This window comes from Emydura macquarii, unplaced genomic scaffold, assembly GCF_026122565.2.
Source record: "Emydura macquarii macquarii isolate MOO-44397 ecotype Brisbane River unplaced genomic scaffold, CSIRO-AGI_Emac_v2 contig_3477, whole genome shotgun sequence".
NCBI classification, from domain to species: domain Eukaryota; kingdom Metazoa; phylum Chordata; order Testudines; family Chelidae; genus Emydura; species Emydura macquarii.
This window is the reverse complement of record NW_027133614.1, coordinates 8539022-8683200: the sequence shown is the minus strand read 5'-3', so window position 1 is coordinate 8683200 and position 144179 is coordinate 8539022. Positions and strand designations below refer to the sequence as shown.

At 39.2% G+C, this 144179-nt stretch overlaps 1 long non-coding RNA gene across 1 annotated transcript; it reads right to left on the bottom strand.

Annotated features, from left to right (window-relative positions):
* Window positions 1-88876: 88876 nt before the first annotated feature.
* LOC137144691 (uncharacterized) lies at window positions 88877-114439 on the bottom strand. Its single transcript, XR_010917460.1, has 3 exons — window positions 114310-114439; window positions 89777-89911; window positions 88877-89229 (listed from the first exon to the last, which is right to left on the bottom strand). It is a non-coding gene; the product is annotated as an uncharacterized lncRNA (long non-coding RNA).
* Between the last annotated feature and the right edge of the window lie 29740 nt (window positions 114440-144179).

The following is a 144179-nucleotide window of genomic DNA, read 5'->3' as shown; positions in this document are numbered from 1 at the left end:
ATTGAGTGGAGGAGCTATTTCCTGCTTATATGATCATGATACAGCAGAGTGCGAGTGTCCAGAGCAGTCACAAGACAGCATTATGGGATACTTCCTGGAGGCCAATGGCGTTGATTTACGTTGCGCTCTGCCTACGTGGATGCAAATTCGATTTCAGCACTATGTGACTTGTGGAGGTGGTTTTATTAGGTCAGCTTAAACTGCGCTTTACATCAGCGGAACTCACGTGCCAGTGGAGACACATACTTTAGGGGGTCAACGTAAGCAGCATTATGTCGACCTCCATTGCCAGTATAGACCAGGCGTAGGTGGTTTTGTTTTGTCAACAAAACGGTCATTGTAGTGTGTACACCAGGACTGTTTTGTCGACAAAATTTCCTAGTGTAGACAAAGCCTAAATGTTTAATTTTCTTTGAGCTTTTTAAAAATTTCAATAATATTTAAATAAAGTTCAAAATGAGAACGTTATTGGATTCAAAAGCTTAACTGTTTAATTTCAAAATCTCAAAATGAAACTTTTTAACTTTTTCTGATTTTTTGTTTTCCAGCTGAAATAATTTGGTGAATATGACAAATTTGTGAAATGGTTTTGGATGACCCACATCTGCATTTTTGAGTGAAAAAATTGTCTAGAGAATGTTGCCCAGATCTAAAATGGAACTGATGCTTCTAGCCTCCTTTGCCCATTGCCACATTGTACCTCCTTGAATTCTTGCCACTGTTCTTGGAAAATTTATGCACTCTAATCTAAATAGAGAATCTAAGAGGCCTGCAGAACAAATAATATTTAAAGAAACAAAATCTAAGCTTTTTTAACAGAAAAAGTGACTTCATAAATGTTATTGTGACTTAATCATATATTTCCTCAGAACCATATAGTATAATTATATTTTTAAATGAAAAATTACTGAAGCAAGATGAAAATCCAGCAGTTTCTCCTGAACACATAAAACATTTGAGTTTTGTGATAGTTTATGACTTCACCAGAAATTGCAGGTAGAGTGCATTCTTTACCTTGTAGTGTGGCCTGGGTTATCCATTATTCTTGATTTTTTTCCAGTTATCTTTTAGATGTCCATATAAGGTTTCCCAGCTGCATTATATGTAGCTATTATATAAAGTATACTTGTCTAGTACAAAGCACAATTATTCATTTAAATAGGTCTATCAATCATCATAGTTTGTCATTTGGCACATAATATAGGCTTGTATTCATTTTTCCTTTTTTTCCCTTTTGTCAAGTATGCATTTTAAAGTGTTTCACTGTCAAACAGGCCTGTTACATAGCCAGTGCAATGTGTTATCTTGTTTATTTATCAGGCTTAATGTAATGGGATCCCTTGACAAGTACACTGATGAAGAAGTGAAAGCCATTTTCAGAATGCTAAAATAAATTTAAAGTAAGCCTATCAGTAGCTAATACTTCTCAGGCTTCCTATAATGCATAGAAATATGAACTACTTCAGTATGTAATAACTTAGAGAAAGCCACAGATTTTGTAAGAGTCAGTGAAAAACCTTGCTATAAAGCACTTTAATCCCAGAAAAGTGATATTATAAGCTAGAGCGCTTGTACAGTGATTCACAGGTGTAGTTACTACTACTGACATGCGATCCCTTGTTGCTTGATAAGAAGTAACAGCAGCTACCAGATTTGAGCAAAATGATGGAGAATATCACAACTAAGAGAACTATTAATGAAAAACAATCCCTTCCTGCAGTGATATATAATTGTTCATGCAATTTCCAGGGGAAACAAGGTCTTTTTCTTACCGAATTCAGAAACAGACAAAATTCTGAGCTTTCTGCTATAAAAGGGGAATAGCTAAACATGTTGGGCATCTCTATATGTACTTGTGGGAAGGGATCCTCAGAAGTTTTGTTTGTGTTACATTTTCATATTTCACATTCACATATGTTTTTTATATTTGCCAAATAAAGTTCTCATACCTTCCAGATATGGTCAATGTTCAACCCATGCCCATACAAGGGTCTTTAATTATGTGCTTTTTATCTACCATCTGCTTCCATCATGCTTGCCCACATCACTACGGCCTCATATCCTTTTCTTTTTTAGACACAACATATGCCATCAGAGTTACTGAGATTAATATGTGAGAGATGCAAAATCATTGATTAAAACTGCAAGCCAGAGTTTAGCCAAGTAATATAAGTAGTAATTATAATTTACTTTGAGAGTATATATACAGACATGCACACCACCATTCCCATATCCAAATTGCAATACTTATCAGTACAGTAACCTTGCAGATAGTGACGCAGTGTTTCATAGCAAGCCTATCAATGAAGATAGCACTATATCATGACAAACCTTTTCAGCTGTGACTTAACATCTAGGTTATGGAATTTCTCAGTGGACAAACAGTGGACAAACACAATTTGAGAACTCATAAATAAAAAGTCTTTTGTTTATTTCATTTTTAATTAAAGCCACATTTTATGTGACTATTGGACCATTCCATAAGCAACATGATTTTTTTTGGAGGGGAAACCACTTCTTAGGGTTTTGTACTTGTTACAATAAAGGACAAAAAATATGTATTGCAGTATTATAAACTTGTCTTCCCCCCGCCCCCCGCATGGGCTTTCCCTCCCTATTGTTGCTTTTCTAAGTGTAGCTAATATTAATGAAAGAAGCTTAACAGCATTAGATCCTCTGTTTACCTCTATTCATCCAGGGGTGGAAGTAGTGTAAAATTACCCACAACAGCTAGTCAATGTTTCTCAACTTTGACTTGGGTAGATCATTTCTCTGGGAGGGTGGTCCTTGTCTTTTCTACTATTTAGAGAGTGATGTTGACCACACATCCCATCACACTGTACAATGAGACCAAAGATGAAGTGAAAAAGTCACTGTTCTGATGCTACAGTAGCAGTTTCCAATTTAGGGAATGGAATGTGAAATCTGGTCTCCAAACAGATATAGTAACTAAACTCTAAATTGCTTTATTGCTGTAACTACAAGTGTGATTGAATAAGGGTTGATGTACAACTTAAATATGTAGTTAGAAGTAAATAGGGTATATCATTTGTGGAATGCTTCATTTCCATGAATTGTACTCTCAGAATTCTTAATACTTGAAGCTAAACTGTTGCAATCTCTGTCCTGTTCGCTGTATGTTCAGCATCTTTGTAAAATCTGTCAGGGAACTATATGTATGTTGAGGTTTGTGAAATATGCACCAAGTACGATATTATCTGTGCTGGAGCCTACAAGGTACTTCTGTGTCTAACAAATCATATAGACTGCTAGATAAGAGAAATATGTAAAGTCTGTGCTAATGTGTGAGCTAATATCAATATTATATACAATAGCAAGTATATTTTTGTATAACAATTGTATTCATGATAAGATCTTCCCAGGATGATTTTCACTTATGACACTGGTTAACTGAGTGGAGATATGAAGTATTGTAATTTCAGTGCTAGGTACAGAGATGTAGCAGAAAGACAGAATAAAGATGAATAGTCTTATTGATGCAGATTGCATCCAGGTGTAGATGTGTCTGTAATTTTCCTGATGTCTGGAAAAATAAGTACAAAACAACTTAAGAAACTAGATGGTAATTCTTGCATAATGTACAAAAAGTTCCATCAATTATAAACAAGTTTCCCATGAATATCAATATTCTTGAATGTTTGTCTTTGAAGCAGACTCTATGATGTGAGGTATTACGCTGCAAACCACTTTCCAAAGAGAGTAATATATAACTTATATTCATGTCATGCTTTGACTAATAAAGCTGATTGATTAACTGGGTTATCTGATGTCTCCATAATCTACATAAAACCTATCAGCTGTTTTAATGATGTTATTTAGGGCTTGTCTACACTGAGACATTCAGGAAAATTAATCCAAATTAACTAAGTGTGTGAATTCTGACCCGACAGGTTAATGATCCCCGAGAGACAATAATGAGTCGGTTGGAAATTAAGGGTTTGTTAAAACAACAGGAATATAAAAACTAGATTACCTTTTACTTATATGGATTGGGAGGGGGAGGGGTACGGCTGTTACTTTTAGAGCAAGTTTTTAATGAAAGCTAAAAGGGAGAGAGGAGAGAAAGGGTTAATGTCTTACCAGCATCAGAAAGAGCTGCAACATGACACCCAGAAGCTTGCTGAACAGCAGAAACACAGAAAGACGGCTTGTACGATTCGATACGCGCTCGGAGTCAGTCGGGAGCGGGAGAGATAGGGACGGGCCAGATAATCAGTCTGATGGATGGTGAGCTCTCTCAACCGGAGCCTGGGGCGTGCCCCGGTTTTATACTAGGGGCTTCAGGTAGCCAAGGTTGCTCCGGATTGGAGGGGAGATATTTGAACCAGGACAAACCTTTGGCTGGGTGATGAGGCAGCTGCTCTCGGTCACCTGGTCAGTTTCAGGAGGGACGAGGAAATGACCTAATAAGGTCAGTTTCAGGAGGGGCGATGAAATGGCCTAATAAGGTCAGGTCGAGGTTTTGCTGATGCACCAGGTGGTTAGGTGGGGGCGAGAGGTGGACATATCAGGTACTGTGTTGCAACAAATTCAAAGTGGATTAGTTAAACTGCATTAAACCTTTGTGTGAACATTCATTCAGAATTTAAAGTAGCCTTATATCAGGTTAACTTAATTAAATTTAGCTTCTGTAGCAAATTAAACTAAACTGAATTAAGACCACTTTAATTTTGAATGAGAAAGTGTCCACGCAAGGGTTTAATTCAGTTTAAACTAATCCACACATTTAGTTATTTTGGATTATTTTCCTGAGCATCCCCATGTAGACAGGCCCTTAAAATACTTAAAAAAAAATAATGAGTAATATTTTCAAAAGCACCCACTCACTTTCAATGAAATACAGCCTCAAAAGGTATTTAAGTTCCTAATTCCCATTGATTTCAATGGAAGATAGATGCCTAAATACTTCTGAAGATCTATACCCAAATCACTTTATAAAATAGAATTTAGGTGCCTAACTCAAATAGGTGCTTTTTAAAATTTTACACTATCGAGCAGATTTTAATTTCCAATTTTTTCATATAGTCCATGGGAAAAAAAAAAAAAAATATATATATATATATGGGAGAGTTAAGGTAGTTGGGACAACGACTTGTGTATGATATGGATCTAATTTTTTTAAAATCGTGCTATGTACAGGTGGCTGCATGTATGTACTCCTAATCAACAGTGCAAGTGGACACTTGATCTCCAGAACAGGTAATTTGGAAAAAGACCGCTACTTTTTAAAAAGTATCTAGTATTTAATGAGAGACCAGCGAGGAGAACCCAATGGATCTGTTTCTCCACTGTAATGCATTTGTGTAATCATTTAACCTAGTTCTAATTTGGTAGCATGTTATGCCCACTTTGCACCGGGACAAGACTGTGGATTAGTCCGGTGTTGTCGCAGGAAATGATGCCAGCAATTCTGTGATCACATGGAGGGTGATGTTAAAGGGTAATTTGCTTGCTCCACCATGTATTGTTAATGGCAATATTATGTGCAAGTTCACAGTCTGGAAAACAAGGGAGGTCCATGCAGGTGTCAAAAGTAACAACTTATAAAACATTGTCAAAAATAGACCGCGTTAATTTAAAAGGTTTGTTTTACGTAGAACTGCAAAGATTATTAACAAATTTCAGTAGAAGTTTTGATCGCCTAAGGAAAATGGGATATAACTTTGCACAGGAAAAATGAAAAGGAGATTTGGACAGTGTGAGGGGGTCGGAGAAGAAAGAACAAACAAAATGAAACTCAGCAATCTCACAATTGGAATAAGGCAAAATGTAGAGCAAAAGGAGAATGAACCATAACCTGCTATTTCACCTACAAAATCCCTATATAGCCTATATAATCAATTTTGCGGGTTTAATTGAGTGGCAGTGAAGACTCGCTCAATCGAACCTGGAAGTTGACTCTGTAAATACATCCTGGCTAGAAGCATAGCACTGTGTTGATGGGAGGACATTTCCCATCAGTGTAATGCAGTGAAGACGCCGTGGTAAGTAGACGTTAGGAAATCAACGGGAGATGGTTAAGTTACTGTATGTAGCTTGCATATCTCCTGTCAACTTCCACCAAAATCTGCAGCCAGTGTAGACCAGGCCTTGGGTACGACAATGGCAATGGCAGAAAGGAAGAGCAGATTAAGTAACAATGGTAGTGTGACAACCTCACTTCACTACATTCACCAAAAAAAGAGCATTAGGAAGCAAAATCTTAGGTCAATCATTTCTTACAACTTTTAATTCAGTCCTTGTGCTGAGCAAAGAGAATCAGAAGTTGTTTTGCAAGTGTTGAAGAAAAGTGTAGTGATGTTATTGATGACACTGCTAATTTATTTAGCAGACAATTTATAATGATAATGAGGATCAGAATTTACCTGTCATGTTTAAATCACCCATCAGATGTATGGTACCCTGGGAAATGGGCATGCTGTTAGCCTGTAGCTAATTTTAGTGTCTATCTTAGCCTGATTTCTTTACTTAGTTATTTCATGTAATAAAACCCAAAAGTTTTGTATGGTCTTGTCAATAGCTGTTGGCATATATTTGATGTACAATTTATTTGATTTAGATAAAGAGTGGGGAAAAGCATGATTTGTAGGTTGCTTATAATTTGTTTTATAACTTTGTTAATAAAAGTTATTCAGATAAATGTGCACAATACTATCAAAATCTGAATCAGACCGTGTAAACTGAATATTTCCCTTTGACTCACACATCTATTTTAATCAATAAAGGATACTATTGAAGAGGGCATTTTTCTCATATAGAGGTCTATAATATATAGAACTAATATATAAAATATGTTTTCAATACAAATTATACTGGGCCTGGAATATTTTGCATCAGACATTTTATTGACCTGTATTCAGCAATACAGTATACTGCAGAGAAGAATAAGAAAATAGTAAGTTAAATCTCTTCACAATTTACAGCATTCAAGTCAGCACTTAAGTACATAGTGTCAAGTGAAGCATAATCTGTGCTCAATAAATCTCTAACCAAAAATAAAATTAAAAGTAATAGTCACTAGGGCATGAATGTTTATAGCTATTCTAGCTAGTATCAATGAATATAGATTTCTTGATATACATTCAAGGCTGTCTCTATGTGAACGTTTGAGCAATGCTTCACTAGGACCAAATGTAAGAATACCAATTTAGTCAAAAACTTAATTTACATATATGAAAGTAAAGATTTTGTGTACATTTCAGTATTGCCAAAGGATTCTCCCTAAGAACTTGTTTCTTTAATTTGTAAGAAGAGACTTGTTTGTCCCCTACATTTCCAGGAATAGTGTTCAGACAAAACTATCTTTATAGTTTCATCTGCCATGGGGGGTGGGAGGGAGGAGGGGAGAGGACATTTGCATACTCTCCTTTGACACAAAGAGCAAAAAGCACTTGTGTCAAAATTACATGGATTCTCATGTGAATACAGCCTTCCAGAGATGGTACATAACCAGAGAGCCCTAATTTAGTATCAGGAATACAGCAGCTCCAGCAACTGTGACACCTGCCAGGTGGCTGCTTGCCAGAACCTCTTGATAGATGTATAGAATGTATCCAATTTGGATTCTTATTTAAGCCCGTGGGATTATCTAGTTTAACAAACAGTAGCACACCTACAAAAATTCCCTGCTACTTTTTTCATCGTTACTAATGACAAAAATAAATAAAGCAGAATGAGGTAAATTTAGAGAAAGATTGTCATTGCCAAGCTGTTCCTCAGCACAGGGTTAGGACTGCATTTGCAACATTTTTTGTTCTTACTAATATCAACTACATCTGTTAGTAAACTTAGCTTTACTGATTCCTACGGATTACTAACTCCAATGCAAAAGCAGACCTCCCAGGTCTTCAGTCTGCTAGTAACCAGTTACTTTGACCCCACCTGTCTGCCCAGCCCCACCATGTTCTCAATCCTCATCCTCCTACCTGCCCAGCTTCACCATGTCTCCACCTGAAACTTAAATTCTCCTTTCACCCAGTCTCTTCCGTAACCCATTCCTGTCCATCTCCCCGCTTTCCACTAATCTCCTCCATTAAAAAAAAAAAAAAAATCAAATCACTTTTAACTTCAATTTAATTAGACTAAAGACAATTCAGGTTTATTTGGTAATTTTACAAAACCGTATACCAAATAATCACATTACTTTACATTTATAACCTTTGTGCTCTACTCTTTCTGCATATCTACCTTTTCTCCTCTCTCTTTTGCTCTCATTTTATATTTAGACTGCAGACTGTGTACTGTAGATCCATTTGCCTCCCTCTGCTATCTGTCCTCTTAAAGCTTCTGTTATGTTTCCTTCCCAACTCATTTCCTCTTTCTTCCCATGGTCTTATGTGTGTTCTGATCCCAATATATTCCATTCCCAGATCTTCCCTTTCAAATGCTGCCTCCCCTTTTTGAATTTCTGGCATGTTTTGGTGCCCAAACCTCCCACTTCCATTGCTGGCTGCCCTCCCAGATCTGGCTTTCAGTAATTACTTTGAGAAACAAATTAATGCAGCACCTGCTGTTAATTAAAAGAGCCTTGGTCTGGAGATGTGTTAACTTGTCATCTGCTGTCAAAAGGTTAAATCTAAACTGCTGTCCTTACTTGACCCCATTGTGTCATTTCAGCAGTACACTGCATATGGAGATCCCTGAAAAACTTAAGTGCAACGTTCTGTGCTAAAAACACGTCTCATGCAAAGGATTAGTAGATCATCCCATTTTTAATTAGAAACCAAACGAGTATTTAGCATAAAACAAATGCATTTGTCACTTGGACATAATCTAAATGAACCTGGAACACTGCAATACTTTAAAAGACAAAAACAGTCTTACTGCCAACAATTTGTTAATTATTTCCATGGCAAAAGTAGTCACTGATTTGAACAGATAACCAGAGATTCCTTGAGTATGATTTTGAGAGGTTCTGAACACACAACTCCAAATGAAGTGAATGGGAACTACGGATCCTGACAACTTAGAGTAACTTATCACTTATTAAGGTGACCAGATAGCAAGTGTGAAAAAATCGGGACCAGGGAGGGTGGCACCTATATAAAGACAAAGCCCCAAATATCAGGACTGTCCATATAAAATCGGGACACCTGGTCACCCCCCTAGATCCAGGTCTCAGTTTGGGATCCAAAAAAATGGATCCACCCAAAGTCAGTGACACTACAGAAGACTGACTTAATATTTGAAATTTGCGGTAACACCAAACAACAAATAGTGAATAACTGAAATGAACAGTTCACAAAAAACCTACAGACTGAAAATTATGTGTCCAACCTGTTCAGTGAATGCATATGAATAATGAACACATTAGAAGAAAATCAGGATTCATTTGCAAACATTTTTTACACAAATCAATTATTTTAAAAATGGGTGCCCAACATTATGCTCCTAAATTCATATTTTGGCACCCAAATAAGTGTCCAGATTTTCAAGAGTGATGGACTCTCATCAATTTCCATTGAACTCATTAGGGAAACTTATATATAGTTGGTACTAGACATTTCTGAAAACAAGGTAATACCAATGTATTTGTAGCCATTGTGTGTCTATTCTTAATTTCCCCACTGAAAACTCCGGTAAATTTTGAATTTCTGTATTGTATTAATGGAGGAGTTCATCTTTAAAATTATGTAGTCAGAATGAAAGGGACCTTTTCTTGGATCAGGTATGTCTTAGTATTTATTTGAACAAAAAAGCGTTTTAAGAACCAGCCCTTATTAAAAAAAAAAAAAAAAAGTTTCTGCCTGCTGTGTGATATCTTTCTTAAGGGATATTAATCATGATGTGGCTGCTGGATACAACTCCAGGAACAAGGTTCCAGTCACGGTATTAACCCTAACTGAGTTACTGTGGGCTTTTCAGGGACACATTTGTTTGGAAATCCTTTTTCAACACAATACATCTTGTGAAACTCATTGCCATGGGATGTTGTGATGGACAAAAGTACAACTGTGTTTAAAAAAATGACTGGATAAGGTCATGTAGGAAGGTCCATCAATGGCAATTAAACAAGATGGTCAGGAACACATTCTGATCCTCAGGGAGACGCTAAACCTCCGACTATCAGAAGCCACAAATGGAAGACAGGGTGGATCACTCCATAATTGCCCTGGTCTGTACATTCTCCCAAAGCTATGGTCTGGGATATGGTTATAGACAGAATACTGGGCAAGATGGACCAAGGTCTGATCCAATACGGTGGTTCCTATGTTCTTATGAAGGATCATAAGGCCAACATCTTTGTGCATTGATGAAAGAAACAAGGAAGGAATCTATTCATGTTTTAGAAGCGGGGGGACATTTTCAACATGTCTAATGGATGTTAGGGCCCACCCAACAGAGCAGGATGTTGTAGCCAATTAGAGATCAATGGAATGGACAGACTAACTTCAAGTGATATACACAGCAGTTTGTACATTGTTGATATAGATTGATGAGAACAATAAGGATACAAGGTTTTTTTAAATATCTAAAGTGACTAGAAAACAAATCTTATACATTTCCCCCCCTTTCTTATTGGTTTTGTATGTACTAGCATCCTTTTACGTTCCACTGAACGGTTTGGTCTAGCAAAGCAAGGGGAAACAATAGGAGATAATAGTAGTAAGTCAGTGTTAATGTAGCTAGAATTAGACCACCACAAAAATATTGAACCAGTCCAATGAACACCTTTTATTGCTGGCAATTTTCAGTCTTCACCTACTTTTTCCATTCACCTATACATTTAATTATTGCTCTAAAACAGGCAAACATCCATACAGCTAAAACACAAAGCCATGCAAACCTCACCTCATTTGGGGTTTCATTATCAACTTGAAGTTTGGTCCAACTTAATCAAATGTTTAATAGGTTCCATGAACTTTGAGTAAAAACGTCTAGTTTGCAGCAAACCTGGACTGAAAATGAACGTGTGTCAAATCATGTTTAATTTCTGTTTTTTCAAGACTCCCTCTATTTAAAGCAGGTGAAATAGAATGGCTGGAAGGAATTTCCCTGAGAGTTTTTGAGTGTATTTAAATAGGAAACCGAGAATGAGACTTGGAGGGTACCTTGAAACTAAAGAAAAAGTTCACACGAAACCCTGTGAACTGAAGTCACTCAGCTTCACAAAGCTTTAAAAACAACTTTAAAATTCTTTTGCAGCTCTCCTAATAGCATTCCAGGACTAGAAACCTTTTTTTTTTAATCAATTCAAGAGAAAACCCATTGTTTACCCATCTTGGCCAATGCATAATTGCCAGTTGGGTAATTTTATGAACTACATATTTTATGCATCCAAACTTGAATTTAAAATGCATACACATGGAACAAAAGAATTCACCTTTAATGTATAAAGATCACTTTGTGAATGACTATATTAAAATCTTAGTGCCTCTTTGGTGAGACAGTCAGAAAACAAAAAGGTTCAATTAAACAAGATTTAAAAAGAAGATATTCATGATTTATGGTGTTTAGTCACAAATGAATGACCATTATAAAGATAGCACCCTGTGTTTGACAGCCTGGTCCACATATTAAATATATGACTAAGTTTCTTTTTATTATGGTTTCTTTGAGATTAATTTATTTAATCTTAATTTGTAAAATAAACTAATTTGGTGTAAAAGGGAGGAAATCTGCCAGAAAAACATGGCCAAAACTATCTAGGGGCTTTGTAGATGTGTAGCTTTCAATACCTTGCAATGTACCTAAAAACAAACAGTAAGGCAGGCAGATCATATATTTTCATTGCCTAATATTTTCAAACAAGCTGATAGATGTATTCTGCAGCACCTGTAATTTTTTAATTGCCTTTAAATATAGTCCTTGTTTAGTAGAGTCTAGTAGAATATATTGCAGTAATTCAATGTACAAGTTACAAAAACATTGTCACTGTGGACCAGATTTAAGGAAAGAAAGGTGACAGATCACTAACTAGAAGTAAAAAAAAGTGCCACACGAGACTCCAGGAGCAGACAGAGTTCAAGAAGCACACCCAAAACTCCAAAGCTCCTGAACAAAGGGTACAAACTCCCCTTGCATCACACATCAAATCCTCCACTAAACCATCAAGATCCTTCTCTCAAACCATTAGTCTTATTTGATTAGTCTTCAGATAGTTTGTTCTCATCTATTTACCTATTCCAGACAGAGTTGTATGCCATCAGCATACCAGGAATAATACCTCATCCCAAATTCTCCAAGGTGAGATAATGCAAATACTTTTATATTCAATACTTGCCATAATGTTCATGGACCAAAGTCATGAACTTATTACAATATTTCTGAGAATGGCAAAAAAACATTGCCTTCCCTGTCAGATTAAGGTGTGCTCAGTAAGCAGAGTACTCATGAGAGAGGTTTCTAGTAGGTGCCAACTCATATTACTTCTAAGAAGCTAATCTGGTTTTCAGAGAACAGAGACATCATGATACTACTGCATGAGACAATCTATTTCATATGATTTCATCTTAAATATATATGTAATTATTTCAGCACATTTTTAGTTACATTGTTGTTTTAAATAATCATGAATTAAAAGAGAATAAAGGCAATGTTTTATGTAATTAAAAATGGGATATTTGAATAAATATCTGCATTGTCTGCAGTATAATTACAGTATGTAGTGACAAAGGCTTTTCTAATTTTCAGATAATTAGGCAGAATGTTGTCTTTTTCTACTTGCATTAATCGTAAACAGCCCATTCATATTATCCAGATTATTTTATTCAGTAGTTCAGAAATAGGTCTCACTCTAGTAAACATTATATACAAGAGAATTAAAAACAGATTCTTAATCACAACATAGATGGAATATTTACCCTAATCATAAAGTATGAAATTTAAATCTGTGATATTTTAGTTTCATGCTTTCTGTCACCTGGAACATTTTTAACATTAATGAAATCAAAAAGTTATACACTATTGAATGTTTTGACTGGGTCTCAAGAATACATAATTATGTTTAAAGCTCTAAAATACTTACTGTCCAACTCTAGAACACAATTATAACAAAAAAAAACTTTTCTTATAAACTTTTTACAGAATGCTGGAAAAAACCCCAGTACTTAAGTAATTCACGTTGAAGCTTGATTATGTCTGTGTCAAAGTAGTTTAATTTAATCAAATGATAAACTCCATGAGAAATATTCTTTCTCTGATCAATAAACACACAGATATAATACAGCACAAGGTTATTTTAACATGTTTATGCTAGTCATTCTCTAGTATATTTTATATATACACACACCACTGCTGTCACCTGCCTTACTGGAAAAGAGAATATTGCCACAAGTTTATTTTTGTTCTGTTAATGAGGTTCAGTGCATAATCAAAGGATCAGAAGGTATATTATATGAAAATAGATTAACATAAGAACAATATATGAGCTGGAAAAACTTGTATTTATGTATACATTATTTGTCCATGTAAACACAAAGACATACCACAGTCGGGAATAACTGTGCAGGGAAACCAAGGATTTAGTAGAATGGTGACTAAGGCCTCAAATCAGAGAAGTATTTCAGCAGGTGTTTGTGTTCCACTGAAGCCAATGGCTGGAATTTTCAAAGGAAAGATTAAGGTGCCCAACCACCAAAGACTTTCAATGGGACTTGAGTGCCTAAGTCCATTAGGATCCTTTGCAAATCTTAGCCACCATCAGCATCCAGAATATTCTTAAAACTCAGAGGCCCCATTGTATTCTCATCAATGGGACTACAAAGATATATAAACACACAAAAATATCTTCTTTGTAATTTGTACCAGATGCTTCACTCACTGAGACTAAATTTTGGCCTAATGTATAACCCAGCAGTCAGTGAAGCAAGTTCGGTCACCCTATCTTGTATGATTTATGACACTTGCATGTACTGAATAGGGATGTTTACTTGTAACTGTTTTAAGTTTACCCTGTTTTAAGCAGGCAAATCAGTTCTGTATCAGATATAATTTATTCCAAAAAAGGTACTAGATTTACTTAATTTAGAATTTAATTTAGAAAACTTAATTTAGAAAAGTTCACGGAGTCAACAATATTGAGGTCTGCTGTTAGCTATCAACATTGGGGAATGTTTATGACAATGAAAGTGACGTGTACAAAAATAAATTCCATACAGCATAGCTGTGGTGTAGCAAGGACAAAGGGAAATATACTATCTATTGGTGTAGCATTTAATGCTTCCCCCACAATTTTTCTTGGATGCCTATTTGTTGTTTTCATTTACTCAAATCTCTGAAAATAGAAGAATTTATCTTTCTGACATTACATTGTTAAAAATCAAGTAAGGTAAATTGGCCTCTGGTAAACATTTCAAGCCTTCTTCAAAGTGTCTTTTGCGGTTCTATAAAAATATCAGCATGCGGGTAACTTAAAATGTTAATGAAACTTTGTCGGTAACTGTGTCACAATATATTTAAAAAACCACTCAGGGACTAATTTTGACAGATTAATAAAATTCACAAATTAAAACACAATCTGAGAGGAATTTGGGGGTGGGGGGAGGGAAAATAAAACATGACATTTTTTAAATTAGTGATACGTAACATGGGAGTTGCTTTTGGTGTTCCATTGACTCACCTTCATGTTTAAGAGAAGAAGTTTATAAAAATGTCTGCATCATATTTTTTTTTAATCTCAAATGTATAGATTACAAATAAATAAGTTTATGTACTACAGGCTAGCACCACAAGGATTTCTTTTGATTAGAAACTCCATGTGAGATTTTAGAAACCAGCTTTATCAATTCCTAATGAAAGCATAACAAAAATAACTTGTTCTACATATTTTATTATTTGTTTATTTAGAGACAAGGACATGTAGTACTGAACACAATTCTAGTTGTATGGAATCCATTAGTTTTAGTGGGAGGAGTTTGTATAAATCCTTGCAAAAACTCTAGATAGTGTAGTGATGGATATAATTTGTACTACTTCAAGCCAAACGATAGATCTCACAGGTTAAAGCATTTATCTTAACAATCCCCCATACAAGCTTTACGCCAATGTTATTTTTTTCATGGAATAATTGTAGCAGATTACCAGTTTTATAACAGGAAACGAGTTCAAATATTCATTGGTGAATTTTGATCTTTTTCCTACATGGATATACACTACTTTGGTTTCAATAGGGCTGAATATATAAGAACATAGGGATCCGACTTCATCTAATTTAACTTTCAGAGGAACAGCAAGGCCTTCATTAAAAATAATTTTTGGTAAGCACTGGACAGCTAGAAAGTGGGCAAAAATAATTACAGACATATTTATAGACTATAGTCTATCTTCTGATGAGCATAGATGGTTCCCACTGGCTTCAGTTACATGCATTAATTTGACTTTAAATATAAAATCTATGGCATTTTGTACAATTTAATAACATGAAAAATAACTTCTTCCATAGATTGTCCATGCATGTGTGTCATTCTTAAGCAACTTGAGATTCCAAGTTATAAAGTGGCATGAAGGAGCTCAAGTTTGCACTGGGCAAAATTCTCTAGCTTCCTTTTCAATAGGCCAAAACTAAAGGATGTATGTATTTCTACTTCACTATAGAAAGAGTGGGTAAGTGGAAAGGTCACATAAGTAGACATGGCAATACAGCACCCTGCAAGCTCTACAGACATTCTTTCTGTGGGACCACAAAAGGGAGGGGCAGTGGCTAGGCCAGGGGAGCACCAGAATTAGGCCCAAGAACTGTGAGAATGTATTGCCCATACGTCCAGCAGAGGATGATGCCACATAACAGCCTATGTGCCACAGTGGCAGCCATGATCCACCTGTCCAGGTATTCTGTGGAGAATTTTACCTCCCCAATTCCTACGTTAGTCCCCCCCATGTGAACCCTACTTACTCTGCCTTTGCCTAACAGATTTGAGTTCAACCCTGAATGTGATAATGTTTATCTTTTTACTGAAGAGAAAAGTGTTCAGACATTTGGAGTCAGAAGAATATTGAGACTCAAGGGAGATGAGAAACACCCAGACAGTCAAGCTCAGGAGGAATAACATCATGGGTTTGGGATATTTTAGTGACAGCCAAGTTGTGATTTTTGTGAGGAAACACCAGGTATTAAGCACAAAGAGGATTATCACAGCATTCTCCACATTGAGACCTTCACTTCCACCTGGGTGATTGATCCATGATTCACCACACAGCAGGACAATGATCCAAGACATTTATTCTAGGCTCTGGAGATGCTGTGCAGAAGAGGAACAGAGGTTGTTTGTTTATATGCATCATATGAACTAGCACACTCCATCCTCTGCCATACAACCCAGTAAAACTGTCTAGCCTGAAGTGGAAAAATATATCGGCTAAAACATGGATGGAAGCACCATTCTGAAAAGCAAAAAGGATTCCTGGGGAAAGCCTGGCAACATATGATCAGGAAATTATTGCGCATATTCAGTGACAGAAAATTTCTTATGTGCTGACCATTGGATAAAGCCAAGGTAACCTTTTCCATACACAAATACTTAAACATACGTTGCATTTTGTTGAATTATTCAAAGTATTAAAAATTTGATCAGAGATTTTTTTTTCCTTTTACAAGTGGTGTGTGAATGGGGGTAAGTACATTTGTGTATAATAATATTGGAAGCAAACCATATCCAGACTTCCTGTTTATTGATTAATAAAGTGAGATCGACTTACACAAACCATATTGAAATATGGAGTTCTGAAGATTAGTTATTTAGTGAGCTCTGTAGATTTGATTGTGGACAGATAGACAGATTTTTTAAAGTGGCCTCTAATTTAGGTGCCCTGGTTTTTGGCTTAAACACTTATGCTAATACTTTCAAACATTGGTGACTGAAGTTTTGAATCTCAGTCCATATATTTAAATATCCATAAAGACATAAGTAAGTGGCCTGGATTTTCAAAGGTACTGTGCACCTTCAGTTCCTCTAGAAGTTAAAAGCATGGTTGGTGTTCAGCACCTCGGGAATTCAGACAGCTTCTTTAGGATACCTAAATACGAATTCAGGTGACTAACTTTGAAAATTTCGGAATATTTTAACCAAAGAGTCAGATCTCAGACTTCACTGGGAGCTGCAGTGTTCAGCACCTCTGGAAATCAAGCTTTGGGTCTCTAAATCTGGATACTCAGTAACTGCATCACCCAAAATTAGAGACCACATTTAAAAATATTGGGCTTCTTATATTCTTATTACTGTTCAGCACTGTCATCTAAAGAATACAAGACATTGAATATGCTTTAAAATGACCACATTAAAGAGAAGTAATAATATAAATATCTCATACTTGCATCTCTTGACTGCCCACTACTGATATCTGGGTTATATCTGCTCATTTTAGTTACTAAAGACAAAATTTTGCAGTTGGTAGCACTGGAGAGTTAAGCAGGTGTGGTGGAGTGCTACATTCTACTCTACCTCATGCTTCATCAAGAATATACTCAGCACTTTGAACCTGTAGGGCAGGGATAGCAATGCAGGCTCTGAGCATGAAGGAATGACACATTACTTATAATTTTCCCCCTTCTCACACAGAAAGGAGTCAGACTGCTTCATGGTGCCAATCTCTGCTTTCCTCAGACTTGTGCTGGCTTCTCCAGGGCATTGCACATGGATAGGAGAAGAGTTAGAGGGCATGTCCAATTGTGACCCCATTTGATTCCTCGTGGGAAATTTGCATGGGACCAGGCTTAGAGCCCTTGTAGTCTGTGGAACACTCCCTTTCCCCCATGGCAGCTTCAGGAGCAGGCAAGAGAGATTCCTATAGTTCTACCACTGTGCACCACCCTAAACTATTAGGTTTACGTGCCATATGAAGACTCTTGCTATCGCTCAAATACAGTGCTCACGTAGTGCATATAAGCAGTTGCCGCCATATGAGCAGTCTTGGATCACAATATGTTTGATGGGGAAGGATGGTGGAGAGATCAGAAATGATCATGGACCAAGGGTAGAGTTACACAAGCACGGTCTCCTGTTCCCACAGCAATGGTCAGAGTAGATCAGAAAAGGAGGGGAGCCAACCAATTCTAGCAGTTGCATGTCATCATGGATGCTGCTGCCATCATGTGGTGAATGGACATTGAATCATCTTGCAAGGGAAGAGAAAGAAGGTGAGGGAATAAATGTATCTATGACCCCAAGGAAATCAATAGCCAACCAAGCAAAACTCTGTGTGCGTGCATGCACACATCCACATGAGTGCAACTTGGGGGAAGACGCCATTTGCTTTCAGATATGTTTCCCATCTACATGCACCACCATGGAGAGCCTGGAGAGGAGTGGGTGCTCAGAACCAGTCTGCATTACCTGCATTCTAGCTAAAGGTGGGGGAAGCCTATGACAAAATCTCTTTTCCACTGGAGAGGTGCAAGATAGCAGTATCTCCTTCTCCACTCCAAATATTTGCGGATCCTGTAGAAGTTCTGATCTTGCACAAGCCTGGTAGTACTAAGGAAGAGAACTCTATTGTTAACAGAAGAGTAGAAGCTGCACCAACCCATTCTCCTCCTTAATCTAGCCCCTAATTTCCAAAGAAACCAAAAGGGAAGCATGATCTTATATATTGTGGCACTCTTTTCAACAGGAACCAGGGAACCAAATTGCTCATCTTGACCATTAGCCCCTACAGAGTGAGGTTGTGCCACTGTTTAATGATATATAAATGAATGACAAATGATGCTGGCAGTTCATATTAAAAAGGTGACTAAATGAATCTTGCGAACGTTATTAATTGATAAATATATAAAGGGAATCATTTCCTCTTTCTATATAGAAAATACTGTAGCAGTCTTATTCAAAATGTAGCTAATTATAATAATTAAAATGTAGCTTGTTTTTGTAGCTAATTAGTGAAGTGGTTCATGTACATGGATCAGTTACTCCTTTTTAACCTTTCAACTAGCTGAGGACTAGACAGCAGGAGATGAAGAAAGATGAAATATCCTAGCTATTGAGAGAGAGACAGAGATCCGACCTGATTGTGCCCACACTGTACATTTCTGAACACCATAAGTAATTACAATTGACATCTCTGCTTATGCATTGTCTCCAGATGACGGAGAAAAAAACAAAACCAGATTTGAAAAGGGAACATTTACAAAGAACTTGAAAAACAAAAATGAGCAAAGAAATTCACTTTGCTGGTAAGTTTCTGAATTCCTTTTGCTGCCATCAGTAATTATTAAAGCCATTTATGAAGAGCTAGGGGGAGGGAGAAAGTAGGAAAAGGAGGCAGCAAGAGCCTCCACATTCATAACCTTTAGCCCACTGGTTGGGACACTCACATGAGATGCAAGAGACACAGGTTTTCTTTCTTCCCTCTGACTGATGTGAAGAAGAGATTTGAACTTGCGTTTTCTACATTGCAGAACAATGCTCTAACCACTGGTCAATGAGACATTCTGGTGGGGAACTATTTAAGTATCTCCTGTTGAAGTTATTCCATTTTTTTAAAAAACAGGATATTAAATAGTCTGCAACAGGAATATAAACTTGGTTCTCCCACATCCTAGATGAGGGCCTTAACCCTCAGGCTTTGAGTCACTTTTTTTTTTTCCTGACCCCAATGATTATTTCTTGGTCACTTATAGTAGCAAGTCATCGTCATTCATAACAACCTTGACCTTTTCAAAAGCAGTGTCCCCCCACAGGTTGCAAGGATACAGGAGACCATCACTAGCATAGCCAGACTATACAAAGGAACTAATAGAAATAAGAAACCAGCCTCCCAACATATGATGATCTGGCAGTAGACCTGCTCTATCCTCCATTGTATTCTAGGGGGTTCTTCCCACCTCCAGGGTCTGAGCAGGATTTCTCTCTCAAATCACCTTCTCATTGTCCAATGAGAGAGGATAGCGGGGAGTGTAAAATGGACACCCTTAGGCTGGTAGCCTAAAACTGCATTAAAGCAGACTCACTTCAGGCAAAAGTCAAACTTATTGGGGTTTAGAAAGAGGAAAAACAGTGGACATCATCATCCAAGAAGGGATGGCTTGAAGGGCACGTTAATAATAGAGGAGGATACACTGCTCAGAGCCATACGGAATCAGAGGCCTGAGAAACGTTGGTCAAGGAGGGTATTTGTTAAGGCTGTGTGTGTTGTAATGTATAAATACCCACCCCCGCACACACACACACACACACACACACACACACACACACACACACACACACACACACACACACACAGAGTTACAAATTCAGGCCCCAATTCAGGAAAGCACAATGATGTTCTTTACTTTAAGCACATGCATATGTCTCGACTTCAAAATTAAGCACATGCTTAAATACTTTCCTGAATAGGAATACTTGTGTGAATTTGAACCATGGAAAGGACCAATATGGCAATCTCTCTCTAGAAGGAAGTATGGTTTATTAGAAAAACATCAACTTTTGCATTTCCTGATTTTTAAGCATTTAAAATTCAACCATAATATTGCAATAATGAAAGTTTCTGTAATATTTTATAAAGTTGCAAAATAAGTCTTACAATTATAGAAAACACGCATCTCAACTGCTGCAGAGCAATAGTTTCAATTTGTACATGAGTAAACAAAAAGGGGTTTTCCCAAAAAACATCATTTTTATGTGAATTTAAATGAAGGAAAAAGGAAGCCATTCATCGCAGTGAAAAAAAAGACAAGAATTTTCCTTTTTCTTTTACCAGATATGCCAATTTTATCCACAGTTACTTCTAATTTCCCTTCAGTCTTACAGAAGATGGTATTTATTATACGTAGAGCCCTATAAAAGATAAACCACATCACAATGGCAATTGACACAACATGAGAGCTCAATCATCCAACATGAAAACATGATTTAACATCACAGTTTATTTTCCATCAAACACAGTTAGTCCCTAATTTTCAAATATTATTAGACCTGGTTGGAAAATTCCAATATTTTCACCCACAGGAAATTTTTTTAAAAATGTGTTTTTGTAATATCACATGAAGATGTCTCTATCTCTTTTTTTTTTTTTTTTTTTAAATAAAGACCAACCTCCCAAAAATGTCCAGTTTAAAAAAGTGTAGTATCCAGTTTTTCATTGGAAGTTTACTGATTTTTTTGTTTGTTAAAAGATGCTTTGGCAAAAAACATGAATTCTAAATGTTGTGTTGAATGAGAATACAAAGATACTATAGAACTCTCTCTCACTTATGCTGTTCCTTGCACTGTATTTTATTGTGAGTGTATGCTTAAGATACACACCACATTGTTATTTCTCAACAAACACACATCATATGAACTCCTGTCCTCTAATTGAGTGACAGCTATTATTAGTCAGAGTGAAGACATTTGCATTCTCAGCAGCAGTATTAGTATGCAAAATTTATATACTCCAATTTGCTACTATAATCGCTTTGGTCTGATTGGCTCCATTAGTCAATTTTCAAGATGTGTCCAGCAACAAAGACACTGTCTCAGCATCTCACTTCTTGTTAACTCAGTAATAAACTCCAAGGTCAGGCCTAGGGTGCAATAATTATCTCATTAACAGGAAACCCTCTCAAGTTTTCATTTTAATAGTATTAAGGAGAACAAAAGATATGACCCACAGCAATGCAAAGTTCTAGTACCTCTGAACTCTCCAATATCCACCAGGAGTTCCCAACTCTCCATTGATTTTCATGGGAAATTTTGCACAGGATTTGGCCATTTAACTTTTGTTGAATTCAATGAGGAGTTGGGTGGTTACAGCATGCAACTATTTGAACGTTTCTAATATTTAACAAAGCAGCCTTTACTATTCTACAGCTAGACTCCTTTTTTCAGCATGGATCATCCACATCACTAGATATCTTTGTCTTCTCTATATTCTGAGCTCTTCTTCCTAGAGTTTTTTATGACCTGGGTAAATATGTTGTGGCCTGATTCTAATTCCACTAGCGTCAATGACAAAACTGTTAACTTAAATGGGGCAGGATTATTTCCTTGATGTGTAGTCACCACACAGGCTTAGAATTTCCCAGTATGGTGATTAATACCAATTTAGAAACTGCACTTCTTACCACTGCTGAGACTGAAATATATAGATTTTAAATCTCTTTCAAAGATTCCAAGACTAGAAGAGACCATTGTAATCACCTAGTCTGACCGCCTATATATGTAATAGGACATACAACTTCCCCAAAATAATTTCTAGAGCATAGCTTTTAGAAATACATGAAATCTTCATTTAAAAATGGTCATTTATGGGAAATCCAGCATAAGCCTTGGAAAAATTGTTCCAATGGTTAATTACCCTCACTGTAGAACTTATGCCTTATTTCCAGCCTGAATTATTCCAGAATTCAATTCATTGGATTGTGTTACACTTCTCTCTGCTAGACTGAAGAGCCCATTATTAAATATTTGTTTATCATGAAGAAACAGAGTCTGAAATCAAGCAATGCCTTAATCTTCTCTTTGTTAAGATAAATAGATTGAGCTCTTTGAATCGAAGGGATGTTTTCTAATCCTTTAATCATTCTCATGGATCTTCTCTGAACCCACTCCAATTTATGAACATCTTTCTTGAGCTGTGGGAACCAGAACTGGACACCATATTCCAGGAGCAGTCACACTAGTGCCAAGTACAGAGGCAAAGTAATCTCATTATTCCTACTTGGGATTCCCCTCTTTATGCAGTCCAGGATCACATTAAGTACTCTTAAACACTGTCTATTGATCACCAATCTTCTACCCCCACCCCCATATACACTAACACATTAGAAACATTTTCTGCAGCTCCTGGCAGCTATATTAGAGTACTATAATGTCACATTTTGAAAAATGAGCAAGCATAATCTGTATTTTTAAAACAATAGTATTCACTGAATTAATGTTTCATCAAATCCATTTTATTTGCAGTTATAGAACAATGGTTTCATCATATACAAGGCTCACATCCTCTTATGCAAACAGATTGTGATGGAGTTAACTCACCAAAGCAGTGCCTCCTGCTGGCCATCTTGGGGATTAGCTCCCTCAGATGGCATGCTCTTCCTGTTGCCTCTCCAACTTCTCTGCCAATTCTGCGTAAAATTCCCTTGGCCACTTGCCCATGGTCCCAGCACCTTCTTTGTCCTCACACATGCAACTCAGAGATTCACAAAGGGCCACATTTGCAACCTCCACTTTAGACTGTGCTGTATGGTCTTTACCAAAATATCTCAGCCAATGGAGTTGGAGGCCTGAATTTTCAGGTATGCAAAGGCTCTTTCACAGAGCTCTGGCAGAATTAGTGCAACTGAGAATCAACTACTAAAAAAAAATCAGTTCATACAATGAACATTTTGATATATGTTCTTAAATTGTTGAGACATAATTACATGCCCATTTAATTAAACACGTGTACTTCATTTAAGCAACATTTAGTATACCACAAATATACATGTATAGATGAGTGACAAAATATATTAAATTCCCCTGTTTAAAGTGCATTTTCCTGTGCATTTTATAAATCACAGTATATAATTTTTTTCTGTTCTTTTCAATTATTAAGCAGTCTGTTGCATGTAATAGGTTGGGGAAGAGAAAAGTAGAATGACAGAAAAGAAGGTCTTTGGCTGCTTTCCAGCTATTCTATATGTAATGAAACATGAGAAATGTATTGCCATGAGTATCTGATTTGAGATGTTTGCAAGAAGCCAAAAATAGTGTGGTAACACTTTGAGAACATTTTAGCTCGGTACTTAAATTTGATTTTTGTGTTTACAAATCTTTAAGAGTTAATATGAAAGACATCCAAACTCAATAAAATCTAATCTAGATGAGAAACTATTGAGTTAATGAAACCCATTATGAACCTTAATGGAGATACATTGTTGAGTAACAACAAATTTAGTAATCTAACATTTGGGTGTGTGTTTGTTTTTTTTTAAAACAAATCATATTAGTGATGTCATTATGTATGTGCTCTGCTAAGAACCTTAAGTAATGAATTAATTCAAGGCTATGATACCAATCAGCTCCTGTAAACACTATGTACTGTAATTTAGCTACACAAATTATTGAAACTTTATTCTGTATTGTCATGTTTTTCATTATGAAATCTAAGATGCTTATATGTCTTCCTCATTATGATCATTGTTTCAGTTTCTTCTCCTATAATAGGGAGACCTTCCAAATAGACCTGCAGAGACTGAACCAGCCAGCATGCATTCACAGATGAGATTTGTAAATATTTGGGTATCACCAAATATTTAAACCCTAATCTCACAAATACTTGTTCACATACTTAATATTATGCATGAGTATTCCCATTGACTTCAACAGGACAAGTCACAAGCACAGTTTTAAGCACATGCTTAAGTGTGTGCAAGATCTGGTCCATATTCATGAAAAATTGGTTAATATTATAAGGGGTGTCCCCTGCCCCACTAGCTTTTTCACTGGTGGGTGGGGTTTGAGAGAGAGGCTGCAGGAATGGAAAGTGTAAAGGTGCTCATTTGGTGGGTGGGGTTGCCCATTGCCAGCTCTAGGAGAGACAGGTGCTGCTGAGAGAGGAATCTGGCTTCATTAGCGAGTGTTGGATTTTTAGACAATGTGGTCTTGGCTCATTCCTTCAGATGTCCTAGCTACCTTTACACTGTTTACCAACTACAGAGTTTGTGGGGAGAAAGGGACTCTATGAATAACAAAACTGAGTATCTCAGTACCTTACACACATATCAAGCAAATAGCCATGCCTATATGTGAAACAGTTTTTCCCCCCCTCAGAATCCTTCAGTGAGATGACAGGGGCAAGATGTATAGTTAAATAATAGACAGGCAAACAGACAGACCCACCTATCTTTCTCATGGCACTAATGTTCAACCTAATACTCTCAGGACTAAATTAGACAGTCAGCGCTCTCTCCTCCTCTCCAAAAAGGTTTAATAGCAGAAATTATAGTGACCTGCAACATTACTTAAAGCTTCATTATTTTTACAACACATACCGCAGAACATTTTCTAGGATGTTTGAGGTATCAATTAATATTGAATTATAAACAGTCAAAGTAAATTATCAAAGTGCAACTTGGTGTATATTATCCCTTAGGTTTTTACTGCAATTTATTCATTTATGGAGAAAAACCAAAAATAGTTCCTGGGCAGAAGCAGACAGAACACGTGGAGGAATCCCTGACCTCACAAGTGATGGAGCAGCTGAAGAGAGGCTTTACACAGGCTATTGAAGCCAAATGGTTAGAGTTCTTTTGGTGGGAAAGAACCAATAGGTCTATGTAACAATAGATACTCTGTCCTTCACCATCCAACTGATTCTGTGACTTTCATTCCTCAAATATACACATATTCTGCCTCCCCTTGTGCAGTAGAACTAAGTCAGTCCTCCTTCTCGGGAACCCTCAGAAATCTTAAAAGGTACATGCATGATTTGCTCCTTACTCACTTGTGATGTCCTGTGTTATTTTACAAAATTCAGAGATATGCAATGGAACTGTCTTTCCGTGTAAATTTATGACATTCTCTTTTACATTACCACTATATAGCACCTTTCTGCAAAAGATATCAAAGCACTTACAAATAATAATCAAGCCTGAGAGCTTTCCTCTGAGGAGGAAAAGTATTGCTTTAGTCTCTGTACAGATGAGGAAACAGACACAAACAGGTCAAGGCCAAATTTTCACTAACATCCACTAATTTGGGATGTCTCAATTTTTAGTTGCCCAACTCAATACCTGTAAAGCCTGATTATGAGGGGTGCTCAGAACCTACATTTTTAATTCAAGCCAACTGGAGTTGACTCATCTGTCTCTCTCTCAGAAAAAATCAGGCCTTAAGTATGTCAAGTCCAGCACCCAAAACTTTGTGAATATTCTTAAGAATTTAGTCACCAATGACTGTTCAAAGTCACACAGCAAATTAGAAGGAGACCTTAGAAGAGAACCCAGAAGTGCCAACTCTCAGTTCCATCCTGGAACCTCTAGCCCATATTCATTTTTTTTTAGAAAGTGCTGAATGTTCTTTCACAAAACATTGTTCCACAGTCTGAGGATCTCACTTTCTAACAATGACTTCTGGATAAACACTGAATGAGAAATGACTAAATTATAAAATAGTCGTGTCAGAGCCATCCTGCCTATCATTTCAGAAGAGCTTGCTAAAGCAGATATAGTGGTCATGATTCAAAAGTCAGCATTTGCCAACTGTTGCCTTAAAGTGGCACTGGAAATTAGAGCTGGTTGGAAACTTTCCCCCTGTCCCCAAATCAGAAAATACCAATTTGCTGAAAATTAAACAGATTGCAAAAAAAAAAAAAAAAAAAGAAAGAAAAAAAAAGAAGAAGGAGTCAGTTTCAACAAACCTTCCAATATGATTTTTTTGGCAGGAGGAAAAGAGAGGGGACATGCTAAAGTTTCAGAATTATCCATACTAACATCTACGTAACCCTTCTGAAGTCAATTGGGATATACAGGTGCAAATGAGGGCAGAATTCAGCCCCTTCTTTTCCCTGGAAGTAAACTGACTGGATCATGGGCAGGAACCCATGGATCTCATGATGTAAAAAGGCAATGGCTGCACTATTTTTGTGGGGATACAGTTTTGAACAGAGGAAACAAAGTTCCAGTTCTCCCTTTAAGTTGTGGATCAAGCAACATGGCCAGTGCACATGATTCTCTTTCAAATATTTTGTGGCTTCTGGACTCCGTCAACAGCTTAAGAGCAAAATCCTCTACTAGTATTAGCACAGCAGTGTCACCTTTGCTTTCAAAAGGTATTTGTATCCTGCCCCCCAAAACACAATATGCTGATATGATTACCAAAAAAATCTGTTTGACCGGTGTTTGTAAAACCTTAATTTTTGCTTGTACACAGAGTATATAAATTTCATATACACAATTTACATACAAAATATACATGCAAGCACACCCTAAAATATCCTGCTCAGAAAGAATTATTTCTCCCCTCCCTACAAGGAAATGTCTCACACACATTGTACAGAAAAAGCACAATTGCTCTTTTCAACCAGGTGTTGAGTATTCATCTTGTTGAAAATTCTCAAAGCTTTTATATTTTATTACTGTTAGTTTGTATGTATTACTGTTAGCTCACCATTACTCAGTCACTGGCTCATACCTGCAACATTGTTGCTTACTTTCAAAATCATTTAAAAAGGCAAGGGCTTTTTATAAAATTGTATAAGACTTATATAAAACTTTATAAGACTGCAGTCGATGAAGGTGAGTCACGTCATTTCCTGCACGTGAGTCATGGAAAAAACAATTAAAGATCAAGGTTAAACATAGTATAAAGTTGTTTTTGTGTGAATGATCACTATCTTTTTAGTAAATTTACTCTCCTCAATAAATCCCAGCCTTGGAGACGTGAACATCCCGGAAATTGTTCCTGTTTCCCTTGCAGGTGATATAACGTTACTGTGGCTTTTTAAAAAAAAAAAAAAAAAGTTCTCAGGAACAGCTGCAAGTTTCTTGATGGTACTCATTCACTCTGACACGGTAGAGATGTCAGCCTAGAAGACTGGTCATTTCTAGGAGAAACATGTAATTAATTTTTGTCTCTACGTGAATGATGTAGCATGACACCCCATAGAGACCAAATATTATTCTACAGCCTTATGCACAAACATAATATTTCTGAAGAAGAGTCTCTGATAAAGTAACAATAATATGGTACAGCTGCATCTGTGGATGACAATTACAATGGAATACAAAGAGACAAAGTAGGTGAGGTAATATCTTTATTGGACCAACTTTGAGGCAAGCTTTTAAATTTATGAAACGCTTTTCTTCAGGTCTGGGAAACTTAGTCAAAGGGTCACAGTTGACATAGTTCCACTGCTACAACAAACAACACACCTTTCAAGATCCATGAATCCTACACATCCCTATCACACGGTGTACTTCATCCAATGCACTATATACCTCAACAACTGTGTGCGTGAAACCAGACAACCTCTATGCTTTCAGATAAACTAACACAGGAAAATGATAAAAGACAAGCACCATATCACCTGTGGATGAACACTTTTCCACAAATTGATCATTCTATATCTGACCTATCAGTCCTCATTCTCAAAGGAAACCTGCACAACAATTTCAAAAGATGAGCCTGGGAGCTTAAATTCATAACTTTGCTAGACACAAAATAATCACATAGGAACACTGGATTTATAACCCTTCCCTCCTTGATGGCTTCCTGTCACCATCCCCTTTCCCCTCCTCCCCCATTTTTCTCCCTTCCTCATAATTGTAGGGGTGTTAATGGAGCACTTCACCTTGAATGGTTCCTTGAAATGTGTTAGCTATTTATGATAAGCCCCACCTGTGACCTGAGAGTATGTTTCTCAGACCCAAAGAAAAGCTCTGTGTAAGCTCAAAAGCTTGTCTTTCTCACCAACAAAAGTTGGTCCAATAAAAAGATATTACCTCACCCCCACCTTGTCTTTCTAGTATCCTGGGACTGAAACAGCTACAACACCACTACATATAATGGAATAAAAATACAATGGCAAATCTCAGAGTTTGTGCAGGCAAAGTCTCCTGGATTTTAATGGATGTTACGTTTACACCACGAATGAGATCTTAAGCAGATATTGGTGCTGTTGAATAAAACATGTTATGTTATGTTTCCACTTAAAAAGAATCTATATGACCAAATTACTTAAATCTGGTATAAATATGGATCATGAGACTGGATTGAAGAGCAGCTTAAAAAGCAAGCATGAAGGTAAACACTGGTCATCACACTGGAACAAATCTGGTTCCTTATAGTACCTCACAGCACATTACAAGTACTCTCAGACTTCTGTAATCAGTTACCTGGCTCAGTCACCTTAGACTTTCCTTAACTCCCTTTAAATAGAGCTCAGAACCTATTAAACCCATAATCGAAGCACTAAATTCTTACCCGATTTAACCTGAAGATTAAACTGGTCAAAGTTCAGGCATATCCAATACTAGGAACTTAGTTCAGGTCATTCATTATTATACATACTTTTTCAAAAGGGAACAGGAAGCAACTGAAAGTATTTGTTTATATCTAACTCTCAGCACTCCTACCTCCCTGAAGTCTTTAATTGCACATAAAGGGTAGCTAGAGAAAAATCACCTTATGGAACTAGAATACAGGTTTTAAAAAAAAAAGGCAGAACACCAAACTGAGAGGCTGCTAGCATTCCCAAGGCTACTGCTGTAATTTTTATAAACCCAAAAGTACATTCAAGATATTTGGGAGCAAGACATACCTTTGTGTCATATTGCTCGCTTATTCACCTCAGTATCTATCTCAACTGGAGTAATCACGTGTCATGTTTACAAATTAAGTGTACCAAATTCATCAAAAAGAATCCTAGGCTCCATCCCTCCATTCTTGATTGCTTCTTCAGTATGGTAGTCTCACCTTGTCCTCAGGACATCTGCTGCTTATCCTGCAGCTCTCATTTTTAGGATAGAGCTTGCCCAAAAAGTAGAATCTCAGAGTTTTCTGAAGGTAGTTCAATGTGGGGTTTATCCTGATTTCCAGAGACAGGGAATTTCATAGTTGGATGTTCATCTCTGATTATACCTTAACACCAAGAATTCTATCATGTGTTCCTTCAACAGTTAGTGTCCCCATTGAGCAAAGATGACATGGCAGTTCAGACAGGAAGGCAGTTTCTATTATCCCTTAGACACAGCCCTTGTTAAATGCCTAGCACAATGGAATCCTGGCCCATGATTGGGGTTCCTAGCAGTATTGCAATACAAATAAATAATAAAGATACAAAGAAAAATATTGAAGTGCTCAATTTAATAGTTGGGCCCTAATTGCCAACAATTAACATTAAGATTTTACCCATCACCTTGACCATAGAAGGGCAGACACTCTCTCCAGACAGCAAGATCCCAAGATCATAAGATTCTTTTGGTCCCTTGAAGCACTTCTTACTAGCATTCTCCAGATTGATCTTAAGCCAGATGCTTTTTAATTCCTACACACTTGCCTCAGTCAAACACCGGGACATCTGTGTAATGGAACTGTCTGTGCTTGATGAAAATGAAATGAACAGCAAGATGTTAATCAGCCTATACCAGGCATTACAGCCCACAGCATGTCACAAAGTGAATGCTGTCAATATATCTAATGATACAAGCGTAGACATTTGTCCTGTGTTAATGGCTGTTAGCAGATGGTCTACTAGTACCCTCAATTATATTATAAACATTTCAAGGCGGGGACAGCATCTTCCTGTGTGTTCACACAGAACCAAGAAGGGTCCCAATCCTGACCTGAGGCCTTGGCACACTACTGTAGTACAAATAAAGAAATGTAGAGCTATTGCTTTACCATACCCAAATGTAATTGGGTGGATCCAGGCTACTGTTAAAAGTCAGGTGTTTTTGAAGTTTGTTCTCGAAAAGGAAGGGAAGGTTAGATGCAGGGCAAGATCATTTGGGTTGATTTATGATTTCATCTTTTTTGACTCATCCATGGAAGTTTCTGGATCACAACATATCCCACAATAAAATGGCAACAATTTTCAGATGAAGTTCTACACACCAAACGTTTCATAATTTCAAAACTTCCTATCACAAGCCTTGCCTAGTGCCAAGTTTTGATGTTCAGTAGCACTACTTTTTAATCACAGGTTGTTCAATAAGCATATGCGCCTCAGTACCCTCAAGGAGTACTGATGTTTAGTTGTACAACATTGTCAAAATAAAATAGGTGTTTTTGCCACAGCAGCAGCAAACTGACTTTCGGAAGCTTGGATTAAAGTTAGACAATCTGGAGAGATTTTGACAACTGTGGTGTCAATATTAACATGGTCATCTGTATTTTCCTTTATCAAATTGGTAAGGCTAGTCTTTACTCTGCACTACAATCCTATAGCACTGGGCTGAGCAATGCAACTTCACTGTGGTATTGTATCCTAGAGCTAAGCAAATAACTGATTTTTTTTTGTTTACTGGCGGTTCCAAAAACTAAAATTTAAAAAAAAAAAAAAATCAGTAAATTGAAAAGAAAAATTCAGGTTGCTCAGATTGGCCCGGAAGTGATTTTTTTCTGGATGATGACAATGGCCCTCCTTTTTATCTTTCAATCATTCAAAGTGGCAATTCATAGTCATTCATAATGACAATGAATAGCCATTAAGCCAGAGAGAATGCAAGCATGACTCTGTATCCTGGTGATTAGGGCACTTACACAGTTTCATTTCCTCTGCTTTAATGACTTTAAACACAGTGGGACTGCTTCAGAAAGATAAATTAAGAGTATCCCATATTCCAGTTGCTACAGCATGGTCCTACAAGGTAGAAGACCAAAGTTCAAATTCCTTTTCCACATCAGGCGGAAGGGGGAATTGAACCTGGGTTTGCCACAAACCAGCTGAGTGCTCTAATCATTGGGCTAAAAATTATAAGAGAGATTTGTCCTCGTCCTCCATCATGGCCCAGCATCTGAGTCATGGAAAGCAATATGGGGGCAAAACTATTTAGCAAATTCATGTTAAATTCACAATTAATTAGTTTGGGGTTGAATGAAACTATTTTCTGACAAACTATTCATCTGAAAAATTTTGCACAACTGTTCTTGTATACCACAAGCATTCACACCAAAATGTGAGATGAACTGCAATCCCAAAAAAAGTGTTAGTAGCATGTGATTAGGTGGAATTTCTTATCAGAGAACAGAAACAGTGCTTGTTAAAACTAAGAAACATGTAGCCAGAAAGGGCCATAGCTGCCATTATTTCAACTAATACATCCAAGTTCATGAAGAAAGGTTTCCAGAGATACACTAATATGAAATATGAACAATGTTCATGTGAGTGCACAATACCTGTACAGTGAATTAGAATCAATGCAGCTTGTAGTGTGACATATCTGCCTAGTTATATGCACCCATCTCTCACCTGAAGTCACTGGGCAGGACTTGGCCCATAGCTATATCTATTTTCTTTATCTCAAAACCGTAAGTCTTATTTTAATTTGTAGTACGGTTTTTTCCTTCCCCTCTTGAGCAAAAGGATCACCTTGTTTGAGTCATCTCTACCATAAACGTAGGAAAAAAAAACGTTATATATAAAATTATCCCAAACTCAGAAAGTGAGATGAAAAGAAAAACATACCATTAGCTGCAGAGCATAGCATCAGCAAACCAAATGGGCAGTTTTCAGTATCTGTTTATATGTAAACAAATATCTAGAACAACCGCAGTCATGGAGCATGGTACTATTTTTCCTATAGAAAAACAGTATGTGTTAAACACTTAAGACAGAAAGACACTGACTGGAAAATTTAATTGTGTTCCTCCCCCTTCTCGCCCCCCAAAAAGATTATCTTTTGCAAGGAGTCAATAACTATATGATATGACTTGGGATACATCTTAACACCACTGGTTTTGCAGAAGTGCTCTACTCATCTTTATCCAAGACATTCTAAATCCTAAAGAAAGGGGTTAAACAATCAATGCCAGTGTCATTTGAAAGCAAGCACCTGTAATCAGGCCAAATACTGATAATTATGGCTTCTAACATGTGTTTTATTACTCCAGTTGAACTGAAGGGGAGTTGTAAAAGGAATGAAAAATATGACCGCTAAAATGCCATTCCTCTGGAAATGCCAGGAAAATAAGCTACAATTTAAAAGGCAGCAACCCTCAGGGACCTAGGACATTATGGAAAAAGACAGATAATTGGCAAGCAAGATTATACATTTTTACTGGTGATTACAAATAAGAGGAAACTTAAGTACAGTTGCAAAAGGACAAATCCTTTAAAACAATTACAAGTGTGCATTAGAAAACAGTCACATAAAGATGAGGTTAAAGTGGAAGAGAGCTTCTTGTTTAAAACTCTGCTCCTCTGACCTTCTTCCCTGAAGAACCAGGAGCCAAACCTGCACCATTTCCTAACTACAGTAGTATCTAGATTTGATCAATTATTCTTTTTAGGGTATATTTGATTTATTACCCTAAGTCTAAAGAGTAGATAGAGGTGCACTCAGAATATATATACATGCGTAATACTCTTTGATAGGATCATAAAAATAAATCTGCATAAAACCTTAATACTAACGTCTGGTTTCAATCTTCCCTTGAGAAACAGCTGGGAATCATCAAGGTGAGAAATGTCAGATAATGACCTGATCCTAAAAGTGCTGAGCACTCTAAACTTCCAATGAAAGTTGAGGGCACTTGGCACCCCTGCATAATTGGGCCAACAGGGTGAAATTCTGACCAGTACAAGGCCCATGCATCACTTAAACCCTCAAAATAGGGCTGATGTGAGATTTGAAAGGGCCTTATGCTGGACCTCTGCCCAAGGGTGGATTTCAACCCCACAGATATAATCATAGCTGCATTACTGATACCAGTTAAGTACCATTTAATAAATGGAGTATTGATGGTTTACTGCTACTTATTAATAGGCCACATTATGGAAGAGTAATCCACAAGCTAGTTACATCCAAACTACTAGAAACCTAATAGAAAAGGTATAGATGTAATGATAATTCATTTTATTCAATCTCATCATTACGGACAGGTGCACACTGAGAACCTGAGCTGTGTAACTGACATGCAGGGTGGTGGGGAGAGCTCATCCATGGGGGAGAGGGCTATACTTCAGTTTACACCTTCCCCTTAACTAAATCTCAGATATCGGCTAATTATAAAAGCAAGTTGTTAGTTTATTTCATCATAGCTTTTTTACGTACATCAAAGTCAGCGAATACCCTCTCTATGATACAACCCCACTCTGCAGCAGAGAGAGTGAACTGCTGAGGTATGAGAGCCTCATTGCCTGTACTGCTACCTCTGTATGCTGCCAACCCCCACTCCAGTGGCTCTTCACTCTAGCTCCACTCCCCACTTGTCTCCTTACTCTCCCCCCATGGATGAGCTAAGCTTCATCAGACTGCGGCTGTCCTCTGACTGACTATGCCAAATCCACCAACAGAGGCAGTGTGTCCATACACTCTGAATTTGTGAACATTTAGAAATGGAGTGTCATGTTTCAGTGATGGATTCACTGATATTCACTGAGATGAGAGCTGGACATCATTTTTCGGGCAACCACTTTATATGCAAAAAATGCAGTTTTTTGGGTCTGTCAACCCAAAATCTGTTTCAATAGAGGACATGAGTTCACTGAATAATTCTGGTCATAAAAGTTTGGGTTTTGTTTTTCAGAAGGTGGCACCCTGCCTTACAACTTTTAGCCCAGTGGTTAGCACGCTCACCTGAAACATGGGAGACTCCGGTTCAATACCCCTCTTTCTGCCTGATGTGGAGAAGGGATTTGAACTTGAGCCTACCACACTGCACAAAAATCACTGGATTGTGGAATATGCTGGGGCAGATCTCCGTCTCTCCTGCTGAAGTTGTTCCATTTTGTATAACTAATCATTGGAGGAGGGACTTGAATTTATGTCTCCTATATTCTAAGTTATGTCCTAGCTACCATGCTACAGAGAGGTGAGGTGGGGGAGTATTTTTTTTGTATTGGACCAACTTCTGTTGGTGAGATAGAAGCTGAAGAGCTCTGTGTAAACCTTGTCTCTCTCTCATAAGTTCTACATACTCAGGCAGTAGCAGCAGCATGTACCCAGGTGGCTAGTACAATCTGCTGCCCATGCTACCCCAGTCAGCACACTAAGAATAGCACTGTACCTCGAGCAGAGATCATGTGGGTGCACCTAAATGAGCTGGGAAATCACACCTCTGAGATCCAAAGGAGATTTATGCTTAAGTTCTAGGCAAGCATGCATTCAAGGAGGCAATCACCAGAAAAAAATAAATTAAGATTGGATGTTTTTCTAAAAGACATGCTCCAGGTAAAAGAGGACTTAATCAAGAATCCTAGAGCTTGTGTTATAGAAGAGTCAAGAAAATATGATCACAATAGCTTTATAATCTATGAATTGCTCTGGTTCTTAGAGCATGCAGCGCTATAGTCTGTTCTCAAGTCTTATATGGTGTGGAAATGTGGAGTTGGAAAGATCTTAGGGTGGTAGAGATCGTGCTAAACAAAGTGTTTTTAGGAGAATATGCGGCCTCTCAAACTACACCTCAGTTGTTTTACGTAGCGCAGATGATGGGGAATGCATTGTTTTAACTAAAGCTCAATGCCTATATGCCAGTTACATTGCCTTCCAAGGCTATGTCTGGAGGGACAGCTTAAGAAATCACAAACTTTAACATTCCCTGGCTTCGTATGTCTGTCATTCGCTCAGTTCCTTGGGCTTCTCAGAACTTGACCTGGCTAAGGCTGCTAGCAAGTGTGTAAAATTTTTAACTAAATTTAGAGGGGAAGATCTTTACAAACCGGATATGAAAGCTGTTTGTGCAACAAATATGTCCCCTTGGCTTCCTCATCTAAAGAATATCCCCAGTTATGAGAAATAGCTGGGAAATATGAACAATAGTGTATTGAGAAAGGCCCTTACATCTCTCCATTTTCAAACTAGGCAGCTGGCCTATTTGGAAAAGAGGAATGCTTGTATTGAGAGACAGAATAGCTTTTGCCCATCCACATCTGGCAAGGTTGAAGATTGCCACACTGTCACCTGAGGAAAAAAACTGCTAATTTTGTTTTTCTTAGATGCCTTTTACTGCATTGACTCCAAAACTAAAACATTTGCCACATAGCAAATATTTCAGTTTTACAGGCTGTTGCCCTATTTGCTTGGTCAGATACATAAACAAGAAAAATGTATGTGAAAGAAAGGTACTTTATGACAAAGGAAACAAATGTATTTCTAACTCTTAATATTTTATGGATTTTAAATGTGTACTGATCATGGTAGAATGGTCAAGTTGTGTTTATTTTTTGTATCTTAAAACTCTGTATTTGTTCTACCAAGCTGTGTTGATTTTAAAATGTGTATTTATCTGATTTATTCTATTGCAGGCTATGGCCTAAGGCTAGGATGATATATAAATAACAACGTGCTTAAACTGCTGATTTAAACAATGGATTTACATTTCAAAGTAATTTTGATTGAGATGTTCTTTTGTGAAATGGTAGTACAGTGACAGTTGATCCAAGGATATGCCTTTTGATTTCTCAGTAAAGCATAGCTTGGATTTTTCCCCCCTATATATTTAGTTCATCAGAAATAACCCTTGTCATAAAGCGCATACTTCTTCTGTACTATTATTGAATTAATGAGAGCTGATAAGTTGAACTTTTTACAGAGGTTTATGAATGAGCTATTTGAGAACCTAAGTCATTTACTTTTTAAAAAACTTATGACATAATACATCTAAACAGTACCGTCTGACATGCCATTGGGTATAGTGGAAATTTATAGGGCCAAATCCCCAAATGCTGTAAAACCACATAGCTCCATTAAAGTCAACAGAGCTGAGGATCTAGCTCATGAAGTAAAGTATTCTCACCTTGAATTACCTGTTTTTTCATACATGGTTCTTGCCTGCCTTACATGCATGTATTTTTAGTCCAGGTTGTGGCCATTTGAGAGAAATAGCAATCAGCCTTAGATCACAGGATTTCAACTATTCCTAATGCTACATCTTTCATCTCAGAATTTGAGCATCTGTTGTGTGTGTGTTTATTAAAAAAAAAAAAAAAAAAAGCTTTCGAGAGCACAATCTGAAATCTCGGCTGTCAGCTACAAACACTATGCCCTATGCCATTATAACTTATACAGGTCTTTCTACAGCATTTTAATGAGCAATCCTTAACTGTCAAAATAATATCTGTCACAACAAACATCTAATGGGAAGTGTGTAATTTGCCTTCACAACTAATGGGTAGAACCCAAACTTTGTCTAACCATCATCATTAACTAGCTAAAAATATTCAATGTTCGGCAGGAGCCCACCATCTAATAGACACTAATGACTACAAAGCTAGCAGTTTACTCTTGTTTTGAACCCTTCTTATAATAGTCTTATAGCCAGTGGTGCAGAAGAAGATTATTTGTGAGTTCAGAGAACCATACAAGGAGTAAGAGACCTTAAGTTCTCAATCAAGGAAGACAAAAATTCAGCCTTGCCATTGTTTGAGGAAATAAAATAAGGTCTGATTTGTCTCACTGTAGTTTGTCAACTAGACCTTGTGCTGTAAGCAGCTCCAGGGTTTGTGACTGTAAAAGCTGAACACATCAGTATGGGTCTTCCAAGACCTCATCCAATTCACTTAAGTAAATTGTCCTAGGAGGATGGGACATAGCAGAATTGATCACCTTGTATTAATGGGATCAATTTGGTAGATGCAAGGACACCTGAGCAGCATTTTCTAATGGCACTTGAGCAGCATTGCCTGACTAACAGCCACTACAGAACGCTCTCTGCTTTCCACAGAGAAAGGAGGAGGAGAGATTTCTCTTTTCTTTCTATGTTCATCTCTCAGACTTTGTGATCTAGCCAATATTAGACTAGAAATTGGCTAGTCTTTGTAATCACAGAAACAATTACTGTTTTCTTGACAGTGTCTGCACCTCTGCTTCTTACAAAGGCCTACAAAGACAATTTGTCCATGCATAATGCTGAGCATTTTCTAATTATACTGTACATTTACAAGCTCTGTTTTTGTCAGTCTATTGAGTCCAGTGGTCCGTCTCAACAAACTGACCTACAAATAACAGCTAACACTGGTGCACAGAGGTATGTTTCTAAAGTGCCACATATGGAAGGAGCCAGATGACTGTGTCGTGTAGAAGTCATTAATTTATGAGCTTGTATTTTAAACAGCTTCAAACTAAGTACAGCCGAAGACTACAATTTCCCATAGAGTATATTCCTTAATAGTAAGACACAACAAGCAACAAAGCATAGGATTAGAGATTTAATCAGAGCTCATCTGTTGAAGTGAATGGAAAAAACCTCCTTGATTTGACAGCCCTAGTTATGACTGAATAACAAGAGACATGTGGCATTATTTGGCTGGAGGTGATTCTAGCAGAGATATGAAAGACATCTGAGATTGTGAACAAGCTGTTCTGAAATAGTTACCGATTGATGGTCACTAAGGACATGAAAGTATCATTTTGATTCATATTCCTTTTCTGGAATATACCAAGTGATCGCCAACTTGAACTTGGTCAATTAATATTTTATCTAAGGCTTTAGCACCAAAAGACTATCTGTAATTCTCTCTGTAATGCTTTTTTTTTTTTTTTTTTGGTAAGGAAATTTAAGTTTTGTATAAGCTAAATTGGGTCTTTGGACACATGCACAAAACTCATTGAACTTAATGGGAAAACTGCAGGTATGTACGTAGAAAAAAGTCTATAAATATACTTCAGCCTTCTTACAAAAGGGAGTTTACTGATTACAACAAAACATACTAACACTTAAAATATCAGGGGACTTTTCAACAATGGTAACATGAAGAATACGATCAGCTATACTAAGTGAGTCTGTGACTCTAATGTGAAGGGAAGACACAACGTTAAATGACCAATATATCATCACCTTGTGTTTTTTATAAGGAGATAGAGAGTTAGCAGCAAGGAGAAAATAAGAAAAAGTTTCCCCATCTCTGATAAACAAAAATAAGGCTACCTTGAATGCAGCCTCTCTGGATGGGACCCACAAAGAGTTCTAATCACCTAATTGTTTAGGTGCCAGGAGGTGTGGGGGTGGAGGATAGAAATCACAGGAAAAGCATTCTATCCACACAGCTGAATTAGGTGCCTAGGCTTCCTATACAATGAATGGGGAGAGATAGGTGTCTTAAAATCCAATCCACAGAAGCCAGTACACTATTCTGGGAACTAAGGTAGTTAGTTATAGAGACTGATGACAGGGATGTGTGCTAAGCCCTACCCATCTCGCAGAGATCCATGCCTAAGGTTTCCCTGCATCCTGGAATCTCTGTTTAGCAATCCAAGAACAGGAACCCACTGTCTGGAGTCAGTTAGCTTAGGTGCTTAAACTGCTTTTTGAGGGAATCAGTTGTGTTGAGCAAGGCAGCCGCCTAACTACTCTGCTAAGGGCTATTCTGAGTGGAATTCCCTCAGTCTGTCCTGTTGAAGCTGTTTCACTGTGGGTAAATATTTAGGCACGGTCTACACTACATGTTTAGGTTGACATAAGAAGCCTTGCATCGACCTAGCTGTGGAAGAGTCTTCACTTAAATTTGGCTCCCGCTGACATAAGTGCCCCTCTATGCTGATTTAGTAACACGACCTCTCCAAGCGGCATAGAGTCACAGTTGATATAATTGTTGCTTATGTTGACTGTTACTGGCTTTCAGGAGCCAACTCCCAATACCCCACACTGACAAAACGGTCAATACAAGGATGCGCACGACCAACACAAGGAGCCAAGTGTGCATCCACAAGCAATTTTATAATTGTGGTGGCTGTGTGCCAAAAGTTAGGTCAGCATAATTTTTCAGTGCAGACATGGCCTCAGTCATTGGGTTAGAGAGAGAGAGAGAATTAAAGCAGAGAAGCAGTGAGTAGCGAAGGAAAAATGAGGAAAAAAACATATGAACATACTTGGAAAATAGTGGTAAGACTTGATCAATGGGTAGGAGGAAGATTGGGAGCCAAGGAAGTGGTGGGCAGGCTGAGAAGTTATCTTGACACATGGTCAATAAATCAGACATAGAAAGAAGAGCAAAGTAGCTGTGCAGATTACATACAAAGAAATGAGGGAAAATGTACAAGTTAATGAGGGAATCAATAAGTGGATGAAACAAATTCACCTTGGTCAGTGAGTCACAACCACAAGCTACATTTAGATCCTGCCCTCTCTTAAATAGTTAATGATGAGGCATCTCTCTCTCTGAGACTGTGCGGAAGGGTTAACATAATACAAATCAATATTCTGCCTAGGCTCCTGTATATTCTGAACAGCTTACCTGTGCAAGTCTCTCTGTCTTATTTTAGACAATTTAATAGCATTATTAGAGCCTTCCTGTGGGGCTGCGACCGGTGCCCACAATTATAATTTAAAGGACTCCTCCTCCCTCTAGGCAAGGAGGAGGGTTGGGCTGGCATACCTACAAGATTACTGTTATGCTTTTATGTCATAGATGTCCAATTGATTCCAGCATGCTAACACCCTTATGGCTACATAGGTGGAAACTGAATGTGTATTAATGCATCCAATACCTCTAGTGGGTCTCCTCGGTTCCTCTTTCTGGAAAAAAGAGAAAAATAAGGTGCCTGAAGTAGTGGCTGCATGAAGGGTGTAGGCTATGCTAGCTAAGAGGTACCAATTTCATCACTAGTGTCATGCAAAAGCACCTATCTAGTGCAACCCAGACTTTCAAACTGGGAACAAACTTATAATTTCAAAACACTAGTTGAGCAGGAGCATCGTGCAGCTTTTACAATTCGTCAGCGATGATAGCTCTGTCCTTTTCCTAATGCTAAAGCAATGTTATAACTGCCATACTCAGCAGAGTGACAGTACTTACAACTAGGAGACTTGAAAGCATATACATTTAGCATGCACATCCCAGGACTGACAGAAGCCCCAGAACTACTGGGAACCTTAGAAACGTCTCATCGACTCCCAAGCCCATGCCCACTATGCGTACTTCATTAAAGATGAGAAATTACTTTAGACTGCAGTACTTTGTGAAGAGGCTATGGGAGGGGGATTTAATCACAGTTCTTAAAAGAATCCCAGTTGCAGAGTATATATGTAATGTTAGAAATGTTTCTGTGAATCTCAGGCTATGTCTAATACAACAAAAGATTTTATTCAAAGTCTACTGGATATCATAGAGCTTGCACAAGGCAAAGGCCTCATTCTTATTGGCACTGTAACAAAGAAAAAGGAACCCTGATATTTGTGTTATGCCACTGCCCAAAAGCCAGATAAGCTGTGAAAAGAGATGGACACGAACTAAAATAGACCTTGGCACTGCACCCAAAAATGATACCTTAAGGTATTTATCCATTAAGCTGGGTTTAATTCTGTGACAAAGACTTCGACTCTTGAGGGCTGTAATGATCACTAAGCTCATGATTTTATAAAAATAGATGAGTCTGCTTATGCCCAGAATTAGTAGTGGTATTCGGACCTGCCTGAGTTAGGCAGCCAAAGAAAGAATAGTTTATCATAGAAGAGAACAATTCATAGAAATTTGGGACCCATCCCTAGATACATTAGATTTAAAAAGTTGGGTTGCCTCGAAGAATACAAGGCACTCATTCCTATCCTTCATCTCCCCACACCGCAGTTTCCTCTTCTCCCTAGTCGTGTACATCTTCTATTTTATTACTGTTACCCCTATCTTAACACATCAGTGTAGTATTACCTAGTTTGTATCGCTTACTCTTACAGCTTTGAATCACAGGATGATTTTTTAAACCTACATTAAAACATTTCCTTTTCTTTAGGAACAGAGCAGCATATTGGATTCCAATCCTCCCCATCTTGAGATTCAGTTTTGCAGAAGGCCAGCATGAGACACACATACCACTTATGTTCCATGTCTGCTATTTAAAAGGTAAAAAAAAAATCTTCTGCTTCCAGAGGTAAAAGAAAAAATCAACTTGCAGTCAATTAAAAGGGGGTCCAGCAGATTTCTGTCATTATAATAAAAAAAAAAAAAAACAGCCCAGTTTCTTGTAACCTTTCTAAGGGCTTATCTGCATGAACAATTAGTTTCTAGGTGAGCTAAGGTTTGAGTCTATCCTGCCCTACCCTGCTGTGGAGTAACTGTCCCAATGGACCCTGCAGACACACATTAACAGTTCATTAATTTTTTTTGGTTAATCCCATTTCAAAGATGACTAGATCAAAGCACATGAACACACCATTAGTGTACATCAGCAGGGTCCACAGGGACGTGTAGCCCAGAGCACACTAAGGCGGGGCAGTTTCACACCCCAGCTAGCTGCAAACAAAATGTTTGTATAGGCAAGCACTAAAACCCCTAAAACAATACAGCAGCACAGACATAGCATTTTAAGAGTAAACAGAATTATTTCTCATTTTGGCATAGGTAATCCACCTCCCTGAGATGCAGTAGCTAGGTCAAAAGAAGAATCTTCTGTCTACCTAGCTCTGTCTATATGGGGACTTCGGTCGGCTTAACTATGCTATTCAGGGGTATGGATTTTTCATCTCTCTGAATGACGTAGTTATGACCCCCAATTTCCTACTGTAGGCTAAGCCTAAGACACCAACAGTTCTTAAAGTTCAAATTCTCTATATTTTTAAGCTCATTATCTTAAATACATTTCTTTTACTGTCAATGCAGCATCATAAGCAGAAGAAAAGCTATGATGCTACAGTAATATCTGCTATATGTACCTCTATTTGCTGTACTTTCCCTGACATCCCTCTTGTGTTAATTCAAAAGGGGTTTGGAGCCCAGAATGTAACGTGTTATGAAGACTCCTGTTTCTCTTACGATATTAAGTTAGTAATGATTCAGAGTTTGCTTGTACAATAGAACTCCACCTTTCTGGCCACTTTAGTTACTTAGCCAAGTAGTTTCTTATCTAAGTACCACCTAATTGAGAGCATAAGCAGTTTTTCGGTGTGATAATTTTGTACCATTCAAGATAGAGGCTGAGGTTTCAGCCAGAAGTTTGTAACTAAATTTAACCAGTGTCTGAAGCTTAAAACACATCTGTATGCTCTAGAGGCTGCTTCTTGTTTGACCCTGAATTTACAGGGAGTCTAAGTATCTGAAAGATAAATAAAAAGCAATAAAAATAAGGGAGCATAAGTAGATTTAGACGCATGACTCACTAACATTCATGGAAGTCACACAGCTAAATCCACCCACAGCAGCTGGAAAATATTAACATCAAATAAAGCTGAATGTCATTCAGAAGACTGTAAAAATTAATCATTTCATTTTTCCTGTCTTCAGACAGTGCAATGCTGCACAGCCTCAGAATTGCAATTCACATGTGCGTACCAGTAACTAATGCATACAGCACTGTTTCAGTATTCTCAAACAATTATGCAAATACTTTTCTTAAATGTACTTTATTTTATGCAGCTATGACAGATTTGCCCTATTTGACTTTACCAAATGATACAATGAGTCTCAAGGCACTTAACAGAGTTAGATAGTTAATGCAATAAGTGGCATACACGAATAACAGTGTGAACTCAAGTTAATGCTGTAGCAGGAAAGAATAAAACAATTCAAGGTAAAATACATGGAAGGAAAATACTGTAGTTAAGTCTGGCATGGCACACAAATTAAAAGGGTTAAGTCTGAACCTTCCTGTAGTTACACAGGCTTCTATGCACCAGTTGTTTTCTCATTTTATTTTGCTAAAAATATTCCCCGTCAACATACTCCGCTAACATGGAATTCTGAGAAAAGTCCATCATGTTGAATGGCTCCATGTTTCATTTCCTTTCTTGCTTATAAATTCTATCAGGCACACTGATTATTTCCATGGCAGTCAGCACAGCACAAAAGGACACCAGTTTTTCATCTCTTTAATAATCTCCTTTTTGTCTCACTGTGCCTATGACACCTGAATGTATTTTGAGTCTCCTTTCAACAGATTTCTAAAGATAATACAGCGAGTTAAAATTAAACTGCATTTCTCAAGAGACAGAGTGAGAAAATGAAAGTCAGGACTTCAAACAGACCCATAAAGTAACCAGAATGGGGGTAGGATAGGTCTAATCCCCTAATTTCTAACACTTTTGGTGCAGTCCAGGTTCTTAATTAGAGATCTGCTTTCCGAGAAATAAAACATCTCCTCCGGTAGATTATACTGCTTGAATGGAGGCAGAGGTAGCAACAATTAATTACCTGCGGCCCTTTTAAGCACCTGATGTTGCCATCTTTCTTCCCCATTTTTCCCAACCAGCATCATGAAGAAACAAGAACTTTACATGAGATTACTAATGGCTTTTCTGCAAGGCTCATCCTGAACATCCAAACATGGGCCTGTAGTGTGGCTTTTTAAGTCACTATTGACTTCCCAACATTTGTCCACAGCTTTGAACAGTCTACTGCAGATTAAGATGTTCTGATCCAGAACTAGAGTCCATTTTTTATTTTTTGTCCTAATCAGGGTGGATTTATAAAATCAAATTTTAATCAGGATTTAAATTATGAAGCAGTAAACCAAGATTTAAATCAATTTAAAACAAGTTGCGCATTTGTACTTTGGTTATTTTCCTAAGGTTCCCTCATAGGTCATGTTTTCTAGACCTTTAATCATTTTTGTTGCTCTTCTCTGGACTTTCTCCAATTTGTCCACATCTTTCTTGAAATGTGATGCCCAGAACTGGGTACAATACTCCAGTTGAGGCCTAACCAGTGCATAGTAGAGCAGAAGAATTGCTTCTTGTGTCTTGCTTACAACATTTCTGCTAATACATCCCAGAATGATGTTTGCTTTTTTTGCAACAGTGTTACACTGTTGACTCATATTTAACTAGTGATCCACTATGAACCCCAGATCCCTTTTTGTAGTACTCTTTCCTAGGCAGTCATTTCTCATTTTGTTTGTGAGCAACTGATTGTTCTTTCCTAAATGGAGTACTTTGCATTTGTCCTTATTTAATTTCATCCTATTTACTTCAGATTATTTCTCCAGTTTATCCAGATCATTTTGAATTTTAATCCAGTCTTCCAAAACAGCTTTCCTACATTTTCAACTCCCAACTGGTTTAACTTCGAATGAGCTAGTGACTGAACTGAACTAGGTGAATAAATAAAAATGAAGAGAACATTCTCTCTGCATCTGCAGAAGAGGCTCCTTCTGTCAAAAGTTCGTTTAGCAATCAACATATTCTGGTTCGAGGTACTTAGTCCATGATTTCCACCAATTCAGTGGGTTCACCATCTTTAATACTTGGCAAAAATGCTGCTTTGTGTTTTTTAAAATTGATTTTATTTAAATTATTTTAATAGATTATTAATTTAGGCCTTAACATAGATTGTTAATTTCAAAGTTAATTTTAAAAAAAGGTTTATTGTTAAAAATGTAATTATTTTAGATCCAAACAAATCTAATTGAAAGCAAGAACAGACCATTTTAAAATCCGACCGGGTCTTAAAGTATTTGACTTTGATTTTATCTATGTTTCAAATAGCAGAGAAGCCTGAAGTGGTTAGGCTGTCCATTTTGGAAAATTTTGTACACTGCAGCACAAACTTGTCAGTCAAATTCTGAGCACCCATAGCTCTTATCTATGTAGGGTATAGCTGCAGAAATCAAAGGTGTCACCCTCCATGAATTTCTACTCCTCCTTGTTGAGAAAAGCTTGAAAACACAACCCCCTAAAGGTTCAAAAACAGAAGGTAAATGAGAACCCAACGTGTTGGGGTTTTTTTTTTTTTTTTTTTTAAATCTCATGATTTTGGGTGACCTGATTCATGATTTTTGGTCAACAATACTGGTTATGTAATCTTTACATAAAAATATTTCAGCTAAATATAAACTCTTTTTGCTCTAATACAAAGGATAACACAGCATTGACTTCGGGGGGGGGGGGGGGAGAGAAGAAATCAATCCAGCTGGGTTGGGTGTAACTGCCTCATTTGATGATCTAATCTACTGTGTCCTCTTGAGATAGTAGAGAGGATAGGGGCCTGAACTTCTGATGTTAGGTGTCACTCTATAGACAACAGCAGTCTCTGCCAGTGGGATATAGTTGGTGTAGCAGCAATGCCTTCCTTTACTGTTCTCTTTCCTTCAGTGCTAATGTATTTTAAGTAGGACAAGCAAACCTGAAAGAAACCCCATTTCATGCAAACCTTAAACCATATCTATCACTGAACTTAATTTAAGATCCTGAAATGTTTATATCTATTCCTCCCCCCGCCACCCAACTGCTCACTCACCGTTCAAAAAGCTGTTCTACTACAATTTTCTACTATCACCAGGAGAAAAAGTTTGTTTGCTCAAGATTTCTAGGCCAATGTTGCAGATTCAGGAGACAGTTTGAATAAGAGTCAAGCAAGCATCCTCACTTTTGGAAGACTCAGTTTTTAACCTGAATCTTTTCAAGGTCATGAGTGCTAAACCAGAGCGCTAGTTCACAATGTAGTTCACATACTTTCAAGTTCTACCTCCTCTACATTCATGGCACTGTATTATGGATGAAAGGTAAATTTCCTGAACCTATTAGTGTTGTCAGTCACAATGGCTTCAGGCCTCCTTTGGACTACTCCTATTCTGGGACAGCCTGGGAACCTGCAAAACCTTACAGCTGTGAGCTCAGGAAGCAGAGTGTAACGCCATGTGCTCAGGCCAAGCACCCATTTCCAACATGCACTCTACACTTGGGGCTGAGAGAAGGCCCATGCAGAGTCCTTACAATAGCACTACCTAGGGAGGACGACATCTCTACAGGGGAATATTATCAGGTGCAAGTTCTGCCCTTTTAAAGGCCCCTTTATGCTATTAGGGTGACACAAAGGGGACTTTAATGGAGCTGAGAAACAGATTCTCAGTGCCCATCTTGAGATCTGAGTATGGAAATCAGATTTCCAGGGATCATAATTAGGCACTAGGTCAATGGGCACCAGTGATTAATAATTAATTGGGCATCATTTCTCAGGTAAGTACAATATGTAGACTAGAATCACATCTTTATTTATGAGTGGAAGATTTGGAACCTACAAGCCTGATTTTCCTGAAATAGATCTAAAAACGTATTAAAGTGTGGCAACCATAATGGAGTTTTCTGGGACACATTTATCGCTCTTCTGAGCAAACTCCTTATTATCATGATGGGCTTTGCTGCTGGATGATACAAATAGCTAGCTCAGTACGCCCCCAGCCAGCTGGTTGTCATCATAACTGCATTACAGAACAAAATCTGCTGGAAAGTTGGAGATTTATTCTTACTTAAGGTGAATGTAAAATTAAACAACCGTTATATCAAAGTGAAAAGTTTCACTTGAATGAGCAAAAGCAAGATATGCCTCTGAGGGAGCCAGGCAACTATTTGCAGTGAATAATTTTCTTCATTCCCTTTCTGTAGGTAACTGTGTAGAGATTCCATTTGTATGAATGGATTCATAAGTAGGTAATTATTCAAGGCAAGGTTGTACAGCACAGGGGAGAAGGCAGCATAAAGCACCTCCTTACTCCCTTGCACTGACTACCCTTAGTGTGGGTAGCAACATAGTGCAGGAAGAACCCTGCACAGGCCCACTACTGCCTCCACCATACCGGTGGCTGGAGAGTGAGCAGAAAGGGGTGGGGATTGGGCCCACACTTCAGTAGTAGTACATGTTTATCAGGAGGACACAGGAGGTGACTGAATGCCTATGAAACCAGGCACCTCTCTCATCCTCAGTGATGCTCAGTGTTCTTTTAAACAATGAACTACCTTAGTCTGCGCTGATGCCAGAATGTTTCAGCCAACAACAGAAATGTAATCTTTATAATCCACAGGTCTCCTACAGCTCAGAACAGAGATGTCTAAAATGATAGCAGTTCTTTTCACAGCTGAGCATTCCCTGACCTTACACAGTAACTATGTTGACAGTTTTTCAGGTTTTATCATGAGTCCTGAAATATTTAGTACTTTTTCTTAAAGCCCTAGCTCCTGGAGGCAACTGATTACAGGAGAAGCTCAGCTTTCATTACCGTGGGGGGAGCGGTGGGAGATCTAGTCATTGTGGCCACAGAGGAAAACCCAAAAGCATGAACTTAGTTCACTCTAAAGACTCAGAATCCAGTAGGCAAACAAAAAGAACCCAACACTTTGGTTTTTAAGCCAATCGCAATTTTGGGGCGTCATAATTTTTTTAACACTTGAGGTCAGTAATGTTGCAGTAAACGAACAGATGCTATGATGGAACAGCAACACTATTATACATGTTACACTTCTATGGATTTGGGAGCTGATACAGCTCCCAAGAAAGTAAATGGAAGACACTCACTGATGTCAGTGGTTGCTGGTTCAGGACCTCTATGCAGTCCTCATTCCTTCACCACAGTGTACAAACCAGCATATATTGCTGGTGACAGCACATTTCTTCACATAATTTAGAATCCAATGTGTACCGATACTAAACAAATTCTAAGTGCTCAGGGCTAATGCTTCAGATTCACTGCTCTTTCAGCAGCACTCAGCAACCTGCAGAATCAAGTTCTTGGTCTGGGAATCTTGGGACAAAGTTTTTTTGTGAAAGGTGGCTTTCAACTTCAGTTCCCAGGCAGCAATGCATTAAAACACAGATGATACATACTATTTAGCTGGCTCTGCACAGTAAGTGTTTGGGAGCAGGAAGCAAAGGGAAGACAGGCAATGCAAATGAAATCACAAATAGTCACCCAAAATTTGATATGCTGCTATTCTTGTAGTCATACAATTCACTATTTTCAAAACTTCTGAGCCTTACCGATACTTTTAATGAAAATGGGCAGGTCTTTGAAGTTTTACAAATTCACACCAGAAGTTATTTATGGTTCATCTTCCCCACCTTCAGTCATCCAACTAGAGAGTTGAAACAATGCCACGTTAATAATCCCGTCCCCTAATAATGACAAGTTGTAGCAAGACATTTATCAGCCACCCATTGCCTGAAAAAGTCTCATTCAAACTATTTGACACCTTGCAGTTAGTAAATACTTTAACAGAAATAATGATGCACTAAGACAGACAATAGGTTTTAAGTCCTTAGTCTGAAGGGTACCCCATTGCAAGCTATAGAGTTTTGATAGTTCTGGTTTCTAAATGCTAACAGAAGTGAAAGAACACTTATTAAGAAGAGTTTCAGTTTCACTCTAGACCTGAAAATGGGTGACAGTTCGGGGGTGGGGCAAAGGGTCCTTACTGTGTCCAAACTAGTTCTCCTATTCCTGCTTTGCACCTGAGATTAGAGCTTCCCAAATCACTACACATCCCCCTTCAAAAAATAAATCAATCACAGAAACCTTTGCAAGGAGACTCACTCTTATGGAATAATTTATATTATTGCATAAATAATTTCAGAACCTTTTAGTTGTATTCCATATTATAATTAGAATCGGGTATAGAAAGCAGAAAGAGCAGCCTCTTTAAAGCAATTACTGATTTTAACTTTAATGAAATCAGTTTGATTGCACATTATTTTGTATCAGTGAAATTAAGGATTTGATAGGATAAAATGCCGTTAAAGGAACGTGCTACACATCCATGGTAATTACTGTATATTTTAAATGCTTATATTTTGCCATAGCAAAAAACAAAAAAAAAAGAAAAAAAACAAGTCCCCATTTCCCCTCCAGAATATCAAAACCCTATCAGGGAAATAAGGACCTGGAATGGCTTATTTTATAGGAAAAAACAAAAACAAAACCCTTCTTTGGCTGAAGTGTATGGGAGGGACCTGGTGGAAGGATATTTTCAGTGGAAATCCTTGTCCTTGAGGTATTCTTCCTTCATAGCACATTACAGCCTAAATTTGGACATCTTCAGTACTCCCTGTAAGGCTCACATTTTCCCATCTTCTCCTGTAAAGGGTCTGACCGAGGAAATGGGGTGGTTGAGATTGGGGTAGTATTGCAGAGGTTTCTTTGGTACAACCTGTGGGTTGGGTTTGGGGTTTAGAGTTATTTTATTTCAGTTTACAATTCTCCTAGAGCTGTGGTGCCCAAACTTTTCTGTCGTACCCAACTTATCAGAAATGGAATCTATCTGCTCCCCTTCCATTACTGCTCAGCTGGAGCAGCTGAGGCTGACAGTGAAGCAGGGGCAGAACTTGGGATGGGGGTGGAGCTGGGGCTAGAGGTGGAGCTGGCCTGGTGGAGGAGAGGAAATGAGGGCAGAGCGGAGAAGAAGGCAGAGTCATGACTGGGGCTGTAATGGAGCTGGTTGGCACTCCCTCCCTGGCCCGGGTCCCACCCCACAGTGTGGGGACTGCTATCCGAGTGTCTGGGACAGATGCAGTAAACATCGCTTAATAGCCTTAAGGATCTGAACAAGTCAAAGGCCTCTATAAAGTTGAGAGCTTGCACTTGCTTAACATTTCTTCAATGTTTAGAATGCCTTTAAAATAGAAACTTGTGTCTCTCTAAGGATCGCAACATTCTGGCAGCAGATGATGAGTTCACTTGTGGGCGTCATCAGATTCCAGTCAAAGACCGACTAAATCAGAACAGCTGTTACTACCCAGCTTCAAAAAGCAGTTGCACCAAAACTAACAGTAAGTATTTCCCCATGCTCCAAGGGTTTGAACCATGAAAGTTCCCGAGCACTTTGGCACTGCCCCAGTGAAGATCTTAAGCATACGTTGGAGCCAGTGTGCTCAGTATCATGTAGAATTGAGTGCTAAGTACTTATACATCTCATTGACTGAACTTTGTTTAGGACCATCTTGTGACTATCAGTTATGTTGCAGACATGTCCGATTCATCTAGGTAGATTTGGATATCTTTATTAAGGTCACAGCTACTATAATTGAATGTTAATAAAAGGTAATTATATTTATAGTACACAGCTTCCTCAGAAGGGCTGTCACCCCACTGCCCTCCTCACTATTTCCCAGCTGCGATCTGGACATTAAAATAAGTTTTACAAAACTGCCAACTTCTGAAGACCTCTATATATCTTGAAGGACCTGCTGCCAAATACTGGGGCAGATGCAAAAATATGTATGGGATTGGTCCTCTATTGGTGTAAATCAGAATAGCTCCATTGACTTCAGTAGGAGCAGGGCATTTTACAGCAGCTGAGAATCTGCCCTTGATAAGAGCAAAGTTTTTCAGACAAATAGTATATTCATTAAAAAAGCAGCAGTTTGAGGCAAAGCTAAACTATTTGCGAATTCAGGTCAAATTTGATGACTAGTTTGGAGAAACTTTTCAGAAGTTTGAAATATTTTGTTTCAATGTTTTTTAAATGGAAGGTTTTGACCTTGTTGCAAGACATGTTTTGTTTGGAAATGTAATTAGATTTGTTTAGAAACAAAAAAGGGGAGAAAGACACCTTAAACCAAAATAAAAATGGGGAAAAAATCATTTCAGATTTCTTGGCTTTTGTTGCTGAAGGATACTTCGAAATTAAAAATTAAAGTCACAGAGACTATTGGCCTGGCAGTTACATAATATGGACTAAATGCATAGTTACAAGATCTCTAAGACCGGGAATGGAGGAGGGGGGGAAGAGATAGTCAGAGCTTTCAGTACTTTACATCATGATACAGGCTGAACAAAACATTTCGCCCAAAGTGATTTTTTTGTCTCAGTGAGAAGAATTCCAGAGCTTTCCCCTCACCTCATTTTGGCCAGCAACCCCAAAAAACTTTAAATTTTCAGCTGAATTCTCTGACCATAAGTTAGCCTGTATTAAAAAATGAAGATTAGTAAAGTATAATTTATGGATTGCTATCTGTTAACTCCAATTCATAAAAATAGTATTTTAGTTTTGTATTAATTATGCTGTGTCTATTCTATTTTGTTGCTTCTGTTAGGGGAAGATCCTTTATATAGTTTTAACAAACTTGAATGACTGTTGGTTCCATTAGTCAGGTTGCTCAACACGAATGTACTGGGGTGGACTCAGGCTTGTGCTACTCATTGATGCTAAATCCTGCATTTTTAGCAGAAAACTTTCAATATTCACTCAAAGATTGGCTGAAAGTGGAGACAAGAGTTTGTCAGATCAAAAATTCAATTAACTGGTAACGATTAGTTCTGAGGATAAGGAATTCAAAAAGCTTAGTTTAATACTCTGCTATACATGGGAAATAATTAAAGCAATATTTTATTATACTGTTCACTCTACGAAATATTGCATTGTCTCTAATATTATTGTTCTATTCATTTTAATTAAAAAGTGCAACTGCTGACATATGAGAAACAGTATATTCATTACTGGAAACAGACTGTACCAACATTGTCTAATATGATTCTAATCTAGTCTGTAGCACCAAGTGGTACTGTTATGGAACTATGAAAGATTATGAAATAGGTCAAAGACTATCAGATACGAAATAATTTTAAATATCGTTTAACTCAGAGATGAATTTTGCCTGCTGATACACGCAACTGCCAATGGAGCACATACACAATGAGGGCAAAATTCAGCCCTACATTTTTCATTTCCAATTCAGTCTCTAATTCAGTCACATGAGGGGACTGTTATTTAAACACAAAGGTGGAGTTAAGCCACTCTGATTGGTAACAGAGATCAAGATTAGAAGAGAGCAAAGTAGCTGTTTTGTGAGGAGGTGAGGTGTAACCATAGCTCCTCCTTGCCCCCTTTTTGGAGTCTTGCTCCTGTCAGGAAGGGAACTGGAGTGAGAAGCCTCTGTGTTCCAGGGACTCTAACTGTTATGGTCAATGGTACCACTGCACAGGTGCCATTTGAAATCTGATCCTAAACAGGTTAATGGGCCACATTTTGGGGTCTGCCTGTTTGGTGGCCAACAGAGCTCTGCGAAAGGGGTACATGGGTGACTGTAAAATGACTCCCTGATGTTCTGATCAGTAGGCTTAAGTATTGAGACCACTGTCCATGCTTGTTTGACATCACTAGGGCTGCCCTGTTTGGCAGCTCTACTTACAAATATGCAGAATGAGAATAGAGTTGGGGGCATATCTAACCTTTACACACACACTCACATGCACGCACGCACCCCCCGTCAGAATGGTCTCTCTCTAATGGTAGAATTTGGCCTATGCACATAGAGCAGTGCAGCAGGATAGGCAGAGCAGCAAGAATTAAAAAATGCAGATCCATGAGTTCAAGAACCTCAAAAAAAAGAGTCTAAATGTTGCAAGAAGAAACATGGCTTACAATAGTACACCAAACCCATTTTAAGGTTCAAGTTAAGTTTTTAATGAAACATCAAATAACCAAGGCTCCATCAGTTTTTACTAGTCAAAGACAAAACAGTATAATACAGGAAGGAAAGGGTTACTACTTTACCAATCTGATCTAGAAAAGAGTCTGGCAGCATTTAATCTGCTCCAAACGGAGAGCTTAATTCAATTTATTTTATATAGTGTAGTTGTTTACAACAAGCAGAAGATTAATCTAATTGCATATCTATTTTTCAAATTAGAAAATATAGAACATGCAAGTGTTATTCAGCTGAAGAGTACAGTATTGTACCATTGCGACATGAACTGTTTTGTCCTAATGGTACGTAGCAACAATTTATATATAGCATTCCTTAACAGAACATACATCCTATTTCTGACAATTCCCACGTGCACAAGGAACAAAATATTGGAAACTAACTGGTCATCATTATTATTAGATTTCCACAATAAAGGTTAGCATGAGTTACAAATCATCCTGGGAACACGTTTTATAGCTCTTCTGATTCCCATGTTATGTTGGCCAACACCAGTAACTAATGGCAGCCTCAAAGAGTGAAATTGTAAAGAAATTCAACTTAAACATAAAATTATCTTTCCATTCTGAATACAACAGATCAAAGCACAGTGGGAATGTGTGAAATACAATGGAAGTGAAATGTCATTAACCTGGCTGTAGTTTTTAAAAGCCTTTTTCTAGCTTCAACAGAATTGAAAACTCCTCATCTAATAAGACTAACTTCTCTTTCTCCCAAGTCTCCCAAGGGATTGTTATGTCTAACACAATAATGCTGGGACATGTGGTGATATAAAAGTGACAAAATGACAGTCAAACGGAGAAAATAGACCAAATGTGAAAGTTTATTTATTTATAAGTAACCTTAAGAGTTTGGGATTTAATTTCTCTGAGGTCAGCAAAATGTAAACTAAATTTGACATGAGCAATAGAGAGGTTAGTTGATGGGCACTTTGCCTTTTACCTATTGAAACAGATCCATGTATCACAAGCACTGTTTTCAATCTTCCTTGTACAGCGCTATTGTAGCCACCTTCACAATGTAAGTAGGCTCATATGTATTCCACTATTCAGTGGGTAGAAATATGCCATGGAACCCATTCCTTACGGAAGGCTGGCATTCCATAATCTAAACTTACATTTCTAGATCTCCTGGGTGTGAAGATTAACCTCGAGTGTGAAACAAATATAAACTGATGCATTCTAGACTTCCTAAGCCTGAACAACCTGAAACAATAGCTCTCAGAGGCACGAGCAGCCCCATACACAATGAACAGCTAATTGTGAAGTGAAAAGCTGATCAATATTGTTAAAAAAAATATCCAGCTAATGTGCTTATCCCACTATCTCAGATTGCCTCTCTAATGTTCCACAAGCATTGTCTCTTACCCATCTTTCAAGATGTCCAGCCTCTCTCCTGAGAACTAAAATCTGCAGCTTACTGAAAAATGAAAAGGTGGGCACAACAGAAAATAAATTGAGTATCATATCAAAATAAACATAGGGTGACTATGGATTTGTTATTTCTTTTCATATTTAATTAATGGAAAGCCCCTCAATCTTCTAATGAGTGAATTTCAAGCCTGCTATATAGGCATGCCACAGAATTTAGACCCATCCCCTCACAGAGTATTGGTCTTCTGCAGGAGGGTGGGAAAAGGACCCAATAGAGTATTATTTGCACATCCCAAACTATCAGTGTTTTCAACAGACGGAGGGCGTTAGGATGTGCAGAAAGTGTAGAATAGGGCCCACAGGAATTTAATTCCACAAGCAGAGTATAGTAAGATTTGACAGTGGCATTTTTAATGATTTGATTGAAACCAGACTGATTCTGAACAGCATAACATGGATGTTTTAATTTGTAGATCTTGCATTTTATGTAAGTCAGTCTCAAAGGGCAATGCTTTTAAAGTGGCACCTTGGACCTCCGCAGCATGACAACTATTAATTTCAGTAGGAGCCACATTACTAAACCCCATTCATTGCTTTGAAAGGAAGTGTTACAGTTAGTTCTGATCAAGAAAGTGATAGGAATTATATACAGTAGAGTGTCTATTAAAGGGCAGAATTCACACCCACCAGTCAAATCATAAATCACCTGCAGTTTTTCAGAAGGAACAAAAATAGCCTCCAGACTGATGCAGTGAGCTGAAAACTAAGTGTGAAATCCTAACCCTATTGAAGCCAATTAGCCTTCCCATTGACTTCATAAGGCCAGAATTGTACCTTAATACTTCATTTAAATTTCAAATAAGTCTAAATTCTAAATACCCTGGTTCTGCCAGCTTTTATCCTTTTCCCAGCGTGAATGATGAATGAGAATGATGGTCATCAAAAGTTCATTGTTTGGGAAAGGCTGCATATTAAGTCACCTTGCATACCCAGCATCCTGGGGGCAACAAGGAACCCATATCTCAGTTTTGGCTCTAGTTATTCCATTATACAGATACAGCGGGTCTAGATACAAAGTGGGTGATCTCTCTAGCTATACCAAAGTCAATATGGTGGCATCTGGAACTATTTATTGGATGGGTATTGCTAACCAGAAATTGGCAGAGCCAGCAAAAATCCCGTTGTGCTTTTACCAATATTATTTTGGTTGATGTAGAACTGAAATTAAAGACCACAGGAGGAGCCAAAGGAGAATATTCTGTCATGTTCCACCATGGAGAAGAGGATAGTGGGATTGTCTATCCCTGTAGAATGAGCTGCTGGCCTGGCCCCCAAATCTCACCAATCCCTCAGGAGGCTTGTGCTTAAGTGTCAGCATGAGAGTCTGGTGTCCCCACACCCCAGCTTCATTGGAAATGCATTGTCAGGATTCTCCCTGGTTATGACTGCACCAGGACAGACTGGCCCTGAATATCTAAGCACTGTAGAAGAGTTAATATAACCTGGGATGTATTTTCTGTTCTAATTCCTATGGAACAAAAGTAGTGGTGTGAAGAGAAGGAGAAGGTGAAGGAAAATGTGCTTATCCCTCTGACGCCACTCCAGCCTGTCCTTGTCCCTGCATCACTGGCAAAATTCAAACCCATAGAGATTCCTGCAGGTGAGCTGCTGTGTCAGAGAATCTGTTTATTCCTCTTCTCTGAGGGATAATTAAGATCCACATAGATTAGTGTGAAATATGATCTGGTCCCATGTTCTCACCCACCCTTCTGCCCTTTGTCTTAGAGTAAGGCAAAGTATTCTGTTTGGCTGAATACTGGCTGTCAGGGGTAGATGTTAGAACTCTCTGCTCTAGGCTGCAAACTGTTATAATACCATTACAACTGGGCTTAAGTCATTTTCTAGCAGTTAAAAAGGAACATCATAAGAGTGGTCGTGCAGCATGCACAATTCTATGTAAAAGACCATTCCAAATAGTATTTAAATACGAGAAGATTTCCCCTGCTAAACTCCTTCCATTTTGAGTAGTCTGGACTCAAAGGCCTGTTGCAGTGGGAGGCTCTCCACAGTAGTTTATCCTATTTAGACACTCAGCTGACATATTTCTCATCATTAAAAAGCAGTGAGTATGCTTAACTGAACCTTAAAATTTAGCCATAATTCAATACATCCTTTGCATTAAGCAAGTCTGAACATACATCTTTCTGGGGACACACCTGCACTTTCTGTATACACAGTCTGTGTCTATTTATTTTTTATAACATCACAGCATCATAAAAAAGCAATTTAACTTTACAAAGTGTCAAAAGGAAAGATGGCTTGGAGGTGAGTCACTGGATTGGGACTCAGGAGATCTGTTTAATGCTCAATTCTACCACATAGACTTCATGACACCTTGATCAAGTCATTTGGATGAAATCCTTGCCCAACTGAAGTCAATTAGCATTTTACCTTTGATTTAATGGGTTCAGGATTTCACCCCGAGCCTCTCTGTACCTCAGTTCACTTTATGTAAAACAGGAATAATACTTCCTTTCTTCCACCTTTTGTTAATCCCATCTATTCAGATCATGAACTTTGGAGAAGGGACTATGGACTGTGTTAGCACAATGCCAGGCACAAGGGAGCACAAGGGAGTAACTTTTAGGTACTGCTGCAATACAAATAGATAATAGCAATTTGTAGATTCCTAATCTTCACAATGCTCTAACATTCCAATTTCAATCACACTCCTCATTGCAGGCTCTTCTACGGTTAATTTACCTGAACACCCACTATGGAACTTCATCTCAAGATGCTCAACCTCTTACGCAATTATCTCATTGTAAAGCCTGGAACAGAAAGGAAACTATCTAGCACTGGTTGATAAAGACTTTGTACATGGCAATATAAAATAGGAATAAGGCATGGGCCATGCTCATCAGGAGATGCTGTTGACATTTCATATTAAATTTACTGCTGTATGACATAATGTTAGTAACAAAAGAAAAAAAGAAATAAGCATCTTCCCTTTTTTCTCATCTGCTTGAGATAAGGCTTCTGCCTTATCAGAGGCAAGATATCAAGGAAAAGATACTGTTGCCATAACAACAACATTAAATACTGCAAAGGAATACACTAATGTTTTCAAGTGATAAGCTCATTTAAGTGTTCACATGAAGAGCACTTGAAAAATAAAATGAGATCTACTGAAAAACGAGCATAAAAGCTACACAACACTGTTACTATAGTAACCTCTGTTGTAACATATTGTTTACACAGTACATTCTTGAACAGATAAATCACCCTCATTAAAGGCAAGGTACATCTTTCGAATCTGTTGGAAGAGTAAATAAGGTTACACTCTTTCCAAATATTTGTGTCATTATGCTGGTATCTGGACAAGTATATTGGTAATAAACAAAACAAACCATGGAAAATCTCAAGAATCACAGCTGTGTCTAACACAAAAAAGTATATTAGCTGTGATTTTAAAATCATGAGACCAAGGAAATTAAGAAGGCTTTCACTGCATTCTTAACTTGCATCACTTGATCTAGATGAGATACGTAGTTTACACAATATTATACTGTATTTGCAGATTTCTGCTATACCCAGATATGCGTGAAACTGACCTGCTCAACAGATTTGATTGGTCAATTTAGGCTTCAACCCAGAAGCTTTATCCTGCCTCTGACTTCTGGCCAAAGCACAGAGGAACTTCAATAGCTCATTGGGGAACGATAGCAAGAGAGGGCCATTAGTTGTATGTTAACTCAGCAGGGGTGGGTCTTATGTCAGTGTTGCCATCACTTGTGATTTTCTGCATGAATCTGGCAGAGTCTAGAGTCAGTCTAATGATGACCTAAGAAGCCCCCGCCCTTTTGTGATTTTGAACCCTGTCTGGGGTAAAACCACCACTGATTTGCTGCTGTCTCCACTATGACCCTAATAGCATCCCCATGCTAGAGGCTCATTGGTATCTGGTGGTAACTTTCAGCTAGCCTGACCTGTTGAGTGTACCCTGACTCACTAACGTCATTACCTGTATCTAAAAGGTATCAGGTAAGATATCAATAGGAAGCTAATGATATATCATTAATAGTGTGTGGCCTATGTAGGTAGCACATATTCAAAGTTACCAAAACACCTTGAGCATGTAATTATGAATGTGTTCTGCCAGAGAGGGCTAACATTATCCAACTCTAAACAAAGGAATATAGTTCTGTCACCCAAAGGTATTTCCAAGATAGTAAATTGCATTCCCATTGCTGCTTAATGTAACTGGGTAAATAGGACCACCAAGCCAACAATGGGACAAGATCACCCTGAGCTGTGATTCTGAGTGGTTGAGCTTGAAGGAAACAGATCATTTGCATTTTAGCAGACACCACTGGGGGCAGAAACTAGCATGAAACTTCCTTCACCAGGAGACTCCATGTCACCTTCCTCACAGCTTGAATGAGTTTTACTTTAGGTGGTAACCTTCAGAAGAATCCATTTCAAAGGTTCACTGGATTAGAAAAGAGATGGTAAACAGAACCTTTTCTTTTGCCTAAAATGAGCTAGGAACTGAGTATTTTGGACTTTGTGGGAGATCCTGGTCAGATGGGTTAGTCAGCCATCTTTCTGGAAGGTATAGTGAACAAAGGGTGTAGCTTGTTAAATCTTAGCCAGTAGAAAGGGTTTTTTCACTTTTGTTTTCCTGGAACCATTTCTACCTATCCTTTATACTCCAACTCACTTAATCTTTTCTTTTGTTAATAAACTCGTTTTACTTTTGATCAAAACCAAACTAGTGCTATGTTTGATTTTAATTGGAGTCATCATTTTAAGTGCTACACTGTGCATTTTGGCTCTTTAGAGGAATAAACACATTATTTCTCAGAGGTCCAAGGCAGGGCTGGACACTTCAGGGTAGAGAGTTTGGAGAAGTTTGTGAGCATATTGTGTATTCCTGCAGAAGGTAACTGGGTGACAGAGACAGAAGTAGGGTTGTTGTGGAGTAACAAGGAGGCTGCTGGAATCAGAATGACTGATTTAAAGCTATTTAATACACAGACATTCAGTACTTGTCTGTCTACAGGCAATTGGGGTCAAGGCACCTAGGGTTAGGGAGCAGGCAGTGGTAACCCCTCTCTGGTATGAATTCCACCCCAGAATGTGGCACCACCTCTTGGGAAGAGCAACCCATTGGAGCTGTTACAGGCACTCTCCCCTGACAGCTCCAGAAGCATATTTCCCCCCACCCCACTTCCCCATCATCACTTGATGGAAGGAGAATGAGACCACCCAGGACAGCTCTGCTCCTTCCTCCTTCACCCCTCATATGAGCAACAAATGTCTCCTCCCCTCCTCAGGCATCAGTCCTTGGGAAGGGAAAGGATCCTAGCGTAGCCCCGCCCATGGCATTAAAAGGGTGAGGAAACAGAGGATCTGGGGAAGACAAAAATGGATGGGGGATAGGCAAATGTGAGAGCATAACTGATGTGAGATTAAGGCAAAATTCACAGCTGGATGAGTTGGTGAGGCAGGAGAGAGGCAAATACAAGACAGAGCTCCTATAGTGGGGACCCAAATTGTAATAAGTGTGGGAGCACTGGCAACACTGGTTGTCAGGCACTGGTGGGCGTAGACAGGGGGAAATTCAAAAATCAGACAGACCTTCTGCCAAAAAAAAAAAAATTTGATTTTTGAACCTTTAAGGTAGGCAACATTGTGCCATTTGTTCATTATCAAACTGAATGCCTCACTAGAAGCACTGGAGATTTCTCCTTAAAAAAGGCCAGAACAACCTAGGCTTTTGTTTAGTTTCTTTGTAAACTAAAAAGAGAAAAGTATATGTTAACATAACTGTATATAGTTTGTCTCAAATAGGGGCCTAAAGTTAGTCTCCTAATTCTAACTTTAGACAGCCAAATAAGTGACCAGATTTTCCTAAGTGGTGAACGCTCAGCAGTTCCCAATAGAATCAGAAGCAGTTTCTGGGCACTCAGTAACTAACTTTAGTTCCCCATTTTAAAAATAATCTCAGCCCCAGGACCTTTTCTCTGTTCAAAGTTGCACCATTTTAATTAAGCCAGTAGGAATCACAAACAACATTACATTTAAATCTGGTGTAATGGAGGACACTCACCACAGACATCTCCTTGTGCCAAGTGTGGCATAGCAACTTTCTCTCTGTATGGCACTGCCTGTTGAACATCATTCTATCACCACAGTGTCTCTCTACCTGAAAGTTAGCTCTGCAGCCAGATCACACATTACTCCAGCTCCTCCATTATTACAGAGTCCAATCCAGCTATAGTCCAATGACCTTACAGCAGGTTTTCTCTCTCTCTCTAGGCTGCATGATCATTACACCCCACCTTCCTGAATAGGTAGTAGGCCCTCCTCCTACTTGGGGTTCCACTCTAGAAATCCTATCACTAGCAACTAACATCTGTTCCCTCAGACTCCTTACAGCTTCCCACTTCTTCTATCCTCCAAGAGGAAATTGATTGATTGACTGACTCACCCTCATTACAGCCCCCTCTTTGCTACCAATTTGTGACTTTATATCACCACCCACTCCTCCCCAGCTGGGCATTATTATAAATTAAGTCTGGCTTTCTCACTTGAAAGCACTACCAGGTATGTTAAATGGTCTCTTGCCTATATTAACCCTGCTGGGGTACAAACCCAGCTGATATTGATTCAGCTTAATTTGATAACTCATCAATTTAAGATAATCAATATATCCTGGTTTAAAATCAAATTAAGAGTCTCCTCAATGTTTTGTGCTGATTTAACTCAGTTGGTTTTAAAGTGGAGCAATTTTGTACACAGACAATACCTAATAGGTACCGTTACTGGAATCATTTTGTTTCTTCACTGACACCACATTCACATGTTGCAAAATAAAAATGGGCCTTAACACCCCATGGCATAAGGATATTCCCATTATCTGCAAATCATCACTCTAATGACCATGAGGGCTTCAATAGACCTTATTATGCATATGAATGCTATCCCACCCCAAAGTCAAGGGGAACATTGTGAGAGGAAGGACTGCAGGATCTCTATATTCACAGTTCATTCAAAGGATAGCAACTCTGAAAAACGCCAATACAATCTAGGATCCAAAATGTTTACATAGATTAAATATGCATAAGTCACCTGTAATATTATATTTATATAGAACAGTAACATTGGGAAAATCATTGTCACATTAAAGTCTGTTTTGTTCTTGAATTCTCAGTTAGGCATTGTTTCATTAATACACTAATTTTGCATTATAGAAAAAATTCCTGCACAACATTGTTAGCAGGAATAGTTCACGAAAGGGAGTGTTTTACAAGAAGATAATTATGTTTTCCTGGCAGTACACACTATGGGGAGAAGCTTGCATGTTTTAAATTCTATTTTAAGTAAAAGTTGGTATACTTTTTCTTAGGTGCCACATAATGTTTGATTATGTAATAACAGTGAAAGAAAAAAACTTAAAATTACACTAGCATGGTGAAAAATTGTGTGTCATCCACATATTCTACGTTACATGAGAACAGAAAAGCTTTTTAAAAACATTGAAATATAATGTACAAGAGCAACAATCTTTTTGGGTCTGACTATAAATGCTATAAAATGAAAGTTTAAAATTCAGTGGTAAGTAAATTGTAATTGCCTTACTACAAAATAGTAAGATACTTCATGCACTAATTTACCAGAAACTTATTTTTGTCCCCTCAATAGGTGGAAAAAGCATTAGCATTTCAATAACTGAAGTTATTTCCAAATGCACCATGTCTGGGGGTAAAACTGAGAATGATTATTGCTGAAAATTATCATCAGGATCACATTTTGCTGATAGGTGTTTCTCAAAGGTATCTGAATCACTATGGATGCACTCTGATTGGATAAGTTATGCTTTTGGGGCTAGATTCACAAGGGGGAGTAGCACGTACCGTAGCAGTTAGGTACTTAAATCCAACATTTAAGGACCACTAACAGTCACAAAAACTGCTACTCAGCTGCTGTCTAATCCTATAGACACCTAGAGCCCCTAGGTGCTTAAGTTTCCATGTGTGAAGTCCCCCAGGTGCTAAATTTCAGCAGCTGGTCAAACACTCAACAGTCCTGACAGTGCCCAGCATTAATAATACCTAGCTCTTACATTGATTCTTCCCTAGATCGCAAAGCACTTAAATAAGAAAGGTATCATTATACCCATCTCACAGATGAGGAAACTGAGGCACAGGGAGGTGAAGTGACTTGAACAAGATAACTCAGCATGCTCCTGCATAGCTTCCCCCCCGTACTATTTGAGCTCAAGGGTGTGGGCAGGCACAAACTTGCCCACAGCTAAAAGCTCCTCCCCCATCCTGAGGAGAGGAGCCACTGAACCTGGACTCAATTAATTACAAGGGACAACAAATGAAAAAACAGGAATGGGGTGAAGGTCAAATAGCAAAATGGCGAGAACTTGATAGGGACACCTCAAGCAGAGGACCCCAGACAGCACCCAGTGCCCCTCAAAAGGCTCCTACCCAGCTACTATTTGTAAGCCAGGGAGGAGCCACTAAGCCCAGGATACAACTAATTATAGGGGACAACTAATGAAAAAACAGGAGGAGGCAAGGGGATCACAGGGTCAAACAAAGAAAACCAGAACGGGACATCGAGCAGAGAACCCCACATAATACTCCCTGCTCTTCAAAAGGCTCCTGCCCAGCTGCTTGGCAGGTAACTAATGCTGCAGCCTTGGGGAGATTCATAAACTAGGTATTGCCCTGCTTACTTTACTTTTCCAGGGCCTCATCCAGTAGGTGTGTTTAGGGAATGCCTACACCTCAGTATGACTGCAGAAATGGTGCCCTATTATAATCAATAGCTCATTGGTTAGCACACTCAACCAGGATGTGGAAGACAGACCTTCAGTTCCCCTCTCTGCCTGATATAGAGAAGGAATTTGAACTTGGGTATTCCATATTGCAGGTCGTTGCCCTAACCAATAAGTTATGAGGCATACTTCTCTTTTTATCTCCAGTTGGAGCTCTTTGAATGCATACACTAATAGTCTTTGAGTCAGAGATAATAACTACAGCCTACTGGTTAGGTTTGTCACTTGAGAGATGAGAGACCTGGCTCCAAAAGCATGTTCTAGGTCAGGCAGGCAAGGTATTTGAACTTGGGTCTCCTGTAGTTTTGTTGAGTGCGCTGACCACTGGATTATTGGGGCAGATTAGCCATCAAAAACAAATAACTTGATTTTAGGCACCTAGCTCCAGATTCACTATTGTGAATCTCAGGTAGAAATAGGCACCCAACTCCCTTTAAGAAGCAGGGCATATGACCTCAGAACTTCCTGCTGACTCATTTAAGTGGCTCCCAGTTTTCATTAACCCCTTTTTTGGTGCCCAATTTCCCATGTGTTGGATGGAGTGCCTGAGTGCTTTACTCAGGGTAATAAATTCCATTTGGCAGCAAAATACCTAAAAGTTGGGTTCTGCAACCCTGAACATTGCTGCACCTAAGTTACCATTGTGAATCTAGCCCTCAGCCCAATCCAACACACACAGAAGTCAATAGGAATCATTACATTGATTTTATTGGGCATTGAATCATATCCTTTGGATATTAACAGCTATTCCCCTTTTTTGCCCCAGACTTCCTCCTGCCACCATTCTACACACACATCCACACATTTTACTAAATTATTGCCATCTTTTTTAAAAAATCCATGCCATTTAAAAAGCATTTTTTAATGTTATAGGGCTCTAGAAAGGAGTTATATACACTGCAATACTCAGGTAGATAGGGGATGGTATTATGATTTAGACAGGAATTTGCAAATGCAAAAAAAATCCATATGAAAGTTAATGACAATCACATTTTCAGTATGCTTTGGTATCTTAACAGAAACATGACTAAAAGAACAAAATGCAATTGAACAATAAATAGTAAAAGATGGAGGAGGCTGACCCCATTAAGGCCACCTGTCTCAAAAACTTTATACAGCAAAGTTGTAAGCTACAAAATTCCCATACAGCTCTCCAGTAACAAATTAAAGCAATTTGTGACCATAAATTAAAGAAAATATACTTTCAGAATTTTGTAAATTCCAATTTAGCCTGTCATATTGAAGAGATGCAATACCTCATAAAATTGGCCTCTTATAATACTAATAAATAAAATTTTGTACTGTAGCTTATTCCACTATATCTTTGAGCCAGTTTTTTTGCTAAAGGTTTTGGGCTCACCACAAGAAAATGATCGTACTATCAGCTGCTTCTTCTAATGTAGTGATAATAAAATGCCATCTCATGTACTGTCCTCATAAAGAATAGTTCTAGAGGGGTAGCTGTGTTAGTCTGTATACAGCAAAAACAACGAGAGTTCTGTGGCACTTTAAAGACTAGCAAATTTAACATTTGCAGGCATAAGCTTTCGAGATACTTCAGTTCTCTTCTTCAGATGCTGTTTCCCAGAATGCTGTTTCTTCAGATGCTGTTCTGTTTCCCAGAAAGCTTGATCCCCATTTTCACTTGACCCCGCCAGCCTGTCTTTGTCACCCTTCTAGCGCCTCAACCCTGTGCTTTCAACTCCACATCTAGCTAGTTGCAGGTGTCCATTGTCTGGACTCCTTATCCAAGTCCCAGTCTCCTTGACCAGCCTATCTAGTCCCAGTTTCCTTCCTTAGCCTCCTTGTCCCGGTCCACTCCATTTTCTATTTCCACCCCATTTCAGTCAGACTGCCTGGGTCCAGCAGCAAGGATGCTGAAAGAGTGTCTCTTCAAGCTCAGTTCCTAAGGCAGATGCCACAGCAGCCCAGAATAGCAATTTCAGAGTAAATCCTGCTGAATCCCTGCAACCCTGGCCTGGAGCCTGTTCGATACAGATGAAATCTTCAGAGAATTTAGCTGCCAAATTCTAATAAGTCTCTAAGTATGTGGGAAATCAGATTTTTCAAAGGTTTACAACTTGGCCAAATTTAGATGATTTTTATAGGGATAGCAAAAGGCACAACACTGGCATCAGGGTGACACCATCTACCCCCAATTCCCTGTTCTGAAGCACAGTTGTGAGAATATTTAGGATGGATAAAACACTGTATTTTTCCCAAATCTCATTCTCAGAAGTGGCTGAACTTTTCTTACTGAAATAACTCCCACACCCTGCAAAATTATATACATCACTATCATAAGGCAAAGGAAATATCAGCCTGAATAATTAAAAGTTGGTGACATTATATGCAACTGAAAATTAAGACTTAAAATAGGAAGTGTCAGGCAGCCTTAACTACAGGTGATGCTACCTGGGTCATCTACTTTATATACATATACATATGGACACAGACATACACATGAAGTGTGTCATCCAGAGAAACACACATGATAGTGCCACTATGCTGGTCTTTTCATGTATCTTTAACTTGCACCTTGAAGAGAGATTCATAGCTGTCATTGTCATATTAATAAGTCTTAGTTTCATATGGAAAACCGCAGTACAAAAGCAGCCCTGAAGTCCTGTCACAGAGTGTTCTGCCCAGCACAGGTGGCGTCTCCTCCTAGCTGTTGTGGGAATAATTCCCCTTCCAGGTCTGACACTTCCCCTTTGCAGTCTTTCCCCTCCCCCTTGTCCACTTTCATCCCATCTTTCTCTTCATGACTCAGCCAGGTCACTGTGGGATTTCCCCTTCCAATGAACCCACTGTCCAGACACTGCCACTCAGCCAGCAGCTAGGAAGGGAACCCAAGCCTACCCACTTCTTCAGGTTCTAGCCCAGGAACTTTACACAGCCAATGTCTACTCAGTCTCCTACCTTGCTGCTCTCCCCATGGGCTGCTTTCTATTTGCCTCCCACAGGCTTTCTGCCCTACCCTTCTCTCTTCTGAGCGTCCCCTTACCCTCAGGGCCAGTGTCTTAACTCTGTATGTGGGATGCTTTCGCCCTTCTGAAATACATAAAAGATAGCTACAAACTTCATCACTGGCATCCTGGTTTTACACTAGCCCAGCTCTCAGCTACTCACCTGAGCCCCATCTTACAATCAGGAGTTGCTTCTACAGCCTTCTCCATTCATGTGCAGCCTGTCACACTAATTGGGCCTTTTTCAGCTTCCTCAACCCTTTCAGGGCTGGTGTGGGATGAATACCTCATCACAGGTTCTATTGTTCCTATAATAAAATAAATCCATAAAATAATATGGTTCTCATAGGCTCCAATACATAGTATGATATGACATTGGAATTCCTTTATGGTTCTCAGTGCTTTGTTTTACATATTATATTTTTATATTAAGTACCAAGTTGATGTTTTCAAAATTAATATATAGGTTCTCTGAAAAATTGCCCAAATCTAAAAAGAATAAAATGAATACTCACAGAAATGAAAATCCCCATCTACCAATACCTTAGTTAATTACTATTTAGTCCACATAAAGACGATACAAAGCCAACATCGCAGATCAGAACAACCCTTGAACTTTTTTTGGTGAAGCAAAACCAGGCCCTTTGGGGGGATAGGAAACCAGATCAGAATACTGCTGTTGCTGTTGACTCCTATACCTATAATGAGATGAACCAAAGCTTCATACCCAAACACCCTTGACAGCTGGACAATCTGTAATCCTAATCCAGGCATAGTTGTTTAGATTGTATAGGGCCAAGCAAAATGAGGCCCTGGTCTATGATTAAACTGAAATATTAGTAAATTTGCTTTCCTCTAACAAGTGAGAAAATAGTATTGACATGCTTGTAAAATGTATTGCCTAAATTAACAATTCTTTGAAGAAATACCTTTGGATTTATCTGTGTGTCATCAGTTTGATAAACCAACAGTACTGCTACTTAAAAACACTCTCCTCATGGATAGCATCTTTGATGTTTATGATCCAAGGCGTATGGTTTGTATTTAATGGGATTTTGGGGGGGGATTGAAATTATGCACAAGTGTAGGGCACAAAGCCCTTATTTATTTTAATTTAGTATTGCACCTGGATACCCTTTAATTTAATTTAATACCCCTCCAATTTGCAGGTAAATCCTCATCCCTAAACAAGGGAAGAAAAAGCTGCAATTTGAAGATCATTAGTGATACAAACCTAGTTTCTTTTGAGGACAAAGCTCTCTGATGATTTTGTCTTAAGGGGCAGCCTATAAATGATTCCTTTTTAATTAAAATGTCTATGTTTAGAAAAGGCCAGTAGAAAAACAGGTATGTGCTCTTGCTCTCCCTCTGCTGGCTTGGCCAAGCGAAATATCCAAGCACTAATCCCAGAGCTACTCTTGACGTAGCTGATGGTGCTGATACACAAAAGGGGGGCTGAGACCCATGTTGGTATTTATGAGCATTGCACTCCAAGAAGACAATTTTGTCAAGATGGAAAAAAAAGACAAAACCTGTTTAGAAAGTAAAATGCATTTTCAAGGTTTAAAAGAGGGTATTAGATAATGGAGAATAAAGAGAGACACTGGGGTACTTCCACAGTGACAAAATTTAAATCCATCACATTTCCTTAAATCCAAACTGTGATATACTATATAAATCCAATTATCTGAATAGAATGGGGAGATATGGAATTTAGTCAGACAGGGGACTTTTCAATGCAAATGCCTCATGCTGCAGGACATAAATTAATTTCAGATTATGGGGCAGAAGGATAAGAAGAGTCTGGATGAAAGAGGTTCTACTTCTATATCTGGGCTTTACCTGGCTATTTACCTTTTCACCTATTTATTCTTGGTATCTATTTACCTTTATATTATGGCTTTACCTGGGCTAAAGCCATACAAAAATGACCCACCTGCTTGTAGAACATTTTTTGTTCTTCCCTTTATAATAATGACTCACTGCCTTTGAGAACTGATACACTTTACAATTTCATTTTGAGTTTATAATTTCCCTGTATTATTTCTATTTAGAACATGAAAATATATATGAAACCATAAAGAGTTTATGAATGTGCAAAATCCACTCACCCTTCCTGATTTTTATCCTGTAGCAAGAAGCTTTTCTCTGTGTATTTGTATACTGCAGCCATTTTAGGATGACTTTATTAATTCTCACAATAGTAAAACTGTCACTGTTCTTCTCATCACAGGGGTGTATTTCAAATGATAGGCTTTTAAAATACCCTGTTTAGGCTTAATATGCAACATAAGAGTTCATTTTAGAGAAGGACATAACTTCCAGCTCATTTTAAATAAAATAGCCAAAATGTTTGGGTATGATCCCCTCATATGGACAAAGAGCACATGGGGGAGGTGAGTATGGGGTGAAAGTTAGGGTAAAGGTCACATTTACGCTTCCCAGGTCCAGAAGCAGCTGTATGCTGGGTCGGTACCACAGTGTAAGGTCTTGTCTACACTAGAAAGCTTTGTTGCTGAAAGTTACAGTGGTGATCAGAAGGTGCTGTAATTACAATGCTAATGCATGTCCACACAGCACTCACTGTGTCACTGACGTGTGTCCACAATTAGATATCTAGCATCAACAGTAAGATCAATGCACTGTGGGCAGCTATCCCACTGTGCAACTCGCAACCTTGTGCTGCTAGGAGTTGTGGGAAGGCGGAGAGGATTGCAGTGCATCCTGGCTCCGGGCTCAATGTCCCATGATACAGTGATAGAAAGGGGTACTTCTCTATGGTACTGCAGGTGCTTGTAGATCACTGTGGTTATTTCACTGACATCAACGCGAGTTGGTCAGGGAAGGTGCATGACACACACATCTTCAGAAACACTGGCCTGTATAGAAAGCTGAAAGCAGGGACTTTCTTTCCAGATTAAAAGATTCCAGTGGGGGATGTTGAAATGCCCCAAGTGATCCTGGGAGACCCAGCCTACCACTTACTGCCATGGCTCATGAAGCCTTACTTATGGACAACTTGGATAGCAGCAAGGAGTGCTTCAATAACAGATTGAGCAGGTGCCAAATGACTGTGCATTTGGCAGATTAAAAGCTCGCTGGTGATGCCTTTATGGCTAGTTAAACCTATATGAGGAAAATATTCCCATGGATCTAACCACCTGCTGTGTGCTTTATAATATTTGTGAAGCTAAGGGTGAAAAGTTCCCCCCTGGGTGGAGTGCAGAGGCAGATTGCCTTGTGGCTGAATATGAACAACCAGATGTCAGGGCTATTAGAGGGGCACAACGGGGAATCATTCAATTCAGGGAGGCCTTGAGGAATTATTTTGACAATGAACACCAATAAGGTGTTTTTGTAAACAGCACTGTGCCATGCTATGACTGCTATCCTGCTTGCACTGTGTATCAATGTAAGGTGCAACCACACTGTGCAAAAGACACATACAGATTGCTTATTCTTCACAGAGTATGTCTTTATTAAATAACAATTATTCACAACACACATAAAAAGCTGGGCCAGAGGGGAGAAAGCAGTGAGGGACAATATGAGCTATGACAGCTGGGTGTAAGTCCAGCTATCATTTTGGAAACTGTGTGACAGAGTGGTGTGAATGAGGTACCAAGATGGGCCAGAGGTTTGGTAGGAATGTGTGGGTGGGATTTGGGGAGGGCATGGAAAGCAGTTCTATATTGGCTGCAAGGGGAAGCAAGCACACATGAATGCAGTTTGCAGTGTTATGAGTGACTTTAGCAGCTCTGTTACTCCTCCATGGCTTTTCTCATGTGCTAATGACCTGCTATGATTTGCTCCTGTTTTTCCCTCCTCTCCTACCTATAAATTTTCTGATTTTCGAACACAGTATATCTCCATGCCATTTTTTATTATTTTTTTTTTCTGCCTCAGAGGACTGAAGTTGTTCTTGGAACATCTTCTCTTTGCTTCTCTGTGGTCATTTTCTTATCAGCCACAGGCGCTTGGCAGGTGGTGGGGGATTTCCTCTCAAGAGCACATCTGTAGAAGCACAATAAACAATGAACAGAAGCATTATTGTGAGTGCAATAACTGCATTGATGAATTACTGTAAAACATCTTTCTCACTGTCCCCTGGCAAGCACTCAACTCAATGATCAACAGGGGCATGGTGAGCTGTGCCGGGGGGGAGGGAGCATTCAAGCTGGGGAGAAGATTCTGGGTGGTTGTTTGGGGGTATTGATCCAGGTAGATAGGGCCAAAATTTCAAATTGTGTCACCATTATCCACAGGCGAGGGCCATAGAAGCTGATATCTCACTTCTGAGAGCAAACAGGAATGCTAGTGCACATCTCTCCCTATGGGTCCCTATGCTCCTCGTCTTGTGTGCCGCTTTGTTTGCAGTATAAGTGATTGCCAATTGGCGCAGGAAAGTTTCCTAAAATAGGGGAAGAAACAAAGCAGGTCTGCCGAGGAATCTCTGGCAGAGGATTGGTGACTACCTCCAGGAGCGTTTCCTAGAGACCTCTCTGGAGGATTCACATGAAATCTCAGTGTGCATTAACACACTTGTCTGTTGCACTGCCTAGCTGAACAGAGTAATGGGAAGCACATGCAACTTAGCTACTTTTGTGTATTTCTATCCCTTCAACCAGCTATATAATGTAAAAAAGCAAAGAACAGCTGTACCTCATGTAACCTAGTTGTTTCAGCTCAAAAAAAATCACTTACCTGAGCTCCCCTCTCCTGCATCCTGTACACCAGAGCTGTAGAGTTGGGACTGGCTTAAACATTCCAGGGTTGAGAAGAGGTCCTGGCCCCCCAAGTCAGCAAATGATTCAGTCCCCTGCTCTGCATCACCTTTCAACTCAACCTCCTCATCCACAACTTCTTTGTCAGGACTTTAAAAGGAGGAGGGGCAGATGGCTGCAGAGCAGCAGAGTTCAAATTGATAACCAGAGTGGTCACATTGTGGGACACTTCCTGGAGGCCATTTACTGCAACAGAACCAAGCTCAGTGTCTACACTGGCACTTTGTCACTAAAAGTTTGGCACGAAAAGCTCTACACATCTCATCGAAGTGTTTTTTATTTTGTCGCAAAATCAGTGGAGTTGGATCAGCAGAAGGAGGATAGCAGTGTGTACACCACCCCTGTTTTGGTACAAAAAGCTGACTTTTGTCCACAAAAGTCTGTAGTGTAGACCAAACCTAGGTTGGAGAAGCCTTTGCCAGCAAGTATCCAGAACACTCAAAAACAGCAGGAGAAGAGATCAGAGTTTAGGGACATTCCAGTCACATCTTACCTCGGAGTGATCTTCCCATGACCATTTATGGTGATTGCATGCCAGATTCTGGTTGGCAATGTGGTGCTGTTTTTAATTTAGATTGTTACAATATTTGTCACTTAATTACCAGAGAATATTTAGTACTTCCTTCTGCTCTGGAGGACAGACATCCAGGAGAGCAGCTGAGACAGATGCTATCCCTCAACCTAAGCAAATCAGAGAAAATAGGAACACCCCCTTCAACAGGACCTGGGTGGCGAAAGAGTCATGATTGGATAGATTTGTTCATATTAGTATAGCCAGATAGCCAAAGGGCCAGATTCTTGGCTGGTATATATTAGCATTGGCTGCAGTAGAGCTATTCTGATTTAAACTGCCTGATGATTGGGTCCCACCAACTAGTTTTCATTTGACTCTTATTTCCCCCTCAATGACCTTTAATTTAAACTTCATAGAAGTGTGTTTGTATTCATCCATATTTTAATATTTGATGCTATAAGCCTTTCAATGAGATTTTACTGTACAGCATTGAGGGAAATCCTCTGCTGGTAGAAACCATAATCAGTGGAGCCATGATGATTTATAGCAGCTGAAGTTCTGCCCCTAAGTGAATTGTTTGGGACAATGTTTTCTTATGGTATTTACAAGTCTCAATGGATGTACCTTTTAAAGGGTTATTAATAATATTTGCTGATAGACCAATAAGTCAAAAACTTATTTTTTCTATTTTGTTTTGGTAACTTTTGACTTATAGAAACTTACCTATTTTATTTACCTTTATAGAATTCAAAGGAAGAGAGAAGTATTTTACAGTCAACAAATGGAGGATTCTGGGGTAGGTGTTGTACCTAAAACTATTTTAGGGTAGTTGTTGAGGTGATGTTTCTTTTAAATGTAACTAGATTTCAAAATGATGTCCCTTTAAGAAATGTGGATTTAATTCCTAAACTGTTTCTGCTAGCTGGGAAACAGTTATGGCTGCCTTCAGATCCACCTCACTATGCATGTACTTGACATGTCAGATTTTCTATTATTATTATGATTTGTATTACAGTAGCCTTTAGAGGTCCCAAGCTGTTGTGCTAAAAACCATATCGACAAATAGTAAGAGGAAGTCCCTGCCTCAAAGAGCTTGCCCTCTAAATAGACAAGACAGACAAAAGGTAGGAGAGGAAATAAAGTCACAGAAGAGAGAAGTGACTGGCCCAAGGTCAAAATACAGATATTATGGAATCTGACACAAGACACTATTCTTTCAATCTGAAAGCTGTGGTTTGATTTTCAGGAAGCTGTAATGAAAATAAAGATATAAAACTAACAATCAATGGACAAAGCTATTTTGAGAGGACTAGCAATCAGGAAAAGCACTAAGACATCAAATTGATTGCATAGAAAAATAAGCTTGATTAAGAAACATCAGGTTGATGAGAGTTCTTGAAGGCATGGAAATAGCATTTCTTTTCATCAGACATTAGATCTGTATTGTAGCACGGTCTATTTAGAAGAACAAAGAGACAATATCCTTCATGATATATGTGAAATACAAAATAAAACATTTCAAGTATGTTGATGTTATTTTTGAACTATAATTAATATTTTAGAACCAGATATTTGGAAGTTATTTAGGCACCTAACGATACAGATAGGCGTCTTGTGGGATTTTCAAACATACCTATGTGCCTAACTCTCACAATCACTTTTAAGAATCCCATTAGGCATCTATCTGCTTCTTTAGGTGCCTAAATGCATTTAAAAATCTGGACACTAGAGCCTCATTTTATCTTAAACTTTATTTTCTTGTGGCATCAGAACAGACTGATGATCCGAAAAGCCCAAAGACAGAATCTGTTAAAAAACCTTTTGGTTCTGTACGTTCACACACATAATCCTATTCATAGTTAACATCTTTATTATCAATCTGAACAGTGGAAGAAAATGGACTCCTGCCTAGGGACCTTTTATCTTTCCCTGTGCTAATTTCAATTAGATGTTTTTGTCTGCTTGTTTTCTTTTGAAAGGCAACCTAAAAAATAGCTACATAGGATTTAATGGCATCTTTGATGTCCTTAAGTATTATTGCTTAGCATTGTAATATTATCTCTACTTAATCCTGCTCACAGTGGAAACTTCTAAGCATTTTACTAGCATCTATGTCTGTGTATAGACAATCCTGATAAGAAGAGATCTATCTATGGGGAAAGATAATGAGAAATGTAGTCAAAGGCATGGAGATGTTTGGTTGCAAGATTAATTGTACACTATAAGTGAGAACTAAAGTGCAATGGGACCTGATTCAAAATTTATTGAAAGTGGGAATCTTTCCATTGATTTCAGTGGTCTTTGGATCAGGCCTGTTATGAGCTCATAGAAAACCATAGAATACATAGAATACTGTGGTAGATGTATTTTGTATATGGGTCTGTTATGCAGAAGTGACATGGTTCTACAGTCTTATGACTCTCTCCCTTTGCTTTCAGATACATTTGGGAAGATGCAAATTTATGCAGACAGAAGAACTATCAAAACTTTCTTTTTGGAAACATGCTAAGGAGAAATCTGTATAAATTGGGTGTTTTACCTAGTGGTAAGTTATTTCATCGGAAGATGGATCATTCTGCTCCCACAATGGATATCACTCTAAATTACGATTACTATTTCATTTTTAGCGCTCTCTATGTGTATCATTCAGCTCTAGTGTCTGAGTTATGTATTTAAGTATGTTTTTAACTTTCGGTTTTAGAAATATTTGGCATCCTCCAAGATTAGACAGTGGACTGACAAGGAGAGCTCTCTATTTGTCATCCTTCACATAAAGGAGAGATGTTTTATAGAGGCTTTCAATGTATTCATTAATGAAGACCTTCTCTTTACATCGGTCATAATTTAATCAAACTACATCCTCATTTCCCCACTCTAGTGCCATGTACAAACAGATTTTTGTAATAAAGAATCTTTGTAAAATGAAGTGTTATGCACTGTAGGATAACACCAAACACTGTTCTACTTCATAAAATCCCACCCTTTGTTTTAGCAGTATCTCCTCCAAAAGTAATTATTTTCTTTCTTGCAACTTCAGATGAACATTCCCTTAAGTTATCAGTTATGTAACAATGTAATTGCAATGAATTCTGACAGCTGGATAGTGTAACCAGAAATAGCAAAAACTGCACATCACTGAAGTCAAGTACACAGATATTGGGCCAGATCCTCAGCCAGTGTAAATTGTTATAGTGCCATTAAGTTCAATTAAGCTAGTATGGCTAAACTATTTTGACAGAAAACTGGGTTTCCAACAGAATTTTTTTTCACAAAAAGTATCTGCTTTCCGAGAAAAGACAGCTTTTGGGGGAAGTGGAAGGGTGTAGAAAAAGCACAGAGATTAAAAACTTTGATTTAAAAATTACCACATTGCCTCATTCCTCTATTGTCATCTCTGGGAAGATTCCCCAGAGAGATTACATATCCCATGATGCTCTAGGGCCCGGGATTTACATTATGTTCCATGTGGCTCAGCAAGAAGTGAGAAAGTGGTATACATCATGGGCTATTTAGTCCAGCCAGAAAGCGCAATCCATAGAAAACATGGGACTCCCGAACTACAACTCCCATGAGACATGGAATTTCCTAATCCTTCCTCATGGTTTTGCAGGCATACACACACAAAAACTTTTTTTTTTTTTTTTTTTTTTGGCCAGAGTCAAAAGTTTCTGTGGAAAATAAAACATTCAAATAAACTCTAGGAGCCAGCCTAGCTCCTATCAGCTGAGGATTTGGGTAGGCAGTTAGAAACCCAGAAATCAGACCAGCCTAACTAGTTAAGTGAAAGTGCACAATATTTTAAGCTCTTCATTTAGTGGCTTATACAGCACCCAGCACATTGCCAGTCCAGTAATAATAATTACTGATATAATTACTGCCAGTCAAGTAATAATAATTACTGATATCTCCATTACAAGTGTAAAATTATATTTAAAAATGGATAGATAAACTTCAGCTAAAGTGAGAAAGTTGAAGGTTATAAACTACAAGCTAAATTCTACCCTCATGTATTAATGGCAATTGGATGTACGCGTCTGAGGACTATTTAACCACATGTGTGCAGGGGTTGTTGCTTTTGGTAGAAACAACTCAGATCTTTAAACAGCTAATCTGACATCCTAAAAAGCGGCAATTATGGACTTTCTCTATTCCTTAGATGATTCAAGATTATAAATTTATAAAACTTCAGTATCTAGATAAAATAATTTTATTTGAGTGCTATATTAAGATTAAATGTCAGTTTTCACTCTGCAAATACCTGTTAATTCACATATGATTGGCAACTGAAATATACTGAACATAAGAAACATTTTATCATCATAAAAAGAGTATTTAGAGGCTTTGAAGCAGATTTTTAATTCCATTTTCTGACTTTCTCTGTAGTATACAGTCACTCAGTTTCTCTCTTCTCTAACTAACCTTTCCCCTCTCCCCTCACACCCACCCATACATTCTTCAGCACTTTTATCTAACTCCATCTTCATTTAACAACCTGCTCCTCATTGGCCTCCATCTTCCTCAGAAAAAGAAATGTACGAAATTAGAGGTACTAGCCATTCTCAATACTGCATTAATAAAAGTATCCTACTCTATCCTAAATACCAAATACCACCCACTTTTCAATGTAGTTGTCCAGGACAAATGCCACTTTGTACTTCTTAAAAGGCAAAATTCTACTCAGATCTTTATTTAGAAAAATGGAACCTTGTTCAAATTCAGGATTTGGAACACATTTATTTCTTAGAGAACTGTAAATTCCAGGGCCATGAAAATTACTTCTAACATATGTAGTCGCTTTTCCCTGAAATCCCTATACTTAAAATGCTTCCACTGAAGTCTAAGGAGATTTTGCCTTCATCAGGAGTTCAGGATCAAACTAGTCAAAATTTTATTATGCTTACTTCACAGTTTGTATTCCTCTTAATCATAGAATTGTAGGACTGGAAGAGACCTTGAAAGGTAATCTAGTCCAGTCTCTTGCACTAATGCTCCACTACGTTTTTTAAATGGTTATCAGTTTTCCACTCAAGAATTATAATTCTAAAATTTAGATATTTAATAAGTAAATAAGTTTAACTGTGGCTATATAAAACATTAGTCATATTACAAATTAGACAAACCAAACACTTATTTTAATTTTAAAAAAAAAGTCACAAATCTACATTTTTCCCAAAGGGCTTATTTCCACCTTATATCACACCTATTATCTCTTGTCACATAGTATTGTATTGTTCCATTTCAGTATACATAATATTAATTGAATTATAAGAAGAGAATGTATTTAAATTATTATTCCATTCAGTCATTGAATGGAATAATATCAAATCAAATACAATGGAACTATGCATATACAACTTCAGTCCTGTGTGTGTTTGTTTGACTTCACTTTCAATTTCTGTAAACAGTTTCCTGCTATTGTGTGTGTCACTTATAAAGTATGCCAAATTATACTACCATTGCACAGCAGTTAATTTTCGCATCTTTCTTCAAATTTTAATTTTCTGGAATGGTCTCGAATGGTTAATACAAAGCTTCTTATTTAGCCTTTAGCTCCATATACTGAATATTTTTTAAAAACATGATTGTTGGGGAATTGAGATATAGGCTTTTTATCTGAATTGTATTGTGAAAATATTGTACACTATTCACTATCCTAACCATTACACTTATATTACATATTGTTTTACCTACTGATCCTTGCCTTTTGGGAGGATCTTTGTATAGATTGAATAGCAGCAAACAATTATGTAACATTTTAGCACTTCTAATTGTTTCAGTTCCTTTTCCTAGAAAACCTTTAGGGGTTTCTCAAGTAACCTTTCTAACTATTTTTCCTGAAGCTGTGAATTTAGTATTTGGCAATTCACAGAACAGAAAAATTGACCTCTCTTCTCTGTGCTCAAATTCAGTGAGCTCTACTGTAAGGGAGACTAAAGCCAGAACATCCCATGCTTATTTAAAAAAAAAAAGTGTTAAAGAGGTACTAAATAAAACAGCTATACAGGCCACTACAAAATATAGCTTCATTACTCATCAAATCTAAGATTTTATAACGGGCCTAATTCTGCAACCTACTCGACTGAGTAACTGCTATTTATTGTGAGTAAGGATAGCTGAAATGGAACCACTGGACAGAAAAACAGTAGCTAATTGATTCAGTAACTGGGAAAGGTCTAAGGAAGGAAAAGGCAATGCTATCAAAAAAATTGATTAAAGTATCTGCATTTGCAGCTTCTTGAAACCTAACTCACAACAGATTACAAATAACCATAGCAATCAACTCTGCTTTGCGAGAGCCCTGTTATGCTGAGCAAAGACAGTGCACAGTGCAGATAACATCAGTTCAGGAATGTATAAAGATTGCAGCTGCATAAAAAGATGATGGCACATCAAAATGCTGGGCGTAACTTCTTAGCATGAGGAAAGTTTCCAAGACAATGTATATCTTCCCCATGTGTCTGTGATTACTATTCTGACAGATATCCCCAACACTACTTAGTTTAAGAACATACTATAGAATAGAAAATGTTAACAAGGACATTCAATAAATGTAGTTGTATTATTGGACTCCCATTGTTGGATCATGTATTCATTTTTTGTTATTAACATATTAAAAAAAGAAATAAACAAAGACAAGTCCCCTGGAAGGCTAATACGAGGGAGAAAGGAGTCCAGAAGAGCTGGCTGTATTTTAAAAGAAACCTTATTGAGGGCACAGGAGCAAACAATCCAGATGTGCAGAAAGAATAGCAAATATGCCAGGTGACCAGCTTGACTTAACAGAGAAATCTATGGTGAGCATAAGCTCAAAAAGGAAGTTTACAAGAAGTGGAAACTTGGACAGATGACTAGGGAGGAGCATAAAAATATTGCTAAAGCATGCAGGAGTGAAATCAGGAAGGCCAAAGCACAACTGGAGTTTCAGCTAGCAAGGGACGTGAAGGATAACAAGAAGGGTTTCTATAAGTATGTTAGCAAGAAGAAGGTGATCAGGGAAAGTGTGGGCCCCTTACTGACTAGAGGAGGCAACTTGGTGACAGATGATGTGGAAAAAGCTAAAGCACTCAATGGTTGGTTTTTTTGCCTCTGTCTTCCCAGACAAGGACAGCTCCCAGATTACTGCACTGGGCATCACGGTATGGGGAGAACGTAAGCAGCCCTCAGTGATGAAAGAGCAGATTCAGAACTAATTAGAAAAGCTGGACATGCACAAGTCCATGGGGCTGGATACAATACATCTGAGGGTGCTGAGGGAGTTGGCTGAAGTGATTACAGAGCCATTAGCCATTATCTTTGAAAACTTGTGGTGACTGGGGGAGGTCCTGGACAATTGGAAAAAGGCAAATATAGTGCCCATCTTTCAAAATGGGAAGCAGGATGATCCAGGGAACAACTGACCAGTCAGCCTCACCTCAGTCCCTGGAAAAGTCATAGAACAGGTCCTCACGGAATCCATTTTGAAGCACTTGGAGGAGAGGAAGGTGATCAGGAACAGTCAGCATGGATTAACCAAGGGCAGGTCATGGCTGACCAACCTGATTGACTTCTATGATGAGATAACTGGCTCTGTGGATGTGGGGAAAGTGGAAAGTTTTTGATGTGTCTCCCACGCTATTCTTGCCAGCAAGTTAAAGAATAATGGGTTGGATGAATGGACTATAAGAAAGCTGGCTTGATCATTGATCAACAAGTAGTGATCAATAGCTCAATGTTTAGTTGGCAGCCGGTATCAAATGGAATGCCCCCGGAGTCAGTCCTGGGGCTGGTTTTGTTCAATATTTTCATTAATGATCTGGATGATGCAGTGGATTTCACCTTCAGCAATTTTGCAGATGACATTAAGATGGGGGGACACTAAGATGTGGAAGGTAGGGATAGACTAAAGAGTGATGTAGACAAATTGGAGGATTGGGCCAAAAGAAATCTGATGAGGTTCAACAAGGACAAGTGCAGAGTCCTGCACTTAGCACGGAAGAATCCCATGCACTGCTATAGCCTGGGAGCCAACTGGCTAAGCAGCAGTACTGCAGAAAAGGACCTAGGAGTTACGGTGAACAAGAAGCTGGATATGTGTGCCCTTGTTGCCAAGAAGGCTAAGAGCATATTGGGCTGCATTAATAGGAGCATTGCCAGCAGATCGAGGGAAGTGGTAATTCCTGTCTATTCAGAACTGTTGAAGCCACATTTAGAGTACTGTGTCCAGTTTTGGGCCCCCACTACAAAAAGGATGTGGACAAATTGGAGAGAGTCCAGCAGAGGGCAAAGAAAATGATTAGGGGGCGAGGGCACAAGACTTATGAGGAGAGGCTGAGGGAACTAGGCTTGTTTAGTCTGCAAAAGAGAGAATGAGGGGAGATTTGCTAGCAGCCTTTAACTACCTGAAAGGGGGTACCAGGGAGGATGGTGCTAGGCTGTTCACAATGGTAGTAGATGACAGAACAAGGAGCAATGGTCTCAGGTTGCAGTGGGGGAGGTCTAAGTTGGATATTAGGACAAAACTTTTTCACTATGAGTGCAGTGAAGCACTGGAATGGGTTGCCTAATGGGGTGGTGGAATCTTCATCCTTAGAGGTTTTTAAGGCCCACTTGTCAAAGCCCTGGCTGGGATGATTTAGTTGAGATTGGTCTTGCTTTTATCAGGGGCTTGGACTAGATAATCTCCTGAGGTCCCTTCCAACCCTAATTTTCTATGATTCTAAGTCTAGGTGAAGATTATGTATCCGTCGTACAAGCATATATTTTGACATCATCTAATGTGTATAAGAAGGCTCCACCTGTATAAATAAATTACTCCAACAGTTCAACAAATGTATTTAACTTCTGCGCAGTCTAAATCCTTGTCTCTTGAGGGCAGAGCATATCAGTGGATTGAAGCATCCTGAAACTAGATTGTAAAAAAAAGAAACTGGCACTGTGTGTCATGCAGCTAATTGTTGAAAATAGATCATCACAGACATGATAAAAGGAGAGATTTCATCTACATAAGAGAAATATTACCATTAGAACTAAAATCAAGATGTTTACTGTGTCAAAAACAAACACCAAAATCATGCATCAAAACTTCCGTCAGCAGGATTGGTGAATCGCAGTTGTACCATGAATGGTTGCCTTCTCGTATGACAAATGGGAAAGTAGCTGTGTTGTTACCATGACCACCCTTCAGTTGTTGACTTTTTAAAACACCTCCCATGGAGTGAAGCATAGACCTTGACCAGGCACTTAGGTTCCCCTCAACCAGTGAGCAAGACATTCCTCCAGCAAACTGAACTTTTGTTCAGTGGAAACATAAAAAAAAAAAGTTCACAAAATTCATCACGTGGGTTTTCTTAAGCCCTCTATTATTTTATGCCCCCTTTCTTCCTGAAGCTCCTCTTCTCCCACAATAGATACCACGCAACTGAGGAGATAATGTGGCTCTTCTTGGCTAAATTCAGGAGAATGGATGAAGCCATATACCGGTGAGAACAAACAAAAGATATAGAAAGCTCCAGACGGTGTTGCTTAATCTATGCTTTATTTCCCACTTGTTTGTCTCTTCTAATAATAGAAGGTCTATTTACATCATTTTATGGAAATTACAATTTGATCTTCCATGCGGAAACAGTGAAGCTGTAGTCTTGGAGCCAAATTCTCTGCTGGTGCAGATTGGTGCAGCTTCCTTAACGACAAAGGAGCTGAGTCAATTTTCCACAGGCAAAGAATTTGTCCCTTGGGTTTTAAAAGGATAGAAAATGTTAGAATTTGCTTAAGAGACTGATTGTACTAATTCACCTGTATCTCTATTTCCGAGATTAAATAGAATCAGTCTTGTTTTCTCAAATTCCACAATAGGAAAGTTGAGACTTAGATAATGATAAAAAGACATTTTTACTTACAAATGTTGTCCTGTCCTCCTTTTTAGTTGAGGTCATCTTTAAAGAGAGTTAAGCTTTGAATTTAGATTCATTGCACGCATACTGCATTTTGGGGTTTCTGAGAAAACATTAGTCTCCACTACAGGGAGAGAAGAGTATTCTGAATCAAATATTAAGAGACTCCTTAAATTATTGTTTGATTTGAAACAATCGGTATTAATTTATTGTGTGAATTGATTTTTTTTTATGAAGGAGGATATGATCTATAATTATTTTCTTTACTTTTGGAAGTGCTCATTCTCTTTTCTGTCAATCATATAAAAAGGTAAATATTGTAGTGTACATAATGGTGCTGTATGCAAGCATGGACAGTGTTATTTTAAATTAGTTTCTGAACCAATAAATAATGAAACTGTTGCTGAGACCATCGGGGTTCTTATTTCACCAATATGTGCTGGCCAGTAAAAAGGTTATCTTTACATTTCCTACGCTTTACATTAATGTTATTATTTCAGTACAAAGATAATGGACCTAGCTAGTGTGCCTTGAATAAAGAAAAATGCTTTATATCTATTTTGAGCTGCTGGATAAAGATATATTTTTCTGCAGTTCATTCTGTCTCTCTTTTCTCCTTGAGTGGAGCTGAAATTCTGAACTCAAAGCATGAGAAAAGTCTTTTCCACTTAAAACACCCAGTTAATTAATAGCCAATTACACTAGTTTGTTACCCAAATTCTGATACTGAAACCCAAATCAATTCTGTTATTACTCCAGGGCCAGATTGTGGGCCATTCTGAAAGTCTATTCAGGGCAACAAGGGGGAAGGAAGGCACCCCCTTTCTGTCTTGCACCAAATACCCATACCATATAGCAGCATGGATTAGAGACCAGTCTCCATGAGGTGGCTACATTCCCTTCCTTGGTAATGGGCTGGTCCAGGTTACTCCTCCCATAGAGAAATAGGAAACAGGAAGTAGATTGAAACCTTCTGGTCTGCTCCTGAAGCAGCACAATTATGTGGTGACCTATACATGGGGCACAGCCACAACTGACCCCATAATACATACCAAAATAACTACTTTTAACAAAAAAGAAGAATGGAGACTATATTAACAGAAAAACCCGAGCTAAGACTACAGAGTCATCCCTTAACTTTTTGGACAAATTCCTTCCTAGCTCAAGTAGGCACAGCTCCTTTAACTTGAGAGGTAGAAATAGCATTTTATGCTATAACTGAATTTGGACCCATATCTCCAAAATGGGTTCAACTAAGTCCTTGCATTTGGAAATCCACAGAGGGAAAGTTCAAAATCCAAATCTGAACTTTCACCAAGTTTGGGTGGTTTAAATTTGGGCCATTATAGACAGAGAGACTCTATCTGCAAACACTGATTGGAACCTTGACCTATCATTTTTATTTAAAAGGATTATAACATTATTTCTTGATGCATAATCTTTGCTGCACTTCACAAAAGCCCCCAGATTACTGGTGTACAGACTGAGAAATAACCACCAGACTTCAAAAAGTTACTCCCTATGGACCTCCAGCTGTAAAAAATTACTCATTTGAGAAGTCACACTGAAAAATCAACAGGGCTGTGCTCAAGTGTTCCCCTAAAACTGAATGCTTGTAAGGCTTCACACCAAGTCACCACAAGCAAATAGTTTCCTCCACTGACCTCCAGGATTTCCCTTTCCTCAGGTCGTTGTGAAGAGGGTAACTCACCATATGCACCACCCAGTGGTTAGACAAGGACATGCCAGGCTCGTCTTTCCTGGCACTTCCCATTGACAACTCCAGCCCTGTAATTATCTTCCTTTCCATGACTCAGTCCTCTAGCCAGGCCATGAGTTCTGTCCACCCAAAGAATAGTCCTGCTGTCAGTCTAGGGGTTCCAGGCTTCACAGGGTCATGAGCCTCCAGGTTATAATCTTCCTAGTCCAGATTCCCCTGGATCTGGAGTAGGCTTTTTACCTTCATCCCCATCCAGGAATTTGTAAGGAAAGACAGGCTCACTCCATCAGGTTCTAAGCTCTGTTCTGGCAGCATATTTTTGCACTCCCAAAAGGTGCTACATCACTGCTTCTATGGATTGCTTTTTATCAGTCTTCTCATACAAAAGGACAAATAAAAGACACATGAACAAAATAAATCAAAGGATAAATCCCAGGCCTTTCAAGTGGACACAGTCCTTTTTCTATCAGCAGGTCAGGTAGGTTCTCCATAGTCCAGAACACCAGACAAATGGACCTCCCATAGCACTGCCTCTCAGAAGATAAGAGTTCACTGCCACTGGCTGCCCAGAACTGACCGGCTCTGCTCCCCTTTTAAGCTCCCCTCCTGTCCATGCATACTTTCTATGTGTGCAGGGTACAGCTGCCTGGATCCAAAAGTAGCTCTTAAACCCCTTCTTAGCCTATAGGTATACGTATTTGCTGAGTAAAGCATAAGTATAAGTTAAGGCAGTAACGCAATGAGACTACAAGCCTCAAGGCCTACTGGACAATCGCTTAGCTAAACTACTAAGGGATAAGGCCCCAAAACATTAGAATAAGTAGTTAACCAGGAGTAATCCTAGATCATAAGATATCACAAGATAGAATGCTGTAACAAACTAGCATGACTTAATTGCTTACAGGTAACCATAAGATGCCAGTTTGTACCAGCTTGAGGTATTTTAAGTTAGGAATATCAGCACATGTCCAACCACAAGAATGCCATGGTAACTAATGGACATATATGCTAATACATTTGAGGTAAAAGGCCTAGTAACCTTTTGGAGAAAGGCGTGGAAGTACGAATAAGGTAAAGGGGCTGAAACCCTTTTTGAATATGCATTAGGCGTAGTGGGCATCAGCAAAGCACACTGTAAAAGTTGTATCCAGCTTGCATGCCTTGGGAGACACTAGGATGACACCCATTAGTGAAGCGGAAGATGACAATGATAAAGATGATAATGACTAACACTAACACTTCTCCACATGAGATGGTAAAAGAATATGGCTGCTCAGCTGCTCATTGTATATTATCTCTAGCTTCTTTGCTGGATTGAAGTGTTTTTGATTTTGCTAACTGTATTAATAAAACTAATAACTATGTTAATAAACTAATAAAACTAATGCAAATTCAAATTCCTACATGTGAGTATTGCTCCCATGCATGTCAGAGTTCTCAAATTAGGTAATTTTAATAACTCTGGGCTCGACAAGACCCTGCCAAACCACACAGTGTTAACTGGGAATTCTTCATAATTAATATACAATCAGAGAACACCTTCCTTTCTAGTGGAGGATTTGTATACCCAGTCACAATGCTACACACTTGGCAGAGAAAAAGGGCTCCAGTGCTTTCTCCTCCCAGTCATTTTTGGTGCTGCTGGCTCAGGGTGGTGCAGAGGTGTCTTAGGGGTTCCAGTACACTCCTACTGTAGCCAACTCTGCAAGGAATTTAGAGCAGGGAAGGCCCATAAACCTTAGTGAAGGGATGAGAAGATCTCTGGCTGTTCCCTATAAACCACACACTGGAAATTATGGACAGTTTCTCATCACACACAAATGCTATAGAACAGAGCTGGTTGAGATTTTTAAGGATATATGTGTTGATTAAGCAATTAATAATATCTTAGGTGCCCACCCTGTGAGTTGGAGATTGCTCATAACTCTGTGCAATTCTCATTTAAAACTCAGTTTAGAAATGTGGATGCTGTAGCTCTAATTGCAGTGTTAAAAAGCTGTTTTAATGAAATTCCTTTCACCTTGTAATACTTAGGAAGGCAACACAATCCCCTATCTGACAACATCATTTATGAACTTTATAATTCACAACTCAATTAAAAAACAGATAATTCCCCTTTCTTTTATATATGCAACAATTAAAATGGCAACTCAATAGATATTCAAACTGTGCTTCAACTGAGGCATGTTATGCTGATTACAAACAGTAACTTTTTTTAAAATTTGTAATTCTAATTAGCATTGGTTTTCTGTCAAATGCAGTAATTAGGAAAGTTGTCAATGTCAATCCTATTATTATTCTTGATAATGCAATTATTTAAACATCAACCAAACATGAATGTTCTATTTTTACTTGCAATATGGTACATTAGCATGGAGAGTGTAATTATTGCTAACATCCTCATAGTACTTAATAAATGTATCTCATCAACCAACATTATCTACCTAAATACCTGAACACAGATGTTCGTGATTAAGAATTTAAAGAGATATGTATGGCCTACTCAAGGACTGAGCTAACCAGCAGGTCTGTGATTAGCTCTCCATGAACAGAAGTGGAAAAAGATGTAGTGAGAAGTCTTCAGTATAAATGCTACTAAAAATCCTCAGCAAAAAACAACTTGATTCAAAGAGCAATAATGGTTTTGAATTAAGCCAAATAAAGCATTGAAATACACAGTAAAAGATTACAACTCTATGGTATGATCCTTTTGATAGTATGCTACAAGTCTTATTATTTTCTAAAAGCTTTACCATAGGAACTGAAGGCAGAAAAAACCCACAAATAGACTGCCACCTTTCACCAACATTTTCCCCTATGTATGAAGTAATAACCGGAATTGAGAAGAAGGTTCTTTGAGATGAACTCATTGTGATTTGGATGCTTCCTTCAGTATGAAGCTTATGCCCACTCTCAATTTTTCAGAAGCAGCTAGGTGTTCTCCAGGGAAACTGTAAAAAGCAAAGGCATATGTATAGATGTCCTTATTTTTGCTTTGGCCACCTGGTGCTGCTGGTTCTTGGACTGTTTCTGCCATGTCTGTTAATGCTATACCCTATATATTGTACAGTGTAGGTTTAATTTGTTGTATATCATATCTGTCTATGAATGTGCATCTGTGCATGCACAAAGACAGATGTAAAAGACGGAGACAGAAAGAGAAAATAGCAGTTCCATGAGTTTTGGACTCTCCCCCTTCAAAGTTTCAGCGATATCCTGAGATGTCTGTTATGGTGGTGCAGTTTGGAACTTAAGCATAAACAAATCATGTCATACAGATCTGGGGTCTGGGTGCTTGGATAATATGGTTTCCAAGTGCATTTGGCTCTGGTTGAATCCTAATCCACAGTCTTCTCTGTGTACTGAATATATTACAACCATTATTTTCAGCTAACTCAATACACAGAAGATTTTTCCCCTTTTAATATATTCAAGGATATTTAAAGACCTTAAAATACAAATCAAAATCACTTCACAGTGCAATCAAAAGAAAAGTCATCATAAAATAGCCCTAACACATAGTCAGAAATAACCACATATTTAAAAGTAGAAAAATGAGTACCATTTATGAAGATCAAGCATTCAAAGACCCCAAATTGAGTCCAGAGTTTCACAGCAAAAGTATCTACAATCTGAACTCATTCAGCTCATATATGCTAGAGCTACAGCTGCCCCACTCCTCCTTACTGAATGTAAAAAAAGGAACGGATTAAAAAAAAATTTAAAAAACAGAAAAAATGACCTTTTCTTATTTTTTTAAGTCTTTTACTGTAACCGTGTATATTCATGAATTATTCATCATCATTTAGAAATATGTTTGGCTATTCAGTGTGCAAGCAGTACTTGTCTAAAATATCTCACTCTTAGTATAGATAAAACGTCGCCTGCAGAACAGATTGTAAAGAGCTATCTCCAAAATCTCCTGAACATGGATTTAGTTTAGCTTTTCACAGTGCCTGTCTCATACTGAAAGATTGCAACAAAACACAAAAATAATCAAACATTTTTCAAGAAAAACACTTCCAAGATTTATGCCCACTTTGGTTCAGTGGATAAAGCATTATTACACTTGTGTTTTAAATATGTTAATTACATTCTTGGTATAGTGACTATTTTCATTAGGATCATGTGTTCCAGACATACAGTACATAGAAAAAGGCCAAATTCTTGTGGTTTATATTTCCATATGCTTTTTCACATTTCTCTGGTGGCCCTTCTTCATGGCATGATAAAAGTGTATCGTACATGGCATCTGCCTTTGGACTTTCATAAATAATCTAGTGTAGAGGTAGGACTGGGCAGAGTTCATAAAACATGGCTTTTAAAATATGATAGAAGGTTATTAAGTGTTTAACTGTATAAAGTATGGAAAACTATATATTTTTATTGCTACAGAGTCATTTTTTCATTACTTCATACTGGGGAAAGAATATTTGGAGTGATGTTATATTTTACTCCGCAAGCAGCTCTTCTGCTCTGGAATTTTTAGAGAGCTTGAATTATTATTTTGATGATCAATATTCAGAAGTTGCTAGGTAGTAGCTATACTGTGTCCTGTTCATTTTCAGAGCTTTCCCAGATTAGGCAGGTGGGGTACAGATGGGTCTCCAGGGCTATCCATCAGTTTGCTTTGCGGAACCTTACAGAAACTGCCTGGGACCAAATAGCAGCTCAGCTGTATGGTTTCCAAACAGAGATGGAAGATAGATAAAGAGCTCCTTCACATATGCCTGGACAATTGAGAGTGGGAGGATGGCACAGCCTTCCCACACTCAACCCTCCCCTCATCCTGAGAGGGAATCTCCTCTCTGCACTGCAGTGATTATTGCAGTCCCAGGGCAGTGCTAGGTTTTGCAGGGAGACAGGAGCAGTGTGCAAAGAGGGCCAAGGAACTCATTCACATGGTGAGAAGGATGGTGCAGTAGTTAGGGTGCTGTGATGGGATTCTGGAGGTCTGGGTTGAATTCCCTGCTCCTCCAGAGACCTTCTGTGTGACCTTAGGCATTAGATGCCTACATACCTTTACAAATCAGGCTCTTAGTCTCTCTGGGCCTCAGTTTCTTATCTGTCAAATGTGAATAATATTATTTCTCAACATGATAACACCTCAGTGAGGTAAAGTAAATTCAACAGTCAAAAAGATTGTGAGATGCTCTGATACTCTGGTAATGCAGACCCTATAAATACCTAAGTGTGTTGGGGCAAAAAGGCAAGTCCCATTCTGACAATGAGTGGATTAAAGAAACTGACAGGCTCTCCATTGGCAATGAGAGGGATAAGGAGATCCTGTGCATGCAGGTGATCCTGCTGTGTTACACCTGAAGCCAATGTTAGGTGGGGCTAATAGAGCTAAAAGGAGGATAAATAGCAGAGCTAGGAGCTGACAAGGAAGGAGGGCAGAGTTCTGTTTCTCTTGATGGGTGAGAAACTTGGTTGCAGCCCTGAATAAGAGCTTTATGGCAAGCTGGATCAGCCCTCCTAGAAGGGACAACTGGGATGTTGATGGAAGCAGAGATTGTTTGTGAGACAAGCTCTGAATAAAAGGGTGGGGCCCCACCAAAGTTTTGTGGGCTGACCCTGAGTTTGAGCTGTTTGTTCCTGCTTACCTTTGAACCTTAATGCCCTAGAAGGAGTAAAACTATAGTGTACTTAAGCTGTATGGCCAAAGCACAAGTACGCTGGACCTCAGGCACTAAGCTATACCAGTGGGGCACACAGCTGAGTGAGCTGTGTTCTCAAGGGCCTTAAGGGCAGGCTGACTAGACAATATAGTTACACTAAGATCTCCCTGCCCTTAGCAAGTCCTCTGTGGAGGTGGTTTATAGCTTCTTCTGCAACAGTCTGATCACAGGATTGTTCAGGCTAGTGCAATAACAATTTGTGGGAGTAAGTACCCTTCCTGTATTCCCACATGCCTTACTCCAGAATTTGGCTTTAACTGTTGCAATTAGTGTATCAGTTATGTCACGGCTGAGTTCTATTAGTTAACAAATCTCCAATTCTTTTTATGACGGTAGTTAAGATGGATCAGAGGGCTCTCCTCATTCTGAAGCTAAATTCCAGTACTGAACCTATTTATAAAAAATTTCTAATCCTTAATGGATATAACAACCTTCAGAAAAAGACAAATGTAAGACCCAGAATTGGTGTTAAAAACTTGACTTAATTCTCATTTAGGATTCCATGTATTCAAAGGATTACATATTTCACATAAAAAAGTTATATGGAAGGAGAGAAGTTACGCATACAAACTGTCCCAGATTGAGGCGGTGCTGGTGTTAATTTGTGGAGAAATGCATGCCAGACCTCAGTGACCTACCATCTGTCTGCCTTCCAGCCCCCTCTTCTTATTGGCAGCGTAACTGTTGGACTTGCCTGGACACTGCTGCTTCTGAAACCTGAGGTTCCCCCATGTCTTCTGTCTACATGTTTTAGGAAGCCTTGTCAGAGGAATTAGTGCAAAAATTGCATCCTAGCAGCTGTGCTCTGAGGGGGAGAAGACCTAAGAGAAGTGTTACAAAAGGGAAAAACACTGTACTGTGGTATTCTGCAACATTAATTCTTTAAGACCCTGATTCAGCAAAGCAATTAAGCACATGCTCAACTTCAGCCACATGCCTACATGTTCTGCTGAATCAGGCCTATAAACATGTTATATTTAGCCAGCTTAAAAGTACAGTCAGATTATGCCATTTTATTAATATTAAACTCTTTTAGTAAGTGTTATTGGCATTTTAAAAATAAATTCATTGGACAAACTAATTCAGGCAACTTATTTAAGACAAAGGAAAAAACATGGAGAAAATATCTTTTTCTTTTGCTGATTCTGTGTATTTCTTCTTTCAGTCTTTAAACTCTGTTTTCAACTTAGAATGCTGTTCACCTTTCCATGAAATGGGTTACTGACTTTCACTCCATCTAAGAGAATTAGGCAGGATTTTTTCTCTCTATTATCTCTTTTATAGAAAACATATAATGGAAAATTGGTACTTATTTCTTACATCAGCTTTGGAAATATTATATTCATAGAGAAACTGCACTTAGCTTACCTTGTGCGACATGTATCGGAGTCGCATAGGATTACCTTTACCATTTGTCCATCTAGATGTAGCCTCAGATTGCTGGAGTGTGAGAACCACTGGAAACTCATTAGTCGTATACCACCTCTTAGAAGACAGGAAACCCTGAAAGGAAATAATCAAAGTGATAGATAGCCCTCTCAGATATTTTGGTTTTTTGTTGTTTTGTTTTATTTTTGGTGGGGAGCGGGCACTAGAGGTGAATGGGACTGATGCTTAACTACTGTGTAAATAATTCCTTCCTGTATTTTCACTCTCTGTATTTTCACATTTTCACTCTCAATTGGCAGAGCCATTCCTACAAATCAAGAGGAAACAACAACATTCTCCCTCCAGATGACCATACATTATTTATCAATCATGTTTATTTTGGCAGTGGCTAAGGGCCAACCAATAATGGACCCCATCTGTGCTAGGCACTGTACAAACAGAAAGTATACAGTCTCTGCCTCCAAGAGCCTCTAGGCAGACATGAGGTGGGAGAAGTGGTGGAACACACCAGCAGACTGAATGATACAATGGTGGCAAACGTTATGTTAGGTCCATTTTTTTCCCTTGCTCTTGGGGTTGAGTTGCTTAGGAGGGAAACAACTAAATGGAAAGTAAAGGGAAGGACAGGGGAAAAGAAGGTAAGAGGGACAGGTGTGGAGTGGTCGTGAGGTGAAGAGACAGTGAGGGAGAGAGTTGGAGCAAAAAAGAGCCAACTAGCGCAATGCAGAGAAAGGTAGATAACATGTTAGTCTGGTCTAGAATGTCCAGAGGTAAAAAGGTCTATGCTTTGGCTGCTTCCTCTGGCTCTTTCTGAGGTTTTTCCCCATGGACACGTGGCAAGGAGAAGGGGCAGCACCAACTGGATCCTAGTGCTCCGGTGGGGCAGGGTCTTCCTCACACAGTTCTGGGCCCATGGGATGAGGGGAGAGGGATGGTCATTGCTGGGCCACATTACACCCCTTTCCAGACCTATTTCAGCAGTCCCTCATTTGGCTGCTTCTGTTCCTGCCAGCTGGAGTAAGTCACTCTCCCTGAAAGCAATTTTCAATTCAATATGAAAATATTCTTTTAGCCGGGGCTGCTCATTATACTCCATCATTCCCCTTTCATCAGAAGCTAATGTAGAAAGCCAGGCATTTTAAATGTTCACTAAAAGTGGATTTTTTTTATAATGTTGGAAACAAAGCTATGCGAAAAGCAGGTGTCTTGGGTTGATATGAAAGTACAATATGATGTGGAAATTAAGACATCAACTTTAAAAACTAGCACAGTTGGCAGGGTAGCTGAATGATTTGGAACATCTTCATTGGCAAATAAATGATTATTGCAGCCACCAACCCCCTTTCTTTCCAAAATCATAAAGTTTCACAGCCTTAAACATTTCAGTGCATTAAGCAGGTTTCTCTTCACTTGAAAAGTGAAGGATTTCAATGTATTCTTCAAGACAGCACTGGTGAACTAACATAGAAGTTCCCAGGCTTGAGCTGAAGCTCATTGTTGTCAGTGGGACTCTTTCCAGTGAATTCAATGGGCTTTGGATCAGGCCCAGGATTCAGAAATACTAGTTAGCAATGACTGCCTTTTAAAAGCTTTTTTAGCTTTTTCTGTGTCCTAAGATTGAAAAGATATTGAGGCAAAAACAACTATGATTGAGACTGGATATATTTCTGGATGGGTACATATTTCCAGTGATGGTAGTTCAGTCTTCAGGAAGGCCTTTTCAGTATTATTCGATGCTCATACGGTCGGTGCTCAGATACAGGAGACCTGAGAAATTATGGATACAACTGTGACCTGTTTTGCATGACCATGCAGAGGAGTAAAGGGGTACTAAGGCCTCACTTTATGCCCCTGTGCCATCTACCCTTATTCTAGGTAGCAGCATAGCAGTGAGAGCAACCTCTGCTGAGCCATTGCATTCTCCTCCACTCCATAAATGTGAATGGCCAGTAGGCGTGGTCAGAACATTACCAATGAAATGAAATTCCATTGATATATGCGGTTTTGAAGGCAAATCGTTTCTCAGAGGTAGGTCAGTTTCAACAAAGTTTTCACTGGAGAGGTTTCTTACTTCTGACCAGAGAGTGAGTATCAGAACAAAGCTAAAAGCTTGAAACCCTTCATAAAATGGAATGACCATTCTCCATCCTGTTCTAAACAGAGGTATTTTGTTGCATGAAACAATCTATTCCAGTGCAAAAATTTTACTACTTCATGTAATTGGAATTATCATCAGAAATGCTTCCTTTGAAATTATGTTAATAAAGTCTTATAGTAGTATCAGTTTTTCATACTATATTTATGAGCTTTCATTACTACAATAATAATTTCCTTAACTGGATAGGACATTTATATTGTTGAAGGGAAATTAACTTATATATTGCAATAACAACAAACTACCAAGAAAATTTACTCCCATAGTTGAATCACACTCTCCCTAAATTCAGAGCCACTGTCAGCTTGTCAGTTGGGTAAAAGTCATAACAATACCGAGAATAAAACCTACTCATCAAATGCCTGATATCACTATTGCAAAAATGCATCTACGAAAAAAAAGCTTTATTGTTTTCCCTTGGTTTAGTTAACTTATCACATCTGAATTTTGAATATCTTAATAAAACAGATTATCCCACATTATCTCAAGGCTGTGGGGAAATTGTGTTTCATTACAAAGGCCTGGTAGTACTTCTGCATTTATGAGTATATAGCCGTTTGATTTAAAGTTGTTGTTGTCGTCATTGTGTGGCTTGTTAATAATTTAAAATCTCTCAATTAAACACAAAGAAACCATTTTATATTGAAACACATTTCTAATTTTGCAATTCCTTTTCAAAAACAATTCAGCTGTAGTCATCCCAGTGCTGTCAGAAAGGCTCACCAACAAGGAGTCTGACACACATATAGGTCTTGCATTATGGCCTTGTCATATTGAAATTAAAATATGTTAATGTTTCAACTGACTGAGTGTAAGATCTCAGCATGCCACTTCTTTGGATTTCTCCAGTTAGGTATATATTGTCTTAGAATTTTGCAGATAGAAATAGAAATAGCTCTTCAGAAGAGATTTATCTTAATATATGAAGAGGAGTAAGAATCCCACACAAGTCCCTGTGAAAGACCAGAAGGAGGGGGGAAGAGATGCAGAAGTGAAATATATCCTGGGACAATAACTCTAATCAACATTCATCATACGATAGCTCATTTTGATTACTTTAGGCCATGTCCTTAGTTGTATGTGCACAGTTCTCTTTAATCCATGACCTATCCTTTGAAGTTCCATAAAGAGATAACACTAATATTCGCAGCAAACACTTCAATAGCTGTAACAGAAAGGATCCACTCACATATTAGTTAAGGCATTAAATAAGAGTAATACAATAGAAATAAGACATCAATAAAGGTGGTTTTTAAGAGAAAATAAAATAAATCTGAAAAAGGAGTGATTAGTCATATTACAAATACAATTGCCCCCTAGACTGTTTATTACCTGGATTGCCTTACTGCCAACATGAAATGGAATTTATAAATAAAAATAAGGATAGACAGACTTATGCATATATTGTGCATTAATTTTAATATGATACCACTGTACATCAAAGCAGCTCTGTCCTTATTTTTTTTAATTTCAGTGATCAAGGGGAAGATGAGAATCTTTATGCTGAGTGCCTGTAAGATCTATGTTTAACTTCCAAACCACATTAAATACCATCTTTGGATTTCTAATGGAATGAGTTAAAGTAAGAAAAATGAACATTGTTTGGGAAAGTGGTGGCAATGATATAGCCTGAACAAACATTTAAAAGGCTACACTATTTATAAAATCATGGATCATTTTCTCCATTTTGGAGTTCCTTACGTGATAACTGGATTCATTAGTTCATAATGTTCTTCCACCAGTTGGCATATTCCCAGTTACAGTGCACAGCTCGGAACTGTTTTACTTGCAAAACTGTCTTTGCACAAGAGATTTAGCAATCATTGTTCAAGTGTGAACAGGGCCTTTCAGTAATTTGCCACCACAGATTTAACAGGTCAGCAAACAGACTACGTGTAAGAGGAACATGATGTTTTCCAAAACAATGTAATTTTGCCCTGTTGGTTAAGGGACTAGTCATTGAAATGTAAGTGCTTTGAAGTTGAAGAGTTTGTAAATGGGCTCTTTGCTGAAGGTAACACCACATTTATGCTTTTAGATTTAAAATAAAACAAGAAGTCTATGCACAAGTGCTGCAATTTTCAAAGTTGCCTAAGGGAGTTCGTTGCTCACCTCTCACTTTAAGATAATGGAGATTGGATATAATTTGCTTAGGCCCCTTTGAAAAAAATCCTAGCCAAGATCTAGGGTTTGGCTATATGGGGAAGGGGAATGTTAACCTGCAGATTTTTGCTGTGCATCGAATAGAAACAATACCTCAGCCACACTAATAGTGTGCACATGGGAAGTCAATGTGCATCATTGTGCACACATCAGTGATTTGCGGTGTACTAAGAGTGTGGTATTTTCAGGCGGTTTCCCATAGTCCTTTGCTTTCCGTTGAGCAATGTGCATACTGGTATTTAAGCACTCAAAGCCAGGTGAATTCAGGTTTAACATTGCTCACTGCACGATGAGCAGCAGCAGCTTCTGTGGCAGAGGAAACAGGATGAGGAAAAAGAGAAGGACACCAAGCAACTGATAATACAGGGTCAGTTTCTTCAGCCAATTCACTGTGGAATGATTGACTTCTGTGGCCATTTTTCCACCTGCATGATGCCAAGGGAAAGATACTGTTGCACTGGGTTATAAAGTTTGGTAATGTTCAGGAAATTATTGATAGCTTTGCATGCATAGGCTTCTCAAAGTGTATTGTAGCAACTGATGGAACCCACCTACCTATTATTCTTACCCCATCTCTCCCCACTTGGGATCAAAATTTATAATGAGAAAAAGTTATTTCTCCATGGTGCTTCAAGGGCCGGTTGACCACTGTGGCAGGTTTGTGGGCAGAAAAGCAGGGTGGTCTGGAATGGTCCACAATATGAGGATATTTCAGAACTCAGATCTATTTATTTTAACGGAAAAAGGACTGTTTGACCCCAGGAACACTATGAATATTAATAGTGTAGACATTGCTCCAGTTATCTTGAGAGACCCATCTCATCCACTGTTTCCCTAGTTAGTGAAGCCATTCACACGTCGCTTGGACGGAAGCTAGGGACTGTTTAACTACTGCCTGAGTAATTGCAGAAATGGAGTTGTCCTTTGGCTGTTTGAAATGAAGGTGGTGCTATTTGTGGAATAGGTTGGAATCAGCAGAGGAAAAAAGTGTCAATGATTATAGCAGCATGTTGTATTTTGCACAATATTTGTAAGGGAGAAAGCCTTAACAATGGTGGGAGGCTGAGGTGGAGAGACTGACTCAGCTGTTTGAAGAACTAGTAAGGTGTCCCCTACAAAATGGAAACATCTGGGGCAATATTGTCATGGATGGCTATTGCTCTTACTTTGAGTCTTAGGTGTGAAATGGTGCATCTATATATTCAGCGGTTAAACCATGGAGGTGGTAGGGGAGAGTGATGGATTGTGGGGAGTTCAGTGCTCTTTATGGGAAATGGAGCTGCAATGTACAGGCAATCCTTTTTTACCTCAATTCTCTGTCTAGATACTTATGAATTATATAAAATCTAATGAATTTCTGTGTTACATACATTGTTGACTCCTTATGAATGAATTTGTCAACTTTTATTAACAATTATGTAATCAGCAAAAATAAACCTTTAAATTAAATAATGAAACATTGTTAAATTATGAAACAATATTAAACAATCTACTATCTAACATGTACAGAGAAATTTTTTAATTAAAACAATAGTCAAACAAAACATCAGAGTGTAACAGAGCCCCATCTACACTTACCTGGTGATTTGGTGGCAGTCGACGGGAATTACGCAAGCTACTGTGCGTAGCTTGCATAACTCCCATTGATTGCTGTACTTCCCTTCTGCATGGCATCTTCACTGCACTGTGCTGATGAAAACCATGTTTCCATCAACGCAGTGCTACGCCACTTGAGGGGGTGTTTTTACAGCGTCGACTTCTGGATCGATTGAGCGTGTCTTCACTGACCACTCAATCGATCCAGAAAGGTTATTCTGACGACGGTGGACTTTGCCACCATCAGTGTAGACATACCCAGAGCAGTGCGGAGCACAACACAAAAGGGGGGGGGGGGGTTCCTTAAAGTCACAGGTAAGTACATTTTTTCTCTGCCTCATGTTAAGCCTTCTGGTGTTGAATGGTGAGGGTTGATGTTGTCATGGGTGGTTGGGGCTCAAAAGAGTTGCAGGTGCAACTGTTTTCAGTGGCCTAAGCTTGGCTCTGAAGGGAATGGCCTCTGGGACCACTGTTGCAGGGGTACAACAGGGAGGAGTCGCTGGTCTTCCCAGTATCCTGCACAGCAAGCTCCACAGCCTTCTAGGTTTGATGGTTGTGTAATCCTGCCAAATCCTGTCTAGCTCTTCATTAACACATCATATGACCCCAGCCAGATTTTTTTCATAGCATCCTTTCTTTTAATATAGATCCTCCTGAGCTGTTTGCTCTTTATCTGCTGCTGGTCAGTGTCATGACCCTGCAGGGACATCTGCCAAGAAAAGCCCACAAAAAGATCTTTATTCTGTTGGATGGACCCCAGAGCTTCCTGAACAGGCGCTTGTCCCCTGATGGCAATGAGAGTCTCAGCTCTAGGAATGCCATAGGGCTTCTGGAGTAATACCACCGCAGTTGTGATGTGCTCAAATCCAGGAGCAAGTGGGTAAAATCTGGTCCTATGCCAGTTTTTAAGTGGGGGCAGGGCGTCTCCAGTCAATTTAACTCCAGAGTCGTGGAAGGCACACAGGTAAATAACAAGCCAGTATCAGTGGCCCACAGTGCAGTGTGGGACAGCTGTCGGAGGACTGCCGAAGCAGCAGGAAGCAACATTGTGTACACATGAACAACACAATGAACTAGCTCAATTCACAGCAAAGTGAGTTTACTTTAAAAGAGGACTGCAGGGTTTGCAATAAATGTGGAGTTACTATGCTGTAATAGATTGTGTTGTGTGTAGACAAGTGTCTCCAGACCAGATTAATTTGACTTAATCCAGTTTAACCCCAGTGTAGACAAGTCCTAACACCCTGAGAGAAGTTCCAACATGCCTGAAATCTAGCTCCTCAGACTGATTTCAGTGGGAATTAGACACCTAAATACCTTTTGTGGATCTGGTCCTAACTCACTTCTGAGAGGGTTTTAGATTCTTATGTCACCTTAGGTGCTTTTTCAAATGTTAACATTTATATGAACTACAGTATCATCAAGTATATTTAATTATTGTATAACTGTTAGCTACCATTCCGGTACTCATGGTCAGAGGTGAAGATTACTTTCTCATGTCATTATGTAACAATTTATAGAAATGTAACTAGTGCAACTATAAGTAATCAAAGACTTTACATAAACAGATGAAGACTATATTAATGTATGTTGCTCTTAGTATAAGGTACACTCAGGGCTGGCCTACAACCAAACGGCACCCCAGGTGAGGAGCGTCTTCGGCACCTCCCCCTTGTCTATTTGTTAAACTTTTGAATACCTTATTTTTTATTGCATGTTTAGCCCATTTCACAACTTTGACGCTTGATTTGCCTGTATGACTTATCCCTGTCATATAAGACAATAAATTTGCATTCTACATTCTGTAAATCTGTATTTATTTATTATAGTCATGAATCCACATACAGAATACCTGAAACATTTCACTTCAAACATTCTATTTTCCCTTTTGTTGCTAACAACCAAAAATAGCATTTTGAGCCTGGCACCTGCCCCCTACCCCCTCCCCCAATCCCAGCATTCCATGCAGTCACCTGCCCCTAACTCCGGCCTGGGGAAAACTACTGATGTCACTTTTTTCACCAAAAGGAAGAAAACAAATTAGTTAGCTGCATCAAGGTAAAAAAATATTTATATGATTAGATGTGCCTTCTTGCACACCTGAGAAATATCCTCCAGAGATGCTCTTTTGGCAAACTGTTAATCTCAGACATTTTTATTATAATTAGGATGACCTATCTAATATGCAATAATTAAGAAAATGTACCACATATTTTGTACAAGATTATTCCCCAAAAATGTTGGGAATAAATGACCTTTCAGCAATTTCAGAATGAATTTATAATATATGCAATATAATCATAGAATCATAGAAGATTAGAGTTGGAAGGGACCTCAGGAGGTCACCTAGTCCAATTCCCTGCTCAAAGCAGGACTAACCTCAGCTAAATCATCCCATCCAGGGCTTTGTCAAGCCGCAGCTTAAAAACCTCTAAAGATGGAGATTCCACCAACTCATTAGGTAACCCATTCCAGTGCTTCACCACCCTCCTAGTGAAAAACTTTTTCCTGATATTCAACCTAGACCTCACCCACTGCAACTTGAGACCATTGCTCCTTGTTCTGTCATCTACTACCATTGAGAACAGCCTAGCACCATCCTCCCTGGAACCCCCTTTCAGGTAGTTAAAGGCCGCCATCAAATTTCCCCCCCCCCCCCCATTCTTCTCTTTTGCAGAATAAACAAGTCCAGTTCCCTCAGCCTCTCCTCATAAGTCCTGTGCTCCAGCCCCCTAATCATTTTGTTGTCCTCCGCTGTACTCTCTCCAACTTGTCCACATCCTTTTTGTAGTGGGGGGCCCAAAACTGGACACAATACTCCAAATGCGGCCTCACCAATGCCAAATAGAGGGGGAAAATCACTTCTCTCGATCTGCTGGCAATACTTCTACTAATGCAGCCCAATATGCTATTAGCCTTCTTGGCAACCAGGGCACACTGCTGACCCATATCCAGCTTCTTATTCACTGTAACCACCAGGTCCTTTTCTGCAGAACTGCTGCCTAGCCCATCAGTCCCCAGTCTGTAGCTGTGCATGGGATTCTTCCATCTTAAGTGCAGGACTCCGCACTTGTCCTTGTTGAACCTCATCAGATTTCTTTTGGCCCAATCCTCCAATTTGTCTAGGTCACTCTGTATCCTATCCCTACCTTCCAGGGTATCTACCACTCCCCGTAGCTTAGTGTCATCTGCAAACTTGCTGAGGGTGCAATCTACCCCATCTTCCAGAAATATAAAAAGGCATTTTACCAGATTGAGAGAGATTAACAGTTCTACCACAATTTTCTCTGTTAAATATATGGAATCTCCTTCAAAGCAGTAAAATGTTTCAAAGCAGAAGAAAATTTTAAATGCTCTTAGCTGAAAGTTAGATGAAGACTGCTTCAATGTAATAGTTATTCTACAAACTTAGACAAAGCTCTTCTCTAGACAGAGCTTTATCTATTTCTTCACTCCAGTTTCATTGCCAACAGAAAAATCTTCTTTATAGGAGCCTGCTTAATGATGTATTTTTGTTGCCAGAGATAGAATTTTAACAACAACAACAACAAGTTTTAAAACAGACTTTCTTGTAGCTTAAATATCCCATCAGCTCCATTCTCATTTTCCTCAGTATTGGCATTACGTTTTTCTCAGCTGTTTGGGTTTCTCTTTTTTCTCTACTGCCTGACTCAGATATTTCTTATACAAGATGCTTTTTGATACACTGTCAGACCTAATCACAAGAATGAGAATGCTAAATATTTTTTGATATTCTTAATACATTGAAAAAAACAGACATTTCAACTTCACTATACTAGCCTGTTTTAAATAAGCATTTCCATATATTATTTTTGTCAAGGGAAGATAATCAAGAATGGACTAACTGAGAATTGGGTCCTTCATGTGACCTCCATTCAGACACCATATGCGCCAGAATAAAATACTGTCAGCTAGGTATTCTCCTACTTACAGCACGCAGCTTGAAGTAGCGAAAATTTAGCTGATAAGTAGAGCTTGTCAGAAAATGGAGGATATTCTGTGGAAAACTGACTTTTCAGCAAAAAATTCTGAAGCTGAACATTTTCAGCCAATGATTTTTGGTTTAAAAACAGAACACTGATTGGGAAAGTCATCACTGTGCTTCATGCGAGTTGCAGTTTGAAAAGGCTCTATTTTCAAAAATCAATTTTCTTCTCTTGGTTTTGATTTTCTACTCTGTTTAATTTTGATATGAACCCCTCCTATAGTAGTCAACATAAAACAATAGAGATGATTAAAGTTTTCTGAATTTTAATTTTTAGATGAATTGCTTGTTTTGACAGAGAACTCAAATTTATTATTTTTCATACGGAGCAGGGAGGAAGAAGTTGATCTGTTTTGGAGCTGGTTGGGAATTTTCAATGCTAGAAAAAAAAATGATAAAATTTTAAGATTTTGAAAAGGAGATACAAATTGTTCACTGAAAACTAGTGGAATTTTTTCATCATGTTTTCAAACTGTCCTAGAAGAAAGTCTACACCTACCCAGAGTTATCACACAGGAATATTGAGATATTGCAGCATTTCCATCCATTTAGCGTAGATTAAAATTTGAACTACATGCCCGTGTAAGGGAGTAAGAATTTCCTGCCTTCCTGCTATAGGTTATCTGCCCCTTGGGTCTGGGCACATGAGTAAGAAAGCATTGAGTGTGAGACTGAGGAATGGTGAGAGCCTTACCACCTCCACTACCCCCAAGTCACTTGCCATTGTAGATGAGCCAGCATAGGTAGTGCAGTAATTTACTGCTGGGATAAGCCTGCAGGAAATGACTACCCCTAGAGTAAGGAGGAATCATGGGTGGAATCATGTTTCACACCTACCTTGGTGAGTGGCAATGCCTTCTGAGGCTACTCTCATGTTTGTTCAGTTTATGTACCTCTCCTTTCTCAGAGTTGTGAGTAAAATCACAACCTACGCTTTTTTGAAAAAATGCCATCCGCCCGCAACAATATATGGCGGAAATTGATGGGGTCAGTGATGAAAGGGGGACAGTCTTAGTGGCAAAGGAAGGAGACACTTTTCAAGTGATTCTTCCCCTGGAACCTGGAGTCTCTGGAACCTATTGTCCAGTTGGAAGAGAGGGGTGCTGATTGGCCAGCATTCCCCAGTTTGCCGGATTTAGCCTGAGGCAGGGGCCATATGGAGCCTCTTTTGGCTCCATTCAATTTTCCCTGTTGTAACTTTTGTGACCCTGCCTCTTATGTCCATTTGTCTCACTCTCTGCTCCTGCAGATTGCAACCAGGAGGAAAAGTCAAAATAAACTGACTCAGTAAAGCAACCAGTGATTTAAAGTAGTTGTTTTGCTCTGTGTGTGTGTGTTTGTGGGTTGTTTTTATTATTATTATTATTAAAGTGGTAGCCCTACAAGACTTGTCATGTTTTAATTTCAAGGACTAGGGGTGCTACCCAAGTGAAAATACACCTTGAATCCTTCCTTTTGCCAAGCTACACTTCATATAATGTAGTCCACGCAGTATTTGTCTTTTATTCACCCCTTACATGATTTTACTCCCCTCACCAAATCATTTCCACTAGCTCTCTATATTTTATACATCTCCAAGTGACCTTGCAGAGCTATCTAGCATGAATCGGTCATACCGCATAGTGGAACCGGCAGTAATTCTAATAGATTGTACAAGAGTAACATAGCAATTCTATGTTGTGCACTGCAATCTTCAGTTGGCTGAACTGCATTAAGTTGTTATATCAAGGACAACTGTAGGATTTTAACATTCAGAATAAGATGAGAGATATTTGTGGGGCAAAGTACATGCTTCCTTCTGTCATGATCCCTCACCACCTTTGTTTTTTTACACTAACACCTCGCAATCATTTATCTGTGATATTGGAACTTTTACCAGTTCATATTGTAAAGAGAGATGTGGGCACTTAGGAGTCTGGCAAACTTCGAGCTCATTTAGATTAATATGTACTGCTCCTCTGGACAAAGGAGGGCAAAGAGACATGTAATGGCAGGAACATATTTAAAGCGAGTTTGACTCTGACTATATATCTGCACAAGGGAGTACAAATGAGGAAGACAGTCTTCCACAAGTTACCTGGACTTTGGGTCTGGGTGTACAGTAGTAAGCTGGGTACTTGCCTTATTTAATGTGGGTGTGCAGGTACAGGCTGGGAATGGGTGGATATTTGATTCACACATCCTCATTCACTGGACAGAGTATCTGAGGGGATAGTAACTTACTACTGGCATAAATCAGAAGCAAGTTACTACCACCACCATCATCATGAGCAAATACTAATTCAGAAGTTAAATGCCCCCAGGACCCAACGCTACTGTCCGCTGCTCAAGACTGTGCTTAAATCTTTAATCTCTCCCTGACATTATTATTAAGTAACAGTAATTATTCTTAAGTGGGTGTGGGGGAAGGAGGGGAAAGAGAAAAAAGATCTATCAAAGAAGTAAATTGACTCCTCTTTGGGAGCCCTTTGTAGTTTATTACCAAAGTTCATTTTTGGTTTGACAGAGCTAAATTCAGTCACCATCAGATTCTATAGCATGAAGAAAAGAATTTTCTACACTGTGAATTGATCATTTAAACCTAGTTATTACCTATCATAGACCATCACATGTAAGTCAAGTATGGCATCTGATCATCACAAGCTTTTAAAATGGAGCATTTTGGACCAAATTCTGACATTTTGAAAAAAGGAAACATTGTCGAGTAATTGTTTGTATACAGGACTATGGAATTTACACAAAATCTTATATATATTTCTAACATACTTCTTCTAATATCTAGGTGCCATACACATGTGGGATTCACAGATTAATTTTTTTTTTAATTTCTAAAGGTCTATTTTTTTCCTCCTCAGCCCTTGATTCATTTGCTATCCAGAGCAGGCTCACCACTTGTTTTTTGGGTTTGGTTTTTTCTTTGTTTTTTTCAGAAGGAAATTGTTCCATCATTCTTTAACCCTTTTTCTGGGAATAGGTCTATGTTTAAGAAACAGATGTTTCCATATGGATCCAATGGAAAAGTTTATTATCTGAACATCTAAGATACTCCCCAGTGTTGAAGCAACAATGTTTTAATGTGTTTAGCTTTGGCTTCCACACAGTAAAATTACAATGATCATCCATCTAATAGGGAGTAACATTATCTGAAACATGATTAAATTTATGATGATGATCAGGTGTTCAAAGGATAATCTGAAACATTATTCTGCATTGATCATCCATGAAAAGATACCCAACCACTTGTTTTTCAATTGTCCTGTTGCCTATATGTAGTATTAGATTCTTCCTCTTCCAGACAATATACCCACAGTTCTCTCATATTTAACTAGCTTTGTCTTTCCTCTGAAGTGTTGTTAAGTGCCGCTGCAGAAGATCTAAATAAATACCAAACTAAACAGATTATTCTGATCGATAGTAGGGTAAGCCCTATATTGCTATGCCTAATCAGTTTTTGACAACACAGTTGCCACAGATTTAGCACAATTATTTCATGTGCTATCTGTGGGCCTAATACTGGGCTGTTAAGTCAATGGCTAAACTCTCATTTATGTTGAAGACACAGGGTCAGAAGACTTCTCTGCAGGGGACTGCAGTCTGGACTGGGGTGGGTGTGAATTGTAGAGCACTCTTACATGTTGCACTCTAACTGCACCATGTATACCCTAGTGGCATAAACAAAAAGGGACCTAGTTCATACTGAAGCACTCCCATTTCGAACAGGACTACATTAGTGTGATGTAGGTACCTTTTGGTTTGTGCCCTACAACATAATTTATGCAAGACTATTTCCATTTTGTTGTATTTTCTTGCACATGAATTTATAACAGTATGAGAAATCAGTGTAACATACCTATTTAAATCTTTAATAGTAACAAATAATACCATAAACATTTTTATCAGTGCCATCAGAGTAGTGCTAACAGGTGAAATCAATGGCAAAACACCCATTGACTGCAATCGAGCCAAGATTTCATCTCTTGTGCCTAGGTTGGTAAATTTTTATGATCACACCAAGATTAAGGCTTTTTTTATATTTATACACACACACACACACACACACACACACACACACACACATCCTGATCCTACAAATGGGAACTTGGACTCAGACCCCGAAAAGCCTCATACATGTGCCTAACTTTAAGCACTGTGAGTAGTCCTACTGAAATCAATGGGACTTCTCACATACTTAATGTTCATAGACTAAGGTCAAAAGGGGTCATCATGATCATCTAGTCACATTGCAGGCCTCAGAGTCTCATCCACTCACTCTTGTAATAGACTCATAACCTCTAGCTGAGTTGCTGATGTCCTTGAATCATGATTTAAAGAATTCACGTTACAGAGAAATCACTATTTACACTAGTTTAAACCTGCAAGTGACCTATGCCCCATGCTGCAGAGGAATGTGAAAAAGCCCAGGGTCTCTGCCACTCTGAACTGGCAGAAATTCCTTCCCGACCCCAAATATGGTGATCACTTAGACCCGAGTATGTGGGCAAGGTCCACCAACCAAACACCAGGGAAAGAATTCTTTGTAGTAACTCTGAGCCTCCCTTCATCTAGTGTCCCATCCCTGGCCGATGGAGATATTTGCTGCTAGCAGACACAGATCACCTACGTACTGTTGTAGGCAGTCTCGTCAGACCATCTCCTCCCTAAACTTACCAAGCTCAGTCTTGAAGCCAGTTAGATTTTGTGCCCCCACTGCTCCCCTTGAAAGGCTGTTTCAGAACTTCACTCCTCTGATGATTGGAAACCTGTGTCTAATTTCAAGACTATACTTGTTAATATCCATTTATTCTTGTGTCCATGTTGGTGCTGAACGTAAACTCTCCCTCCCTGATATTTATCCCTCTGATGTATTTATAGACAGCAATCATGTCTCCCCTCAGCCTTTGTTTGATTAGACTAAACAAGCCCTTGAGTCTCCTCTCTTTAGAGAGGTTTTCCATTCCTCAGATAATCCTAGTAGTCCTTCTCTGGACCTGTTCCAGTTTGAATTCATCTTCCTTAAACATGGGAGACCAGAACTGCACACAATATTCCAGATGAGGTCTCACCAGTGCTTGTATAATGGTACTAACACTTGCCTGTCTCTACTGGAAATACTTCGCCTGATGCATCCTAGGAATGCATTAACCTTTTTCATGGCTGCATCACATTGGCAGCTCATAGCCATCCTGTGATCAACCAATACACTCAGGTCTTTCTCCTCCTCTGTCACTTCCAACTGATATATCCCCAGTTTATAGCAAAAAATCTTCTTGTTAGTCCCTAAATGCATGACTTTGTACTTTGCACTATTAAATTTTATCCTATTTCTATGGGTATGTCTTCACTGACAGTGGCAAATTCACCGCTGTCAGATCAATTCTTCAGGATCGATTGAGCAGAAGTGGAGACCTGCTCAATTGATCCAGAAATTGAAATAATAAATTCACCCCTGGAAAAAAAAAGTAATGCTGTGTTGATAGGAGGGCATTTCCCATCAAAGAAGCATAATGGGAATGCTGCACTTATTACAATTTAAGAAGTTGACAGGAGATATACAAGCCTATTACTCCAATTCACAAGGTCATCCAGATCTTCTTGGATGGTATTCTGGTCTTCATCCATATTGGCAATGCCTCCCAACCTTGTGTAATCTGCAAATTTTATTAGCATATTTCCACTTTTTGGGCCAAGATCAGTAATAAAAATGTTAAACAAGATTGGTCCCAAGAGCAATCCTTGAGGAAATCAACTAGTAACCTCCCTCCAACCTGACAATTCATCTTTCAGTAGGACGTGTCGTAGCTTTCCCTTTAACCAGTTCCATATCCACCTTTCAATTCTCATGTTAATCCCCACTTTCTCCTATTTAACTAATAATTTCCCATGTGGAACTGTATTAAATGCCTTACTGAAATCCAGGTAGATTAGATCTACTGCATTTCCTTTGTCTAAAAAATTAGTTGTTATCTTCTCACAGAAGGAGATCAAGTTGGTCTGACAAGATCTAACTTTTGTAAAACCAAGTTAAGCATATGCTTAAGTCTTCACAGGATCAGAGCTTTAGACATACACAACTATACTTGCCTGAGTGGTCCAATTAGTTACACATCAGCCTAAGTGTTTGGAGGGGGAAAAAATTCAGGAACAAAGCTATCAACAATACAAATATAAAGCATATTATATTCACGCCTGTCTTCTTAAAAATCCTGCCTCAAGTAAGCCAAATATGGATTACTCTTATGTCTGCATTCCAGCTCTGCCTACAGAAGCAATGTAAAAAGCCCATTATTTTTTTCCTCAGAATAACCAACTTTTCTTGAAGCTGGCAAAATAATCGGTACTTTCTGCAAAAATAAATTATTATTTTTAATTTTATAGTGTAATACAATTGGTTACAAACGCTGGGAATCATGCCTATGACAGTTTAAAAAAATCTAGAATTATCTATTTGAGCCAGGAGTTACCAGCAAACTCAATTTTCTTTGTCAATTAGAATTTTAAAGGACACAATTGCTGTCTTGAAAAGAAATCACTTGCTATTTAATTTCTGCATGTGCATACTATACATTTATATGACAAATATAGCCCCAAACTAATCGCTAGCACCAGGTTAGTTAAAAAAAAACCAAGTGTTATTAATATAATAGATTAAGCTAGAAACAAACAGGAATTTTTAATAAGCAGTCTCAGTCCATACTTTTCCATCAAACTAAGGTTGTCACATTTCCGCAGTTTGGCATTCACTATAGGCTTTCATCAGTTTTATTTATGCCTCACATCCAATAGACAATTTACTGATAGCCCATGTCTCATTCTATCAAAATAAACATTATATTTGCACAGACTGCACCTAAGAATATTTCATTACACTGACTAACAGAAAATTGTGCTCTGGTGCAATCAGAAGTGACATCTCACATATTTTGGTGCCAACCAATTAGGATGCTTCACAGAAAGGAAAAAAAAAAACGGTAGACAGAACAAATATGAAGTCCTCCAAGCAGAAATGCAGGTAGTAATTATTTAAACCAAAAAACTTTTAATAGAACATTTCAAAATGTATCAACATAACTATGCTATTAACTGGCTGCAGAAAGGAATGAGACAGTTTATAGCAGAGAAGAGATTCTACAACAACAGGCGCACAGATGTTTTTGAAATTTCATAAAGTTAAAAAAATATATACAAATGATCATGTGGCTTTTTAAAACCTTAGTGTGCATTACACAGAGCAATATGTTACATTAGACTATGGAGTAGGAGGGGAGCGGAAAACAAAAATGATTTAACATTTTAACACTGCCAATGCTCTATGTAAAAGTAAAGAATGTGGAAAATACTATTAAACACATAAAATAATAAATGAGTAAACTGTTAGTTCTAACATCAGACTGCAACCCACAAATGTTGCCACAAGTTTACTTGCAAAAGCTCAGAAACAAAACACAAGATAAAACCAGAAGTATTTAGACATCTTCTCCTTGTTTATATATAAAGTTCTCAGAAGCCATTAGAGGGAGGGTGAACTGGGGGCCAGTAGGTGGGGGAAAAACAGAGATTATCAGATGAGGAGCCAGCAGAGAGATTAGGACTGAGAACCAGGGAGGCAAGGTGAAGGATGCGGGGGGGAGAGACAGATCGGATGAGGGGTCACAATACTAGGGAAGAACTGGAACTGTCTGGGTAAAGAGAATAGGACAAGGAGCCAGAGGGAAAACAATGACATTGGACAAAGAGCCCAGGGAGGGGAACTGGGACTGGGAGCCAGTAGGGACAGGGAACATGGGCAGGTGGGGAGCAGCAACTGGAGGACAAGCTACGGGAGAGAGATAGATCAGAACTGTGGGGGGGGGGGGGTGGCTGGGACTAGAACAGGGAGTCCCAGAGAGGTGAGAATAGGGTTTATTAGGCAAGGAGAATGAGATTTGGGACAAGCAACAAGGGGTGAGGTAGTGACAGCACTGGGACATGGAAGATATGAGAAAGAAGAGGTCATGCTTTGGGGAATAGACAGGTGAGTCTATGCCCACTAGATAACTCCATTCCAGAACCTAGAATGGAATCCAAACTCATGAATCTCAACATTCCTCTGCTGTCAGCAAATATCTATGAAACCCACAGGCAAAGTGTCCCATCTCCCTCTAGTACTAGTTGACAGAGGATGACTGTCTACTATTGTTATCAGTTACTTCATTAGCTCAAGTGACAAAGGTCTGTGTGGTGGATCTAAAGGTTCCAGCCCTCCAGATTACCCATGTGGGCATAGTAGGATACCACATGATGGTATTTGTTTTTTCAAAAACATAGGAAATTACACACAAAAAACTGTGTTAATAGAACATTAAGCTTGCAAAGTCAAGCACTCAAAGTAGGAAATGTCAGGATTAAGGTTGCCTGAGCAGCCTGAATTCATCCCCTTTGTGCATGTGCATTATGATACAGTATTTGATTACATAATCATATACTGTATTTTCCACAGGGATGCCTGCCTTGTCCAGTGCATAGGCTGGACCGATTCTGGAGATGAAACAGGGAACTGTAGTTTAAAAAAAAAAGTTATTTATAGCAGTGTTTCTCAATGTCCATTCTTTGTCCTGGTGCCAGTCCTTGAGATCTCCCTGACAGTTTAACAAGGCACAAAGCTGGTCCCAAGTATCAAAAACATTAAGAAACACTGGTCTATAGGACACCTGCTTCATTTACTGTAGAAACTGGGAGGTGAGTAGTGAATGAGCAAGGGGACATGCAGATATCCCGCACCTTTCTCTGAAGCATTTGGCATTGGCTAGTCTTGGAGATAAGACCCAGACTAGATGGCCCACTGGTCTGATTCAGCAGGGCTATTCTTAATGTGCAGGAGCATACTCTTGACTCTAGTTATTACATGCTACACCAGATGCAATGTTTCTTGTGATCTTCAAAATCAAGATCAAGGACCGTCCTCCAACTTTTAGTTAAACTTTTACATTTTGTTCCACGGTTATTAGAACCAGACCACAAAGGGGACAAGGGCCCTAATCCTTCAGAGAGTTACACATATGTTTAACCTTACAAACATGAATAGTCCTATTGAAATCTCTGCAATATTGACGCCTAGATATATTAAAGCACTAAATATTTTTGGTTCAGATCATCCACATAGGGAATTTTATTTACAGCTTGTGATTGAAAAAAAAACAGTTAAAAGTTGAGAGAAAAAGCTGTGGCAAACTAAAGTTGACATCCAGTTATCAAGTTGGCTTAATTTTATTCCAAAATATATTAACAAGTTAGAGACAAAAATCTGTGTCAAAGTAATTATTTTCCTTTTTGCCAGATATGGAGAAAGATTGGTTGCAGCATAGTGTTTCTGCACAATGGATACCATCATCTCTTCCTATTTAATTTCCCCCACCAGTCATCTTTCAGGTATTAAGCCTACAAATGTGAACAGCATTTAGTTTGACTATGCAAGATCTATAGTTTTACTAATGCCAAAAGCAGAAATAGGGATTTGTGCCACTTTAAATCTGTTCAAGATGTAATAAGAAATAATTTCATCTAGTGTTTATAGGAAAAGTGTCATAGTCAAGTCAGCAAATAATTTAATTTCAGACCACTTTTCCTGTATGATGAATTTTCACACTTTTAGTTATCACTTGGAGCAAACTCTAGCCAAGGACATATCAGATGATGACCCTGATGTTGATGGTGGTGTGATTCTGCTTTATGTAGCAGCAACTCATGTTATTTAGGTAAAGCAATTGAAGTAGAGCCTGTAATTTTCCTATCTTCAAATGCTGTAATGGTGTGTGAAAGGTTAAACTGTATTTCTCATAGAAGTAACAGAAACAAGAAATTACATTACCTGTATTTGGAACTGCAGATTTTGTATTTGAGAAATATAATTTCAAAGCTGTAAGTACTATTTACTTTTTGTTTTATAAAAAGCAATGTAGTTGGAATACATTTGTTTCCTTTTATGTAAAACAATTCACAAAGTAAGCCTTATATATTCCCAAACCACATTAGCATCCTTAAAATATGTCATTGTACAAAGGAATCGTACCAATATAATCATAATTAAGAAACTCTAGAGTCTAAAACCCAGCCTGATGCCATTAGCAAGACTCTAGAAACATGTAGGAAGGCATCTTTCAGAGACATTCACAGCTGGCATTTACTGACTGAAATATTTCCAGTTGAATGGAATAATAAATATAATTCAAAGAAAACAGACGGGTTTGATAGTCAGTTCATAATACACATGACCTTTCCGGGTCACAAGGACAACATTCATCATGGCAGATGGAGGAAGAAATATGTCAGACACATTTTGGCTTAAAAAAAGTTTGACGTTTTTCCTTTTAAAAATATTTTTATTATTTATTACTGGCAAATGAGATTATAAATTCCCCATTTGAACTTGTTTGCTTGTCTACTTCCTCATTTTAGTAACAGCATCTAAAAATTCTTAGCCTAAAAAAAAATCCTTTGTTTAGCTGGTTCATCAATAATAATTCCAAACCCCACAAAACTTCATTAAAAAAACTAAGCCTGTTAGGTGACAATTGCATGATTTAAAAAGTCCAAGCACATGTGTTCAAGGAAATGAGTAGTTAAGAACATCTTAAGTTTTATACTACTTGTATAAACTCATTGGTCCTTATCCTGATCTGAGCAATGCTCAGATTTGTTCATCACTAGTCTCACTATAAGGATGATGAGCTCTCTGCTTCACACAGCAGGTGCAAAGGGGCCACACTCTGACTGTAGTTTGCCAATGGAGAAATCCTCTGCCATAGAGAAGCTCGCTGTTGGCGTAAAGCTGGCAGAGGCAGTTGACTGCCTCCTGCACACCACACGCCCTCACATGGGATAAGGAGAGGGAGGGTTGTGTCAGGGGCATTCTGGAGGGAAGTGGCTGAGCTTGCAGGGTTAGGGTTGGAATCTGCAAGGCAGATGGTAGAGATGAGGGAAGGCCTGTAGGAAGGAGTGTGGGGCATTTGGAGAAGCTTTGGGATGGAGTCTGCAGGGTAGGGATGGGGTCTGTGAGGGGTATAGGAGTGGGCATGGAGCCTCTGGGTGGGTGAGAACTGAAGAGCAAGGGGTCAGGTTTGCATGGGGTCATGTCTTTGCAGGACAGAGGCTAAAATGTTAGAGTTATAAGCAGCATATGCAGAAGTCATGCCTAAAAAAAAGAAATAATTTACACTTAAATTCCTATTTAAAGGAGATTCCAAAGAACATGAAAAGAAGCCAAATCAGTCCTCACCATGTGACAGGCATTTCATATAGTTCAAAATCAAAGAGAAAACTTCCATTTTCTACCTTTCTCTTTGAAAGATAACATGCTAAGAAGTAGCTCATGTAAGAAACACATTTTAAAATTTTATATATAATTAAAAATATGGCCAGTAATATACAGCTTGGATAAATCACAAATTACTCAGCAAAATTAAAAAGTAAATTTGATATTCTAATGATGACTAGTTTAAAAATGATAAATCAAAAATAGGAAATATTAAATTCTAATTACCACATCAAAAGCTGCAAAGCCATGGCTCTTGGAGCTAAATGCATGTCCCCCTCTTCAGTGACAAACCAAAATATCCATATTAATCAGGACACATTTATCAGGACTCAGTTGCTTATGGAGTCATATTTCTTTCAATCAAGTTATTAGTAAGTGGGGTAATAGTCCACATCTTCTGCTAACAAATTAACATTTTTTGTGGTGCACAGTAGGCTCTTGTTTGGTGCACTCTGGAGAGGACCTTATAGCTCTGACACTCCCCACCCCAGTGATGTTCACAGGAGTCCCCATCCAAAATAAAATGGTCATGGCTTTTTGGGTTTTCTCCCACCAAGGGTTCTGAGTCACTCTGAGGAAGCCTTTTCAGCTGGATCTAGTTAAGTGAAGCTCCATAAAGAGGGGTGGGGTTAGCCCCAAGGGAGAGGAAACTAGGGGCAGAGCATACTCAGGAAACGTGTGTTACCCTGTTTGTTGCTGTGGACTTTATTAACTGTAGAGTTGCATGGAAGGAATGCATACCAATTTGTTTCCTTAATTAAACTGTAAATTCTGCAATACATCTGAAACCCTAGACAGGTGTGTTTTTCAACCTGATACTATGACTTTTCTTTCTGTGGCTGTTCAGATCCTTATTGCTCCTGCTACACTCCCAATATTTTCTCTGATTCCTAAATCACATGTCCACATAACCTCCAAACAAGACCACTCTGCCCACGTGGAACCCGATTCTGCAAACACCAGGCATGATGCTTAGCAGCAGCTCCAGTGACTGCTCAATGGGACTTATGAGTCTCACTGGTCACTTCTGAGATAGCAAGGCCCACTATAAGCCCAAAAGTTTAGTCAAAGAGTATCACATTTTCAGTAAATCTTTGATTACTAACATGGGATGATCCTATTAAGAACCACTCAGTAAGTGTTTGTGGAATGGGGTCCTGGATTTGAAAATTCATTATTACAACAGAACTCTCTCCCAGAATGAGTCCTTTTATTTTGGATTTCAACTATCTACAGGTCTTGCCTACATCTTGGAGCCATGCTAGTGACTCAATCACCAATTTTTACCTACTTTAAAAAAAAATTTCATTATGACTATTCCATGGTGAGACTTGGGCAAAAGGAGAATTATTTTGATATAAACCTTGCATACTTGGATACCAAAAGGAAAAATACTATGCAAATATATGGCCACATTAATACAAGATATCTTTCTAAATGAATTAATAAATTAATACATTCTACAAATCAATGTTAAAACTAATGGCTGATAAAGAAATATTACAGCATATTTCAAAGCATCTGCATTGGGCATCAAAGAGAACCTCCACGACAGTTACCCTAAAATATAAGCTTAGGGGGGGAAATATAGAGAGAATAGTTTAAAAATTAGACAAATGGACTTGGGGAAAGTGGTCTTGAAAAATACGGAGAAAGTAGTTTATCAAAATGTACACAGAAGTAAAGAAATCTATCCCCTGTCCCAGCTTAGACTTGTAGTATAGATGGCACGCATACCAGGGCTTTATAGTACAGAAGAGAATGCAGTGAACAACATAGTGCATGCAAAACCTAAATATCACACCATGCTCTAACCATGTTAGTGGAAAATGTGTTGGTTTTGGATCCCCCAACATATGTAGTTTTGTAGTGTAGATAAGAACTTTGATTAGAGTTTTATTGAATTTACACTGGACCCTGTATGTCTCCTTATACATTTTCTGTATATCAAATGGTGTTGGCTCTAAGTGTTTGTCTTAGGGTGATCAGATAGCAAGTGTGAAAAATTGGGATGGGTGTGGAGGGTAATAGAAGCCTATATAAGAAAAAGCCCCAAATATCTGGAGAGTCTCTATAAAACCGGAACATCTGATCACCCTAGTTTGTCTACGTGTGTAGAAAATGCAAAAAGGCATCAAAGACCCTCTAATTTTAGTGTAGAACATTCGTTTCTGTTTCAAACACCACAATTTGCCACTGGGAAGTTATTTTAATATGGAATTCCACTTACACAGTATACCAGACCACGCTTCCCCCCATCCCATCAAATTTTGGTTTCATATGACTTATAGCCGTTTAAGATTAAGGAAATTGCACTTTGCATTTCAAAAGTGTATAGAGAAGAACCCACAGAATCCCTGGTGCTCTCCATTCAGTTCCCCACTTCCCATTTTAATTAATATGATAGAATGTCCACCCCACCCAGGACTGAGTGGGGTTAAGGTGGCGGGGTAGGCCAATTAAGTCCACAAACTGCACCTAGAGCAGGAGCCAGTTAGCAGGAGATTGATTCGGAACAGGCTCACCTGTACAGGAAGAGGCGTGGTCTATAAAACCAGGTAGCAAGTTACAGATTAGGCAGCTGCTGTGAAAGGGCAGTCACTCCCTGGAAAGGTGGAAGTGTGTTTGGGGGCTGATGGGAAAAGGCTGCAAGAATCAGACCTCCCTGGAGAGAGGGTTCTTGGAGCTGATACATCCTGAGAGAGATGGGGAACCATAGTGTAGGAAGTAGTCCATGGAAGAAGTAGTGAGGGCAAAGAAAGGAAGCCCAGAACTGCTGAGCTGAGGGTCCCTGGACTGGCACCTAGAGTAGAGAGTGGGCCTGGGTTCCTCTACAGGCCACTGAGGGAGTTGTACCATGGCAATGAATGAGAAGACTGCCTAGGACTGCTGATGGAGTGAACTCCAAAAGGGAAACACTGAATGACCTAGCTAGAGGGTTAAATCATGAAGAGGATGGAGTAAGAGGAGCTTCAGACGAGAGTAAGAGTGACAACATGCAAACTGTGGACTGGGGCATCTGCCTCAAGAGCTGATGCCCAGCGTGACTGGGACAAGGTGCCAGACTGTGGTGATAAGTGGAGCACCCCATGACATTTAGCTAGGTTTGGTCTGAGAGAATCATACCGGTGCAAAATGGCAGATAGATACACCATGCTTAGCCCTGAATATGGTCAGAACATTAAAAAGAGCTCCTCTGAACTCATCAAGCCCCCTTAATGTTCCTATAATAGGGAACAAGACAGGAAAGACAAACCTCCCATCACAATTTCTAAATGAGGGAAGGAGTAAACTACACTTACCTGGATCCAGAGAAACAAAAAGCCTTCTTTTGCCTCCCAGTACCAGGTGACTGGCCTCATAATCCATTCCCTCTTTTCTTTTAAATTATATATTATCGTTGAAAGTTGGAGCAGGATGCATATCCTGCTTTATCCCTGATAGATATAAAACAAGCTCCAGAACAAATGGGTGGTTTCAGAAAGGTTTCTGTACTGAAAATTTTCCACCCATGACCCACATTTCTCAGATTCAACGCACATGAACACCAGTTGCACTAATTGTGGTACAGACAGGTGTAAGCTATAGCAGATTTCAGTCATTTGAGCTCCACAGTACTCAGTTACATGAAGGAGATAATTCTCAGGTCTGATCTTTCCTCCTCTCTAGCAGGACAGATGCCATATTAAGAAACAGAACTCTGATAGCAACTCCCGCCTGGCATCATTAGCTGATGTAATTTAAAAAAATGAAAATCAAGATAAACCTATCCCATGCTCTAGGCACATACACAATTCAATTATTTAAAAACAAAGAGTACCAGCTGACCACATGTCAACATTAATACACTTAATGAGACATCATAACTCCATCAATCTCAAAACATCCTTTGAACAACCAGGTTTGCAGTAAGATGAGTACTGAAAACCTAAAGCACCCAGTAATCATGGGTCATTTTGGAAAATCTTGATTAGTATAGTACAGTAGGTACTTTATAAGTGAAGGACTTTCAAGGATCACATACGGAGTACTACAAAATACTGCACACCATTTCAGGAAATTATGAGCAACCAAAAAACAGGCTACAATATTTTGCAGTCTGAACTAGGGTGGGTGCAATTCCACTGGTTTAATTGTATTTTTCAGAATGCTGTCCAAGTAATGCATGCACCAGACTTGACATGCAGTACCAGATTGTGTGTTTGTGCATGAGCACATCTTTCCCTCTACCTATGGGACTGAAGAGTTCCACAAATTCCAGAGAGAATAATCCATCATTAAGGACTTCTATAGCTTAGTGCTGGGGGGAACATGTCTGAAAGCACATTCTTCCTGCATCACTTGTTGAAAAGGAGGAGGAGAATAATCCCTGGTTATGACCCTGGATAAAAGTTTTGTTTCCTTTTCCAGTCCAATTTGTAATCCTTTTAGTCAGTGTGATATCGACCAGGTTTTCAATCAAACATCAACCTCATAAAAGTTTGAGATTTAGAACCTAAAAGGAAGTCTAAGGAATATAATTTGGTTACAAAGGAGAAAAATGCTATTTAAGTAAATGGGGATAAATACAGTATGAGACTGCAATAAATTTGGGGGTATAAATTAAAAACTTCCTGATGAACAACTAGAAACAAGTATTAGTTTCTTTGATGCAGCATCCCTATGACCAAGATGGTTAAGCGTATGGGAGGAGCCATCCTCCCCTCACATAGTAAGCTAGAGGAGGGGACTTGAATGGGGAGAAAATTCCACAAGGACCTGAAGGTTTACCTTGACTAATTTTTAAATCAGCAGAGAATTAAAGTGAGGAATGCAAGTAGAGAAAACTGACATATACTATACCTTGCAATGTATGCAAGGAGTAAAAAGAAAACTAACATCTTTTAAAAAATAAAACATGAGATAGGAGTGAGTCACTTAAAAATATAATCAAGGAGAGCCACAAAGCGGAAAATGAAACTGTAGTGGAAGTGCAGCTGCTGAAAGAGGAAAACTAAGGCACTTCTTAGAGTCAGACAAAGGCAAAAACAATGGAAGGAGAACAAAGACAGACAGATAGTACCAGTGGATTGATCAAAGCAAATATAAAGGCTACAGCACTGTTATGCTGTACTGGGCTGCAATAAAGACAGGGGAGGCAGATTCTCAGTTGTGTGAATCAGCAAACCTCTACATTAGTGGAGCTAGGCAAATTTATACCAGATGAGAATTTGGCTCAAGGATTTTCACTTGGTCACTAAACTTTCCCTCTTACACAGTCATAGAATTTCAGTCTGCCCTCTGGTCTCTTTTTACTTTCTGGTATTTCTTTTGCTCCTTTCCCAAATGCATAGTGTTGGTTCCTGAGAGGTGTGTACAGATTGCTAAGGGGCCAATAGGGAAGAAAATCTGGAAAGATGGGGGTATTGGATCCAGGGATTTTCTAAGGGACCAAGCTCTACTCTTCAGGGTCCATATCCTCACCATCTTCCATGACTTTTTCTAAAAATTGCCAGGACAATTACAGAGCAATATACTTCATTTTAATCTAGAGCAGCCACCACAATACCCACAGGGGTGTGTGCTTATCAAGACTGCTAGAGATATGTCTTTGGCTAGCGCATTTTTCCGTAACAAATGCTGGTTTTTAAGATTTTCATTTTGATTTATTGTGAAAATTTGGTGATGAGACTCTTCAACACCAGTCTAGTGGCTCCTAGCTGCACAGGATTGGCCTAATGCTGGCTCCCAAATACAGCATAGTGTAGGCATGGACAATTATTAGATCTCCTATGAAATTTCACTTGTGTAGTGTAACATTTGCTACATCCACCTTTGCTGCTGTTCTATTAGATACAATATATCTATTAGTATACTTCTTGACTCTGCATGCAAGAGGGTTCAGTGAGGGAGAGAGGGACCAGTTACAACCCTATAACAGCTCCCTGCCAACCCTGTGGTGGTATTAATAGTAATGGTGCTTCATGGCTAAAATGTTGCATCATTTTAAAAAAAGTTTCAGGCAGCTCATGAAGATATGCCTCAATCTCTTGGACACAGCTTAGAGTCTATCTTTCTTAACTTTCTTTTGTGTTGATGATTCCAAGCAAGTTCCAGTTACTCATCCAAATGCAGAGGCAAAACAAGCAGGCAGATTGATTTGACCATTTCCTCCTCTTCTCTACAGCTGAGCAGTAATCAATCAGTAAACAGAAGGGGGGGGGAAATCAAGCTTTAGAAATCATGGAGTAATTGAGTAGCTGGGCACCAACCTTAGAAAAATAAAAAGCTTTCAGTAGAAGCATGGATTAAAAACAAAAGAAATAGTGGAAAAAGCATTGGTTCAAAACTGCAAAACTATCATCCTTGAATGGAGCTGGTCAAGTTGTCTGTTGCAAAGAAGGTATGTGACAGATTTAGGTCTTTCTTCTATTATTCAATTGTCTGAACAGATTGTGATTGTTATGAGTCTGTTATTTGTAGCTGTCTGATGAAGGGGAGGGAAGGTTGCATTTTGGTTTTTGCTACAGCATATTTGAGCCTAGAGGTTTTTCATGAACCAGTTGTAGCAAGTACTTTAAATATTCACTACCTAGAATTCACTGCTGGAGTTGTATTATTGGTCACCAAAGTCATATGGTATTGTTTATGTTCCCTGACTGGATGACATTTATAAGATAAATAGGAGGGAGTGCTTGAAGGAATTATTGGGAAGATGAAACTGTCAGGGAGATCATGAAGAAAACTAGCAGAAAATAAGCAGATTGTAAAATGAGTTGACACGCAGTGCACAGACACAACCAATTTGTGTGTCTTTACTTTTTAAGGGACTTTTTAGAGTGTGGGATAGAATTGGTTATTAAGAATAAGGGCTTGGAAAGCTATCTGGGAGTAGGAAAAGAAAGGTGACAGAGATGGATAGGGTGAAGTGGGATAGGCATTGGGGAGGGGAGGAGGAGAAGGAGAAAAAGGACTGAATGGAGACAGAAATTAAGGCGGATGAAGGTAGGAGATAGTAAAGCAAATGCATGTAATCAGCTAGAGATACTGAATACATAGGAATAGCTAGGTGATAACAGAGAGGTCCCTTTACTTCTGTAGTGTTTTCTACAAAACTAATTCACCAGTTAATGAAAACAAGAACACATCTGCCACTGTATAAAGGGACTAATCTTTGCTTTTTCTACAAAAATAAGTAAAAATAATTGTCATATTAGACACAGTAAAGTGCAAACAAGCTTCCTGCTATTGTTCAGCTCTGCCACAGCACACACAGCGTGATGTAATAGCATACCAGAAAAATACACCTCCAAAAGGTTGCTGATATAAAAACTACTTATTAACTATTTTGCTCATGCCTGATAATCCAGAATAAAAATGTGAATAGCTCCTCCAGTAGTAACATATTTACTCATGCTGTAACTTTCTTTAAACACGTCAGTAGTTCAGGCTACACTGTAAGCTGGTATTGTCCTTATCCTGCACATAAGACCAGTTTCTTCAATTCCAAATCATTCCTTTTATCAAATCTGATCATTATTTTGGATTTTACCATGGCAGTTACCACTCAAACATATAAGTGCAGGCTACTAGATAAGTATTATCTTGCCTACCACAGAGACAAATTATGGGGCATGTGAGAACTTGAGTCACAAGAAATAAATACAAAGATAAGGAAGCAGGGGGAAGGGAACACCTGATATCTTGGGCAGCAGCAGGATTTAATCTGTTTCTAAATGTTTACATTTAAAAACCTCCTTTTTTGTTTAAATCTAGCAGCCTGCTTGGACAGATGTGTTTGTTCAGTTCTCAGAAGAGAGAGCAGCTGCTCAGATTCAAAAATAATAGCTATAGGTGATTTCCAATAGCAAACCTGACAATTGTGTTCTAACCTGAATCTCTACAAAGCAGCTGGTAGCCATAAGGCATGCTAACCTCAGCTGGTGTCAATTAATTGCCATGTGTGTTCAAGTTAATACACTGGATTCCTTAGAGTGATCAATTACTGAATGAAGGGACATTATTTGGGACCTGATTAATTACTCTACGGCCTCTGTTACATATCACAACATTCCATTTTAATAATACATCAACTTTAGAAATTAAAAATAAAACAGTAACACTTTAAAGTAAATGGAATGTCCTACACACTCTTCTAGGTGAAATTCTGGCTCTAATTGTTAAGTGTGATTTTGTGATAAATGCTAAGTTATTCAGGTACAGGAGAAAGTACTTCAGGGGCCAAGAAAGAATGATGGAATTTAGGAAGGTGGAATGTTGACACCAAGACTTCAAATATTGACATTTAATAACTGTAGTAATAACAAATAATTTTTAGCATTTATATAGTGCTTTGCATCAAAATAGTTTACCAATATTAGCTAATTTAATCCTCAACACACCACTGAGGGAGGCAAATCATTATCTTTCTTTAACAAATGGCCCCAGCTAGGCAGGCAGTAGCAGAGCTATGTCTAGAACTCAGATCTCCTGACTTCCAAGTCTTGTGATCAGATCATTATACAGTGCTTTTCATTTGTTCATCTCAAAGTGCAGGAGAAGCATAAAAGCTGGAGAAGCATTTGATATTGGTATTATACAATTTACAGATTGGAGAACTGAGATAGAGAGGTGAAGTGACTTGCCTAAAATCACCTGGCAGGTCAGTGGCAGAGCCAACAGAACTTTGGGGGGGGAGATCCTCACTCCTGCTCCAGCATTTTTACATTGCATAAGAAGCCAGAGCAGTGCTAGAGGAGTCCTAATTCTCATGTATCCAGTCAAGGGAGGATTTGCTTCTTCCAGTGCAGACACTGTGGAACACTTCTGAGGACTGTCTCTCAAGCCCTGATGCAGATGGTGTGAGGGAGATAGGAAGGGAATGCCAGAGGTGGGCTGCAGCACTGTTAAGATGCTGGGCAGTTCTACAGCCCATAGAGACCCCTGAGGAAGCTGCTGTAACATAGATAACCTCCTCCCCCCCAAGACTTTCTACATTACATTGAGGGCCTTTCTAGCTCCTGGAACAGTCAAGGACTGTGCTGATGCAAATTTAGAGGCAAATCACAGAATCTTCCAGTGTTTTCCTCACTTTTGGTTCTGTATCTGCTATACCACACTGCTTCTCTAAATTCGCTGTATTTATACCACAGCAGCATTGTGTACTACCCATCTAAATTATCTTTTGTGGCACAGCAATGCTAATTGTATTCAAATACAACATAGTATATTCATTTTAACTACTGTATTCTGGCTTTTGGAGCAATACGAGTCAGCAGTGATTAATGTTGTATATGTGCAACCTGCTTGAGTCTGGACAGAAAGAGGTTTAGCCCACTACAGAATGCAAAATATGGTCTAAGGACAGTGAGTTTTATCTGGTTAGGGAGTAAGTTCCACTACGTGATTCACCCTGGGGCTTATGTGGGGGAGCCTCACATGGCTAGAGTTAAGCACATGCTTAAGTATTTTGTTGGATTGGGGCCAGAGTACTCAAGAACTTGCAGGATCGATAACTTTGTTCCTGGGTAAGACATGCAATAGAATTCAAACGGTTCCTAACCAAAATTGCCAAGGGAGTTTATACCATAAGCATCCTGAGTCAAATTCTGTAGATGGATTTATGAATGTGTTGAATACTTCTGTAACCAGTGAAAATATTTGTAGTCTTATATTGGTAAAATGGGATAATCAAATCTCATCTAGCCACAGAGTTTAAGTAGCAATTCTCTTTCCCTTCTCACTATTTATTGCATTGCATCATTGTTCAAAAGCACTATGGAATTTTTTCAGTTTCCTTCCAAGAACTGGGAATAGGTATATTTAATCAGTAACTCTACACATATCAACTGCCCTGTAAAATCTACCATACATATCTATGTATTTATATAGCCCCCTATTACCATAGGTTCCAAACACCTCACAATCTTTAATATACTCATCTTCAACACTCATGTGAAGTAGTGCTATGATCCCCATTTTACAGATGGAGAACTGAGGCACAGGGAGACTGACTGATCTGACTGATGTAACTTTCCTACATTAATTGCATTAGTAAACATCTTGTAATTAGCACCAAATCTGGGGGGGGGGATCCCATGAAAAGGGAACTTGGACCATTTAAAATATGGCTAAATGATTCCAGGTGACCATTCTCTGTGGATATTCAAAAGAATATTGTATGCCAAATACCTACTTTTGTTATTTAAAGGTAATATAATTAAATCAGGTATCAATTGCTGCCTGCCATGGTTGAGTCATTTCCAATTAACATTGCTGCACCAGTGAAGCACAAGATAAGATTTGGACAATATTCAGTATACTATTAGGATTATTTTGCTTGAAAAATCAGAAGTGGTCCTTAAAAGGCAAAATTTTAGTTTGATTAAAATGTATTTTATAGAGAAGCTGTTGCATTTTTGTTAGTTGAAAAGGGAACATCATACTAAATATATACGGCAAGTGAAAATAATTATAAGGAGTCAATATGATGACAGAAATACTAATGAAACTTCCTATTTATCTACCTTTTGAGTTTAAAGAACTCATTCTGGTTACACATCACAATGCTGAATACTAGCCTCTATTACATCTGAAACAGTATCTGAAGGACATTTTCACTTTACCCCAAGAGAATTTATGGGAATGTGTTCAGTTCAAAGACAGGCCATGACTAAGAAAAGTTTTACATTGCAAAAGAGAGAAGATCTTAAAAATAAAATATTCAAAAGCTTGACTGCATCTCTCTGATGTGAGGAATTTCCCCACTTAGTTTCCCCCCCACCCTTTTCCAGATGAGTTGTTTTGGTGCTCCCAAAAATTAGAAATATGTTGAAAGGCTTGGCAGAATATTATTTACATTCATTATTGATTTTTCAACTGCAAGACAATTCCTAATATAAAAATACCACATATATCTGTATGAAATGTTGTAGTCATGTTGATCCTAAGATATTAGAAACTCAGGGTGGGTAAAGTCATATCTTTTCTTGGACCATCTTCTATTTGTGAGAGAAACAAGCTATTGAGACCTGAAGAAGAGCTCTGTGTAACTCAAAAGCTTGCCTTTCACTGAGAGAAGTTGTTCTAATAAAAGATATTAGCTCATCTCTCATTTCTGTTTACCACAATTATAGCTTCCATTTACCGCCTCCCATTGCAATGTGACACATGTAATTCCATGCTTGTGTAAATGAAATGAAAAGATAGAGGCCATCTGTAAATTAGTGACGATTTCACCTCTAATGGCTTGAAGTTTGGGTTTGGTTCAAAAAAGCATTCAATTGATTGCATGATTTTCTATAGCATAAGTGAAATAACTGAACCCACCGAATCTGAAACATTTGGCTGTGAATTAGGCAAGAACAGTCCTTTGAAAGATTCTAGGTACTTGTAGTCAACTGGAAATATGGCCTATTCTCAAGACTAGACTAAGGTAATCTAATGCCACACATCCCACACGCCCTCTCCACCCCCCTCATGGATCCTACCCTATGCCATAGCCTTGCCTCTCATTAGGGCAGAAGCCACTCACACAAGAGCTGCGGGCTGGTCTGGTGGGGGGATCTACCCCTCTTTGGTCAAGCTGCTTGCCTCTCCCTCCCCAGACCACTATCCCCTATCTTCTGGAAGTCTGGAGTCTGTCCTAGAGGAAGTATGGGTGTGGGGAAATTTAGCCTCCAGCCAACCAAGCACAGGTCTCTGTATGGTCCACTCCTACGACACAGCTATGATGGAATGACTGGAATGAGGGCTCTCATGCACACAGTCCTCTGCTGGGATAATGCTGACATGGGACCCTCAGAGCAACAGCTTTCAAAGTTAGCTATCCATTCAGAATGGGGCAGTTCACAACTCACCAATCTATTATTATAAACTGTCTGCAGTTTCAGGCAGATAGCAGTGCTTGGGTCACATTTGAGTTGCTCTTCACAACCATAATATCTAGAAACATTTTATTTCCTTAAATAAAAGCAAAGATTTCTATACCATCACATAATTCCTGGAGCTAAGGGCCAGATTTTTTAAAGTATGTAGGTGCCTAAAGAATCAGATAGTGGGGTTTTCAAAAGTACATGCCTATCTGCCTTTTTAGAAGCCTTAAATATCTTCAAAACTGGGCTCTAAGGTTGTATGCACGGACCTATGGAGTGCCTATGCCTTAGTCCAGCCCTATTTATTTTTGATGAATGATTGACACTCCCAATTCTGGTATGTTCCGAAATAAAAAATGTAAAAAGTGCAAAAAGATTTTTAAAATGGAAAATAAATTACTAAAATCTGTTAACTAGAAGTGTGGGTTCAGTTCAAGAAGTGGAAAAAGCTTTCTTTGCTTTTTTTCCTTGAAGTAATTCACCTATTCCTACTGTAAGAGAAACAAGTGTTCTCTTCCATAGTGACATAGAAATGTTAAAACGACAAGAGTCCTGTAGCACTTTAAAGACTAAAAATTTAATTTCTGCAGGTATAAGCTTTCGTGGGCTGCAACCCGCTTCGTCAGATGAAAGAAATAGAAATCAGATAGGGGATATATATATATACATCCAAGGGTAAGAAACAACAATGGGGAGGGTAGGTGTTAGCAAAGTCCATTCAGTTAGAGTAAATGAGGCCTATTCACAACCATTGATTAGAAGGTGAGAATGTGTGAACAGCGACAATTACTTCTTGTAATGAGAGAACCATTCCAAGTCCCGATTCAGACCCAGTTTGATTGTGTCAAGTTTGCATATGAGTTCTAGCTCTGCAGTTTCTCACTGAAGTCTGTTTTTGAAGTTTTTTTTGTAGAAGTATGGCAACTTTCAAGCCAGCTACAGAGTGTCCTGGGAGATTGAAGTGCTCTCCTACTGGTTTATGGATGTTACCATTTTTTATGTCTGATTTGCGTCCATTTATTCTTTTGCGTAGTGACAGTCCAGTTTGGTCAATGTACATGGCAGAGGGACATTGCTGGCACATATTACATTAGTAGACGTGCAGGTGAATGAGCTCCTGATGGTGTGGCTGATGTGGTTAGGACCTGTGATGGTGTCACTAGAGTCGATGTGCGGGCAGAGCTGGCAACAGGGTTTGTTGCAGGGTTAGGTTCCTAGATTAGTGTTCTTGTTGTATGGTGTACGGTTGCTGGTGAGTATTTGCTTCAGGTTGGGGGGCTGTCTGTAAGCCAGGATAGGTCTGCCTTCTACAGCTTGAGCGAGTGAGGGATCATCTTCTAGGATAGGTTATAGATCCTTAATGATGTGTTGGAGAGATTTTAGTTGGGGGCTGTAGGTGATGGCCAGTGGTGTTCTGTTGTTTTCTTTGTTGGGTCTGTCCTGTAGTAGGTGAATTCTGGGTGCCTCCACCTTATTGTTCTGGGAATTAGGGCATTGCAGGTCCAATGCCCCCTTCTGTTGATTCCTCTGCCTTGTGGTCTCTCTTTTACTAGGTGCTCCTTTGAGACACAATCCTCCTCCCAGGTCACTATAGACCTCTCTTTCTGGGGTATCAAAATCTCACTATACAAAATTGCAGTTTTCCCTTCACTGTCCTGATTATGCTGCTCCTGCAGTGATTAGCAGGGGAATCCAGGCCCACCTTCCACTCTGGCTTCCAATTCAGGGACCCTCTTTCTAAAAACAGTGGCCTGCTCACTCCCAGACCGTATTATTCTTCCCCTGGATGCCTTCCTACTTCTCAGCTCTACCTTCTAGCTCTCCCCTTCTCCAGCTTTACCAGCCAAAACTGGTTTATTCCCTCCTCCTCCTAGTGTATAACTGTAGACTACTTCCCTTATAGCCCCTTTCTGGTGCCAGCTTCCTGGCTTTATACCAGCCCTTTCTGTTCCTCCCCAGCTAGACTCAGTCTTTAATCAGTTCTTCAATCCCTAACCCTTTCCCAGATGCAGCCTATCCTGATATATTTATCCTAATTTACCAGTTCTGCCTTGTGTGGGGGTAAACACTCTAGCACAGGCACCCAAATAGATGTGGCCAGATTTTCATAGGTGCTGAGCACTCAGTGAAGTCAATGGGAGTTGTGGATCCTCTGCACTTCTGAAAATTAAGCTTATTTTATATAAGTGTCTATGTATGGATTTAGGTGTCTAATATTGGACATCTAAAAAATTTGTCCCTGTATTAAATTTAATACAGTACCATGCAGCAATATTAACACATGGATATCACAAAACATCTTGTTTGATGACTTTGGAATTCCATATCTATCACATTCAGGAATTATGTCATCTCCCTTTAATAAAGTGGCAGGATCTTCAGTCTCACATAGGGCTCTTCTGTTGTCCCACTCTATTATCAGGAGTTAGAACCTTGCATATAACTGCTGACTCGTTTTGCAGCTGCTGCTGCTGCTTAACTACACCAGGATAAGAGAGATGGGTCAGGGGGAACTAGAAAGCAGGAAGCTTAGGCTGTGGTGTTTGTTCCATTGTTATTATTTAAGGCACCGATGAAAACAGGACCCTGGAAAGTGGTGTTTGACTTTATACAGAACATTTAAATTGTAGGTTGAGTTCTCATATGTGCTGGGACAGAGCTCAGTGCACCCCGAGAGGTGACAAAAAGCAAAGAGGAAATTAAACTACTTTTACAAACCTCCACCCAATCCTGGAGCTGATGGAGCCAGCCACCATGGGACAGCTTTAATTTATGCTGGTTTGTAATGGCCCCTTAGGACTGAGTATTGGACCTTGCTCCCTCTAGCTTCCCACACAAACCCGACATGCTCCTATGTAAAGCTAGGAATGGGTGGTACAGAGGTAGCTCTGCCAGCTTTACATTACCAGCAGTGCCCCCACATATGGGGAGTCCCCAGCTATCAGTTTCAGGCAGCTCTTCACCAAGGATCTGACCCTCTATTTGGAGCAGCATAGCACAACTGCCTGCTCACAAGCTCCAACAAATTGAGATTCCTCTTATTAAAGCTTAGTTCCCACATGTAAAGCTCCACTTTACTTATGAGAATTATTACAATGAATATAGACTTTGTTTTGCAGGTGCAGTGACCAGGGCCTCCACATGGGGGGGGGGGCGGGGGGGGAAGGGTACACTTTACTGGGGCCCGGATGCCCTGGGGGTCCCAGCCCAGGCTGCAATCCCCATGAGTATGTGTCGGGGAGGGCCAGTGTTACAAGTTCATACTGGGCACGAAAAAATTATGCTTGGGTCCTGGCAATGACAGGAGTAGCAGATTCCCATCACTATCCATGCTACAGCTCAGGTTATATATTCAGAAGTACCAGAATCTTTGGAAGGTATATGTGACATCTCTAAATGACACACGTTAAGAATATTTTAAATTAAAATTCCTTAGTTCTTTTTCCCCTGTACAGTGGGAAACTATCAAGGAGACATATGACAAACCATACAGGAAATTTCTGCCAAAATGTTTTAGTGCAGATCTGATTGACAGTTCAGAAAGTGTAAAATCCTTTATATATCCCATGCAGGGAAATCAGTGCATGTAGATTAGAACTGCACAATTTCTTTGTCATGGAAGCTCTCTTTAACCATCTTCCGTTTTCCAAAAATCATATTCTATATTAGTCTCTTAAAGTCAGAGAAACAAAGTCCTAAATTCAAACAAGTCTAAAAAGATTTAGTTCCAGCAGCTTGATGTAAAAATACAATGCTACTCTTTTGCTACCATGAAACAGTGCATTCTTTTCATTACCATTAATCTTGACTGTTGACAGGAATGGTTGCCAATATTACAGGATAATGGCAGTGTAATGTTAATATAGTGTGAACTCTCTCATCTTAGATTCTTTTCCAAAAGTCTGGACACTGACAAATCAGTAAATACATCTCTGCCCAATAAGAATTCATCATTGAAATTCAGATATTTGTAGTTGATATTCATAAACATTCTTAAGTTTAACTGAAGGCCTATTTCCTTCCCACTTTGCTATCTCAGATTATGTTTATACTACACACATGTCCAAGAAAGATCTTTGTTTTTAATTGTGATGTGTCTATTAACAGCAGAGTTAGGGCACCTATAAGAGATTCCCAGGTCTAACCAAAGTGTCAGCCCTGCTCAAGATAAGCTGTTAAGGCTCATTACATTTCAACATGGAGTTAAATGAACTATGTCAAAAAGTGATTGATCTCCTGGTGGGTGGAGACTAACTCTTACTTCTTCCTTATGTTATAGTTTTATTTCTTTGTTCTGGACAAGAGTTATCCAGGATGAAGTTGTGATGGAGCCAGTAGTAGTAAGACAAAGAAAGAGTATGTATAAGAAGCGGGGAAGTGGTCACCATAATGAGAAACAAACAGGAAGCCAACAGAACAATGACCTGCAAATATAAAACCTCTGATGTCAGAGCACAAGTTAACTTTTAACTAATGGTGGCTAGGAAGAAACTTTCCTTGAGGTCAAGTTATTTCATAATTGCCTTCTGCATTTTTTTTGGTCCCAGTCAGAGTAGCTGGCCGGGTGCATAGAGAGGAATAAACTGCTCCCTGAAAAGGGGTTAAGTAACCTACTACTCACCCATAGACCAAGAGGGGAACAACTGAGAGTTTATCTACAAAGGAAAATTGACCAGCATAGAGACAGCAGAATAACTTCCAAAGAAAAGTAGTTAGAGCATAAAGTCAAGTTTTTTCCATAATAGAGCAACCCCAGGGGGAGGGAGGGTGATGGAGGAGTTATACCAGCATAAAATAAAGCAGAATAGGTGGTATGCTATAGATATGCTGGCAAATTTCCTCATGTGGGCAAACCTTCAGTCATAAGTTGTAGTCTTCTCTGCTTCTTGGGAGATACAGCTTGTGCTTCCCCTTACTAAGGACAGATTGAAAAGTTACAATCTAGCCCGATGTTTGAAATAATCCTTATAACTCACAACTCTGAAATGGAATTTTTTAAAATGCATCAAAGGCACTAGTCCTTGCACAACAAAGATCATGACCAGTTTAAAGGTTGTGGCTGATGGCCGGCTTCCCTCAGTGGGTCTCGCACCTTCCTGCTTGTAGTGGCCCAGGAAGTTGCCCGTCACCCCGTCTTCCCAGGGGAGGAGGTAGGGACCCAGGCCCACCCGCTCCTCCGGGTCCCAGCCGAGGGGCCCTATGAGAAGCAGCTATGTGCTGCTGGTACTGCTTTCCAGACGGCACACTCTTCCCCTGGGCTAATTTTCCCCCTCCTTCAGTCCTTCTGGCCTCTTGAGCTGGTACCTTCCTCCTCACTGCTCCACCACAGCGCTCTGCTCTTCAGTCTGTTCCTCTGCACAGCTCCGTACTCCTATCACCACAGCTCAGCACTCCTATCGGCTCGGCTCGGCTCGGCTCGGCTCGGCACTCCTACTTCCTCCAGCTCATGCCCTGTGTGTTTGGGGCAGAGCCCTTTTATGGAGCACCTGGCTGATCCTTAATGAGCCTCAGCTGCTCCTAATTGCCCCCAGTGGCTCTGAGTTAGTCAGCAGGGAACAAAGCCCGGAGCATTCTGGAGCTCACATATCTCCCATCCAGCACTCTTCTACTGACCCCACGGCCCGCTGGGGACATTAGCTGGCGGCTCCTTCACGGAGCCGTGAGCACGGGCGTGTACTTGGCGCGGTTCACCCCCCGCCCCGACACCTGCCCTTTCTGCGGCACGAGGGAGACCCTGGCGCACGCATACCTGGAGTGCGCCAGGCTGCAGCCCCTCTTCCGGCTCCTCCAGAACCTCCTGCTGAGGTTCTGGCTGCACTTCTCCCCGCACTTGTTTCTCTACGCACACCCCGTCCGTGGCCCCACAAAGTCGCGGGACCTCCTCGTCAACCTCCTCTTGGCCCTGGCCAAAGTCACCATCTATAATACCAGGGAGGGGAGGTTGGCTGGGGAGGCGCCCTGCGACTGTGGGGCCCATTTCCGTTTCCTTCTCCGATCACGTCTCCGAGCAGAGTTCTTCTGGGCGGCGTCCACCGGCTCCATTGACACCTTCCGGGAGTGGTGGATGCTGTCCGGGGCTCTCTGCTCGGTGTCCCCTTCCGGCTCCCTTCTTTTATACCTTTGACCCTCACGCCCCTTCCTGTTTTTACATTTGTTGTCCCCCGGAATCAGTTGCTTCTAGGTCCGGTGGCTCCTCCCCTTAGGCTGGGGGAGGGGCTTTGAGCGGTGGGTGGGCTGATGCCCGCCCACCCACCCTAGTTTGCAAATAGGAGCACTCTTCTACTGCCTTCTGCCTTCACCATATCACAAGGTTTTAAATGAGGTTTCTGAATTATCTCAGCACAAAAGCAAAATCAGGTCTGGTGTAAACAGTTATCACACCAGCATACCTCCCAAATTGATTTTTACCAAATTTTCAAAATGATTCACTTCTGTTCTGAAAATAAGCAAGAGAAATTTACAGTTACAGGGCAAATGTTTCAAAAAGCTATATGCACCAGAAAATAGGAGATTGTAATGAAAAAGCCTACTCAACTTTAACTGAAATGCTTCTAGCACATTGCTATATAAAGGATAAATATAAAATACAGTGAAATTTCAATGATGTAATTCACACAAAGCAATTGGAAAGGGTTCTGAACAGAACCTTTGCAAATGATTGAAGAAATGATATACTGCATAAAGAACACAGACTGTTTCTCTCACAATAGTTAGACGTTATATAGTATATATACACTTGCCTATGCGCTGAAAGCAAACAGACACTTGGGAGAACTATGCATTGATGAGATTTGAACTAAGAAAACAAACACTCATATCTGAATGCATGATGTATCAGTAATGCAAATGGTAACTGATTAGGAAAAGTCTCAGGAGCCTGAGGTCACAGATGTGATTTAGCTGAAAATGAAATCCTGATGATTTTAGATGAAGTAGTTTTAGTACATAAACAACATTCATGAAGATTTAGTAAGGAAAAACGATTGTCAGCTAATATTTTACTGCTTGGCTCACCTACCTGGCACAGAAAAGAATAGAAATGAAAATCATACTCAGAAGACATCTTCATTGGGTCAGAGCTCAGTGGAGCTACTTGTAGAGCAAGGTGGCAACTAATCATGAACAAGGAGAGCAGAATCTGGCCCCAAGTGATTTGGTTGCTAAAATGCATGTTCTTGTGAAAATTTTGGACTACTGAGATAGGGAGAGCTAGTAGAGATGGATTTAGAACCTGGATTTCAAATACGCCTAAGTTAGCAGTGTTTGAAAGTGGGATTTTGGCTTAGCCTAATATAAAAAAGCAGTGGGCATTTGCAAAATCCAGTTCTGGGTTGTCAAATCTCCTTCCACCTTCTCAATGCTCAGATATGAAGTTTAGGTTTGGGCCTATTGTGCAGAACACTCTCCCCAGCTGAAAACTGAGGTCACCCAAAGTAGGTGCACAGTTGCAGAAAGATCATTTTAACTTACCGATATATTTTATGAAATTGTTGCTAGAAGAAAGCACAAAATGGAGCCAAACAGTTGACGCAAGTTTTACTGCAATAGAAGAACTGCTGACAAGGGGTTTCAAGGATTTTGTTTGAGGATACAGAATTGTTACACAAATGGACCGTGTTGTTCCCAAGATGATAAGTGTTGTGCAAAACTGGGTCATCAGATACTCTCTTGGACTGATCACTGCTGATGGAATGAGGTTGCTACCCATTTTGGATGGTGTTTTTCTGAGGAGAATTACTTCTGTATAGCAGGAAGCATTAAGCAGCACTGTCACTGTGTCTGTCACCACTCCATGCTGGAGCCCAGGAATATACCCTCTCACTATGAGACCTTCATTAACTGATTCTGAAAATGTTTTCCCCAGATCAAACAGGGAGAGTAAACCAGACAATATCATCATTTCCATGACTGAGCCCTGGTTGTTTAAAGTTGTGGGATTTTTTTAAATGAAGCCCAACAATGCTGAGGAACTTTATGTAGCCATTTTATATATATCCAGAAGTATTTTTAATAGAAGTGGGCCTGAAACATAAACTCTGAACCCTGATTTGAAATCCTCAAAATGGGAGGAGAATCTGGTTCAGACCTACCACTAAGTTCCATCTATTCAGAAGGTTGAATAAACATAACACTTTTCACATGCTCTTTCAAATATTCCAAATACTCCTCCTTATTCCAAACCAGATTGCTAGCCCTGAACAAAAAGAAAAGTTGATAGATAAGTGGATGTTTTCCATTTGAGGCAAAGTCTTCAGTGCGTGAGGTACCAGCACAAATGCCTCAGTCGTCTGCCTCAATGGTCACAGTGAAAATTTCTGTAATACATGAAGCAAAATTCAGAATACCAGTTACATATGTCAGTCTCAAAATATTCTGCTATTGGCTTAAGCCTTCTTGTATACCTCAGCACAGATCTATATTGTGCATGAACACTAGGAAGACTTCACAGTTGTACAACAGACAATTTTATCATAAAGTGTCACAAAAATAAGCATCAGTCAACATGGTTACTGTTGGTGTTCATATTAGTTTCCTAATGTGAAATTCTCACTGCCCCTCTGGATCCTTTATGTTGGTGAAAGGACCAGAGTAGCATAAAGTGACCCTAAAAGTCTCATATTTGGCTGAGGATAATTCTTGCAGGACAGGCACTGTGGTAGACAACCATAAAGTGCTTTCTAAGGACTGACTCACAAGCCCCTGTACAGCGGGCATCCCAGGGTCAGGGCTGGGAGTGGAATGTTAGGGGCAGAGTCGTAGCATACACATTGCAGTGTCCCATAGGACAGCTCCAGCAGGCTACTCTAATTTAGACAGTCCTTTATGGTCATCTAAGTTAAGTCAGGGATCTCTTTAATCTCTGGAACAGCCCAGGATGAGGGGGGCACAAAGGTGGCTTAAAACCACTTTAGGTCCCCTTTTTCCCCAAGCTGCAAGCAGTAGCATTGGAACAATTTTTATAGTAGGGGTGCTGAGAGCCGAACAAAACTATAAACCCTGTATATGATTGAAACCACTTCAAGCCAGAGCTTGCTGCCACAGCCCTGCACTCCTAGCAAGTTCTATGTTGTGCCTTTTAAAGGTGCAGCACAGAATCTCAGGTCTGGTCTATGTTATAAAGTTAGGTCGAAATAAGTTGCCTTGCACTGACTTATTTGTGTGTGCATCTATGCTCAAATTCCTCTCCTGCTGACATAAGTACCCCATTATGGTGACACAGTAACACTAACTCCCTGTACGACATTGAGCCATGGTCAACATACTGTGGTCGACACAGTGTGAGTGTAGATACTGCATGACCTACGTCAACCCTGACAGTATTCCAACAGCTATCTCACAATGGCCTAGTGTGACCATTCTCATCACAATTGTGAACTCCGTCGGCTGGGGTCAAGGAGACTGGATGCCACCCCTGCCTTAAAACCCCTGCATATTTTTAAATGTCTTTTCCTGATTGCTGAGCTTATCAAGCACACCTAGCAGCTCTCCTTTGTTGTGTGCAATTGCCCTAACAACCATGCCAGCTACACACTCCTGTCTGGAGTAGACAGGAGGTATTGAATTTCCTGGGCCTGTGGGAAGAAGAGGCTGTGTAGGCACAATTGTGGACCAGTTATAGAAACTTGGACATCTATAAAAAGGAAGATTGCACAGAGGATGCAGGTGAAGGGGTATGACAGGGATCAGCAGCAGTGACACGTCAAAGAGAAGGAGGCGCAGAAGGCATTCCAAAGGACCAGGGAAGCCAACAGTCAGTCTTGTGAGGATCCACATACCTGCCTTTTTTATAATGAGTTGCATGACATACATGGCAGAGATCCCACCAGCACCCTGCAGGGCACCAAGGATACCTTGATGGAACCCAAGACAGAGACCCCTGTCATTAACGGGAGGAGAGACACACTGTGGGAGGGTCCAGCTATGCCACAAGCCAGGATCTCTGAGGCATCATCATAGTCTAGCCAGTCCCAACCATTGAGCATGGATGAACCTGATGCAGGGGAAGGAAGCTCAGGTAAATGTGTGCATCCCTTAAAATGTTTAAATGTGAAGATGGTACCTAATCCAACTCCAAGTTAACATGATGCAGGTATCTACTTTTCATTGTTTTCCTCATACAAAAAGAGGTAGTGGTACAACAAACAGAGGTAGAGTTATCTGCTTCTCAATGCCATATAGAGTTAGGTGGAGAAAGGGGAAGGGATGAGACGGACATGCAGAGAAGTTTGTTCATGTAACTATGGATGTTCCTTTTAACCTGCTGAGAAATCTCAATAAAACTTTCATGGAGGTCCTCTCCCAAAGGTTTAGAGTGATGGCTGCCTTATTTCTTCCTTCACAGTAAGATACTTTCCCATGCCACTCCATGATGAATTTGTCAACAAACGTGACTCTGTAGTAAACAGACTAGGGGCATATGGTCTACGCAGCTTTGGGATACATACTGTAGTTGTGTTTCTTCACCTTTATGCCACTCATGAGTGAGATAACAGCTAAAATCACTATCAACTGTGGAAAACATTGCCAGTACTCAGTGATCTTGCCCTGTATTCATAACCATGGAAATAGGGGATGAAATTTTATTGTTTCACACAACCAAACAATTCCCTCGTCATTTCCTCCCCTCCCTTGCCCCTGGTGGACATACTCACCATGGCTACAGCTAGAAAGCGATGCCATGCAGAGATGCTCCAAAGCTGAAGTGTCAATTAGCATGTTTATTTAAAACCCTTATGGGAATACGGGAAAGGAGATCTGAAACTTATCTGTGGCTTTCTGTTGTGACTGTAAATACAATATATCTGTCTGTTTCATCTATAGCCGTTTCCATTGCAGCTTTCAGGGGTAACCTATCTATACCCATGGAATGCCTGACCCTGAGGAGCAGGAAAATGAAATGGACTAGAGGGGACACATTCCCTAAGATCCTTCAAGACAATGATGCCTCAGACCGTGAACGAGTGCCAGGAGGGTGAATATAGCAGAGTGCCTGGAGAAAGAAAGAAAGGACATAAGAAAGGCTCAGAAGTCCCAGCAAGAAAAGGAGATGGAGATGCACCAGGGCATAATGGGGCTTGTCAGGCAGTAGATACAGATGATGCAGACTCTTGTGGACCAATTATGGGCTTGTCTCCTTTTGCAGCCATTGAAGAACTCCATTTCAGCAGCCCCCTACATACAACATATATGCATTCCATGTGCCATCATGGGCCACACCCCTACCATTACCACTTCATACAGTGGGACAGTAAGGAGAAACACAATTTCATATACACTGACCTGTGAGAACTATCGTTGGTGTATGTGCCTTCAGCACCAGGCAAATTGGTAGAAACTATAGTGAAAGAACAGAATTATCAGACACACAGATAAACATAATTTGTTGGGTAAGAGTCAATATAGCTTTTGTAAAAGGACGTCATGCCTCATCAATCTATTAGAGTTCTTTGTGGGTGTCAACAAACATATGGAATTTCAGAAAGCCTTTGACAAGGTACCTCACCAAAGGCTCTTAAGAAAACTAAGTTGTCATGGGATAAGAGGGAAGGTCTTGTCATTGATCAATAACTGGTTAAAAGATAGGAAACAAAGGACAGGAATAAATGGTGTGTTTTCACAACGGAGAGTGTCAAACTGTGGGATCCTCCAAAGAACTGTACTTGGATCTGTGCTATTCAACATATTTGTTGATGATCTGGAAAAGGGGGTAAACAATGAAGTGACAAAATTTGCTGATGATACAGAATTATTTGAGATAATTAAGTCCAAAGTTGATTGCTAAGAGCTACAGGGAGATCTTAAAAAAAGCTAGGTGACTGGGCAACAAAATGGCAGATGAAATTTAACAATGATAAGTGCAAAGTAATCCCAACTACACATATGTAATGATGTGTTCTAAATTAACCGCTACCACTAAAGAAAGATCTTGGAGTCCCTGTGGATAATTCTCTGAAAACATCAGCTCAAAGCACAGCAGCAGTGAAAAAGACAGAATGTCAGACATTATTAGGAAAGGGATAGAAAATAAGACAGAAAATATCATAATGCCACTATATAAATCCATGATGAACCCATATTTTGAATATTGTGTCCAGTTCTGGTCACCCCATCTCAAAAGTAGCATAGTGGAACTAGCAAAGGTTCAGAGAAGGACAACAAAGATGATCAAGGGTATGAAATAGCTTCCTTAAAGGAGGAGAGACTAAAATAATTAGGGTTGTTCATCTTAGAAAGAGATAACTAAGGTGGGATAAGATAGAGGTCTATAAACTCATGAATGGTCTAGAAACAGTGAAGAGGGAAGTATTATTTACCCTTTCCCACAACACAAAATCCAGGCGTCACACAATGAAATTAATAGGCAGCAGGTTTAATATAAACAAGAGGAAGTATTTCTTCACACAGCGCACAATTTAACCTGTGGAATTCATTGGCATGGGATGTTGCAATAACCAGAAGTACAACTGGGTTAAAAAAAGAACAAGATAAGTTCATGAAGGAATGGTCCATAAATGACTATTAGTCAAGAAGATTAGGGTCAGAATACCATGTTTGGGATTACCTTAAATCTATGACTACCAGAAGCTGGGTGGAGAAGACAGGAATGAATCACTCCAATTGTCCTATTCTGTACACTCCCCTGAAGCTCTGGAACTGGCTCCTGTGAGACATAGGTTACTGGGCTAGATGGACCATTGGTCAGACCCAATATGGCAGTTCTTATGCTCGGCTGAAATGGTGAGAAATGTTTTCTACCTTTCTAATTTTAAAATTCACTACATAACTGTGGCTGACTGCTGAAGTGCTCTCTTAATGCCTCCCTCAGCCACATAGCTCTGCGTTGAGCTCTTCTAATGGACCTTGTGACTGGTTGTTCAAAGTTAGCAAACAGGCACTCCATCCACTCTAGCAGCAACTTTTCCCCTTTTACCTCACAGATATTATGCAGGACACAACAGGCAGCTATAACCATTAGTGACTAGAGGTCACCAGCATTCCTTCAATCTGCCAAAAGTACATTCAGTTGTCATTCTCTACCTGCTGAGCCAGTCATTCCATTTTTCCTTGCAGTTGTCAAGGTGGCTGCTGTACAACTTCATGATCTGGGGAGCAAGGGGTAGACTGGATCCTCCAAGATCACTATTGTCATTTTAATTTTGCCAATGCTAACCTGCCGGTCAGGAAAAAATGTCCTGTCTTGCAGCTTTGTGAGTAGTCCTGTTTTCTTAGAGATGTAAGCATCCCGCATCTTCCCTGACTATCCTACACTGACATCACTGAAGCATCCCTGGTGATCCACCAACATTTGCATAACCATAGAAAAGTAGCCCTTTCTGTTGATGTACTCTGTGGCATGGTGGGCTGGGACCAAACTAGGGATATGCATGCCATCTCTCTCTTCACCGCAATTCAGGAACCCTATAGCTACAAAACATCAATGATGTCCTCCACATGGGCCTGATAGTGTCGTCCCCCCCCCATGTGGATTTTCCAACTCCAAAATGATTTCCCACTGACTGGTAGATATCTGGCATTGAAAGCTTCCACAATGCAATCACCACTCATTTCTCAGCTTTCACAATGTAGCTCTCATTCTGGTGTACAGGGACTGAAGGGCTGGCTCAAGCTTGATACACAGATCAAGGAACATGGCCTTTCACAGCTGAAAGTTTGTCAGCCCTGCTTGTTGTTGCAAACTTGCATTATAATGCAATCCCACCAGCCAGTGCTCATTTCTTGGGCCCAGAAACATCACTCTACCATTGCATCTACTCTGTGAAAGTCACCAACAACCCTGAATTGTTTTTCAATAGGTCCTTTAGCAATCTGTCCTCAAAGAAATAGTCATGTCCCTCTCTATTGCAGTACTTCCTGTGGATCTGCAGATATCAGAGGATGGTTTGAAATAGTCATGACAACAGTGCAGAGTTGTGTAGGCTCCATGCTTCTGTCAGAGATGATGGACAGGGACAAGTACTGCACAGGTTTGTGGGATTTAAAAAAAAAATGGCACAAAAATTATGAGATAGGGATGGCATTATGGGATGGAGAAAGTTGCATGATGGGAATTTGACCCCTTGTTCCCAGTCCCTCCTGTGGGACTCATCTGTACCCTCACAACTCATTGTGAAAATCCACCAAAAGGCATTGCACATGGTACCCTGGGATATTTACTCGTGGTGTGCTGCATTTTGCTTTAACACAAGCCCTCCTAATGAGTATGTGCAGCATGACTCATACAGCCAAGTATGCACGCACATGAGCAATATATTAACTGCAGTGGCTTTATACCAATCTAACTTGGGTCTATCAAAGTTTGTAGTGTAAACGTGGCCTCACCTCTAGTTCATACCAAGCACAGGAGACTGAAGCTTTCCTTGGTGTAGTTGTTTTCCTTTTCTGTTCACTGTTAAAGTTAGGGAACAGGGTTGTCAGCAGAAGAAAGATTGTGTGTAGGAGGTAATAGAGCTAAGCTGCAGGTGCAAATATGAGAAATCATATGGTACTTTTAAATGTCACTGAGTGCCCACTCTCCTCTCATCTGCCTCTTCCACTCATTTTCTAGCAGGTGTTCTATGCAGCAGCACGGAGCCTCCTGTGCCTGTATCATTCTAGACAAAACAATTCTCTCTAAAGATAAAGTGATGCAGGTCAGAGATTCCGACAGTATTTTCAGCAATATATGGTGGTAAAGGGTTAACGGCTTCTGTTTTAAGGGAAGATTAGCTCTCTCCTTTTCTCCCTTCCCTATTTATCCCCTCCACCCAACAGTGCAGCTGCTCCCTAAAAGTTTTTGCTGCTATCTATATAGACAATATAATCAATGGGCTGTGTGCTCAGTAAGTAACATTTATGGTTAATCTACAATGCAGAATACACTACTTTGCATAGTTTATAGAGTAGGGATGGAAACACTGTTTCCCACTGAAAAACAGATTTGGTGGAAGGTTTCAACCTCCTTTAGTGAACTGATTGCTAGGGTTTGTAGCTAAGGCCTGGCCTGACATGTGTAATTAACACATGAAGGGAGGCCTTATTTTTTGGATACAATAAGGGAAGTAAACAGATCATCAGGCTGAAAACAGAATGTTTGTGCTAAGTAAGATAAGTGATAGGTCAGCAGGCTAAAAAGACAGAATGTCTGAGCCAGCTAAGATAAGAGGGAGAACATCCAGGGAACCATTACTAACAATAGACAAGATAAGTTAGGAATGTAGAAAGGAGGTAAAGACTAAGTTGAGTGTGGGCAATACATGGACAGAACATGCAGCACAGAGATTTGTTCCTGCAGAGTAACTGAGCCACTCCCAAAAGGTGAGATGCAATGTACTATGTAAATATATATAAAGGAAGAGGTTTTCTGTGTAACTTTGGATGTGTGTTATGCCTTATATGCCATCCCCTATGCTTGAGTCTGATCAACTCAGTGTAGCTTTGCTTTATGTCAAATAAAGGATACCTGAGTGATGAAATCTGGAATTGAACTGAATTTTTGGAGAACTGGAAAAGGTATTCTGGATAGGCCAAGTGAAAAAAGTCTAAGGGGGAATTCCTTAGGAAAGCCTGTCATCCTTAGGAAAAGACCACAGAATATTCAGAGTTTTCTCAAAAAGACTCTTGGCTAGAGTGTGGGGTAGGGAAAAACCTATAGTCATAATCCCTTTGATTTTTGGGAGGGTCTCTAGTCTATTCATAGCTGTGCAGGGGGCAGAATACTCTAAATGACTCTAGTGTCTCCAGAATCTTCCTATCAGCCAGCTGCCTTCAGCACAGCCAGCACCTGTGCTGAGCAGTCAGCATGAGTTCTAGCCACAGGAGGACAGTTTAGTGGACTAAACAAAGGACTGAGAAGAAGGGGCTAATTCCAGCTCTGACATTGACTCCTTTTGTGGCTTGGTAAGTCCCATAGGACAAATATTTTTGGGCACCAAAATTAGGCATACCATATCCATGCACATTAAAGTGTCCTGAATTTCAAGGTTTTCATCGCCTACAACTCCCATTGTCAACAGCAAATACTATAGCTAATGCTGTAAAGGTTTCCAGTGTAACTTCCATGTGCTCACATGGCCGGAGAAAAAAAGATGAAGCCCTATGTTTGACTGGACCTGAAGAAAGGCCAACTCACCAACTAAACCAGAGGGAAAAATTGTAATTGTAATTGTGTGAAAATGGAAGTTGAAATGGAAACTGTTTTGTATTTTTCCAGGCAAGTTGCACTGATAGGACCTGGGCCAGATCCAAAGCCTGCTGAAATCAGCGTGAGTCTTTCTATTGACTTCTTTAGGGTTTGAACAGACATGAGAAAGCTACTGCAACTTCCATTCTAGTCTCTAGTGTAATTCTTCTCTAGCGCCTAGCTGAATTAAAGCTTCATGCAAGCAGGTTCCTTTGGTGCATGGGTAACAGGAAAGCCTCTCTTTTTTTTTCTGTTGTTCTTTTTGTTCCCAGAGAAGAAACCACAACAAATGGTGAAACATGTTGTCTCACCTTGCTTCCTTCTGAGGTCTGGTCAAGTATACCACCTGAGAAAGCCAGAACCCCCTTTTTTATTCTTCTTGAGGTATCAGTGATACATTCTTTTATGTGCTAGAACAGCAAACTTGATACTCATACTGTTTACGAGCTATCTTGCTAGATTGCTAAATTGACAGACCTCAACCTTAGCTGTCCGCAAGTTCAGAGAAAATCTTGCAGTTCCCTCACTTCAGTGTGTCTGACCTTCCATAGACTCTCTCACTGTATCTCAGGAGTTAAAGAGCCTTAAGGTCCTCTTTTTTGGTTGTTTCATTCTTTGCCACTTTTTCTTAGATCTTATCCCTTACAATAAAATGCATAAAAACAAACACAAAGTTATTATAGCTTTTTAGAGGAGCTATCAGAGAGGTAAATACAAAAGTAAGATGGACACCAAAATATTTAGGTTATTAGACAATTAGGCTAGTTGCCTTTGCTTTGAGTTATTTCTACAAGCCTTTTATAAGGAGAGCTCCATTCAGGCATACGTTCCCACCTGAAAAGTTACTGGTGCTGACAACAAATATTACTATTTTTAGTGATTGTGTGCATGTTTGTTTTAACTATAGTTACATAAAATCATATTACATCTACCCCAGAATCTATTCAGGCTCACACAACTCCAGCTATTATGAGACATATGGCAGATGCAGCTTCCTTCCATGTAATTTACTGCAGTCTACAAATGATGTGCTCTATCAGAGATACTGGCATGGCACTGAAGAGAGAAGTTCTATTTCACAAAGGATTGGGGGATTTTGAAATTTGGCTTCAATATAAATTGGAGCAAAAACCAAAAAACCAAGATCTCAAAAATGAAAGCAGAACCCATCTGTGCTATTTTCGACCTGCTGAAAACCATTTTTCTAGATAAAATAAGTAGTATCTGGGTCTATTCATTTCCTTTCCTTTGACTTTAATTCATGTTAAATGACTTGACTGACTTTTCCCAGCAGAATTCTTTTTCAGTTTACCATGAGGAACTAGAGAGAAAAAAATGGATCTTTCCTTCTCTTGCAATCTGTTATACTGCTTATTGGACCAGTTGTTGGAACACACTCAAAGTATCTGTCCATTGGGCAAAATACAGATTAATCTTGCAACAAGTACAGATAGGCCAAAGTTGTCACTTACGATGGAGGGAATCTCAGCTGGCTTTTCATCAAAAAGGCAGCATTTCTACAACGAGAAGTTTTTATATACCTGAATTTTATATCTGCCATCTTTACATACTTTGGTTCACAAATTCATTTGTCAAAGGCTAGCCTAACAATCATATGCTCTGTAGACTCAGAAAGTAACTTAGGGCTTAAAATGCAATATTTAACCTTGTGAAAAGGGTGAGTCCAGATAATCAGAAGGCACCAAAATTGAAGCCCTTTTTATGATTTTGTGTTCATTCAAGGTGTTGTTCAGTTAAACACCTGAGCTAACTACTTCGATGTGAATGTGACATGGTCTTGAAAGACAGAAATGAAAAAGAGCTCATGCGTTATTTAGTTATACTATAGATCTGCTCTCCAGGAACGAGGAATTTGGTGGAGAGAACCATAATAGGGTAATTAATCAAGTATTTCATTAAAGCTGGCATACAGTTATTCATTTCAGCTGGGATTTTCAAAGGCGCCTAAGGGAATTAGGTGCATGGAAGCTGTTTATCTAACTCCCTCAGGTGCCTGAAAATTCCATCTTTCCTTTCCAAAAATTAATATGAGCATCAGAAATCAGTGTGTAGTCCTCTGATTTCAATGCCCAGTGGGGACCAAATCCAGGGCCCAATAAAATCAACGGAAAGACTCGTTGGCTTCAGTGGGCTTTGGATCCAGCCCAGGACATATGAGCTATTTAGTAATCTATGGGACATGGAGAGAGTCTGGACATAGCAAAACATACGAGCACTGCCTTTGAAATCAATCCCATTCATTAAATGCCCCCTACTAAGCAGAAGCTATTTGACATTGTTATACATTTTCCAATGCTGTTAGAAAGAGTCCATGCAAAGGTTCATTTGTCAGAGGACTTCACAAAACAGTAATTGTGACAGGAGTCATTCCTGGGCTTGTGACAAATCACGTCTGCATCCCCCATGCAAAATACAAAAGGGCTTTATTTGGCCATCACCCTCCTCAGACAAGGCACCACCTGCAGCAATCTTACTCAGCAGCAACAGGCACGTAAGTGGTAGTGTAGCCATTAATAAGATATTTCAAGCATACTCAAGATAGAGACATATGAGATGATTATTGATGAATGCTCTATCAAAAGACCCAAAGGCCTCAGGCTTGTAAGATATTTAGCTTAGCCAAACAAGTCCTCAGGCCTAAAGACAGCCTGATATAAATAGCTAACCAATGAGTGACCCTATATGTCACAAAATGAAACATGTTACAGTAAATAGATGTGTTAACTGATGATGTTTAGGAAATATATATTACAATATATAAGTTAAAGCCAGTTAAAATATTTGAGGGAATTTTGCAGCCATGGGGTCTCACCAAAGTGCTAACCACAAATTGTTACTGAGTGATGTCAATGTTAATGAGTATATGAGAAACTAATAAATTAGAAAAATGGGGCACCTCAAATTTAGTGGGGTGTGGAAGTATAAATAAGGAATTTCATAAATATGAACCCCAGTGGACATCAGTAGAACACATTATAAAAGATATATCCCAACCTGCGTGCCTTGGGAGATGCCAGGATGACATCCACAGGTGATGATGATAAAGATGAGGATGAGGAAGATAATGACTGATACTCAGGGTTCCCCAACAGGAGATCAGAGTGGGCTGAACACTTTGTACTATCTCTGCTGTTGTGCTTCATTGTTTTGGATTTGTTAATAAAGGGACATGTAATAAATTGCAATTGTTTCTCGTGCTCCACGGGTCTTTCATTTTAATGATACTAGTAATTATCTTCCTTATGCTGTAGGCATTCAGCAGAGTGTATGCTTATTGACAACTGCAGTCTAAGAGATTAATCAATCCACCAATCCATCAAACAGGCTACAGTAGAAAATACACAACAAAAGTCCTGTGTCAGGCCTACCTTCCCCTCAAGGAAGCGGTAGCACAGAGCAGTCTCTAGCCAGTTCTTGCCATTGACCCCAGCCAGGCTTGTCTCACAGAGTGAGCTCTGGAGATCTATTTTCTCACCCAACCATCTCCCAATGGAGCTGATGTCTTTTCTTTTACCCCTCCCGCCAAGCCTGACACCTATTGCAGGTGCAGAAGGATGTCGTTGACTGAGTCCAGAGCAGCTCATTAATCCTCTCCTGACCAGTTGTACATCACATCACTGAAAATGCAGGTAAAGGTCCCATGATGTCAAGAGAACGCACTTGTTACCCATGAAGTTTCAATAGAACATGGTAATTAAATAAACTTTGATTATAGCTAGCTAATTCAATTACATATAGGAAGGACAGATATTCTCATATCCCTCTTGATAATCCTCCACATGGAAATATGAATCTGACTTCTATTTTTTTCTAATTTGTAGCAGAAAAAGCCCTTGACCTCCATTTGTGTGCATTCATGTTTACTGAAAATTCAACTTGAAACTAACACAAAGTACATATGCACAAGTGACCTGAAGAAGACCTCTGTGTAGCTCGAAAGCTTGTCTCTCTCACCAACAGAAGTTGGTACAAGAAAAGATATTACCTCACCCACCCTTGTCTCTCTAATATCCTGGGACCAAAAAACAACACTGCATATACACAAATGGTCCACTGCCTTTCTGAATGTTGGGCAGGCCTAACCCCTAGTTGTACCATAAAGAGGGAAAATAGTGGCCACATTATGTGCCTCACTTGGAGGTGGGATTGGCATCACTCCATTTCTCCACTTTCCTTGCTACGACTTCTTAATCCCACTGTGTAGGCAATGAATGGCAATGCATAGAAACTACAGCAACAGCTGATGCACAGTAAATGGAATAGCAGCCTGCAAGCAGCTCAGTCATATTCCTGAACTGCCCTACAACTGTTTTCATGATTGTAGCGGTCTTCAAAAATGCCCCCAAATCGTGGCACTAACCCTAATATATTGAGTGTTGCCAACACAGCTTTCAGTGAGCAGCTGTGAATGCTACACTGAAGAAGAGATGAAGAAGAAGGCAGGTCCTGTTTAGGCAGGCTGCAAAAACGATAGTGATTGAATTCCTGATACCATTCATTGTCTAGTCACAACAGGGGAATATATTATTTTCCTGAATGAAAAAAAATAATTCTATTATGTCAAATTCATTTATTCCTATGACAATGAAACTTGGAGGCAGGCGTGTGGGAACTGCCAAGATGAAAATCAAACTTTTCTCTTTCTGGACAGATTTGTGGAGGAGACCTGTGGTATGTCCCAATGGAATGGACACTCTTAGCCCTCACTCTGCTGTTCTCCTCTAACCCTATTTCCTTTTCTTGGTCTCCTTTCTCCAGTCTCATCCCTAAAAGGTTGAGAATGTGACTGTTTGCTCCAACATGTTGCCTCAGTCTTGGGTAGAGAATCCAGCACTAATCAATCTCCACTCCTCCTGCCATTGGTTTGTGTCCCTTAAGTATTGGTTTGGCTCCACTGTGGCACCATTGTCACTGCTGCCATTGAGTCTATCAATATCAAGAGTCCTGAAAGCATCAGACACACTTTAGTGCTGGAGTCTCATGTGGAGACAGGGGTTATGCTTTGGACTGCTTACCCAAAACACATGTTGAGGGTAGGATACAACAGTGGATCCAGGGCTTGGAATGGAGGGAAATGAAGGAAAATGTGAGAGCAGCAGCAGATAAGATTGTGTGTTGA